Source organism: Nuphar pumila, chromosome 5 (genome assembly GCF_984573655.1).
Source record: "Nuphar pumila chromosome 5, dmNupPumi1.hap1.1, whole genome shotgun sequence".
In the NCBI taxonomy this organism is placed as follows: domain Eukaryota; kingdom Viridiplantae; phylum Streptophyta; class Magnoliopsida; order Nymphaeales; family Nymphaeaceae; genus Nuphar; species Nuphar pumila.
Genome location: NC_143253.1, coordinates 24051109 through 24195287, shown reverse-complemented (window position 1 = coordinate 24195287; position 144179 = coordinate 24051109). Strand labels below are relative to the sequence as shown.

General features: G+C 38.7%; 5 protein-coding genes and 2 pseudogenes across 6 annotated transcripts; 4 read left to right on the top strand and 3 right to left on the bottom strand.

Annotated features, from left to right (window-relative positions):
* The window catches only part of LOC149837141 (endo-1,3;1,4-beta-D-glucanase-like), a 4212-nt pseudogene extending 1788 nt beyond the window's left edge, over positions 1-2424 (top strand).
* Positions 2425-4023: 1599 nt separating this feature from the next.
* On the bottom strand, positions 4024-5103 carry LOC149837140 (uncharacterized). Its single transcript, XM_090007974.1, has one exon. It carries the CDS (start codon positions 5101-5103, stop codon positions 4024-4026), a length of 1080 nt encoding a protein of 359 aa, XP_089864100.1.
* A 29595-nt stretch (positions 5104-34698) lies between these two features.
* LOC149837138 (mitogen-activated protein kinase 15-like) lies at positions 34699-56592 on the top strand. 2 transcript variants are annotated; one of them, XM_090005846.1, is made up of 10 exons: positions 34699-34985; positions 36768-37173; positions 45091-45218; positions 45318-45377; positions 51837-51986; positions 52098-52253; positions 52568-52779; positions 53670-53771; positions 53872-53999; positions 55817-56592. In XM_090005846.1, the coding sequence occupies exons 1-10, from the start codon at positions 34959-34961 to the stop codon at positions 56086-56088; spliced, it is 1641 nt and encodes a 546-aa protein (XP_089861972.1). In that variant the 5' UTR covers positions 34699-34958; the 3' UTR covers positions 56089-56592. The 2 variants fall into 2 exon arrangements, with proteins under 2 accessions (XP_089861972.1, XP_089861971.1); XM_090005845.1 differs by having other exon boundaries at positions 55808-56592.
* Positions 41208-43138, bottom strand: LOC149837139 (ent-kaurenoic acid oxidase 2-like; annotated as a pseudogene).
* Positions 56593-57639: 1047 nt separating the features above from the next.
* On the bottom strand, positions 57640-65554 carry LOC149837137 (BTB/POZ and MATH domain-containing protein 2-like). The gene is made up of 4 exons (XM_090007260.1): positions 64995-65554; positions 59980-60328; positions 58364-58640; positions 57640-58042 (listed from the first exon to the last, which is right to left on the bottom strand). Exons 1-4 carry the CDS (start codon positions 65402-65404, stop codon positions 57867-57869), a joined length of 1212 nt encoding a protein of 403 aa, XP_089863386.1. The 5' UTR covers positions 65405-65554; the 3' UTR covers positions 57640-57866.
* A 10172-nt stretch (positions 65555-75726) lies between these two features.
* On the top strand, positions 75727-83976 carry LOC149837136 (uncharacterized). The gene is made up of 5 exons (XM_090005844.1): positions 75727-75987; positions 77460-77640; positions 79130-79586; positions 82756-82836; positions 83324-83976. Exons 1-5 carry the CDS (start codon positions 75904-75906, stop codon positions 83820-83822), a joined length of 1302 nt encoding a protein of 433 aa, XP_089861970.1. The 5' UTR covers positions 75727-75903; the 3' UTR covers positions 83823-83976.
* A 48002-nt stretch (positions 83977-131978) lies between these two features.
* Positions 131979-134827, top strand: LOC149837135 (uncharacterized). The gene is made up of 2 exons (XM_090007973.1): positions 131979-134036; positions 134351-134827. Exons 1-2 carry the CDS (start codon positions 131979-131981, stop codon positions 134825-134827), a joined length of 2535 nt encoding a protein of 844 aa, XP_089864099.1.
* Positions 134828-144179: the final 9352 nt, after the last annotated feature.

The following is a 144179-nucleotide window of genomic DNA, read 5'->3' as shown; positions in this document are numbered from 1 at the left end:
ACCTGAGAACCTTTACTGGCTAAAATCTCATGGACCAGTAAGTTACATTATCACCTTAATTCTTGTAAATGTTATACACCATTCAAAGATGGGCCCACCCTTGGATTTTCGCCCTTGCTGAAAAACAGTGGTCCGTATATCCTATTCCGCAGCCCCCCTCCCCCCCCCCCCCCCCCCACACACACACACACACAGCATCAGTGGTTAGCTGGCCTCCGGTTGGTAAAACCCTTGAGGTCCCCCCGGCCAGGGAGTACACGACCTGTCCGTAAAGGATGCCACCTGTGGGTTTCGAACTTGTGATGTCCTGTCAACTTGACGACATTCACAAGTCGCCCCTACCAGATGAGCTGAGCCCACGTTATGGTGAGTACACAAATATGTAAACACATACACAAGCAGACATACATGGATTCAGTGTGCGTGCATGCACACACACACATCTGCAGATCCTTTTCAATTATTTAGTGCTATATCAAACGTAAACTCTGTTGTCCACTTGGATCAATGTCTTCATGGCATAGGCTTGAACTATTACAACTGAATGCAAAAGATGAGAGCACATACTAGGATGATCTTGTATTCGACTTGCAGGGAAAAGGGTATGAAGACAACCAATTATCTAAACTCTGAAAGCAAGAGATTTAACATCCATTGGGGCTGCAGGCTTCTGTTGGAGTGATAAGTTTCACCTATCAAAAATATTTTGTGAGGGATTCTATGTGAAACCTCTGCAACTTAATTTAGCCCCAAATGAGAGAAAAAGCTTTGAATATCTAAAACATGAGTTAATTCTATGTACAGATTTTGTGCTGTAATCCACCCTAAAGTAAAATTTTGATTTTCAGCCAAGGTGGTTGTGGAATTAGCAAAGCACGATGACATCCAAGCTGCAGTGCTTCTGCATCCTTCATTTGTTACCGTAGATGACATCAAGGATAAGCATCTTCTTCTTCAACATTTCGTGATGTTTGATCTCATGTTTCAAGAGGGTAAAATGTAGCTACCAGCTGCTGATTGACTCTGCTTGGCATCTTTTCTTTGCTCAGAGGTTAAACGTCCAATTGCAATTCTGGGAGCAGAGATCGACCACTGGTCTCCACCTGAACTGGTTAAGCAATTTGAAGAAATTCTATCTGCAAAATCTGGGGTTAGTGAAGCTCACTAAGTTTTCTTTTCCATACAACATGCAATTCCATTTCTAACTGCAGCTCCTGGCTTTTATAGGATTACTCCACTAATTTGTAACCGAGCAACTAGGTATCATACGATCATCAATATCTTAAATACATAGAGATCCTATATTCAATTATTTTATGCATATGGGTTATTTAAGCACTTCCAAAAATTGCCCACAAAGGCTCTGCTCATCTGGTGGGGGCAAGTTGTGAATGTCACCAAGTTGACAGGACATCACGAGTTCAAAACTCATGGGTGGTGTCTGTTGCGGCAAGGTCCAAGATGGGTGTACTCCCCAGTGGGCAGGGGGACCTCAAGGGTTTTACCAACTGGAGGCCAGCCAATATGCCATCGGTGAGGGGTTTTTTTCCCTTGGACTATCCCCAAAAAAAAAAACACTTATTAAAATTATATGTTTTATGCCGTACCACTGGGCGCTTGTCCTTGTGTCTTAAACAGGTCGGTGGATCTAGTTATAGGTTTCATTCCTCTTTACAAAAAGTTCCGTTGAGGTCTTTCCAACCATGTAACATCGACGACAAGAAACTAAGTAGGTGGAGGAAAAACAAGGAAGGTTCTGTTGAGGTCTTGCCTAACATGTAACATCAACATGACAGGAAAGAAAGCAAATAGGGAGAAAAAAAATCAACCATTTTGCGCATAAAATGGGTCTTTATGTTTCTCTTGATCAATGTAATCAAATAAATGAAAATTGCAGAGGTTTAGTTGAACTAGAAGAGGGTCCCCAATACAGTCTTGAAACTTTTATCAGGCATGAGAATTTTAGCATGAAAAATTGGGTCAACCCTTTGGAGGCACATGGTCTGTACATCTTTGGCAACACAAATTGAACATGATCAACTAACCAATAGTTGTGCATAGACCACAGAAGGCGATCTTTGTTGAGGGAGGGTGTACTGAAGCCATCTGATGTGCAGGTTCACAGCTTTGCCAAGATCTTCCCTGGTGTTTCTCATGGATGGTCAGTTAGATACAGCCCCGAGGATGAAGCAGCTGTGAAGATTGCTGAAGAAACCCACCAGGACATTATTGAATGGTTCACCGAGCACCTCTGACCGGGAAGCATGGTGGTAGCCAATGCATGACATCGTAACTACCTTTATGGTACAATAAGAGCTTAGTGCCCTACTGCTTTGTATTAAAGAACTCATCGTTTCCCTTTGTTCGCCATTACATGTTCTCAAAATTCTGCAGCTGGTCTCAATCCTGTCAGTAATATTTTTTCCTAAGCTGTTTTGTGCATAGTTACTGGATATTAAATAGATATGCAAAGCGATGCGTGAAGTGGAAGCAGGGAAGCAAGTGTTAAAAAGTGGTATGAAGCATGAAACGGGATTCATTTTGGACACGATTGTGAAAGCCTGTGAAAAACGAAAAAAGAAAACATGCAGGAAATGAGGAAACGAAAGGGAAGCATATCCAGCGGGACGGCCTCTGGCCCAGCCCGTTTCCGCGGAGCAATGCAAGAATTTTTAGACCCCAGCTTGGCCCAATCCATCTATGAGCCACAGGCTGGTTAACTGACCTATGGACCCTCAAGGGGCCAGCCAACCTGGTCGGAGTAGACCAAGTCAGTCAAGCCTAAAGCAGACCAAGGGTTTGCCCTTATAAAAGGCAGGTGACATGCAGGCTGCCCGTCTGCCCTGCTTGGGTTGGACAAGGGCCCGGCCAGGGCTTTGAGCCTCAGCCCAGACAGATTGGTTGGTTTGGCAGAAACATGGCCCCTTTAACCAGGCCAGGAAGGCAGTGGATGCCTTTCAAGTCTGCCAAATGGCGGCACTGCTACATAGTTACCTGACTTGACTATGAACTCAAATAGCTCAGAACGCTTGGTGAGAGTCTATCTAAAATGCAATGTTTCTACAACAAAAGGCTTCGCAATTCCCATTATATATAGTTCTGCAGGATAACTTTGAATAATTGTTCACGAGTGGTACATATTGATCAACTCTCCACAAAAATGGGAAAAAGAAAAGGGAGCACAGTATAATCATTCCTGATTATAACTTCAGGAATATAAAGGTAACAGTCCATGGAAATCAGAGACACAGGAACAGAACGTTTAACCAGTTGAAAAGAAGGATCTCTTAACAGAACAGAATCGATCTTCACTCAAAAGAAGCCGTCCCAATTGTTGAGTTATTACTTCCCTCAGAAAAAAAATGTTGAGTTATTTAATATCCTCCTTGCAGCACGAATTGAAAGCTCACAACAAAATTAATGGGGATGATATGACAAAGATCTTCAAATGGTAAGTTCAATCTGTGCGAATGACTGTGTTAAGTTATGAGACTTCCCAGTATAATACCCAACTCGTGTTCTTCAACTAGACCACCACTTCAGCCACCATATATTTATCTGCACATGTTGATAATCAACACTTGAAATCCTCAGCTATGTCGCTTTGTCCAGTAAGATATATCTCTACCACTTTCATGCTCAGCAGAAAGATAGGTTTTAAGCCTTTAACCAGTGACTATTAAGATGATCCTCATACTGGAAAGATGGTGTTTCTGATGTACATGGAATCCCTGCTTTCTTCATATTGAATTGGCAACTTTGAGACTTCCTCTTCTCTTTTCAAGGATACTTTCTGCCAACATTATCCTCTCTCTCTCTCTCTCTCTCTCTCTCTCTCTCTCTCTCTCTCTCTCTCTCTCTCTCTCAAGCTGTGAGATGGACCTTGGGCAAAGATAATGTCACTTTAGCAATACAAGTCCAATCATTATTGTGATTCTATGTTTCTGTCCTCATCAAAGCAAAATCAGAGAACCAAAAACTCTCACAAGCTCAACGAGCTTCTTCACTCACTCATGCTCACCTTCACCCACCATTTTCTTCCCCAATATTTCCTGCAAATTTAGAAAACCTAACTTTCAAATCCTCAGTCAGGTCCCTACTTCCAGAGCGCTGCAGATCCTTTACCAGTTTTACGTAGACCGGGAAGTTCGGTCTGAGTCCTTTATCCATCATTTCAACCAGAATCGAGTGTCCTTCAATGAACTTGCCCGATTTTTGAAAAAGACTAGCAAGCAGACTATAGTTCATGCTCGCTGAATACTTATCCTTCAAACACATCTCAATCACGTATCTGTGAGCACTATGAACCTGACCAGAGCAGAAATACCCTTTTATGAATGCAGCATGAGTGGTGAACCGAGGCCTGAGTCCCTCCAGAAGCATTCTGTCGAGGAACTCAATCGCAAAATCCATCCTCCCGATCCTACAAGCATGATAAGCAACTATTTCATAAGTTATCTGATCCGGCCGATACCCCGAACGCTCCATCATTTCGATCAATTCGCAAGCTTCGGTGACCTTCCCCTTCTTGTAGAGACTACCCAACAGAAAATTGTACGAATTCACATTTGGATCGCAACCCATTCTTTTCATTTCATCAAGAATGCGCCTCGCATCTTCGAAATCGCTGTTCCGGCACTTTGCACCGATCAGCATATTGTAGTAAGAGGTTTTCCTCACGGTCTCTTCCATGACAAAAACCGCCAAATCAAACAAATCGGCCTCCGACAGCTTGCTGATCAAACTGTGGATGCCCGACTTCCGGCAACAACCACCGACCGAATTCACAATCTCCACAACCCGACCAACGGAATCCCTAGCCGACGGACTCTTCACCAAAAACCCGAAAGCCCGTCCATCCAAACAATACCCCGATGATGACATCTCCTCAACCAAAGCCCTCATGGACTTAAAATCCCCAATCCTACCAACCACATCAATAATCTGATTATAAACTACAGAATTAGGGCAAAACCTTTGTTGGGTCGTTGCCCAATTGAAGAATCTATAAGCAGAGCGCCCGTTCTCGATCGACGATCGAAGAATGCGGCCGACTAAATCAGGAGATAGGCTGAGGTTCATGCGATTGAGCTTGTTTTCCATGTCACCCTCGTTTCTCTGAACCAATTGGATGATTTCCTTGAGTTCGCTTGAGTCCGCGAAATTAGGGTTAGGGTTAGGGTTTCGATTGGGTCTGTACTCTCTGAAACCCTTAGGAATTCTATACGATGAAGAAGACGAAAAAACCAAAGAAAGAGAACGCACAGAGAGGAAAGGGAGGAGATATGAATACCTGGCTCTGTTGCAGACCTCCATTTCTCTCCATTTGGGAAGAAGGAAGAGAAAAATTGGCGGGACGTTTTATATCTAGGAGCGGCGGTTTTTTTGTATGACGAAAATATTTCGGTAAATGAACGTATTCCCTTTCTCTTTGTGCTGGTTAGGGTTTTGGTGTTTGGGGTAAAATTGTGATTAGTCATAAAAAAAATGAACGACCCGCTAGTGAGTCGGATCCAAACCTGGTCTGATCCAAGATGACCGGATCATGAGTCTAGCGGGAACGGACTGGATTGATCCATAAAATAGTTGTCTGGATCCAGAACTGACTTTTGGTGATGCAGGCTGAAAAGCGTGCCCCTGTCCACGTCGGATACAGGAGCATTGAAAACGGGTCCGGATACCTTATATGCTGTTTGTTGCTCCAACCTGGTTAAAGAGGGAAATTAACATTGGGAACATGGTTTTAATCTTAGTAATTTATATACATGCACGATGAATTTAGAATAGGCTGCTAATCCAAAAATAAATTAATAGATTAGGCACCTCAGGCTTCATATTTTTATGATAAATGCTTAGCTTTTACAAGTCACTTTTTGATGCACTAGTCCTACCAAGCCGACCTGGCCTGTGATGGACTGGGTTTGAGTCATGAATTTAGGCTCGAGCCCATTAGGTATCGGGTTGAAACCTTGCCTGTTGCATACGTGGGTCAGGCAGTGGGCTACCATGCCGACTCAATGGGCTTGAATTATTTATTAATTTTTTAATAATATAAAATTTTAAAAATTAACTGTTTTGGAAACTATTTATTTGTTAATTATTATTATTTATCTAATTAATTGCATTAATTAAAATTTATGTTTTTTTATCATGAAAATAAAGGAAAATAAATGGGTTTGGGCTGGGTTGGGCAGGACCCAGCCGGCTTTACATTTTCTCGTTGGGCCAATGTGTCGAGCCATGGGCTTCGAACGGGGCCAAAACCCGGCCTGGTCCCTAACTAACTGCAGTTAAGTCTTGTAAATGATAGTTTTGACCTTTCTTTTATTTATTTTTTTAAAATTTTACAAAATCATACCCAACTTTTTGACTTATTTACAAAAACATGTCTAACCTTTGAATATTTATAATACACTTAGGAGTAGAGCCTAGTAGGTGCTAGAGATACGTGATGGGTTTTTTGTTTTTTTTAATTCTAATACCTACTTGATTTTATAGGGATCAGCTCTTGCAGTGTTGGATTCTGACACATGGGTGGGTTTTATAAGGTTCAAAAAAATCAATGGTCCAAAATCTTTGTTAATTTTTGAGGCTCCAAATATCATTTTTTTTCATCAAAAACACATGATCCAGGTGTGGATTCCTCGTAAATCGACCATGCCCAACACATTTATAGGGTCAAAACTGTAAAAAAAAATATAAGAAAAGCAGAAAAATCCATCAAACATGTATCGCAAGCACCTAATGTTTGAGCACCTACGCTTTACTCCACACTTGAGTTAATTAAGAAAGTAATTCTCAAAAGCACGCCTCTTAGCTCAGTTGGCTTTACCATGGTTTGGCATGCTCTTGTTATCTTTCTTTTTCTTAACAAAGCTGAGGGAATCAGGACTCTCTTCTACCTTCAGCCTTTATAGCCAACTCGGACAGGCCAAGCCTATTCATTTGGAGGCAGTTATTCAACCACCCATATAATGGTGGGGTTCCAACTTGCAACATCCATCACATTGTGATTTAAACAAACTGCTCTTACCATATGGTCGGAGCTCCCATTGGTTTCTCTCTTTCAACCACCTTTACTAAAACTTGGTGTCTCTGACTCTCTCAATGCCTTCTCACCAAGGTTGTTAAATGCGATGAGGCTAAGCAAGGCGTTGAGCCTGCGCTTCGCCTCTGGCGTACGCCTCTCACAACTGGTATGGAAGTGAAGCGGTGGGAGGGGAGGCAGTAGGAGAAGGACCACGCGCCCAACTGGTACGGAAGCGAGGAGAGGCCACGTCCAGTAGTCGGAGAAGACTGAGTATGTGCCTCACCTCTGAGGCGTACGCTTCAGGTACTGAGGCGTACGCCTCTCACAACATTGCTTCTCACAGAAGCTGAACTGTGCCCCCAATCGATAGGTGAAGATGATAATGATGATGAAGGGTGGGATGGCGGATGTTGATGATGAACTTCATCATCACGCCTTTCTCTCACAAACCCAAGTCTGAGATGTGTTTGTCCTTGTAAGGACAAAGGTCAAAAGCTGGGTTTGTTTAAATGATTGAGAACTTCAACTAAAAGCCCAATAAAACTCAGTTTTTTGTGACGCATTCTGTTGTCGCAGTCCCGGTGGTAGCATTTTTAAGAGAGAGAGACAAGGGCAGTAAAGTAATTTAACTGTGCCAAACCAAAGTTTAACCACTGTAAAACCAACTGAGTTAGGGGAGGCGTATTAGTTTCTTAACTCATGTGGGTATTTATAAATTTTGAAAGGTTAGACCTGCTTTTGTAAATAAGTCAAACGTTAAGGGTATTTTTGTATTTTTTTAATTATTGAACGTCACATTTGTAATTCCTATTTTTGCAATTAACACAGGCATTATGGATTAGAGAAAAAAAAAATATTCATACAAGATTTTCTTCTCAGATAGTTCTCCCACGTTGGTAATCCGTTGGTATGTTGGCATTTTTTTTTTTAAATATGCAAACTGGGGTTAGGCAGATCCCTTATAGTTATACAAATATGCTCGTGGGTATCGAAGTCATGATGTCTCGACACATGGGACGTGACATATGAGCAGAGTTGGCATGTCATTTGCATGTGATATGTTGGCTTGTTGCTTATATAAGCTTGCATGAAGCATAACTTCTAGGATCTCCAATTTGAGAAGTATATTGCAACCCCCTTCAGAAAAGAAAAAAAGAACTATATTGTAACGTGTGTCATTCACCAATAGACATCTCTAAGATGAAAATTTTGAGTGCTTCAATTTTTTTCATATTTGAAGCCATATTTAAGAACCATATTTTTAACCTTTTACTTTTACTTGTCACATTCCTTTTTGAAAGGCAAGCTGGGTTAGGCAAACCCCACCAGTTAATATTCAATGTACTACTGGAGTTTGAACCTGCAACGTCTCACCGCAAGGAGACATGCACTGACAGCTCCTACCAACCACGTGGAGCTCAGTTGTTTTTTACTTTGTTACATTCACTTTTAAGTTTAAAAGTACTTTTCAAGGATTTTGAAAACCTCTCTCTCTCTCTCTCTAATGGGCTTAAGCAAACTCCTGCCAGTTATACAATCATACCATTGGGATTTGAACTTGCAACATGATGTGCACTAACTGCTTCTGCCAGACAAGTGCCCCCCCCCCTCCTGTTGGTCTTTCTCTCTCAAAGTATTTTTCAAGGATCTTGAATGAATTGGGATTAGTAAATTCACATTGCACAAATGCAATGTGTCACTATACCTTATCACCCTCCATCTGCTGTGAGGGCCAACAGCAGATGGACGAGGATCAGGTACAATGTGTTTGTGCAATGTGATTGCACCTGAACCAGCCTTATTTTGACCTCTCTCTCTCTCTCTCTCTCTCTCTCTCTCTCTCTCTCTCTCATAAATTGCATGCTCTCTCTCTCTCTCAATTCAGTGCAAACATAAATTGAATCAGAATACGCTTAACATCAATCCCAGAGATCTAGGGTTTGTTTTGTCACTCTGCCAGATGGAAGACTTGGCATTCACCAGAAATTTCTGAGGATCGACGGGGACAGGTCCGGATTTGAGCTTCCCGGGATAAGGACAATGGCGACGAGTCGCCTGCAACTGCTGAAGCCCTCTCTCTTCTTCGCGTCGTCGTCGGAGATGTTCCTTTCCCTTCTTTGGATCCGGAAACCCTAAATTTCTTCTTCTCCGACCGATCTCTTCGTCTCTGTCTGCTCGGTCTCTGCACTCGTCTCTACGTTGCTCTCAGAGTCCTGCTTCAGACGTTTGTCTTCATCCCCAACCCTTTCTGTTCACGATCGCAAGATGCTGGATGCCAGTATCCCTCCCCACCCCTAAATCGATTTGAGGTGCTCTCTCTCAGAAGTCGGGGGACCACCATCGGGGGTGTTCGGAGGAGGCAGGGGTAGCGGAGGAGAAGGAGGGCTCGAGGTCGAGGGTGCGCCAGTGGGAAGGGTCGCAGGAGGCAGCCAGCCACCACCTGCACACCAGCGGGGCACACCTCCACCGGTCCTCAAGGGGCTATCTCCCCATTATGGCCACCAGTTGGGCGTTTTGGGGGCTTCCACCTCAGTCTTCTGCCCTCTCTGTCCCTCCATTAGAGGGCTGATTCAGGACACTCCGGAGCCGCGAAGGAGGAGGAGACCGCGTGTATCCCCTCCAACTCTCTCCCATCTGTATAGACCTTCATGATCTACGGCACCAGGGTCATTTTCTTGTACGAGAGGCCACAGCAAGGCCCGGCAAGGCCGTCACCCACACCTGCAAAATCTGGGAGATGACCCTCCTTGCCTCCTCCCATTACTGCTCTCTTGGGTGCAAGGTGAGTCTCTCTCTCTCTCTCTGACTTCTCTTGGCAATATTGGAGGCTATCTCCTCAGAGGGAAGAGACTCGTTGTGGATAGGAGAGTCCGAGTGTTGGCCCATGCCTCCATCATCCCTTTTCTTCTGGGGCTTAGGAGCCTCCAACTCCCTGTAGATCAATCAACATGCTCTATCCTCTATCCTTGTGGCTTTGAACGATTGGGGGCTCGCCTTCGCCCTTCGTCGCCAAGGGGCTTCTGTTGCCCTCCATTTCCGCTTATCTTTTTGTGTGTTCTTCTCTCTATCGGAGGCCTTCGCGTCCTGCCTCGCCGCCGGATCACTGCTTGCTCGTGATGTCGGGCGATTCCTTAGAGCTGTTAGGGTGGAATCCCTTCAGGCATGCTCGGTTGGCGCCACTCTTCGGGCTCCGTTCTTTTTTCGTAGGCCGCCCAGCTCGATCGACGGTCGGGGCTGGCAGGAGGTGAAAGCTACCTGGCAGCGGTCTTTCTCCAATAAGCTTTCTCGTTCTCGTCTTTCAAAGGCGAAGCCGGGTGACTGGGGGTGCGCAGGTTGCCATTCGCTCAACTTTCGCAGGCGTCGTGCTTGCCTCCATTGCGCCTCGTTGTTCAGGTCTCGGCGGCACCCAGTGTTCAGGCAATCGTGGGTGGTAGTCCATCCTCCCTCCCTCGGACGAGCCTCTTCGCGAGATTTGCACCGCCCTCGCAAAGCTTCATTCGTGCCTTGGGTTCAGATCGGTATCTTGGAAGATCCTTTGTCGTCATTTTTGGGATTCAAGATCGGCTCCGTTTGGGTGCCGATGCGATCGTCTACGGCTGCACCAATGTCTTTCGTAGGGAAGCGTTTCAATCTCAACCATCTATGTCGTGACCGTACCTGTGGCTCGCCTGCCATCTTGGGTCGGGACTGTTACTGCTCTGCTGTGTCGGGCCCGCCTGTCTTTTGTGCTGCCACCGTCTCTGAGGGTTCCTCGTCCAGTGACTTCTGTAACCAGGGAGTGCTTGCGACATGCCCTGGGGTGCAAGCGGCATGCTCTGGGGTGCCTGCGATTTATCCGTCCTTTTCTCCTCGACGTAGATCGGGGATGCAGGTCGCATGCTCTGCGGTGCCTTCGATTTATTCTCCATTTTCTGTTCGACGAAGGTACTATTTCTCCTTTTTCGCTCCTTTTGATGTGCGAGGAGCTGTTAAGGCCAGAGGTGAGGCAAGCAGGCTCTCCCCGATGCATTTATCGAGATCTCGCCTCTCCTTGTCTTGGTGGTCGTGCTGGCCACTCGGCTTTCAAGCCGTACAGAGATCGATGGATAACGTGGGGCCCTTTATCGACGTTGCGAGGTCTTCTTGGGTGAGCAGGGATGTTCTTCGTCTGTTGTCGTCATCTTGCTCTCCTTTGGGGGCGTTGTGGTTCGGGCCACCGCGGCTCCGTGGTGGTGTTTGTGTATCTGTGTCGGCAAGGGGCTGTTTGCAGCCTCGGGGTGCGAGTCTGTTGGCATCATCATCTGTAGTATCTTCCTTTCTGGGCTCGTTGTTCGAAGTGGGGCAGGTTTTCAGGTGGTATGGCGGGGGTGACGAGGCATCTTGGCCTCGGTCAGGAAGATGCTGGCTGTCGTGGCTTCCCGGGTGGTCTGAGTCTTGGGCTAGGTTGTTGCGGAACCTTTTGGTGGATCCTTTCTTCGTGCTTGATGGGGATCAGGGTCTGTCTGGTGTCGCCTTGGCGCCTAAGGATTCTCGTTGCCCCTCGGCAGTTGCAACATCCTCTATTTCGTTTGCTTCGACCTATGGGGCATCTGAGTTTGGGCCTTTCTCGCGGAAGATGTCTCATCTCTTGGAGGACTCTCTCCTTGCTCGGGCCCACAGGTCGCCTTTTTCCGGAGTCCCGATCTGACCATGTTTCTTCTTCAAGCTGGTTGATGGCCTTTCAGTCTTGGTTTCATCTATCTCAACCAAGTGCATCGTCTGTCCGATTCGCCTGGTCTCCATCAGTTTGGTAAGTGCCCCTATGTTAGCCGTGTATTGCAGGGCTCCGGTTGCATTGAACACCTACTCTTTCATCCTGGAGGGCAACTTCGCAGGCTTGGAGGGCTCCCCAAACTTGGTCTATCTGTCAATTGCGGGTTCGTCATCTATGAGTGGTCAACTCTCATCCTTTTTGGGTCTGCTTATGGACGATGCAGCTCGGTGGCTCAAGCTCGCGCTTTCCCAAGCCCAGCTACTCAGCGTCGATTCTGTTATGCATGAGTCATTTGCCGCGATCACAGATCGTTTACCGTCCTTGATCGTGGATGATGGGCGTATCCCGTCCATCAACACCCCATCTCCTTCGGTCGAGGAGTTATCTCATCCTGAGTGGGGTGGTCTCCCAATTAGGAGACGTCCTCGACCTTCGCTATCTCCTTCCGGCGAGTCTGAGGTCTCTCCTAGGCGGTCTGTGAGGATCCGCACTCCTCGGGTATTTCCGGACTTTCAGTTATGAAGATCTTGTGTTGGAATATTCGGGGACTGAATTGCCCCACCAAACGTCTTTTTCTGGCGAGTTGGATTCGTCAAGAAAAGCCCGATCTAATCGCACTTTGTGAAACAAAGATGGCAGATATCTCGAGCTCCGTCGTCTCTGAAATCTGGCGTGGTGCAGATTTCTGCTTTAAGCCTGCGACTCAATATGTGGGAGGCATCCTCATCCTCGGGAAGCATTCTCTAGCCTTTCAACGGGTGGACGAAGGTACGTTTTCCATATCCATCACTCTTCCCTTACCTCCTAAGACTATTCCAGCAGTGGTCACTATGATGTATGGTCCCCACCGTCAAAGCCGTCGGGAGGAGTTTTGGTTGGACTTAAATAGGGTAATTGCTTCATTCGGGGACTAACATATTATCATGGGAGATTTCAACTGTCTTATGTCTCCTATCGACTCTAGTATTCCGGTTAATTACTCGACTTTAATGAGGGGCTTCCAAAACTTTATTCAGATGAACCGGTTGTACCACGTTCCCCATGTTGGTGAAGCTTTCTCGTGGTCCAATCGACGATCTACTCCGTGCTTCTGTCTGCTAGACAGGGTGCTCGTTTCGTCAGAGCTGCTGAGTTCTATTAATGACATCTCTTGTTGCCTTCTTCCACCATCTGTCTCAGACCATAGTCAGATTGTTATCCGATGGGGTCAAGGCTTCACCGGCGATAGATCCTTTAGATTTGAGCAATGGTGGCTTCAGAAGGCGGATTTCGAGTCGTTAGTCCATCAATCTTGGAATAGACCTTGCTTTGCAGTCCGGGCGGCCACAAGATGCATGGTTAAGCTTTTTCGTCTATCTCGCGATATCAAATCTTGGCTTATCTCCAATAGAATAAGCAAATTCCAAAATCTGGGGGATTGGGAGCGAGAGCTGGCTTCTATCAATCAGTCTCTCTTGGATACGTCCTATATGAATGCATCAGATATTGAATGTCTCAATGCTAGATCGGCCGAGCTGACTCTTCTAGTGCAATCGTGGCGTCTTAAGGATGAGATTCGTTGGAAGCAGCGATCAAGGGTGACTTGGCTTAAAGCGGGTGACGGGAATACAAGGTTCTTTCATTCTTTGGCGTCTCACAGGCATCGAAGACATGCGATTCATACTCTGTATATCAATGGTGTCTCTTTTTCGGGCGATCAGGTAATCAATGTTGTCTCCAACTATTTTTCTAACTTGTATTCCTGCAACCAAGGTGTAGGTGGCAAAATGGGTTCAACTTTATTTTTGTCCATGGATCGAGCGCTATCCAACTCGATTCAGGGGTTGTTCACCGAAGAAGAAATCGTCTCGGCGGTGCGGGAATCGTCTGGGTGGAAAGCTCCAGGTTTTGATGGGTATCCTGTGGATTTCTTTTGCATATTCTGGAAATGCGTTAAGAGTGACATTCTTAGTGTCTTCGCCGAGTTTCATCGTAATGGCCGATTGTCGGTTCATTCTCTCCTAGCAATTGTGTCGCTTATTCCTAAGGAGGAAGCCGCATCGGATATCTCGCGGTTTAAACCTATATCAGTGTTAGGGAGTTTATATCGCATTATCGCAAAGGTCTTAGCTAACAGGATGCGGTCAATTGCTCCTAGGATTTTTTCGGAGGAACAGTTCGCCTTCATTCCTAACAGAAAACTTCAACATTCCTTCATTTTGGCCACAGAAGTGTTGCACTCCCTAAAGATCAGCGGGGGGGCCTTTTTCACCCTGAAGCTTGACTTTCATAAAGCCTACGACTCGGTTCATTGGCCGTTCCTCTTCAACATGTTGACAAACTTGGGCTTTGGTAGGCGTTTCTCTAGTTGGGTGCATGAGCTAGTTACCAATGTCCAATCTCAGTTTCAGATCAATGAGGTCAAAGGAAAACAGTTCAAATTTGGTCGTGGTCTTCGACAAGGATGTCCTCTGTCTCCGTTACTCTTTAACGTCGTCTTTGAAGGGCTGGTGGTTTTGGTTAAGAGAGCAGTGAAGGGTGATCTAATTGAATCTCTCGGTATTCAAGAGTGTCGTAGTCAGATCCTGACCTACGCTGATGACATAATTATCTTCGGAAGGGCCTCCATCCAACAAATTTTAAGATTCAAGCTTGTCCTTCTTTTCTTCCAATCGATGTCAGGTCTATCCTTGAACTACGAGAAGTGTTGTCTATCCATGGTCAACGCCCCTCCATCAATGTTGGACATGGGCCAGCGGATATTCGGATGCTCGGTTTCGGATAACTCTTTTTCTTATCTGGGTCTGCCGCTTCAAATCAGTCGTGTATCAACGGCAGCCTGGAGTACCACTATCCAAAGGGTTAAAAAAAAATATCGGGCTGGCAACCGTCATACCTTTCTATCGCGGGTAGACTAACTCTCATCAAGCACGTTCTTTCTGCTATGCCAGAATTTGTTATGTCTATGTTCTTGATGCCTATGGGGGTTAGTAAGAAGATAGCTCAGGTAGTGACGCACTTCTTGGGGTCTGGGCGAGGTCCCAAAAACAAGCGCCACCTAATAGGGTGGGACACTCTTCGACTACCCCCAAATAGGGGGGGTTTGGGAATCAAGGATCCCCGGCTGAGGAGTATGATTCTTGTCGTGAAGCAGAGCTGGCTTGCACACCAACCTGGGTCTCCGTGTGCAAGCGTGCTCTTAGCTAAATACGGTGGTGTGGAATCTTTGGTGGGGGCCACAAGCGTGCGTCATCGAACTATGTCAAAGCTTCGGCGATCATGGATCCAAGCATGGTCTGCAGTTCTGTCTCATAATGGCAATGTTGACTCGTAGTCTCAGTTCTTTGGTCGTAACCTTGCTCTGAACGGATCTTTTCGCTCAAAAGAAGGCTACCTCGCTCTCCTTCCGTCGGGGGTGGACCGGTTCCCGACGAACCTGATCTGGGGCAAGGGTCCCACTCCGAGATCATGTTTCCTGGCTTGGCTAATCTTACACGATCGGGTGCAGACTGACAACTTTCTCAAATCCATCGGATTTCATCTGCCGAGTAAATGTGTGTTGTGTGAGGCGGCTGAAGAATCTGCCTTCCACCTTTTTGGGGAGTGCTCTGTTTTTTAAAACATCTTTAAGGTGACTTGGAATAAGTCGGGGGTCAGCGTGCGCCAGGAATCGTTCACCAACGATTTGTTGTGGGGTCCTCAACAAGTTCGTCATTGCAACAAATGGCGTATTATTTGGCGAACCTGGCTGCTCTCGTCATGGTGGGCCGTATGGATGACTCGCAACAACGCTATTTTTCGGCATATTCCGACAGTGTTCAACAAAATGGTGAACCTTATTTTGGCGGACATATACGCCATTCTCCGCATCAACATCCCTGATCTGCAACACCATCTGCCTCTAGAGACCATTCATGATCCAGGATGATGCTCGTCGCCTAACTGTATTTGTTTCTTGTTTATTTCTTCCTTTTCTCCTTGCTTCGCTACTTTTCTTTTTTCCTTTTTTGGGCTCCTTGGCATGTCTTGGGCCCGTGTTTGGTTACCCGGTAGGTTCAATGTTGGTTGAACCTGTTTTCGTTTCGTAATGTTGATGGTTATAGTTCGACTCTCTCTCTCTCTCTCGCTCTCTCTCTCTCTCTGCAGCATGAAAGGCATGTTTGCTTACACCCCCGTGAGAATCATTCTGTAAGTTTTGAGACATTGAAAATGTTGGTTTCATTTTATGTTTGGTTCTCAATGGAACCAGCCTCCTACTGGTAGAACGAAGCTTCGGTTAAACCCTGACAGGACAAGCATTTTGAGCGATCTATCCTAGACATTCTTAACCAGATTCATTCATACAGTCATAGTGAGGTAACAAGAAAACCAAACTAATGATTTGTAAATCAATGTTTTCCCCAAAATTGAATCCAAAGAGTGAACCATCTAAGGGGTATTAACAATTTGAAAACAAGAACACCAAAATTTCAGCAGGGATGGATCATATTCAATTGGAGGCATACAGTACTCAAACGAGTCATAGACAACCTTCAGAAAATGAGAAATTTTTCTATCAACCGCCACGAGCTTCTCTCCTTGTGGCATCATGCAGGATATCAATGTCCACTCCATCTTGGGGAAGTTGAACGTACCTCACTACAGAGTCCCAGATGAAGCAATTCCTCGCAGAAAGCTGCAAAAGATATGGAAAGACTTGAATTTATTAATCTATTGAAAACTAAAAGTTGATCGAATTTAATTTCTTGTTAAGCCGTTCAAATCAAATCTTAAATAAAACTTAATGCGGAAGCGTTACCTGAATTCATAGCGCTACGGTTAATCATTGACGGGTATGATCTTCCAGAACCTGTATATCTGATCATTTTCATTTCTTTAAACCTAATGAGAGGGACTAAATTCTCTACCTGACTTATAGAGAGCTTTAAAAGATGGCCTTTATATAAGGTTTGGGAATCATAACCTAATGTGTTTAGGAGTCTAATTCAGGTCATTATAAATTGTAGACAAGACAAGTTTCTCCACATAGTATACCATACCATATGAGATATCACAGGGCCCATCCGGATTAGATCACATAAATCGGGCTTGAACCTGGAACAATTTTACAATGTGTGATTTAACGTATGTAGGCCCACATAATTTTCTAGCATTCTCCCACTTGGGCCATATACGTAACCTTATAATCACACATTGTAACCTTATGAGCTCAAAAATATTGTCTTATTAAATGATATTTCTATCAATCCGATTCATTCACCATGTCAACATAGAATTAAAGCAGTCTTCATTACAAATAACGTAATTGGACCCATCAATGATCATGTATATCAATATAGCCAAATGACATGGATTAAGTATGGATGTGAAGCATGAAAGTTACATGTAATGTGATCAAACATGTCTATTTTCAACTGGTCCTTCTTGAAACTTTAGTGAGATCACAACATAATGAGTACATAATGAAACTAAAACTTTAACTTTATACCAAAGTGGTAAAAACAACTTTATTATATCATAGAACGTTCAAATACAAACTCCCACCAAACCAGCATATCATAAAATGCTAAAACACCCATGCAAGCAGTATGCTCGTAAAAGACTTTGGGTGGCAAACCTTTAGTAAGCAGATCCACAATTATGGAGTTTGTGTTAATATGTTCTATTGCTATCTGATCATTTTGTACTCTTTATTTAACAACAAGGAACTTAATGTCAATATGTTTTGACTTCGATGAGCTCCTGTTGCTATTGAAATACAGCACTGTTGAATTATTGTCATAAAATAACTTTAGCAGTCTCTCAATATTATCCAAAATCTGCATTCCTGTGATAAAATTACATAGTCATATCCTATGGTTGGATGCCTCATAATAAGCCACAAATTCTACTGTCATGGTGGAAGAAGCAATGAGTGTTTGCTTGGCACTCCTCTAGGAAACAACTTCTTCGGCCAACAGAAAAACATAGCCTGATGTAGATCTACGACTGTCTTAGAATCCCGCAAAGTAAGAATCAGAATACTCAATGATCTCCAACTGATCTGACTTCCTGTATGTGAGCATGTAACCTTTTGTTCTCTACAAATACTGTATAACCTGTTTGGGTGCTTTTCAATGATCCATACATGGGTTACTAAGATATCCACTTAATATCCCAATAATATACGTTAAATCAGGATGCATACATACCTGAGCATACATAAGACTCCACACAGCAGATGCATAGAGAATCTGTTCCCTAACCTTAATTTCAAATTGGTGTTTAGGGCACTGAGCGAGACTAAACTTGTCTCTTTTAGCAACATGAGTATCTCCTGGTTTTTAATCCTTCATGCCATACATTTTCAGAATCCTTTCGATATAGCTCTTTTGTGATAATCTAAAATACTTCGAGAACGGTCTTGATGTATCAGGATCCCTAATATAAAAGATGCATTCCTAAGATCTTTCATTTTAATTTTTTTTTTTCAGAAATCTCTTAGTTTCGTGCAATATGCCTATATCATTACTGGCAAGCAATATGTCATCCATATACAAAACTAGAAAAATGAATTTACTCTCACTGAACTTATGGTATATGCATTCATCAACTACATTTATCTCAAAACCAAATGAGAGTACAACTTGATGAAATTTATGATACCACTGACGAGAAGCTTCCTTAAGTCCATAGATGAATTTTTTTAGTTTGCAAACCATTTTCTTGGCATCGCCTGAGACAAAATATTCAGGTTGGACCATGTATATTGTCTCATTGATGTCCCCATTAAGGAATGCAGTGTTAACATCCATCTGATGTAGCTCTAAGTCATAATGAGACATAAGTGTCATCATAATCCTAAAAGAGTCTTTCGTGAAAACTGAAGAGAAAGTCTTTGTGTAGTCAATGCATTCCCTTTGAGTAAACCCTTTTGCAACAAGACAGGCCTTATAGCTTTTCACATTACCCTTTGAATCCCTTTTGGTTTTAAAAATTCATTTGCAACCAATGGGTTTCACATCTTCAAGTAATAGAAAATATCTCACACGTCATTGTCACTCATGAATTTAATTTTCTTATGCATTGCTTCAATCTACTTTTGAGAGTTAGAACTTTGTGTGGCTTGATGGAAGTTGATTGGATCATCTTCCATTAGGTCAGTATCACCCTCATGTTCTTGTAGAAAAACAATATAATCATCTAAAATTATCTTTCTTCTCTCTCTAGTGGATTTCCTTAATGACACTAGTTTTTGAGGTGTTTCTTGAGGTTGTTGAGTTTGGACTTCAGAAGTAAAAGCTTGATTTTGGATAAGGAGATCTAAAGCATTACCTTGATCCAAATTTGTGAGAACAATGTCAGGAATAAAAATCTGATCATCGTGACCCACAACTGTAGGAAGAGAAAGAGACTCTTCTCCAAAAGCAATGTCTTTTACTTTATCACTCCTCCCAAACTCAACACCCTCAAAGAAACAAGCATTTTTTATTTCAAAAAAGGACTTATTTATAGGGTCGTAAAACTTGTAGTCCTTGGACCTTTCAGAATACCCCAAAAAATAGTAGCTAACCATTTTGGAATCGAGTTTCTTTTCATATAGCCTATAGGGTCTAGCCTCGGCTGGTCATCCCCAAATATGAAAATATTTCATACTAGGCTTTTGACATGTCCAGAATTTATATGGGATCTTGGTTACTACTTTAGAGGGTATCATGTTCAAAACATAAGCTGCAATCTTTAATGCTTCTCTCTAGAGGGACTCAGAAAAGGTAAAATGAGAAATCATACTTTTTACCATATCCTTAAGGGTCTTATTTCATCTTTTATCAACATCATTCATGCCAGGGGTGCCTGACATGGTATATTGAGGCATGATCTCACATTCCTTTATGAATTTAGCAAAAGTCCCTGAACATTGTTCTCCTGATCCATCATATATGCCATAGTACTCACCACCACGATCATATCTGATGGCCTTAATTTTTTTGCCAAGTTGGTTTTCAACTTCGGCCTTATACGATTTGAACACATTCAAGGATTGAGACTTTTCATGAATCAAATATAGGTACTCATAACGAGAATAGTCATCTATGAATGTAATAAAATATTGTTGATCATTCCAAGAAGCCGTAAGGAATGATGCACAAATATCAGTATGGATTAGTTCTAAGACATTTGTTCTCCTTTCAACACCTAATTTCCTTATGTTTGTTCATAACATTTTTCATGTATCGATGTTAAGGAAATACATTCTTAATCCATCACACATCATCCGATATGAAGACAAAGAAGTACAATAAGTTTATAGTAAGCACCTGCAACAACTTTGGAATAACACCATAAATAAGCATGTCATAACAAGTAGGCATGTGAAACACACACATAAAACAAATAAACATATATATATATATATATATACATATATATATATATGATTCATAAACTGCAAAAAACTATATCCCAATATTTGACACGCTGGCTGGTTCGGTTTAACCTAGCCTGCTGTACCTAAACAGGTGCAGCAATTGCTGCCCATCCTGCTCAACAGAACAGGCTGCACCCCGTTGTCCTCTTTTATACACTCAATAGAAAGCTGAAAGTGAGTGAAATCAAGGGAATCAAGAATCTCATTTGACACAAACCTTTTAATTCTTTGTTTAGAAATATGACCTAAGCGCTTATGCTATAATAAAGTTGGATTCTCATTTGTTAATTTTTGTTTTCTACCACAAGAACTTAATTGCAAAGTTTCATTAAATGAGACAATATTATTAAGCAAATAAAGGTTATTAACTATAGATAAAGAACTGGTCTCAATAAGATTTGAATCAAGAAACAATTCAAATTTATTATTTTCAAATATACAAGAATAACCGTATTTATCCAAAATAGAAATGGAAACCTAATTCTGCCTAAAAGATGGCATAATAAATATTTCTTTCAAATCTAAATATTTTTAGTCTTTAATAACGACCTAAATATCTCTATTGCCTCCACTTTAACTGTTTACTATTACCCACATAAATGAATCTTTCAGCAATAATTAGCGATCGGCAACTTAGGCAACCCTCCATGAACACACTTATGTGAGTGGTAGCACCAGAATCCATCCACCAAGTGTGTTCGAGCATAGAAGTCAAATTAACTTTAGAACAAACTAAAGTAAGGAGTGTACCTTTCTTCTCACGCCAGGCTTGGTACAGTTCTTCTTTACGTGACCCTCCCTTTTGCCAAAGAAACAACTAGACTTTGGGTGATGATGTCTTTTATGTTTCTTTTGTGATTTAAGGTCAACTGTAGCTTCCTTAGTCATTTTCTTTTTCTTAAATCTGTCCTTAGAGGTTACTGTCAAATGAGCATTCTCAGACTTTTCTTGCTTCATCCTATCCTCTTCTTGCACACAGTGTGAAATGAGCTCATTAAGAGTCTATTTTTCCTTCTAACAATTATAACTAACCTTAAACTGACTGTACTGTGCAGAAAGAGATATCAAAACTCAGTGCACGAGTAAGTCCTTAGACAACTCTAACCTTAGTGCCTTGAGTTTTGAAGCACGATGAGACATCTCCATGATGTACTTCCGAATGTTTTTTTTGCCCTTATACCTCATTGAAACAAGACTCGAAAGAAGAGTACTTGTCTCAGCCTTTTCATTTTTTGTAAAATATTTTTTAATTTCTTCAAGAAAACGTTTGGCATTTGTCTTTTTGGACATGGTGCCCCTAAATGATTCATGAATTGTACGTTTCATGATCATGAGACTCATGCGATTAGATTGATCTCACCGCTCAGGGTTCTTTTTATCCTTAGTAGAACTTCTATCCGTAAGAGCAGGTGGTTGAGCTTTTCATAGTGCAAGATCCAGATTCATACATCCAAGCACAATCATAACATTTTCTTTTCAGTTCTTGAAATTAAAACCGCTCAAATAGAGATGGAACTAATGTTTGCAGATATCATAGAAGCAGAGGTATTAACTGAATAAAGAATAAACAAACTCATGATTAACATACATTTCTCACATGCAATAACATAAAATAATATATTTAAACAGTGGTAAACCCCATTATAAGATACCCAACATAACATTGATACTTAGTCTTTGGAAAGAAGTGTCAACTTGTAAGTGGTACTCTCAATACAGTAATCAAAATATGGACAGTCAGTCTTGTCAAACAAAAAGTCTTTCTTTTGACCAACTCGTTATTTACATGAAAAACTGAATGATTGTTCCATATTTATTACTGAAGGTACACATTTAGGCTTGGCCAAATAGTAATCTTCCTTTGGGCCGATCACTATTCACATGAACTGCAAATATATAAACATCACAATATTTCAAAATTAACTAACCTATACAACAGAGGCTACTTTGGCAACATATTGATTCAATTAATTCAATTTAAAGTATTAGACCTAGAATAAAAAATAATACTATGTCAATAGATGCACATGAACAATAAGGCAAGCATAATAACATACATGGGCCGAAAAATAACCAAATATCAACCCTCCAAAGTAGCCCATTATGCGCACCAAAAAAGCCCTAAAAATCCTAAAAAAAAAAAATTATAAGGCACAGTGCACTGGTCCGACCAAGCAGGCCTGGCCGGCACCCACCTGCGGGTCCTGTAGTTGGTCAGACCCAAATCGGGTCAGACCTAACCCACTTCAATCGGATGTTGGTCCAATCAGTCTGATCTGAATTAGATCTAGCTCAACAATCCATACCCGGATTCATGCATGTGTGGTGGATCGGGTGTGGACCAGGCCCGATCCACACAAATTGAGTACCGTATTCGGTTCACCCCGAATGCACTCACACTCAGTCCGGTCCCTACTCCAGCATCGAACCGGTTTGGGTTGTTGATGTAGCCAACGCCCAAAATACATCGAACTGAACCTATGCAATGCTTCATATCCAGACTACCAAATAGTCGAACTAGCATACCCAAGAAAAAAAGTTTGAACTGGTCTGCTAGAAGGGGTCGAACCAGCCTAAATAGAATAGAGGAACCGGTGCCGACAATCAGTTTATCGCCTGAAGGTTGAGTCTGGTCGATAAATCTCGCTGGCATATGGCTAAGAAAAAAAACTGAAAAGCTGGTATGGCTCCGCCCAAAATGCCGGATTTGGCCTAGCGCCATTGAGGTGGCCAAAAAACCGGTTTGGTGCTGCCCAAAAGGCTGGATTCAGCCTGGTGCCACTCATAAAGCCAGACTGAGTCTGACACCTCCTATGAAGCCTGAATACCTCTTGACGGTAGAATATGGCTCGGCACCACCTATCAAAGATGCACGCAGTCCCAACCCCAACTAGAGCCTGGACTGGGCATGGGTCGAAGGTGAATGTCGAGATGCTCCCTGATTGCCTGACGGTGTCTTGGCTAACAAGATGCCTAGACCGTCGATGTCGAGCATCGTTTGGCATCCGGGAAGGATAATCGGGTTTCAACTGATGGCCATCCGGTAAAAGAAACAACAGGAATGGCCAATACGACCCTTTCTCTTCATTATGGCAGCCATCGAGTGCAGACTGGGCAATGCCAACTTTGAACCACCTGGCGACAGTGGCTGGGGTGAACCAAATCCCCTCTGCACTGCTGCCAAACGCAGCCGACCCAGAAAAGTCACCAACGGTGGCTAGGGCAAACCAGATGCCCCAAACCACCATCTGTCTGATCGTTGTTAACAGAGAAGGGCCCGATGGCCCTTCCCACTGAGCGGACAGGAAAAGAGAAAGGGCCCAACGACACTTCCTGTCTAGCGGTCTGAATAGGGGCAAGCCCCTTCATCGCCCAACGGCGATTCAGCGAGCAGAAGGAGGGGCCAATCGGCCCTTCTCCGCCTGAATCCTAAAACCCAACATGATGGATCGTCGCCAAAACAAAAAAATATGAAATATCCAATAAGATCATATTTTTCAACGATTCAACAAGAACATGATCGCTTTGATACCAATTGTTGGATTTATTAATCCATCGAAAACTAAAAGATGATTGAATCCATGTTCTCATTAAGTCATTGAAAACAAATCTTAAATAAAACTTAATGCAAAAGCATTACCTGAATCCCTAGTGCTACAGTTGATCGTTAATGGGTATTATCTTTCAGAACCTATATATCTGGCCCTTTTTCTTTCTCTAAACCTAATGAGAGAGACTGAATTCTCTGTCTGACTTATGGGGAGCCTTAAGAGAGGGCCCTTATATAAGGTTTGGGGACCATAACCTAATGTGTTTAGGAGTCTGTCTGCAATTCAGCTCATTATAGAATTGTAGACAGGGCAGGTCTCTCCACATAGCCATACCATACGAGATACAACAGGGCCCATCCAGATTAGATCACATAAATCAGGCTTGAACCTAGGACAGTTTTACAATAGGTGGTTCAACATATGTAGGCCCACACGATTTTTTAACAAAGACATAAACAGATTAAACTGCAAACACTTGAGCCATCATAATTCAATATCATTGTTTGAGAAAAAAAAGCAGGTTGCATGAGAAGAAAATAGAAGATGAGGTTGGGGTTGTCAACTACATCCTTATTAAAATGACCTTTCTTCACTCTCAACACCATTCTCATCTCCCAAACCAGGGTTCTCAAACACCTGTGGGTAGGTGGTATTAATTAAACCCTCATTAAATGCCATCTCTCCCATCTCTGGCTCTCAAACATAGCCTTAATGTACAAGAAAGTTTTGATTGTTAGAGAAACAACATAAGATGTTGCAATCCCTCAAGTGAAAGTACCAGTCGATAGGCCTGCATAGTCTCGATGAAAAAATGAATAAATTTCATGACAGGAACATCAGGGGTTTCTTGACCTAACCCAAAAGTCCAAAGTAAAATTTTGCTTCACCTTTTTCATTTTGTAGTAGTCTTTTATCTCCATCAAAGGTCAACAATCTCACTGACCCATCTCATGATGTTAAACCAATCATATCAAGAAGGATGGATCTAAAATAATGGCAGCCACTGAGAGCTTATTACATCAGCATTGATTTTCCTTTTTTCTTTTTTCAACTGTCAAAAACTAAAGGCATGCTTGCTTTGGTCACAAGTGGGATGAACAGTCACAGCTCAAAAAGTAGAAGTTGTGATTGTTGGACACAAGGTCAATCTTGTGACCAACTATTACAAGAGTCAAGCCAAGAACAATCACAACTGGCAATCACAAGTTATACTTTTCTCATGTTTCACTCGACTTGAAAAGGTGTTGTGATTATGATCTACAACCCCATGCTTTTAAGAAAATCCAAGAATCACAGGGCATTGCAAAAGCATTTCTATCCGATCAATCTACATTTGATCTCATAGAAATCCTTAAAGGCTCAAAATCCAAAAGATACATACGGGAAAAAGGAGTGCACACTTTATGATATCTAAAACAATGCACCTCAATATAATTTTTTTTTCTTTTTTTAGAGGATATAGACTTCAATAAAAGTATTATTGCCACCAAAACTTCCATAACAATAAACCTCAGCCATAACCTACCAAAAGAATCAACAAAAAATGTGACTAAAAATTTAAAGGAAGAAAAGAAAAGTGGATAGATTAACTTGTCATCCATGGTATGTATAGAACTAGAAAACTCCACAATTATATAAAGTTGCATTATAAGGTTTTGATCAAGTGCATATTGGATTCAGTTGAGTGATTCAAACTTATGAAAAGAAAGGCCAAAACTAGACACCCTCTACTACTGTAGATGACTCTCACCTAATCAAGTCGAAGCATGCTTGCATAGAAAGCTCCAAGTCTCCTAAAACAAAAAAATTGCTCCACTGCATCTACCATACACCCAAGAAAAGTTTTCATAGCGTAAGTTGCAAGTCGCTATCATACCTCAGACATAAGACTTGGGTTAGCTTCTTATCTCAAAGCGCTGAGGGTTGCCTTTCCCTTGGTCTGCGAGGTAACCAGAGTTTGCCCCCCTAACAATGAAATACCTTGTCGTCATTAGAGTTTCCCCAATTCCACCGCATACGTTGGTAACTACTTCACCCTTGGAAAGGTTGTAAAGCGTCTTTGTACGCCTGGAAAGTGAGAGTTTTTTGGTACCTCATTCAGAAGGGTAAGATTTTATAGGCAGTGTTGTAGTGTCCTCGTCACCAGTGACCCTATCCTTGGAACTCGCCTCTACATGTAAACAACAAGTATTTATTTTCATTTCAATATCCATCCAAACCTTCAACCATGTTAAGAGTATTCAAAACATGTCAAAGAGCCCTATCTTTTTATTGTAAAACAGTTGTTAGTGCTTTGAATAATTTTTGCGAGAGATTAAGTGTGATTACCATAGCATGAGAGGTAGTTAACACCAATTCGTTGGGCTGGGATTTGGGATTCCTGAAATTTTCAATATGCATAAAAACTTGTTCACAAGGCAGTGACAAAGCAAAGCCTTTCAGTCATGTAAAAGATTCTTTTTTTAGGGGACGGAAATGTGTCACACACGCCATGGCCCAAGCAGAAAACATAGTAAGGGAATGGGAGGAGGTAAAAATGCTTGGAAGGCATTTTGATAAGGGATTTTGCAAGTCTGATTGTACCTGTCCCTCTTGCCAAAAGGGAAAGACAGATGTAATCCACACACACAAGAGCAAAGTGATTCAGAGAGTAGTATTGGTATGATGAAACTCTTAAAATATACATCAAAAGCTTTTTTTCGTGTTCGCTCAAACAATTATCATTTCCCCTTACTCAAATTTCCTTCAATTGTCACAAGAATAGCTCCAATTGAAGAAGTTGTGATTATTAACGTCTATAAAGGTGACGAAGTCCCCCGAGGAAAAGTCATGGCACTTGTTCAAACAATTACATTTGGATTAGTTAGGTCATGCCTATCGTATAAAAAGTAGTTAATCCTAGTGAAAGGTCGCAAAGATTATAGATCCGTTAATAAAAGGAAAAGAAAATACTGATATGAGAACATAACCATAGTTTTAAGCGCTTATAGAGACCGGAGTAGGTAATTAGTCGAAGCAAGGAAAGGAGGCTTTTGGCCTTGCTGGTCCCGTTCCCAATGGGAGCTAACCAGTTGACAAAAACTCATATCTATCTCTCTTGTCTGATCCTAGCACCTCAATTTTTGCAAGCTTACCTATTCCTTTCTTTGTTGTTCTCATCAATGGGTCAATCTCATGCCCCCTAACTGTGATTAGTGGCGGCTATCGAACCGAAGAAAGCGAGTCAAGAACTATCTCACCCCTTGCTTAGTTAGTAGTTGGTCCAAAGGAATCGAGTAGTTCGATTGACGCAATTGGTTATAGACATGGAACAAAGATAGGAACTTCCCCACCTGCCCCAACTGCACGTGCTTGGCTCATCCCTTTATATTTTTTATGCGAGGTAACTCACGTATTTGTAAGGCTTGTCGGTTCAAGTTAAAAAAAATCATCGATTTCTTATGCGACGTTATTATATTTTTTATGTGAGTTAACTAAATTATTTGTGATGTTTGTTGGTTAGATTTAAAAAAAATTCATAGATTTTTTATGTGGGGTAACTCAAGTATTTGCGATGTTTGTCGATTCGAGTTAAAAAAAAAATCATAGGTTTTTTATGCGAGATTATTAAATTTGTTATGCGAGGTAATTCAAGTATTTGTGATGTTTGTCGATTCAAGTTAAAAACAAAATTTATAATTTTTTTATGTGAAGTAACTCAAGTATTTACGATGTTTGTCAGTTTCAGTTTAAAAGAAAGTTTACTCACACTTATTTTATGCGAATTTGGTAAACTTTTAATGCACGATAACTCAAGTATTTGCAAGGTTGAAGCTTTTGGTGGAGATGAAGGAAATTCATATATGAAAAAAAATTGCATGAAAAACGATAGGCCTGAAGGCTAAAAATAACAGCATTTATGATTTTGGATAATAGACAAATCTGACAATTTTGAAGGCATTTTAGGAAATGTGTCATTTTTTTTGTAAAGTACGATAATTTTTCGTTGAAGAAAAAATCCAAGTTTTTGGTTTTTGGGTTGTCGTCCTTGATCGAAGGTGGTTTTAGGGTCTGTTTGCTTGTCATGGAAAGTGGGTTGTTTCCCAAAAAATGCATCGATGGACGTGCATTTTTGTGGGGCCCACAGTGACAGAACAAACAAGGCTTCTCTTTCCCTGCAGTAGATTGAATGCTGGACCCCTCTTTTCCACGAAAAGTATTCTCGTGGAGGGCGTGATTCTGTTTCTGCGAAAGAGGTATCACGACTTTCTCTTCCGCGACGTGCAAACAGTAACTAGGAAAGTGGGCCATTTCCGCATAAGGGCATCGAGTATGTTTTCATGTGGCCCACTGTGACAAAACAAACTGAAGCTTCTCTTTCCGCGTTGAAAGAGGCCATATGTCCAACGCTGAACCCCTTTTTCTGTGGAAATCGTTCTCATGGGGGTTCTGATTCTGTTTCCTTGAGAGAAAACCATATAAGAGGTGTCGCGGCTTCCTCTTCCGCGATATGAAAACCATAATTACCTTTTATCACAAAGGAAACCCATTTTTGGGGTCTTTGGAGGGTTGTTGTTAATGGGTGTATGTAAGTATAGTTTTTTTCTGAGCAGATCTGCTATTAACTAAAAAACTTTGAAAAAAAAGAGGCCAAGAGAAAGCACCCCATCACTGATCACACATTGGCAGTCTTTTAATCGGTAAAACCCTTGAGGTCTCCTCTGCCCACTGGAAAGTAAACTCACTTTGACCCTACAGCAAGGAATGCCCTCTATGAGTTTTGAACCATGATCGTCTCATGTCAGGCACAAACGACATGGGCCCTACCCTGGAAAGGTGGAGTAACAAGTTGGTTGAATGAACTAGAAAATATGATTTCAAAACAAGAGAAATAGGAGAAACTAAAAATGAAAAAGTATGGTGAAACTGGTAAGAGATGCACAAGTATGGGACCCAGTGGCGTAGCTAGGATTCATGTGGGGGGGGGGGGGGGCAAACAGGGGTGTAGCAAAAAAATAATTTTTGTGTGATAGTCGGGGGTTCGGGGGCAGCGCCCCCGGTTTTTTTTTTGAGATAAAATAAAAAATGGCTATAATTATTAATAAAAATCTATTTTATATGGACGAATCAAACTATTTGCTGCAGTCAGGGCTGGGCTACAAAAATGGATAAAAATCTATTTCATATGGAATCAGGGCTGGGCTAGGACTGGGCTTTTAAAAAAAAAAAAATTAACTGTTTCGGGAGGCAGGACTAGGCTGTCAAGTTCAGAAACAAGCTCATTATTCAACAGTTAGTTTTAAGTCTTACATCAATACACATCAGTTCAATCTTCACTAAATGAATGATGTTGATCACATTTATGGAGTCCAATTTTATCAATACAACTTGCATCAATGAAATCCTAGCGGGGCTCCGCTTGTCTGGTAGGAGTAGATATTGTACGTCACCTTGTGTTGGACATTGCAGGTTCAAAACCCAATGGTATAGTTGTATAACTGTTAGGGGTCTACCTAACACCTGCTTGCCTTAAAAAAAATTTGAAATCCTAGCTCCTTAGGATTTCAATGATGCAAGTTGTTTTTATAAAAATTGGACTCCTTAAATGTGATGAACAGCGTTCATTTAGTGAAGATTAACATTTAAATTGTCAAATTCTGACTTATGTGCACGATGTTTTGGCAATTCAAAAAACAATGACGACAAAACAAAAAATTTGTGATTTAAAAAATCATATTTTTCATTAGAAAAATAAGATTCAATGATCAATTCTTATTAAATCAACCATGTTGAATTCATCTAATGGGTCAGATTTGATCAAAACAACTTGCATCATAAGATTTAAGAAGAGTATAAAGATGCAGATGATATAGGGAATGAGAGGAAACAAACTGGACAGATTTGTCCATGTCTATTCAAGTCAGTTCCACTCATCCCCAAAGTCATTCTTATCTTCATACCCCTTAGGATTTCAATGATGCAAGTTGTTTTTATAAAAAACACACTCCATATATGTGATTTGCACAATTCATTTAGTAAAAATCAACATTTAAATCACTGAAATCCCACTTATATGAGTGCAAGATTTTTTTTTGTGATTCAAAATTCAGCTGTTGACAAAACACAAAATTTTGTGATTTAAAAAAATCATATTTTTATTGAAAAAATATGATCTAAGAGTCGCTTTTTATTAAATCAACCACGCTGAATCCATCTATTAGGTCATATTTGATCAAAACAACTCGCATCATAAGATTTAAGAGGCGTATGAAGAGGGGGATGACATAAGGGATGAATGAAACCAAACTGTACACATGGATTCAGGCAAAAGGTCCAAGAATGCCTGATGACTGTGCTCCACATATTAGGAATGCCAAGTTGCAAACGAATATTTTGGATTAACTTAACTTAAAAAGTTTACATATATGGCATCCTAGAATTTTTAATCTCTTTCATTTGCCAAAGAATCTCAAATTCCTTTATCTGTTTTAGGAAGAAAAAAAACTACCAATAGCATGTTTGACCTTCCTTCTAAAGTATAAAATTTGAAAAGTAGGTCAACTGTGGGTTCTTCACTAGCATCCAAACACACTTATAAAGAGAACCAATGAAAAACCAGATATATGGACAGCAGAATTTGAAATAATTTCCCTTATAAATGGGGAATTGGCATGCTCAATAACCATTTAATTTTATACCCTCAACAATCTTTTCTTTTTCATATTTTGAGTGGGAAAAATATTTTGCCCCACATACCCAACCAAGTTCAGTCATAAATAATTTCAAAGGGGGCTATGATTAGTATAAAAAGCTTTTAAATCCAATAGTAGCAAAAAAACAACCATATATCAACATCAATGCTAAGCAGGAGGACCAATGACAGCTTCTAAAAAAAATCAAGCTCACAGAGTTTTACAGTCAGGACAACGACCATAAATATAAAAAAAAAAAACTTGTTTTTTTTTTAAGTCAAAAACTGTCCTAATGGCTCACATCCAATTCTTAAATGGCTGCTTGACTTTGTTATTTAAATCATATATATCATTATTATAGTTATTTGCTTAAATATTTAGGGCCAAATAGGTCACCATTTAATTTTTAAGTGAAGAATGGCAAATGCCAACATTCTCACTTGACAAGAGGCTTCGTTTGCCACTCATCCACATGAGTAAATTACAAAGTATATAGCCACGTTTTGCATGGAAATTACAAAATAACAGTGTCTCTGTATGCTGTGGAGTGAGTACCCCCAAAATCAAACCTTTTAAAAGGTGCCGGCAATTTTAACATGGTGGTACACCTGCCGGAGGTGGCAGCAGGCTTGGGAAGAAGGTGCTGACCCTTTAGTCCCATGTTCGACTTATGGGTGCCTTCAACTGTGGGCTCCATAAGAGCTTGGGCGTGGGTGACATAGTGATAAAAGTTTAAAAAAATGGCAAAATCTTGGGAATTAAAAAATATAAAAATAATTGTTATAAGAAAATATAAATAAAACACATTTAAAAATAAAAATCTTGAGGGTTTGCACGATAAATATTTTTTAAAAATATAAATATCATGATTTAAAAATTTTGCGAGAAATTACGATTTTAAACTTTCAAGCAATTTCTTGTGATATATCGTAAGATTTTTAAAAATCTTGCAATATTTGTCACGTGTTCCCACCCACAGGGTTACCTCACATGGGTAGGCCCATTAAATGTCCTGGTTGTTAGCAATAATTCCTTGTCATAAAAAAAGCTGGCGGTGTATGATCATTAGGAAAGCAATCTCTCTCTCTCTCTCTCTATCTCTCTCTCTCTCTCTCTATATATATATATAGTAATGGGTAGGTACTAAACACATTTGGTGCTAAACCACATGCTAAATTCTAATGCTTTTTATGAGGTTCCGGCCCTATAAATGTGTTGGGGCATGGGCGATTTACCAAGAATCCATACTTGTATCATGTGTTTTAGATAAAAAAATGATGTTTGGAGCTTCAAAATTTTACAAAGATTTTGGACCGTTGATTTTTAGAACTTTATAAAAACCCACCCATGTTTTGGAATCAAACTCTTTAAGAGCTGGTCCCTATGAAATAAAGTACATAGATCACATCTGTATAGTCAAAATTTAAAAATAAAATAAAAAAGCCCATTTAACCACAAATGGGTTTAATGCAGACCCATTACTCTCTCTCTCTCTCTCTCTCTCTATATATATATATATATATATATATATATATAATGCACATGAAATTAATGGGATATCGACTTGGAAGATAGATTGGAAGCAATGAATTTTCTCTCTTGACGTTGCCTTACATACCATAAAAATACTTTCATGTTAAGGCTTTTGAGCTTTATCCGAAGATTCATCATTAAGACTGCATTTTCAAATATATATAATGAGTATGCTGGATGGAATAACCAGTATTTCTATCATAGTTAATAATAAATGAAATGAATACTAAAAGCCATGGGTGAAGCAAAAGCGATGAAGCCAATGTTAAAAGTAGTAACCAACGGGGCTCCACTTGTCTCGCAGGAGTAGCTAGTGCATGTCACCGTGTGTTGGTTGTTTTGGGACGGTGCAATTTCGAATCCCAATGGTTTCGTTGTATAAAATTGGTAGGAGTTTGCCTAACCCCAGCTTGCCTATAAAAAAAGTTAAATAGTATGAAGCCGGATACATTTGTGAAACAATTATGAAAGCACGTCAAGAGAAAAACGATACATAGATACCAATATGAAGAGAGCAGAAGCCAAATAGAGAACAAAGTAGAAAACTATATAGAATAAACATCCAAGCTTGTTATAAAAAAAGAATATTACTTTTAAATATAAAAAAATATGAAGTGAGGAAGAAACTAGTGGAAAGCCACATGAACTAATAAGGAAACGCTAAGGATGTGATTTGAAAGCAAAGAGGGAAGCGGGTTTCTCATAGCTTCTCTCCTTGTTTCAAAAATACTAAGAGTTTCCTACTTCTTAAGAGTGATTCTGTAGAAACAAGCTTCCCTATGTAACAAAAAGCTTTAAATAACTATATCTAGTACGGGTCTGCCTAATCCCAGCTTGCCTATAAAAAAAAACTATGGTTTCTTCTATTAGTATCAAGTCTACTGTCCTGCTAGCTTAGAAGTTTGAGGTGGTGAATTTCAAGCTAAATTTTGAAGTTCATGAGCACTGTCACATTTATATCAAGTGCTAAATTATTATTATTTTTTTCGTCTTTAGATGATCAGGAAAAAACACTTCACTCACTCACAAGCTCATTATCTTGAGAGCAGATCGAGTGTTTGGGGCAGAACAACTTATAAGGTGTTTGAGTCAACCAGGGGTAGGGAAGGCAGTGGACCGGGGGAAAACGAGGCTCTGCCCCGCCTCGCCCCGTTTGGATCGGGGATGGAGGACATGAAAAGGGGATGAAAGCAGAGATGAAGGTTAAAATCAAAACCCGTGCGAGGATGAACTTATGTTTCCTTCACCCTGCTCCATCCCCGATCCCAATTAGTAAACCTTCTTCTCCTTCTTTAGAGATGATAGTGAACCAAGGAAAAACGGAGTTCCGCCCCGCCTCACCCTGTTTAGACCGGAGATGGAGGACATGAAATAGGGATGGAGGCAAGGATAAAGGTTAAAATCAAAACCGTGCAAGGATGGAGTGCAGAATTTTGAGACGGGGTAGGGGTGGAGACCTTGTCGTCCGCCTTCGCCTCGGTCCACTGCCATCCCTAACCAAGGGGAGCCACATAGTAGCTGCCCCCATAAAAACAAGGAGCACCTCGTATTAAAAATGGGTCGCATTGGACTGCTCCCATATTAAAAGGGCATCCACTAACTTAGGTCTCCTTTGCCTTTCAAGAAGTAAACTCAGCTTCACCTCAAAACAATAGGCATGCATCCACGGGTTTCGAACTGATGATGCCCCTTTAGCTTGGTGACATTCACCAATCACCCTTACTAGGTGAACCAGGCTCTCACGAGCATTACATGAATTATATTACTTTTAACCCTGCAGTAAGCATAGTTTACGTTATTCAATTACCCGAGCATTATCAATGATGACTAATCGCCATATGGCTGTCAACGGGTCGGGTGAACCCCCTGAAACAGACCCGATTTGTGTATTTTGGAGTAGAAAAAATACCAACCTTAATATTGAATGATATTCTCATCGAATTAATTTCCACGTGTGGGTTTGCACTGTGATTTTAGACGGATATAACCAAACATACATGAGTATTTTGTATATAAATTTACTTAAACAGTATATTTTGAAATTAAAGTATATAAGTTAAGTTAAAGCCCCCATTTTGTCAATCCCCCGTAGCCCAATTTACATATCTTAATTTCAATAATCGAGATGATAGGCTCAAGCAAGATACATGATCAGACCCTAAATGGGTCGGGCCACCCAACGTTGCCTAAACCTGTCCAAATAACTAGTTTGATTCTAGCTATATCGAATATAAAAAACCAATCCAAATCTCATACCACATAATTTAGAGTGCTTATAAAAATGGGTTAATATTTGGTGCAATTAAAGGTACGGTACTATTGATTTGTAAACCATCACTTCAAACTTATCGACTCAATCTGATCCCCATAGAAAGTAGGAAAAAAGTGATTTGTATTCAATAGCTCCGTACCTTCGATAGCACCAAATATGTGTAATGTGCTCATCGAAGACATTAGGATTAGCGTTAGTAATCTGCTCTCGCCAACGTTATCATCCTCACCCCATGTATGTGGCATCTTTATCGAGCAATACAGACCATCCATCGCACAAACAAACGGTGCACAGCGCGCCGGCATATCCAATAATTCCTCCCAGGACATTTCATAAAAAGATGAGGTCATTATAGACATTTCATTCCCAGAACTGAAGATACCCCTTCATCCTCAGTGGTAATTTTGTAGTTTATCGCCCAAAGATGGGCGGATTCCTTGTTGAACTCGGCTGCTATCTGTGGATTCCACCTATTTTTTAGTTAACGAAAAAGCGAGTTTTATTATTTCTTATAAATGAGTTCGCTTTTTCTTTTGTAAATAACTCCGCCCACCCTCTCTCGTCGAGAGGAAAACCCTCACTCGACGACGAAATTCCCACCGAATTTCTTCCTTCGAACTAAAAGGGTTCACTCGGAAATCGATCTCACAACCTATTTCCCCACTCTGTTTCCAGCTGCGAATTCGCGTTTTTTCCCATTATATTTGGGCTCGTCTGTGTTCGTTTTCGAGTGATCGCGTTTTCTTGACGTGAATTCGTGGGAAAAGTAAGGGATTCAGCGGGATGATGCAGGCGGATCTGAGGAGGAAGGTGATTTCTATCTTTTTCTAGATCTCTGTTCCTTTTTTGTTTTTTCGTCTGGAGAGGTTGATGGATCTTGATCCTTTCTTTGTTTAGTTTTGTCGTTCCTCAAGAATTTCGTTGCTGTGAATTTGAACTTTTTGCACAATAGTTCTTTATTTATTAGACATGGATCGACTTTTTTCTTTAATTTGAAGAAAATATGTAGCCAAAACGATCCAGTTTCGTTTTTAATGAATCTGATGCTTGCTTTCTTGCTTATCGTTGGTAGAATTCGGTAAATGTGTGTTGATTTTGTGGTTATTGATTCTGTTTATGACTCCATTATCTTTTTCTTGTTTTTTTCCAGGCCTGTTCGGATTGCTTTTAATGCTTTTACGGTTTTTTTTCTTTCTGGATCTTATGTCTTCTTTTGATCTTCCGATACTTGTTATCATCGTTTACGTTGTTCATCTTTTTGTTTTTCTTCAATTAGATTATATTTTTGTGCGTGTGTTTATCTGCTTTGTGAAATGTTCTCAGCTTCTCTCTGACAGAGTTTGTTGAGTTTTTGTTTCTTCATGATGATATAATGATTTGTAGCCCTCATAAACGTTTTTTTTAAGTTTTTCTGATGTAATCTATCTCATGCGTTATTCTTTTAGCTTCGTTGTTGCTTCAGTCCCTGATGATCTTTTGTTTCTGTTTTATGTATTTGATGTCTCTTTAGTTTAAGTTTTATTTCTTTCTGATATTTTACGATTTCTTTTATCAAAATTACAGTTCCTCATTGCATCTTATCGGTAATCTTTCTTTTTTTTTCGTTCGAACAAAATGTTTTGTTTCCTAGAAATTATTTTTTCTTCTTAATGTGATGTAACTTTTTACTTTTTCTTGCTCCTTAGTTTTGTAAAGACCCTCTTCTTCTTTATTTGTTTCATCCCGATTAACTCCTGGTTCTCTCCTTGTAGTAAACATGATGTTACTGTTATAGTTTTCCTGTGCTTTGTCCTCTAACTAACTTTGCAGTTTCACTTATTTGATATGGATACATGTTTTTCATACCAATTGGAAATATACATTCTATGGAATTCCTCGTAGCAATCTTCTATTAAAAAGGTGTTTCTTATTTCAGGATCGAAGAGTTTGATTCTGAAATATTATTGGGACATTATCCCCAAATCAGGCAGTCTAATTTTTCATTTGGATTTTGCATCTTTTGTTTCTCTATATTAAATTGTAAATTGGTTTTCGTGGTACTGGAAACCTGTCCCACACCTTCAGAATTTCCCTTTTTCCTTTCTCTGGAGTAGTCATGCAGTTACTATCTGCTTGGATATCACTGACATTTTGGGAGATAACCAAAAGATATGGGAAAATTCACAGAAGGATAGTCAGCCTTGACGCGTGGCTCCAAAATTGCACCAAAGCATACACATGATCATTTTAGATTTTTCATCTTTTGTTTGTCTATACTAAAGTGTAAATTGGTTTTCATCGCACTGGAAACCTGTCCCAGACCTTCAGAATTTTCCTTTTTCCTTTCTCTGGAGTAGTCATGCAGTGACTATCTTCTTGGATATCAAAACCAAGCTAACAATAGAGTACTGCCACATTACAAAGGTGGCATTTTGGGAAATAACCAAAAGATATGGGAAAATTCAAAGAAGGGTAGTCAGCCTTGATTTGTGGCTCCATTCTGTTGGAGACATGGCTCCAAAATTGCACCAAAGCATACACATGATCATTTTTTCTTCTTTTTCAGTTACTAAGTTGATGCCAGGAACTGACAAATGCCTGTTGCTGATGCAGGCATCAGAAGTGGATTTCTTCACTGAATATGGAGAAGGCAACCGGTACAAGATTGAAGAGGTTATTGGCAAAGGGAGCTATGGTGTTGTGTGCTCTGCTTATGATACACATACAGGAGAAAAAGTTGCAATTAAGAAGATCAATGATATTTTTGAACATGTTTCTGATGCTACCAGAATTTTGCGTGAGATTAAGCTTCTGAGACTTTTGCGTCACCCTGACATTGTGGAAATCAAGCACATTCTTTTGCCTCCTTCTAGAAGGGAATTCAAAGATATCTATGTGGTGTTTGAACTTATGGAATCAGATTTGCACCAGGTTATCAAAGCTAATGATGACTTAACTCCAGAACATTATCGTTTTTTCCTCTATCAGCTTCTTCGAGGTTTAAAGTACATACATTCAGGTAGATGGAATCTACAGACTAGAACATAAATATCTTGCTGTATAGCTTCTTTCTTCAGTCTATGCTTTCAGTAATTGTGTGCCTGCAGTGTAATTTCTTATCAGGAGATTAGCTAACTGCTTTAGGGGAAAGTGTTATTTCTGAAATTCGGCTGTTGTACTTCAAAAAATTCTCATTTTGTTTACCCAAATAGTGGAAGTGGATGTAACAATGAAATCTAATCTTAATGATTCTTTATGAGTTCTGACTTTCTGCATGGTAGTCTAAGTTTGTACTCTAAATAGCTTGTCTAGTCGGTAAAAAAGGCATGTTAATAAGAAACTTGAATAATCTTTTCTTGATAACTTACAAATTTTCAGTAAAGTTTGTTTCAATCTACTCCCCAGGATGGGTGTGCAAAAGACTGGTAGAACAGTTTCTACTGACCGCTTGATCGATAGATTGCTTTTTCTTTTCCACAATGTGAAGTGTCCTACTAAAATGCTATAATTAAAAGCTTCAGAATTTCTTTCTACATTTTGCAACTTGAGGGATTGAATGTTATGCTCATAGTGTGAACCTAACAATGGTAAAAGGTGATACTTATTTGATTATCTTCTCTATGAAAAGAATCTATGTCCATCTGTAGAAAGGTGTTGATACCTGTGTGTATCAAACCTTTATTGAGGATGCGCACTGCTCTACTAAGCATGCAGCAGTTCAGTTATGGGCATGGGTATGCAAAAAGGGATGGAAGGGGCCTCACACTTCTTGTTTTCTACCTGGAACACAACTCAAGTATGATTGAACAATAGACAAATTGCAATCAAATAATCTCTCATATCTATCTTATTGTTTATGTGGATGACTTGAAAGAAAATTTTGAAAATCAAGGATTACATGAATTAATTGTTTAACAATAGATTGGGAACACTTACTAATAATAAGGTCTATGATATCGGTGGAGTCTGTGAGAACCTTTGGAGCAGGGGCGGAGCAAGGAATTTAAGCTAGGGTGGGTACAAATGCACAGTAAAAAAGAAAATTTTAAATGCCTAGGAACTATAGAGCATTTTTTTTGCACTTATTAAAAGTAACTACATGTTTTTTTTTTGCAATTCAACATTTAAACTATACTAGCAAGTGCAAAAAAAATCGAGGAACTACAATGCAATATTCATAATTAGGAACCTTGGTTGAAACTAAACAACATGTTTTCAGTAATACAAACAACTACGCCTTCATCCCAAAACAATTGGGGTCAGCGATATGAACCAAAAAAGAAATTCATTTTGGGTCTTCCACATGAATCATTTTCCTCCAATCATTTCTATCCAACGCCATGTCCTCGGTGAGGTTCAAAGCATTCATATCCTTTCCTATCATCTCCATCCAAGTCTTCCTAGGCCTACCCCGACCTCTTTTAACTAATATATTTTCCCATTTCTCCAACCTTCTAACTGGAGCATCATTAGGCCTTCGCCGAATATGTCCAAACCACCGTAAACGATTCTCTCGCATCTTATTTTCAATGGGTGCAACACCTACCTTCTTACGTATCTCTTCGTTCCGAATCTTATCTTTTATTGTATTTCCACACATCCATCTAAGCATCCGCATCTCAGCTACACTCATTTTTTGAATATGATGTCTCTTGGCAGCCCAACATTCCGTACCATATAGTAAAGCGGGTCTAATAGTCGTCCTATAAAACTTTCCCTTCAACCGCAATGGCATTCTACGATCGCACAGCACTCCAGTAGCACTTTTCCATTTCATCCACCCAACCTTTATCCTATGATTTACATCTCCATCAATTTCTCCATACTTTTGAATGATGGATCCCAAATATTTGAAATAATCATTCACCGGTATATCTTGCTCACCAAGCTTCACTACACTCCCATCCCTACTTCGTTGCTTACTAAACCGACATTCCATATATTCAGTCTTACTCTTACTCAACTTAAAACCTCTAGCTTCCAATGTCTGTCTCCATAATTCTAACTTAGCATTAACCCCAGCTCTAGACTCATCAATCAAAACAATATCATCAGCAAACAACATACACCACGGTACATTTTCTTGAATTGATCTCGTAAGCTCATCCATCACTATCGCAAATAGGAAAGGGCTTAAAGCAGATCCTTGATGTAACCCAACCGTTATCGGAAAATTGGTTGTCACCCCTCCACATGTTTTCAGTAATATAAAGGAAATTATTTAAGAATTGCAGAGTGTCATAATAACATGCATGTATACTAAAAAATTTAGCTTAAAAAATTTAGCTTTGTTTGATATAAAGACCAAAGAAAGTACCTTTCATAAATAATGCAGTGTGACTAAGTTCAAGTTTCGATCTTGAAATGCATTCAACAAGACGTGACAAAGGAACACAAACATCCTAGAAATAAATAGCCAATTAATTAGTTAATCTTTCAAAAAATCTACAAAGAACATCATAAATGTTTTATAAATAATTAGAAAAACTACAAGCCACTCAAAACAGAAAGGAACATCAAACATATTTAATAAATTTTATGTCTTTCACCAAATTATCTTTTTCATAATAAATGAAAACATCAATCCAATGAACAGAAGATACTAAAACTATCCTACAAATAGCCAATTAATTAGTTAATCTTCCAAAAAATTTACAAAGGACATCATAAATGTTTTATAAATAATTAGCAAAAGTATAAGCCACTCAAAACGAAGAGGAACATCAAACATATTTAATAAATTTTATGTCTTTCACCAATTTATCTTTATCATAAGGTCAATAAATGAAAGCACCAATCCAATGAACAGAAGATAATAAAACTAATAGGAAATTGAAATATACTAGCATGTTTAAAAAAAAATCAAATGGAATGAAAGCTAAAAAAAATCAAATGGAATGTTAAAAAAAATATCATTTCCATGGGCATAGTCTGCCTCCTGCTCCCAATGGAATGAAAGCTCCAGCCTTTGGTGTGAACCCCCGAAGAAGAGTTATCATTAGATGGATAAAAATAGTGGGGAGTTGTAGGGCTTAGATGTTTATGAGACTAGCAGATGCCATACAGATATGAAAATTTCTAATGCATAAACCAAACATATGGAGAGACATAGGGATAAAACTTTGTAGTTATTGAAGGCTCAGTGATTTGACTTAAGACAAGGGCTACTCTGCCCAAATACAAGTCCTCAAGACTCTGTGAATCCCTGACTTGTTATTCAAAATAGAAGATTGGATCAATTTGTACCAGTTTACTTGGTCCAAACTGGTCTACTTGGTGATCAAGAGCCAGCAGGCTCAGCCATGTCGTTTGAGTCCACAAGCCACTCAAGTAGTGTACTACTAAAATATTTTGTAAAATATGTATGTAAAAAAAAAAAACAGAAATGTAGATGTTTTATTGGAACACATTGCTTACATCCCATCTTGATGGATCAAACCAAGTTGGTTCTGCATAAACGTCCTGATCCTTGTGAACATTCCTGAGCCAAACTTGCACTTTCTAGCCCTTGGGTTTGGTATAACTGAGAGGGAAATAATGGATGTTATTATAACTTTTGTTAGTGGTGATTACTCTCTCTCTCTTTGCAATCATTTCTAAACTACTACTATTTAATTCGTTGGGAACTATGTCACACGGACTCGGCTAGGGAGGCGCCGCACCCGAGTCGACACTCCCCGACACGGGTGCAGCTTCGGACATGGCTCGGACTCGGTCAACGCCGAGTCCGACTCGGTCAATGAGCGTGCCGGGGGGAACCCTCGGACCCCCATTTTTGCAAGGGCAAAAGTACAATTTGCAAAGTTTGTAAAAACACTAATGCTGGTGCCAAACTTTAGAGGACAATATCCATATATATGCACACACTGGATATATATATATATATATATATATATATATATATATATATTAAAAAATATTTATATATATAGCCGAGTCCCCGTGTCCAAATTTTTTAAAATTGCGCCGCACTCGTGTCGCACCCGCACGCACACCCGCACCCGCACCCATGTGACATAGGTTGGGAACAACATTGAAAAACTTTTTTTGGATCTACTTGATGTACTTTAGTCTTTCCTGCAGAAGTGCCGACTTCCGACAGTAATCTAGCATGATTGGTGTACGGTACACCGGCCCTGTTCCAGATTAAACTAATATTGACAGTTAACAATTGACCAGTCTAAGTCAAGATTACTATTGACAATCCGGTTAACGAGTGCAGATAAGAATTGTCAGTTGGGGAAGCAGGAGTGGGAAGCGATGCGGAAAGAGAGGCACTTTCAAAATTTTGGGAAGCACAAAGCGCGGGACGACTTAGATGCGAACATGAAACGACCTAGAAAGAGAGGGGGAAGCAAAAAAAGAGAAAAAAGTAAGAAAATTAAAAAAAAATACAAAAAAATGAAAAAATACCTAAATGGGAAGTGCGCTTCCCAAATTTTTTTTGTGCTTCCCCACACGTTTCGGATGCACCACGTTTCGCGCTTCTGAAACGTGCTTCCCCATATGGTATGGCACTTCCGGTAACCTTGGTGCAATAAGCTAACTCAGCCGGTTGACATTAGCAATGAAAGAACAACAAGATCCAAAGGAAAGAAAAGGAAATACCATTAATCTTGACATCATCAATTGCCTCCCGGAAACTAAAGGTGAAAAACTAACCCATCAAAAAGCCTCACCGGTCACCTGCAGACCATCTCCATGAGCCCAATTTTAACAGCTCAAGTAACCAAGGTTGTAAGTAGCTTATCTTTACCCATATCGGTTGGGCCCAAAGTTAGATACGTATTGTAGCATATCATAAAAAAATGTAATTTTTTAACAAATTTTTCAAAAATTCTAAAAAATCAGGAAAAAATCTAAAAAAATCATAACACATGAAACAATGATGAATTGCACAAAATACAACCATAAAGATACGGATACGATACACACTCGTATTGCAATAAGAGTGTGTATCTTATCGATTTAGGTTATAGTTACAATATGTATCATACGATACGGTACAATACTTACAACATTTCAAGTAACCGTTACAAAAAAACAAAAGGGTGAATACAAAGTTACAAACCATATTTAGATAACCCATCTATTTGATCTCATGCATAGTCAATCCCTTCTGCCCAGTTGGCCTGTTTTTTATGACCTTCTCCTGCTCAGCTTGAAATTCAACCCCCAAGCTTAGCAACTGAACATTCAAATTCAACAACTTATGTTTACTGACTATTTGGAGGATTGAGATTCGACCTTAGTTTTTTAGTAAACATCAGGGTGCTCTTGTAGTAGCAGTGTATTCCACATGGTGACATGAGTAGAAGATTCATGACCAGCATTCAAATACATGACTAGAATTTCGATGATCTCTTCATCGGTTAAATTACCACCATTTTCTCCAACATATCTTTCCTTTCATGATTTGGACTCCCTGATTTCCGCTCTCTCCTTTCATCAACAATAGATTGAAGAACTAATAGCAACCTTTTCTGGGCCTGGAAACAATCACAATTTTATATTTCTCTACGATCAATCACAATTTTATATATCAATTGGTTGCAGAGAAACACAAAATTTTCCTACTTGCTAGTTGCTACTTGGCAATATGAAATTGAAAGCAAATGCTAAAAACAATGAAAATGAAAAATGTAAACCTTAAGTGCTTTGTGATAAGCAAAACTCGAGAAATTGATTGCCATAGCTCGTACACTATAGTTCAAAGTGGTGTATTCACATTCTAAAGTCACCCTCCAAACCAAGGAAAATGTGCATAATTATCTTGATTGTAAACCTTCTAATTTCAGTGAGGAATTCGATTGGTCCAAATTCTGCCCATTTCTCCAAAGAAGATTTCACAATCTTTTTAATAAATCCCAGATAAGTGAACAATGCTTCAGGTCCATTCACAGGTGAAGCTGTTAGGGGCCGTAAACGCTTATGTTCTTCATAGGAAATACCAACAAGACTTTCCCAATGAGTTCAACAGTAGAAATATGTCATCTATGCTCGAAGTGCTGATCGTCCATTAGAACTTGTTTGCAGGAGGGAATCAGGAGAGAAAGAGAGAGAGTGGGGGCCTAGCTCGGGGTAGGGGCGGAGGGCGAGACAACGAGAGAGAGCGGCCCACACGACACACACACACACACACAGAGAAAGAGACATGGGGTCGGCCGTCGGGGGAGGCCGGGAGGGAATCAAGAGAGAAAGAGGGAGTGGGGGCCCGACAGGGTGTTGTCGTTGTGGCCTGTGGGGTTGCGGGCAGGGGTGGAGCCTCCAACCGTTGGAGGCCATTGTGGTTTGTGGGGTTGCGGGCAGGGGTGGAGCCGCGGGAGGCAGGAAGCCGTTGTGGTGCCACCCCTCGTTGTGGCCTGTGGGGTCACGGAGACGGAGAGAGAGAGAGAGAGAGAGAGAGAGAGAGAGAGAGAGAGAGAGAGAGAGAGAGAGAGAGATTTGGGGGGGGGGGGAATCGGGATTTGATTTTGGGTATCTTAGCCTCCTTTCGGTCAGGCACCAGTCCCCATAACATGGCTTCGCCCCTGCTTTGGAGGAGTGCTACTTATTTGTTTAGGGGTGGATGTGAGTTCCCCACCTAATTATACTGCGATATGATGCTTTTATTCACGTAGCTGCTAGTTGTAAAATGGGGAATCACTTCATCCATGAAATATTTGTAGCTAAGTTATTCTTTGTTCCACATTGTGATGCCTTAAGACCTGAAGTAGCTGTTAGGCCATGATTATGATGACTACGATTGATATCATAATATTTATTCTGGCAAAACTTTTCCTGAGATCATACACAAACCAAGATCAAGCAAATGGTTGACATCCTTGCTCCAATTTGAAGGGTCATACCTTGGGATAATGGCAAATTTGTCTTTTTCGTATCAGCATTTCACATGTCCTGTTAGTAGCATCTTCACCTAGATATTCAAGTGTATCCTTTTGGTTATGTTTATGAGTAAATAGCACCTGGGTCTGGTTGTGTTCTCCATGTTCTCTCTTGTCATTCACCCTCCTCTTCATTCACTATTTCTTCATCTTGTTTCCTTTATTTTCTCATATGTTGTGCTTAACCAATACTTGGGAGTAATGCAACCTGTATAAACATTATTTCTGGGTTTGGGATGTCTTTGACTTGGTCATGACTGAAAAACATAAAGCAAACTGGAACTTTGAGACAGAACAAAATCTTCTGTTGCCACCCTGTATTTGTTTCCAACCCAAGAACTATGGATTGTTCAATGCTGATACTTAAAATGCTGTTTTGCTTGTTGGGTCCATCTATGCCCGAGAAACACAAGGACAATGTGCAAATCTTAATTATAGTATCAACATATTACACTGATCCTTAGCTATAGTGTCCTTGACTTGCCATCAACATATTCATTTATTTGGTGCGAGCCTTAATTATATTTTTCTTGAATTACAAAAAAGATTATTGAAGTTTCAATACTTGATGGTTCTCTTGGCTTGTTTGATGATTGAAGTTTCAATATCTGATTCTCCTGGTATCTTGGACTGTTAATTTCTGGCACAATGTGTTACATGTTAAGCTGTTAATGTTCATTTCAATTCATTATTCCAAAGGCAAGATGCTATTAGGTAATCTAATATGAATATGTTGGTGGCATATAGTTTCATGACTTGTTGTATACTTGTATATTACAATGGTGCTTGATTTACTTCATTGCCTTCAGTTATCTTTTCCTTCATAGCTCCAACTTTAGTTTCAATCTTTAGCTTTTGATTGTTTTATCTTTAGCAGATGTTGTATGTGGTCACTGTGGTCTATTTGCGAACTGCTTAGACATGTGCTCATGATCATTTTGTTTTACTATCAGGGGTTAAAGTCTTATGCAGCTTATCCAGGGATCTTTATATAAATGTTTGTTTTTTACTGTTTCTATGATATTCTGAAATTCGTTTTCTGAATTCTGCAGCTAATGTTTTCCACCGAGATCTTAAGCCAAAAAACATTTTAGCAAATGCAGACTGCAAGCTCAAAATCTGTGACTTTGGTCTTGCAAGGGTTGCATTTAATGATACTCCTACAGCAATTTTCTGGACGGTATGTATTATGCACCAATTGATTCACAATTTGACCTTCACAATTGTTTCTGCAATTAATCCTTAGTTCTTGCTTTACCTTTTCTTTTTCCATTTTCAGGATTATGTGGCAACAAGATGGTATAGGGCTCCTGAATTATGTGGATCCTTCTTTTCAAAGGTGAGAATTTGTGTTGATATTTTTCAGCATTGCTATGTAATTTCTTATGTATTGTACTATGCCAAGATGGATGGATACACTATTTAAGTAAATAAAATTTTGGATGACTTGTTTTGGTGCTTATTAAGTTTATGACTGCTTAAATTTTTGTACATTAATTCAACCTATATCAATTATCAATTTACGCAAAGGTATTAAATTATCATTGTTAACCAGAAAAACTATACAGATCATACTCGTGGTGTTAGACTTCCACTTAAGTATTCTAAACATAAATCATGCCAGTGAGGTTAGTTCACCTGTAAATAATATTAAATTAGGTAATCCAGTATCCCTCTTTTCTCATGTATCTTCTCTCCACCACCACCACAACCCCCCTCCAAAAAAAAATGAATAGGAAATAAAAGGGTAATTTGCGCATAGGTGCCTAAAGTATGGCAAGATTATGTTTAGCTGCCTCAATTTTCAATTATGTAAGATAAATGCCTGCCATGACCATCTGTGTTACTTTTTACATCACATAACCCTATAACTCTTTTAAATGACACTTTCAGCCTTGGTTTTTTTCTTAATTGTTCAATGTCACTGTTAAAATATATGTAATCAATATAATATATATATATATATATATATATATATATATATATATATATATATATATATATATATATATATATATGTTTATCACACACTACCCGATAAGGGGTAGTTCTGTAAACTCGCCCAATAGGGGCATTGTAGTCTTTTTTACTTTTCTTCTTTTCCTTTTTCTTTTTCCTTTTTTTCTTATTTATTTTTTGTTTCTTTTTTGTTCTTTTTGTGCATTAAATGCACAGCCATTGGGGGCCCAACAAAGAATCGTTGGGCCCCCAACGGTCACAATTGTGACCGTTGGGAGCCCAACTACTCCTTGTTGGGACTCCCAATGGTCCCTCTCTCTCTATTTTCTCTAACTCTCCCTCACTTCTCTCTTGCCTATAAATAAGTGGGGTCTCCCCCTTTGGAATGTGTGGCTTCTTCAAGCCTCTTTGTGCCTTTATAAGATTTTATCCTTTCTAGCCATTATTGGCTTTTGTGTATGTCCTCTTTTGGACTTGTTCTTTGATTTCTATGTGTGAATGTCCATTGTAGGACATACTTTCCTTTTTCGCATATTTCATTACATGGTATCAGAGCCTTGGTTGTGCTCTTGATTCATATAGCTAGTTTTCTAGTTATTCCTCTCTCTTGGTTTGTCCTCCATTCTTGATTATATGATGGAAGGAGAACAAAAGTTTGATCTCTCCTTCAAGCTTAATGGTACTAACTACATGATGTGGGCCGCCGTCATCGAGAACAACCTCAAAGGTAAAAAGCTTTGGGGATATGTTATGGGCACCATTAGGGAACCTCAACTTCAACTTACGAAAATGGATGGTAATCAAGAAAAAAATCTAGAAGGAAATGCTCGCATGAAGGCTATTGAAGATCACCAATCGAAGGTAGAAGATTGGGAAAGTAAGCATGCAAAAATTCTTGCATGGTTCATGAACAACGTGGAGCTAAAGATTTGCGCCAACATTGCTAAATTCCGCCTAGCAAATGAAGCATGGTTCTTTATGAAAGGTATGTATACCCAAAAAGACCTTGCTCGTCAATTCTTTATCCAAGAAAAAATCCGTACCATTAAGCAAGGTGAAATGAGTGTAAGAGATTACTATAGCACTCTTGGACCCTTATGGGATGAGCTATCCCTTCTTGAACCCAAATGGGTATCTAGTGAAGATGTGGAAATGAGAAGAGAACAAATGAAAAAAGAACACTTTTTTCAATTTTTACATGGGCTTAGGCCCGAATATGAACAAGTTAGATCCTCCCTTCTTCATAGATCTAAACATCTTCCATTGGAAGATGCCATAGCCGAAATATGCCAAGAAGAAACACGTCTTGGCATGATTAAAGGAGGAGATGAAGTTCTTTCCGTGTCTAAACCCGGCAATCATATGAAAGCTTATAAGCCTCCATACTTTGGGAGGCAAAATAACTATAATGGCAATTATAGGAAAGCCATTTGCCATCATTGTCAAGAACCGGGTCATATAAGACCTAATTGTCCGAAGATAAATGAACCTCTAAAAGGTAAAGTTGCTATTATTGAAGAAATTTCACAAAAGGAGGAGCCAATGAAAGGGAAAGAGTCCTTTTCTCTTGCTCAACTATCCGAAGTACTTCAAATTCTACTCAAATCGCCGTCAACTTCGGGAGCCGCCATTGCCTCTTACTCTCCTCCAGGTATGCCTTCTTGGATTCTTGATTCTGGAGCATCCTTTCATATGACCCCTATTGAAAATGGACTATCCAATGTATGTAGCAACTCCAAAAATTCGTTTGTTTCCACCGCCGATGGTACCTCTTTACAAGTTAAAAGTTTTGGAACTTTAAACTTTTCAAAAGATTTTTTTGTGCCAAACGTAAGGGTAGTACCTCAACTTAATTTAAATCTTTTATCTGTTTCTCAAATATGTGATCATGGATGTGAAATCTCCTTCTCAACCAAGGATTGCTCTATACAGGATCTCCAGTCCGAGAAGCGGATTGGGCAAGGCCATAGGAGGGGAGATCTCTACTACATGAACAATTTGAAACTTTCCACTAACTCATTTTGTAATCATGTCCAAGATAAAAATATTGAAACTTGGCATCAAAGACTTGGACATCCAAGCTTCTAAAAAATGTACTTCTTTCCTTTTGGAAAGAAATTTTGTAATGAGAAACATTTTGTTTGCAAGAGTTGTATTTTTGGAAAAATGAAATCCACCCTTTTTCCAAATAGGACATTTGTGTCCAAAAGACCATTTGAATTAGTCCATTCGGATGTTTGGGGTCCTTCTCCAGTCATATCAAAAGGAGGATACTCATATTATGTTACTTTCATTGATGACTACACTCGATATGTGTGGATCTATTTTCTCAATCTAAAATCCGAAGTTTTTAATTTCTTTAAAAAAATTCATATGATTGTCAAAAACCAATTTTCAAGTAATATCTTCATTCTTTGATCCGATTCCGGTGGAGAATATCTATCAAATGAATTTCAAGAATACTTAAAAATCAATGGCATTTGTCATCAAAGGTCATGTCCTAGGACTCCTCAACAAAACGGTCTAGCCGAAAGAAAGCATAGACACATCTTGGAAACCACTAGGACTCTTCTCATTTTCAAAGAAATTTCAAAATGCTATTGGGTCGAAGCCGCCTTAACTTTCACTTATTTGATAAATAGAATGATATCCTCATCTCTACAAAATATATCTCCATATGAAAAACTCTTTGAAAGAACACCCGATTTTAATAGATTAAGAATTTTTGGGTGTAAGTGTTTTGTCCTTACACATAAAAGAGATAAGTTATCTCCCAAAGCTATCGAATGTGTGTTCTTAGGATACGGAGAAAATAAAAAAGGTTTTAGGTGCTTCGACCCCAAAAGCAACAAACTATATGTATCCAAAGATGTTACCTTTTTAGAAAATGAGAACGGCTTTGAGAAAAATAAAGATATTGATGAAAGCGAATATGCTTTCTTATTTGATCTTCTCTCTCAAGAAGATGTAACTCCTCACGAAGAGGAAGTTCCTAATGATTTAGAGGATACTCCTCTTAGTAATGTTGAAAATGGAAGTAATAATTTTGAGAATAGGTCTATTCAAACCTATGTTAGGCGTGGTCAAGAAACTCCCATAAGTGCTTTAGAAAAATATTCTCAAAATTCCAACATAGAAGAAACCTCTTTAAGGAGATCTAGCCGAATCTCCAATCCTCCTCATAGGTTTGTTTCCTATGAGTCCCTAACACCTAAATATAAGGCATGCCTAATTGCATTACACTCTTATCATGAACCATCACACTATAATGAAGCAAAAAACATTCCTCGATGGGTTGAAACCATGAAAAGGCATGCCTAATTGCATTACACTCTTATCATGAACCATCACACTATAATGAAGCAAAAAACATTCCTCGATGGGTTGAAACCATGAAACTAGAACTTAGTGCCCTTGAAAAGGCTAAAACTTGGGAAATAACTTTGTTACCCACTGGAAAGAAGTCTATTGGATGTAGATGGTCTTCAAAATTAAAACTAAAAGTGATGGGTCATTAGAACGTTATAAAGCTAGGTTGGTAGCCAAAGGATATGCTCAAGAGTACGGAATAGACTATGAAGAAACCTTCGCTCCCGTAGCTAGAATGACTAGTGTTAGGACTCTTATTGTGGTTGCATCCGTTAAAAAATGACCTATCTATCAATTGGATGTTAAGAACGCATTTCTTAATGGCGAACTAAGTGAAGAGGTATATATGGATCCTCCACCAGGAGTATCTATTGGTGAAAATAAAAATTTTAAACTTAAAAAGGCACTATATGGGTTAAAACAAACTCCAAAGGCTTGGCATGACAGATTTAACAATGTAATGACTAGTTTAAAATTTCGTTCATGTTATACTGACACTGCGTTGTTTGTGAAAAGTGCAGGGTCCTCTGTAGTTATTCTACTACTATATGTTGATGATATGATCATCACTGGAAGTGATGAGCAAGGAATCCATGATATTAAGAAAATTTTAAAAGAAAATTTTGACATGTCTGACCTTGGTTTCTTAAAATATTTTCTAGGTATTGAAGTTGCCTATTCACTCCGAGGGTATATTCTCTCTCAGATGAAACTTGTCGCTGACATTTGTTCCAAGTCTGGAATTTCGGATGATAAGAAGACAGAAACCCCTGAGGTTATCAATGCAAAGCTAAGGCTGGAAGATGAGACACTTCTCGAGAATCCTACTCCGTACCGTCAACTCGTTGGGTCTCTGACATACTTATCCATCACTCGGCCAGATATAGCTCATGCAGTTCACTCCGTCAGTCAGTTTCAACATGCACCCACAACTGTGCACATGAGTGCAGTCTTAGGGATTGTCAGATATATTAAAGACACCATAACTAAGGGAGTTTTTCTTTCCTCTTCATCATCTCTTGATTTAATTGCTTATACAGATGCTGATTGGGGAGGAAATCCCAATGATAGAGTCTCAACCACTGGTTTTTGTGTTTTCCTAGGTGACTCTATGATTTCTTGGAGATGCAAGAAGCAGCACAAAGTGTCATTGTCCTCAACAGAAGCGGAGTATCGTGCAATGGCCACTACAACCATGGAGCTTGTGTGGCTTAGAAGCCTCCTCAATGATATGGGCATCATCATCTCAGTTTCTTCGAAGATGTGTTGCGATAACAAGAGTGCTATCTATATTGCAAGCAATCACACCTTCCATGAGCGTACTAAACACATAGAGATGAATTGCCACTATGTTCGAGATGAATACCTAAAAGGCACCATAACACTGCCCTACGTCACATCCGAGTACCAGTTAGCGGACTTCTTCACCAAAGCCCTTGCTGCTCCTCGTTTCATGTTTCTTCTCAACAAGCTTTCGGTTGTATCCCCGTAAAGCTTGAGGGAGGGTGTTAAAATATATGTAATCAATATATTTATATATATATATATATATATATGTTTATCACACACTACCCGATAAGGGGTAGTTCTGTAAACTCGCCCAATAGGGGCATTGTAGTCTTTTTTACTTTTCTTCTTTTTCCTTTTTTTCTTATTTATTTTTTGTTTATTTTTTGTTCTTTTTGTGCATTAAATGCACAGCCATTGGGGGCCCGAACAAAGAGTCGTTGGGCCCCCAACGGTCACAATTGTGACCGTTGGGAGCCCAACGACTCCTTGTTGGGACTCCTAATGGTCCCTCTCTCTCTATTTTCTCTAACTCTCCCTCACTTCTCTCTTGCCTATAAATAAGTGGGGTCTCCCCCTTTGTAATGTGTGGCTTCTTCAAGCCTCTTTGTGCCTTTATAAGATTTTATGCTTTCTAGCCATTATTGGCTTTTGTGTATGTCCTCTTTTGGACATGTTCTTTGATTTCTATGTGTGAATGTCCATTGTAGGACATACTTTCCTTTTCCGCATATTTCATTACAGTCACTTGTGTAGCTTCTCATTTTTGTTGCTCCAGAAGTAATTTCAAAGCATAAAAATAACATGGGCGATCATTTGAGCAATTTCTTGAAAAGGTGTCTTCATCTTAAATATTTGAAAACTTAGGCTGCTAAATGTAAATTCACCAACATTATGTGCTTATATGTAAATTACGCAAATTAAAAAAAGTGAAATAAAGAAAACCAAAGGAACGCTTATCCGATCTCTTCTTTTCTCCAATTGGTTCATTTGTTTCAATCATTCTTTGTGCCACTAAAATAACCTTGTTGACTCTAAAGTGCCTCTAGAAATTCTGAAGCATAAGACAGATGGTAGTGGTTCCTAGCTTCTCTATAATTTCATTGAATCTGCATTGTTTGTTGGCATATTCTTTCTATTTAATGGTTGCTGTCTCATTTTCATCTGAAATTTGGTTTTTCAGTACACTCCAGCGATAGATATCTGGAGCATTGGTTGCATCTTTTCTGAAGTTTTGACTGGCAAGCCACTCTTTCCTGGAAAAAATGTGGTCCACCAATTAGATCTGATGACAGATTTGTTAGGGACACCTTCCCCAGATGCCATTGCCAGGGTACATTTCCTGTTCTATACAAGTGGCCGTTACAAATTCTAGATCACTAATCTCAGTAATTTTTAGATTTGTTTTTTCAAACTAAAGGCTCATGTAATCCAACTAATGCAGGTACGTAATGAAAAAGCCAGGCGATACTTGGGTGGCATGCGCAAGAAGAAACCAATTCCATTTACACAGAAGTTTCCGAATGTGGATCCACTTGCTCTACGTTTATTGGAAAGAATGCTGGCATTTGAACCAAAGGACCGGCCTACTGCTGAAGAGGTACTGTTTAATGTGTCCATTCGTTTTGGGACCCTGTTTAAAGCCTGCAAGTGCACTTCAGTAATGGAGAGGTTTTATTCTTGCTGTAGTACTAGATTGCAGAGTAGTTTGGCTTGGGCTGACTGGGTAAGATCAGTGTTGAGTTGGTGGCACCAAGTCATGCTACATTTGGTCAACTCATTCATTTCCTGAAGTCTCAACAGCCAGGCTTTCAAACTGTGGATGGAATTAATATCCATCTTTCAAACTGCATTTTGTTAATACCACTTCTCATTCACATTCTAACAAAGAAAAATGTTGTCACAAGGTGTCAGGCTTTGGCGGATCCCTATTTTAAGGGTTTGGCAAAGGTTGAGAGGGAGCCTTCTGCTCAGCCTGTCACGAAAATGGAGTTTGAATTTGAAAGGAGAAGGATAACAAAGGAAGACGTAAGGGAGCTCATCTACAGAGAAATCCTTGAGTATCATCCAAAGATGCTCAGAGAGTTCTTAGAGGGCACTGAAAGTGCAGGTTTTATGTACCCAAGGTATCTAGTTCTTGGCCTCAAAATCACATTTTTTAGCCAATAAGACCTTGGCAAAATCAACGAAGCTTAAAACAAAATCATTCTGTCTAAAACTTTTAAGAATTAATGGAACTTGAACCTCTATTCTCTAGAATCTTAGATCTGTCTTCAGCTAAAAGAAATGCAATGTCAACTGCCTAAAGTTCAAATAAGGCAACACCATTTCTTCTTGACTGAGGTTGCTTTGTTTACCCCAATAGCTTTGCCTATGAAGACTGATAGAGAACAAATCACTAGTCTGACAGGTTCAATTAAGTTTCTGTGGACTTGGCTGTGAACATTGGGATCATAGCATTATCCAAGTCCTTGGCCAGTTCAGCGTCTGCTTGAAACTTTCATTTGGAAGCAATGAATTCCAATGATCTGGACTGTATTGGATGAGTCAAGTCTCGTGTATCAGAGCGTCCAATTGCAGACACAGTTCCATCTGTACCCTATATCTCAGACTCTGCAAAGTCCAATATTAAAAATGTGAGGTTGATCCTACCCCCAAACCATGGTACCATAATCACAATTGTCTGATGCTAAAATTTGAAGTTGCAGAATCTTAAATAAAGGTCAGATGTTAAGAGACATAGATCTTGACTTAAACCATAAATCATACTATGTTTAATATTTTAAATTCTTATACATTGGGACAACTATTAGTTTTCTTATAGAACTGTTAAAGCCTGATATATGGCCTTATTAAGTGGAATTCTTTCTTGCTTTCCAAAGCTAAACTTAAATATGAAGCGTATATATCATGGAAAATCTTGACTGATCTGCAGTGTAACAGCCTAGAGTTTGCGTTGAGAGGGTTTCATTATGTATACTTACATGTGAATGCTTTGCATATTCTTTTCCTACAGTGCTGTTGATCAATTTAAGAAACAGTTTGCCTATCTTGAAGAGCATTATGGGAATGGTACAACCGGTGCTCCGCCTGAAAGGCAACATGCATCATTACCAAGGTAACATCTCATAGTATATGCTTCACTATTCACTTAATCATATGATGCATCATCAGGTTGCCAAAGGAGCAAAGAAATATTGTGAACTTCTGTATTGCAGGCCATGCGTCTTATATTCAAGCAAAGCAGCACAGAGTCCTTCCGATGCTGGAAAAGTGCAACCTGAAAGGAGCTGTGGGCCCACACCAACTAAAGAACCACTTCAAGCCCCTCATAGAATCCTCCAAGGTAAGGCCATGTCCTTGCGTGTTTACAACAGGTTTCAGCTGCTGCTTAAAACTTTACACTTGACATTATCAACACTCAAAAATTTTCCTGAGTCCTATAATCTTTTGTCACCACATATTGCTCGTCCTTCTGGAGTCCTATATATATAATACATCTGTCCTAAATGAAACATGCTAAATGGGTTTCTCAGCTTTTCCACGGTTCTGACAATCTGACCCCATAAATGTGTTAGGCATGGTCGATTGACTAGAAATCCACACCTGGATCATGTATTTTCGATGAAAAAAATGATATTTGGAGCTTCAAAAATTTACAAAAATTTTGGACCGTTGATTTTTTGAACCTTATAAAAATCCACCCATGTGTCAGAATCGAACACTTCACAAGCTGATCCCTATAAAATAAAGTACATAGATTACATCTGTACTGTCAGAATTGAAAAAATAAAAACAAAAAGGCTGAAAAACCCCATTTAACATGTTTCATTTAGCACAGATGTATTACCCACACACACACACACACACACACACACACACACACACATATATATATATATATATATATATATATATATATATATATATATATATATATATATATATATAGGAAAGCTGGAATAATATTACCAGCAAAACATTTGTTGGTATGAACTAGGCATTTTGGACGCTTTGTTTTTTTCAAATCTAACCCTGCAGATGCATTCGGCGTGGTCCCCATTTGCTAGGAATAGACTGTTGGATCATCGTAATCGGATAAAAAAACATGATTTTTTATGCTTGAATATTTATGAAAATTTTGAGCCATTGATTTTAAAGCCTTCTTATACATCGCAATTGGATGATCCAAGAGTCTTTTTCTATAAAACCAAGCATCTAGATCACATCCATACGGTGAAATTTTAGAAAAAATAAAAAACCTATGAAAATCTCGGTTCATACCAGCAAACCTATTTTGCTGGTAAACATATTCCAGTTATCCTCTCTCTCTCTCTCTCTCTCTATATATATATATATATATATATATTGCTAGATGGATAATCCATAAAAAGTTTATATAGATTTTCTTTAATTCCAATTTTCATCTTTGCATATGAAGCTAGGATACAGGAAAAATTAATAATTTGATGAACCGATACATGCATGATGCGAAACATATAATTTTATAGTGAGAGGGGAAAAAATCTATTATTCCTAATTCTGTCAAAGATAAGCCACACGAAGTTTGCAAACATACGTTACCATGTAAAGGCATTTTCTTTTCAAGCCAGAGCTCAGGAGATTGCTTATTTTCTTTATCCAACCCTTTTCCCAATTGTGATTCAAACACACTTTACCCAGGATAATAAATAAAGATGGTGTGTAGTTTCTGAATCATAGTTACTGAAAGCTTCTTTCTACATGGGGAAGCTTGCTTTGGAAGCAGGAAACTCATCACTTCCTCGAAAGGAGGGGAAGCTTGCTTCCAAAATATGGGAAACTTGATTCTTTTTAGTGGGAAGCTTGCTTCCTCTTTGTTTACAAAATCGAATCTCGTTCGTTTTCTTAACGTTTCTCTCACTTGTCACTTTTCCCTAACTTTCTAACTCTTCATATTAAAAATTAATAATTTTTTTATAACAAGCTTACATTATGGTTTTATATTTGTGTTAATGTCATTTTTTATTTGCTTCCGCCCATGCTTTATACTGATTTTTATGTTTACATAATCACTTCACAACTGTATCCTGCTTCCCGCTTGACATTGCTCAACTGTTGAATTTTAATACACATCCAGCCTTGGGACCCTCAACTGAGTTTCATTTGTGATAGGTGGCGCAGCAAAACCTGGAAAAGTTGTTGGTTCAATGGCACGTTACAACTGTTCAACAACAGCTGCAGACATTTATGAACAGAGGAGAGTAGCTAGGAATCCAGCCGTTCCTCCTCAATATGGTATGTCTGGGTGTTCCTACCCTCGGAGAAACACAAGCAGCAAGACTGAAAGAGAGGATGACGAAGGAAATGGTGGCCTCAACATCATCCAACCAAAGCCTCAATATCTTGCCAGAAAGGTGGCTGCTGCAGCCCAGAGTGGTGGCAATTGGTACTGATTCTGTGACTCTGAATTCAGTGGGCTTCTGGTGAGTGTTGCCACCTTAGCAGCAAAATCCTGTGGCTCTGCGCCATCTCTACCAGGCTCTCATGAATCAGCGATGCCAGGAGATGCTAGCCTGATCTGGATTGCGAAACTGCTGGTGACCTCATGACTGTTGGAGAAGTTTGCAGAGATTCAAGGGATGCTTTGAAGTATGATGACCATGAACCATCGATTGGCTAATGCTGCTTCTCTGCAACGGGGTAGGTGGTCAAAATGGGCCAGGAGGACATCAGGTCTCGTGATTATTTTAGACTGAAATTTAATATTCGTTTTATTTAGCATTTTTATTTATTGATTTCGTTCTTGATCACTTCTGCTTTGTGAATCCTCTGTAACTGTGGTAACGTTAGGGAATCGGGTTTTCTTATCATATTGTATCAGTCATGGTGTTTCAGTCGGTTTTAGAATGTGATAACAACAAAGCTAATTTTATATACTTTTCCAACTTGTTTAATAGCCAGATTTGCTCTTCAAGAAACTCTGCTTACGTGTTGAAAATTAGACTAGGTTGGGGGCTCGTTTATGAAGAAGGTTAGTGTATAGTTCCAGACATTGCCAACCACCTTTAGCATGAATGTGCTTGGCAACTGGACTTTCAACCAACCCAAGGTGCATCACTGGACTCAGGTCGTGGAACCAACTTGGGTACTGGAAACTAACAGTCAGTCCCAGTGTTGCCTTTGAGAACGAGGTAGGAGTTTGCAGGCAATGTTCAGGTCATGCATCCCCAAATTGCAGCCAAAAAGAGATTGACTAAATAGGTGCCTTATGACTTCAAAGTGGATCTCAATGTTTGGTGGACTAAATAGGTGCTTTATGACTTCAAAGTGGAACTCAATGTTTGGGTATTGGAGAAAACAAACTGAGACATTTAGGGGACGTTTGAAAGCGAGAAAACGGTAGGAAAAATGCAAGAAAGAAAAAATGGTTACTTTTTCAACCATTCCAAACAAAGAATTTTTTTCTAAAAGGTTTGATTTTTAATAAAAAAATTCCTCCACTTGGTGGGAGGGGTGGAGTTTTTCTTATAAAAAAATCTTCTTGCATTAGGACAACCACCCACAGCACACCCCCATTTCATGGGGTTGCGACAAGAACTTCCTCAGTTTTCATCTTCTTCCTGCCCACCACCATTTTCAGCTCTCTCTCTCTCTCTCCCTAAGAGCTGCCCACCACCATTTTAAGAAGTCTCAGCATGGTCGGCCACCTCTCTCTATTTGGTCTCGTCTCGTATTTTGCACATTTTCTCACTCTGTTTTCCTCATGCTAAACAAAAAAAGACTTTTCATTTAAAATAGTTATCATAGGCAAAATTTTATTTTCCTGAGTTTTCTTGCTTCCAAACGTGCCCTTAAGGGTTATCTGCACTAGACAAAAAAGGCACCTGGGAAACTGAGTAGATCCACACAGAACCTCATTCCACACAAAGTGAGCTGAGTCAACATTCTAAGCCTGCCCTCTGCAGGACTATAGTCTATAGGCCAGATAAAACGACACACGGATAGTACCGATTCCAACAATACAATCTAAGACGTCCAACCATATACAATCACTAGTCCAGTCGTCAATGGTGATGAACAACATTCTGCTACCATTCCATAAAACGCATATACCAGACCAGATGATAGTGAGAGATTTCCCAATTTTCCACTTTTCATGAAACTTCTCCCCCTACGTTTCATATTAAAGCACATCTTACACACAAAGAAACAAAAATATGTCAAGTGAGGGCTACGTGCGCTGCTTCACCCTTCTTCCATTGTTATCACTCCCATCCAATGCTTCGCATGCGTGCCTGCAGCTGATGATCGAATGCTCACCAAATTTTGCAACATACTCCAAGAGCTCCGTTAAAACAGATGGGCAACTCTCCCTCAAATATTCGTAGCCCTCAGTTTGCATAACAGCTGCACCATTATGACAAACCCTGTTAATGTCATGGGTCCTCAAGCATACTCGAAACTAAAGACCAGAATTCTTGACAAATGTTAAAAGCATGGGTAATTGAAAACTCTCTTTCCATTTTTTCAAGCTACTTTATTGGAGACAGTTGAAAAGCTTGTGTGGCCTAAAATAGTAATCTCACCAACAGATTCAATTAAGCAAACCTAGATCCATAGCAAATCAAAACTTTTTCACAATGACAACCTTAGTTTGTGAAAACTTCGGCATGCATCCGTTTGAACATGTTCAAATGCAAGTGGAGGAAATAAGTTGGAAGTTATTACCTCTTAGATTTGCTGGCATCGCGATAAATTTCAGACAAACTGTTTTAAGCTGAACACAGTTGTGCTGCTCTGCAAGTGCTAAAGTTGTTGCGACTGTGTTTATACTGACTTCTTCACAAAGCTTGACTTCACAAAGCATCCTTAGTCTCTCTATGCCATAGCGGTCAGCTGCTGCTAGCAGATGTTGTGCCATTAGAGTTGAAGCACACTTTGACTCTATCCCGACAAGCTCTTGCATATCAGGAAGTGAATCCCAGTATATAAAGTGGAGTAAAGCCTGCAAAAGTCACAATAAAAAGAACCCATATTGATTTGTTAATTGAAATTTATAAGCTTAATAGATAAGGGGTGGTTACCAGAACTGTTTCGGTTCTCACTGGGCCCACCAAAGTGTTCTACCCATAGTTACCTGGAGTGGCAAGAAGAATTGGAAGTAGGCTTTGAAAGGTGTTTTCTTTAAACTTATAAAATAAATATTCATGCAAATGCAAAATAAAAGCATATATAACAGGAGAAAAGGCAAAGAGAGAAACAGCATCAAGTCATAAATCCTCATGCTTCCAATATGTTATGAATTTGATGGCAGGGATTAACATTGTCAATAACACATCCAAAGTGAGTTTTGCTTGAGCCTTAAAATGTAACAAGTATGTGTTCCAGACTGATACCCACGTTCTCTACGGATCATCATTCTTGAGCTGTATCACTTAACAACCACAGCCTGTACATAACTTTTGTGTTCATGAATAAACTATGAAGGCAACTACACATTAAGGGTATAAGTTATGTCAAGTTGCTAGTAGGTTCAGACAGTTGCTCTAAATCAATTAGTAGGTCAAACCAAATAGAGTTAACCAACTCACGACATGTTATTACAGTTGTATGCAATGAGCGACAAGTGATTTGCCCACCATATGTCTCACAATCTTGACCGACTTGTAAGGCATCTTCAACGTGCAACAATATTTTGAATCCCAATAAGCCCACTTTTACGGCAAGTTGCTGGGAGGTTCAGACAATTGTAACATGTCAATTAGAAGGTCAAACCAAACAGAGTTAACCAATTCATGCCATGTTACTACAGTTGTAAGCAACGAGTAACAAGTGATTTGCCCCCATGAGCCTCACCCCTTGCACAAGCCGCAGCATGGCAACTCCCTGGGGGCGAGGGGTAGGCCCTCAGAGTTTTACACTGTTAGGACAGTGACCGTAAGTACGGTAGGCAGAGCCAGCCGACTAGGTCTCTGATCCTAGGGCGGTTTCTCCAAGTAAAAAAAAAAGTGATTTGCCCAACAAACCGTAAGTACCACCGCTAAAGGGCCTTTGGGCATCCAGTGTTACTCCTGTCTATATATACATATAATTGGACTTGGCTAGGGTTTACGAAGACCAGTTTCAAATAGAAATGGACCCCGGTATGGTTGACTGCACCTGACACTGTGGAAGCTGTGTCCACCTGCACCTATGCAGGCGGGACACAGCTGTGTTGCCCTTTTAGAAGTGTCCATGTTACATAGCTTATAGGCATTTATTATACTCAAGTGTTCAGGGGACACATACACATTCAGGAAAGTGATAGCACAGAAAGCCTGATGATAAAGTGGACAGTTGACAACCTTGAAAACTGGTGCTTGCATGTCTTCAACCTCTATATTTTGCGTATTCTGATCTTTCATTGGTCCAAAAAGCTGAGCTCTGAATACAGGTGAACGAGAAGCAAGTACCAACTTGTGGGCAGCAAACATCTCCCCATCAACTACAAAGCTTACATCTGCACCCTTTCCACTTTCCAATAGCTGCCCAAAATGTTGGCCAATGTCAGAAGGTGGCACTGGAATGGTACAAAATTTTGGTCCCTCAGTGTGTGATCGTACAACACCAACACTACAGTGAACTGAAAGGCAATCATCTTTAAGATAATCCGACACCTCCAAAATAGATCTCTTGAAGAAACGCTTGTAACCCCTGTGAATCACCAACAATAATGAAAAACTGCAAAAGTTTATTTTTTTCATGCACTGCTGTAAGCTATCAACTAGCAGCCTTCATGCAACATGAATGCAGAAAGGGAAAAAGGAAACAAGAGAACAAAACTGTCATAGAGCACAAGAAACAACTTGACAACAAATGAAAGACATTTTTATTGTGCAGAAAAAAAAAGAAAATATGCCAAGAAAATCATTAAAAACTAGAGAGAAATAGAAACTATAATGATCAGGTACACAAAATGTTAATTTACAAACACAAGACCCTTCTTCAATCATACAGATGAAATATGTGCTCAAAGAGCTCAGCTTACGGTAAGGTAGTCACTGATTTGATCCAATTGGTCATCAGCAAATGGCACTTATATGCAACTCATAAAAAAATAATGGGGATAGCAAAAAGACCAATTCTTCTTGGTACGTTTGTTCCATCCTGCTTACAACGAGTTACAACATAGAAATGAGATATTGGCAGAAAGTACAATTGGTGCTCCGATTCCACAGCCTCTCTCAGCCGAAAGTTACATAGATAGTGGTCAGACATTTTTAAGTGCACACACACACACACACACACACATATATATATATAGTTGAACCAGAAATCATAAGTGCAAGTTGTATCATCTCAATCTAACCACATTTTTTTTGAAGGAGTCAATCTAACCACATAGATATGTTCTGCATGGTTTGTTTGCAAAGAGACCTTGGATCATGTTTTCCAATTAAGAACATGATTTTTTTAAAGTTATGATGTTTTGATATATTTGTGGGCCATCAATTTTTGAATCCCTTCAAATACCTGCTTACATATCTCGGTGATTGTGATTTAAAACTCATTTCCTACTAAACCAATCATGTAGATCACATCTGTAATTATAGTCTGATCTAGAAAAAAAATTGAAAAATGAAAAGGTGATTTTTACTCATAGTTTCCTACCTTCAATAGTAAACACACACACATGCACACCCACACACACAACACTAAACCCTTTATATTAACATTAGCAGCATACAAATGATTGAAATTACTGAAACATCCTTAAAGCAATGACATTTTCTAAAATACATGGTTATTTTTCAAGTGACTTTTAATTTGTAAGGAAACAAAAACTCACAGTTTTCAGAAGTGACAAGGTTTACTTTAGTAATTTGAATTTGGAAAATGAAAATGACTATTTAGCCTCAAAGATTTAACAATGTTTTTAAAAAATATCATTGCTTTTAAGGGGTAGGCCATTTCAATCAGTTGAACCTGATAACCTTAATAGAAGGTTTAACACCACACACACAGACACAGACAGAGTTTCATTTTTTGTTCTTCTCAGTATTATGCCATATGTGTGTTATCTTCTAATTTGGGTAACGTAATGTACTTGTCACAAAATTATCATCTGTTTCTAACAGGACAATGGAAAATTAATGGTACACTAGGGAAGGAACCTTGAACAAATATAGCTACTGAGAGTCAGGTAAACCAACATAAACAGACTAATATCTTAAGAACTTTCAAGAAGTCATGGGTCTGTCGATCTAACCAACCATTTTACATGTCCCATAAAATGTTTTCCATGCATGGATACAGAGTTCTAAAACTGAGGGAAGAGGTTTACATGCAAATAATATACTGATAAACAATCTTCAAACATGATTATTATGAACTTCTAAAAAGTACTAGAAAGAAACATTTTCATATGAAACAAACTATATACTTAATACAGAAAGGCGAGGTCACCATATAAAACATTGGATTTCTTCATAATATCTACGCAGAATTAGTCTTTGCATCATAATATAAAAAGAATGGTTTGATGTTTCATGTATTAATACAATGTCATGCACAATGCAGGATGTCAAAAGCATGGGCTTTCTTAGCTCCTTGTGACTCGCACTGGCCCACAATCGTGCTGAAGTACAGGTTGGTCTTGTACATATCCTTAATTGCCATAAACCCGACCACTTCTACAGACATAGTTCCTAAAAGGATCACCCTCCAATGGAGGGTGTTAGCCACCCGATTCTGTGTTCTGGACTTATGCTTAAGTAGGAAGGTGTATTCCTGCAAAAACGATACCCACTTTGCAAGCCAGCCACATTCAACAACTGCGAAAATCAAAGAAACTCCTTCTTGGCTGAGGTAATGCCTCTGATATGTGAAATTCTACATCATAGGGAGAGTTACCTAACTCTTGCTCGCCTCATGCCATTTCTCACTGTAAAAGCCATTATTAGGCTTAGGCTTCTCTCTTGGCTTAAAACTGCCCCAATGGCTGGCTCGTACTGGCTTTTCCCTTAACTAACCCAATGTTAATCAAACTTGGACCCACTTAAGAACATCAGATAAGTTGATGGAGTCAGGTCTGATTGCGGACACCAACATAGTGTGGGTGCTCATAACCCAGTTCCAAAACCCAGAAGTGTAGGTAGTTACCCAATTAAGCTGGATCTGGTTCACAGCTCATACTTCACCATACATGGATGGAGGTAAACATGCCAGGTACCCACAACCTGGTCCCAAAACCCCCAAATATACACGAAAGCTTTCAAAATGCAGGCACTAACTCAATCGAGATAGATTTGGTTCATAGTCAGAAATGGAAACAATCATGCCAAAGACAGGCCTGGTTGGACAAATTAAGGTGCCATAAGCCGTAAGTTAAGATCCTCATAACCCATGTTAGTCTGGCCAAAGCCAATCCACCAATATCCTAGTTTTATGGTGAGATATAAAAGTTTCAAGTTTTTTTTTTCAATAAAAAGTGCAAATATAAAAGGACGAGAGACTAAAGAACTAAGAAACAGGCCTTATATGAATTAGACAAATCAGCAAAGAGGAAGTGTAAAGATAGTTTCCCAATATATGATACTCTGGCAATAAATGAATCTGTGCCTTTCATTTTCAACACATAAATGGAGACAAAAGTTCCACTATTACATTTTCACCAATTATTCTTATATTCGGTCACAGAACTCCTTTAACAATTTATCTCTTACGGTCTTACCTTCTATGATTGGGATAACATGATGACCTTTCACTATCTAGTATCAAATATTTATTATTTGAGTCAATTATTATCATTCCCTTTCCTTCTCTTTTCTTTCCTTCTGCAGTGAACATGTGGTATAAGATGAAAAGTTATTTTTTCCACCAAAACGATGCTTTCATTCATGGATATCACTTTTGGCACAAAACAATGTTTTAGTTTATAAGAGAAGACCTAATTTTTGACAGTATCACCATTGCTTGCGGCTAGAGAATAGGTTAACTATGTATGCAAAATCATAAACTTAACTACACAGTAAAGCAAGACCCTTGCAGATGCATCGGACCATTCCCAAGTCCTAAGTCCTCAATCATGATGTGACAACATAACAAAGCCATGAACTAGGAAATCCAAATGTATTAACTATTAATCTAGCTATAGAACCAGATTTTGTGCCCAGGCTGAAGATTTCCAGGCGACAGAAACAGTAAACAGACAACAGATACATAAGTTGATAGTACATGGGTTCGACGTTTAGCAGAAAATCACTATAAATTTTTGCAATGCCCATATTTTAAATTGTAAATGAAAAAGGTTCATAGTGATGTTCACCATCTGCTATGTTTCTACAACATAATTTATATCACACCACATGACGAGTATCACACCATCACATTATTACTTGTTTTCCCCATTTTCATAATAAGATGTAATCTGGCATATGAGATTGCTTTAGGAAATTAATGATGGTCACGAGTCAACGTGGAAAACAGTGGGGTTGCTATGTCCACAACTTATGAAAATTTTGGCAGAAAGGGAAGCAAAATAATCAAAATGATCAAATGTTTTTTATAATAGGGGCCCCTCATTTCTGCCAGCAGGGTGAGACTCCATGGGGAAATGGTAATGTCCATAAAAAACCTCATCATCTATCATAGCATCATTGACAAATACTGTCAAACAAATAACACAAGATAATAGTCTCTTAAACCTTCTCAATAATCAAGTAACAATAAGAAATCAAGCAGTCATGATTAACAATCAGAATGGTAGATTAGTTTTGCTGAAGAAATTTTTTAATTGAAAATATCTCCCATTTAGATAATAAAAGTTTTAACAACACATCAGTTTCACAGATCAAGCAAGACGATGTCCATCACCAAGAATGTTAAACCGATAAAATAAGGACGATATGTCACAAAGCTCTTCAACAAGCAGCAGACAATTGCAATCTCATAACCGTGACGATGATAAACATATCCAAAAAAACAAGGAAATTTCTTATTCAACCAAACATTCCGAGTTGGATGGACGGATAAAACCACAAAAGAAACTCACATTCATATGCTTCTTCAATAAATCCAACCAACACGCATGCCGGAAATAAATAATTCAACCACAACAGAAACAAAAAAAAAAAAAGAACCATAAAAAAAAGAGATCAAAAACTCATTTTCTGTGACAGCAGAGCCCCAAAATACACAACCCCAAATAATGATCAATCAAACCGCAACGCGTCATAAAAACAACTTCTTCAAATACAACAGCGACAAAAAAAAAAGAGATCTAAAACTCCAAAATTACAAACACCAACATCACAAAAACTGATCATGGTCCGTCGATAACTCAAAAAAAGGAAAAAAAAAAACAGATTAAGAGCCATACCACATGCTTCCCCGATATTTAAGCGTGTAAGGCCCGCTCTCCAGCGGCCTCCCGAAGTGGCTATGAACCTTGTGCCTGTCCTTGCCGCTCTGATCCAAGAGGGTCAATTCGAAGAGCGCCCGGACGTCGGTGCCCTCGCTGGCGAGGGCGATGAAGAGGGAGACGTAAGCGGAATTGTCCTCGGGGCTCTTGCCGTCCGGGTAGAAGTAGATCGCCCACGAATACCCACCCACCATAAAGGTGTCGGAGGCTATGTATTTGCCGACGCCCATGCCTTTCGACAAGGAGTATCCGTTGATCTTGAAGTGGTGGGAGCCATTGATGGTGTGGGTGAGGGAGGTGGAGGTGGTGATGGGAGGGGCGGAAGACACCTTGGTGATCGATCCCTTGAAGTTTTTGCCAACACCCATATCAAAAAAAATCTCTCCTTTGTGGGAAAATTGGACCTTTGTGGTGGTGGGATTTCTTCCTCTCGTGGTGTTTCTGGTTTTCTAGGGTTTTCGTGGGGTGGGGATTGGGTGAAACGAAAGAACGGAGGGACGGAAAAGAGGGCAAGGGATTGGTGAGAGAATATATATATATATATATATATATAGAGAGAGAGAGAGAGAGAGAGAGAGGGGATGATGATGGTTTAAGCCAACCCACCGAAACAGTCAACCCAGAGGGGGGAGGGTTGGTGTGAATCCAAACTTAAAACAAGGTGGGCCCTAGGGGCTGCAATCCCTGACGGAGGATAAGGTAGAATGTAATTGCACACTTTAAGGGCATGTTTGATGCGCCGTTCTCAACGAGAATTGGACAAAAACCCCGCTGAGAACATCAAAAGCAGACAAACATTGGACGCGAAGGACAGCTTTCCGCACATCCGCTGCGTCTATAGTCACCTATAATTTTCGCTCCACCTCCCTCCGTTACAAAAAGAACAGGAACGAGGGGGACGCAAAAAAAAAATGCATTGACGGGCGTGGCAAGGGCTTCGCTGAAGCGGTGGGTGGCGACACCACCGCCTCTGGTGCCAAGAAGGGGCAGCCCTTCGGCAACACAATGGGTGGCTCCTCCTCCTTGTCTACCGCTGGCCACGGCGACTCCGCTGTCTCGTCGACGCTCCTCCCTCCACATCTAGAGCTCCTTTGCAGGTTCGTCAGTGCTTGTTTGTGTTTGATTATACTCATGCAACTGGTTTCTTTATCGTCCACTGCTTTTGAATTGGTTTTGGTGTTTTTTCTTCTAAATTAGTGATAATGGTCGCGTCAATGTTGGGCATCACTTTTGTTGGTTTGCCATTTCTTGTAGGGTTCTTCAATGTGGCCTTCTGTCATTTTGTTTCAATTGGCTAATTTTAAACTCCCCTCCCTTGATATTTCTTTCTAATTTTCGCTTTTGATCTTTATTTTCATAGCTTAGATGATTATGTTTGGGTGGACTTCGTTTTCACAATTTATTGTGGATTGTCATTTAGTTCTTTTTATTCTTTACTTTAACCTGATAATAATTTATTAGTGATTTCAGAACATTCACTTTGTTCACTAGTCTGAATCTTTTTCACGCTAGGCTTTTTCAATCTCAAATCTCCATTATGTTTGCATGCTCTCCTACTGAAAGATCTTGATGGTTTACTTTTTCATCTTGTTATTCTTCCACCCTTTGTGCTTCATTGCTGAATCTGGCCTTTTGACAAGTAGAGCATCACATAAAGTTTTCATCTTGTTATGTAATTGATACAGAGTTTTTGGTCTCTTTGCTTGCAGAGAATTCTATTATCTTTTTCAGGTAAATTATGTCATTTTTTCCAAAAATCATCAGTCTCTGTCACCAACTATCACGACCAACCTCTGAAAGTCATACTCCATGATTTTCCAGGGGGGTCAGAGGCATTTGAGCTAGGGGTGGAAATTTCTGACACGACCCGCCAACCCGACCCGCCAACCCACCTCTTAGGCGGGTTCGGGTTGGGCTTAAGCCAACCCGTTTAATAAACGGGTCGACCCGCGTAACCCGTTTATTAAACAGGTCGGGTTCGGGTTGGGGGTATGCCAACCCGCCAACCCGGCTGACCCGTTTAATAAACGGGTTAGGCGGGTGGGTCAACCTGCCAACCCGACCCGCCAACCCGCCAACCCGTCTGCCCGACCCGTCAACCCGCCAACCCGACCTGCCAACCTGACCTGCCAACCTGAAAACCCGTTTACCCGACCCAACCCATTTATTAAATGGGTTGACGGGTCGTGTCGGGTTACCCGTTTATTAAACATGTCGGGTTCGTGTTTGCCACAGCCGACCTGTTTAATAAATGGGTCGGGTTCGGGTTGAGGTATGCTGACATGCCAACCCGCCAACCCGACCTGCCAACCTGCCAACCCGACCCGATTGCCACCCCTAATTTGAGCTATTGATAAGGTTCTGTTACCACAATGGGCAAATTCATATAATTCCTTCCAACCTTTGCCTTCTTCATTGTGCTGCTATTTTCATGGAGATGAAAGAAGATATCTATTCAAACAACTTAATAGAACAAAAGAAACGATCACTTCAAGGGATTGTGAGAATTTGATGGACTTGAAGCAATGCCAAGAATTTATACCTACAACATCTTCATCAGGAATCCTGTAGAAAATCATGAACTCTATGCTGTTGAAAATCACCTCAAATAGTGGTTTGAAGATTTATCTGTTTTGAACTCCCAAGTTATTGAGAAGTTGATCATGACCATTTGTATATATTTTATCCTTCATCTAATTAATGAAAATTATTCATTTCATAATCATTCATTTTAAACATGCACGGTTCGTGATATCTCGAAGATTTGTTCTTCTTTTCTTTGAAACAATATGGTATTTTTAGAAGGCCAATGTGTTGTTGCCTTTCGCTCTATTTTCTTTTTTTCTTTTCTAGTGCTGAATTCTGCATCCCATGGTTATTGAGGATCAAAGTGTCTGGAAGTTTCTGGATTTGTCTTTATATGGTGCCTCATTCACATAATTTACAGAAATAAACATTTCTAGGATAATTTATCACCGGAGCAGTCAAATCACACAAATAATATGATATCAAACCAACAAAACTGGCTCATGAGAACATTATCACTGGCAAATGGCAGCTGGTACGTATTTGACCAATACATTTCCATATAAAAACATGAGCAGCTGCTTCTGCAAACTGCTTTTCCTTTACTTTTTTTGAACTGCATTTATATATGTATATAAAACTCACAAATATCATATTTTTTGACATTTTATTTTTAAAGGTTTTTGATAAAAAAAAAAGGCATTTGAAATATTGTGATATCATCATGTGGTGTTTTCCTGCAATTATTTTGTCAATATTTTCATGATGAATGCCACATATTCTAAGTTCTCTGGTGAAAAAACTTTGCCAATAATTTCATACTCAGAAGACAAAATAGTAGCTTTTGCACTATCATGATATCAAGGGATCTTTTGAAAATGCATTGATGCCACTGGCAGAGAGCCTGCAAATAGGGTCTCCTCATTATGTATACAAATCAAACTATATGTGCTTGAACAACCCATCTGCAAGGGTTGGGATAAGTGACACCATTAATATACTTTTTAGTGTTCATGTGCTCAGATGTATCACTTCTATTACAAATATGAGCTCATGCGAAGATAACCTTAGTGAAGAATAGGTAAGCTCAATGCTTGCCACACATATCTAAAATAAGTGTTCTCAAGTAGAGGTAGAAGTTGCATCTAATAAAAAAGTTATACAAATGCTATCCCAATTCCCTAGTAGTAAAAATTGTATTTCCCACACTTGAGTGAATCTTGCTACCGTATTGAGTATATCTAACAAAGAACAACAACAATATCTACTCTGGAGCATATGTTGTATCCATTAAAAGAGCCCTTATGGTGCCTGGTTATGTTTTTAGTCAAAGAATAAAGTCAGTTCAAAAATCCATTTTGAGATCCTTATTTGAAGCAAAAATCCATATTCGAAGCAAAAATCCTATTCGAGATCCAAATTTGGTGCAAAAATTCATGATTTTAGATATAATTTCATAATTGGATCCATATTCGGGCAAAAAACCATAATAAACTTGTTAAAATATATAAAATGGTGAACGAATCGGGTCATACGATCCAAAACAAAGTAATTCGACCCATTATCCATGACTGTTCAAGTTGTCCGCACATTATCATCAAACAACAGACATTTGTAACATAGCATTTGAGTACGGTCCAAACAAACGTTGGACTTGGAACAGTTGTTACAGAACGAACATAACCAATGTTCTGTTCCATTCTTTTTGTTTATTTCGTTCAACTATGGACAATCCATCAAACATACCCTAAGGGTGCGGTGAGATCCGAGGATCTGATGTGGCACAAATATGTCTATGTGGTGCTGGTGTATCAATAAAATCTCGAGTTCTGCAAACGCTAGATCTCAAATCCCAGGCTACATAGATTTGAGATCCTCGCTCTTGTGAGACATAGAAGAGATTGCCATGAATTTGAATTCGGATGGGGGAAGAGGAACACTTCAAATATTGGAATGTAAGTTCAATGCACCCTACACTAAAAGCATGCAATGACATTGCATTTTATCCTTCTTTGTAGTCCCCACCTTTCTTGCACAACACCTGGCACCTCCACCTATGAAGAGATTGAGATCCTCTCTCTTGTGAGACATAGAAGAGATTGCCATGAATTTGAATTCGGATGGGAGAGGAGGAACACTTCAAATATTGGAATGTAAGTTCAATGCACCCTACACTAAAAGCATGCAATGACATTGCATTTTATCCTTCCTTGCAGTCCCCACCTTTCTTCCACAACACCTGGCACCTCCACCAACGAATGTAAACAGTTTAGGTCTGGGACAAAATCCAATTTAGTCATATTCAGAACAAAAAAATTGCAAAACCCTCGTCATGGATTAGACCTAGTTCCACCTCCACCCCCCTTCTCTCTCTTTGGATGGATAGATTATTAGCCATAAACACGTTGAGCATTGCCTAAAAATATACTTTCACTTAGTGGGTCAAGCAGTTAAGCTTGAACCAAGTGCATTTATAGGCACGCATGCATATGTGCTATCTTTCAATCAATAATTTTTTCACTTAGGATAAAATCCTCAATGCAATAGATACTCATGCAACTATACTCTCAAGATACAACCAAACTTTTACCTTTTTCTCAAAAAACGGTGCATGTCTTGCATTGGGTGTGATCGATTAACCTCAACACGAACCACTTTGAACAACCTATTAACTAGGTTAGGTTGATTCAGGCTTGACGTAACTCGAATTGAGTATGAATCCTGAGTTCATATATGATTATGAATCTTGTATGCAACCATATATAAATTTGGATCGCAAGGAATTTTAGGTATGGATTAAGACTACATGCAAATATGGATCTTGTAATGAAATGGATTGAATACAATACACATCCAAATTTGATATTGCATAGAGACACTCTCAAAAGATATGAAAATACAAGGTCTAGAGAGACCTATTTATAATACACAGAGGATACATATGGGGCAGCCCCATATGGCTGTTGGGGCTGCACTCAACAGTCGTATTTATGACTGTTGGGGAAGCTGTCGCAATCACAAAAGATAAAAAATGAAAAAGTAAAAAAGATAAAATAAAAAAGTGAAAAAGTGAAAAAAAAATAAAAATACAAAAAGCAAAGTAGGGGGGCTGATGCCTATCTAGTGAAAGGACCGAAATACCCTTGATGGGTATTTTGGTTTACATAGGTTTATATATTCATATATAAATATATGAATATATATGAATGCACATATCTTAAGAGAGCTTAGGTATGAATCAGAGTTGGATTCTAAAAAGCACCCGTATCGAAATTTTAAAAGCACTCCAAAAGAATAAGGAGACAATAAGAGAGAGCTAATCAACTCTTAAAAAGAGAAAACAGGAGGGAAGAGAGTTTGAGAGAGAGAGAGAAAAAAAAAGTTAATGGAAGAGAGAAATGAGAAGGGGTTGGGATTTATATAAGCCCCAACCATCATAAAGGGCCTTTAGTATGCCCAAACAAATAACTATAATGGCAAAACCAAAGAGGGTATCCAAAATAGACTAAAAGGGCACAAGTTAGGTCTAAAACAACATTGGTAGAATCAAAGATTGTCCTAAGCAGTCAACAATAGGTAGGGGTGGTTGGTGGACAGTTAAAACCATTAAAGCTCCTTGCAAAAAAGTTGGGTTTGGTTCAGGTAAGATCCAAACTAAATAAATACTAAGTCAATACACATTTAAGGTTTGGTTAATAGACAAAACTATACTTAATGATTAAAAGCGTCCCAAGTATTAAAAAAAAAGTAAAAACAAGTCTGAAACCAAAGCCCGAAGACTAAGGTCCAATAACCGAAGTCAAGGATCTAGATTCACCATATAAAAAAATGTACAAGCACCTCTAAAGCAACACTCTTCTATACAAGCACAAAAGAGGATTCTTACAATTTTCAACATGAGACTAAACTTGCAAGAAAGATTAGAAACCTATAAACTTAAAAAAAAAGAAAAAGAAAAAATATAAGAAACTTAATAATAGTTTTGAGCCAAATCCCCAACAAAGAGCTCACGGTGTGGAAGATAAATAATGTCACAAGTTGATGCATGGGGCACGTGTCTCTTGCTGCAAAGTTGAAGCTAATTGGAACCTATCCTTGGTGATCAAGAGAGAGTACTTGTAGTCTGGGGTGGGCAACGGGCCGGTTCAAGCCGGCCTGTTGGGAAACCCCGGCCCACCAGTTAGGCATGTGGGCCTAATTGGTCGAGCCATATATAAAACGTGCTAGGCCAGGCCGGCCCATGTCAGCCCGCTTCCGGCCAAGCTTGGGCCTAATTTATAGGCCCAAACTCAGCTTTAGGTAGGTTGCCCGGCCTATTGGCCACCGTTGCATGTAGAGTTTTACATCCTAGACAAAAACTTGGCACTGCGCACCTCTCGGCCTGTAATAAGATGTCTGCATCAAGGTTGTTAAATGCGATGAAGTGAAGCGAGGCGTTGAGCCTGCGCTTCACCTCTGAGGCGTACGCCTCAGGTACTGAGGTGTGCGCCTCTCACAACTGGACTGGAAGTGAAGCGGTGGGAGGGGAGGCAGTAGGAGAAGGACCACGCGCCCAGCTGGTACGGAAGCGAGGGGGGGCCGCGTCCGGTGGTCGGAGAAGACTGAGCAGCCAACTGCGAAGTTCGCCACTGGGGAATTTGTAACCGGGGAACTGTGATGAGGGGCAATTAATTTGCGCATCACAGCAACGCCTCAGTACCTTGAGCGTGCGCCTCGCCTCTGAGGCGTACACTTGAGGTACTGAGGCTTACTCCTCTCACAACACTGGTCTGCATTATAAAGGTGGTTTCACTATGTTAAACAAAAATAAAGAGAAAAAATACTGAGTTTCAAATTAAGGTCTTATTGAGCAGTTGCACCAGGGCCTGGTAAAAGAAAGCCAAACAAATAGGATATGAGATGTTCAAACTCTAAGTGTTTTTGTGGCGAGTCGAGCTGAGCTCAAGCTCATGACGAGCCCAAGCTAAATGGGATGAGTTTGAGCTAACTCATTTGCAAAAACAATGCTTGGATTTGAAGTTTGAACCATTTGAACTGAACTAGACGTATGAGTCGAGCTCAAGGGGACTTGTTTACAGAAAAAAAAAGACATCATATTCAAGGGTTATTTACCAAAACGTTTTTCAATTTCTCTTGACATATCTATACCGGAAAAGATTTTGTAACTCAAAATCATACGTAATTTATCTTAAGTTATACAAGTGTGTACCCATCATAAATAGCACATCTTTACCTATTGTTGCTACTTAACAGCATACTATAACAATTTTACATTCATCTTGTTTTTTTACTCATTTGAAACTCTCTCTCTCTCCCCTTAGTTTCATGCATATATAATAATAAAACTCCACCCAATTAAAATAGCATAACACACACCAGCCGAGAGAGAGAGAGAGAGAGAGAGAGAGAGAGAGAGAGAGAGAGAGAGAGAGAGAGACCATGATGCAGGAGTGGAGCTCCATTGGATCATTTTGAATCAATATTTTTTAATGATTGAATATTTGTTATTTGGATTTTGGTAATGGATATTGGATAATTGCATCTGATCCATTTCTTTAAGACAAGTTTGATTTGTTTAGAAGGTTAGCATAATAGTAGTTTGTTTGATTTAAAATTAGGAAAACCTCATAATGTTATCGGTGTATCGGCCGATGCACATAGTATCGGCAGAAAATCGATATGCTGCAAGCTTGAATTGGCTATTTTTTAATAAATAAAAAACCCCAAAAAAGTTAATATTATTTTAATGGTTTTAACATAAATCATATTATGATTGACACATAATAATTTATTATTATTTTTGGGCCGATACAGAACACTTCACTTGAGTAGCTGTATCGGCAGATACAGCTGAATCAGTGGCCAAATGATTCAAGGCCGATACCGATACTGACATAGATTAGAGGTTTGTATGTAGTTAATCAGTTCATTGAAGATTTGAGATATCAGTTGTTTTCTTTTTATTTCAATCAATTTCCTGCATGTTTTGTTGTTTTTAGTTTTTTCTAGATAAAATTAGTGGTAATTGTAGTTGGTAACTTGGGTTGCTTTCCTCGCAAGTCCAAGTCCGGTGTCGGATTTACATCACAACAACTAGAGATATCAATACAGACGGGGGCTCTGCGTGGTTGGTAGGAGCTGTTAGTGCCTGTCTCCTTGTGGTGCGACGTTGCAGGTTCAAACCCCAGTGGCACGTTGAATAATAACTGGTGGGAGTCTGCCTCTACCCCAGCTCGCCTTTCAAAAAAAAAAATCTAGGGATATCAACGGGTAGGATGTAACTTGATCTCCAGCCCGAATCCGGTAGCCAAATCCGGATGCCATTAAAAAATGTATTCGAATTGGGTATTAATTTTTCATTAAAATCGAATTTGAATCTGATTAAAACTTGAATCCGACTAAGATTCGAATCCGATTAAGTGTAAATATCGGGTTTTGGACTAGTTGGATCCGAATTCAGTTCTATCTTTTTCCATCCGACTCCAAATCTGAATCCGATTAGGTCAGATCTGATTAAGTCAGATTCGGTAATGCCTAGATCCGACCTGTTGACATCCCTAAGATGCTGCAGCTTCTATCTCCTTTGACCCTTTACCTAAATAAACTCTCACAAGATAGTGTTGTGAATTTCTTCAAAAATTTCTTTATCACGTATCTTTCTCAACTTGAGAGTTCTATTCTAATTACATTAATGATTATAGTATGTTTTTTTTTTTTTTTGTTTCTCAATTGCCACCGAGACTATTATTGAGTTAACCAAGTTGCTTAATTTAATAGTTAACCATGAAGGAAGGAAGGTACCACTTGATTTGCATGAATCTATTTAAACTACATCTTGTGGACATGATTAATTATAACAAGTCAATCTTCAATCAATGATTTGTAAATAAAGTACCAAACAATTTCTCCATTCAAAGATGGTTTCCATGTATGGGGTCTACCACCGAATAGGCAAATAAAATAAAGGATGCCTGATGGCCTCACGCCAACCATGAGGTATTTCTTAATCCATAATTCTAGAATCCTCCCATTTGTCCTCATGCAAAATTAAGGATGGCAGTGGGCGGGGCGGGGGACAAGGTCTCCACCCCCACCCTGTCTCAAGATTTTATCCTCCACCCTCGCCTCCATCCCCGGCGGGGATGGATTTTATCCTCCACCCCTGCCTTCATCCCCGATTCATGTCCTCCATCCCCGGTTCAAACAGAGATGAGGCGGGGCGGAGCGGGGATATTGCGGGGAAAAGTGGTCGGGGAGGGGATCGTGGCGGGGCGGGGAAAAGTGCACGTCCATCCTCGGACGGGGATGGATTTTAACCTTCATCCCCGCTTCCATCCCCGTTTCATACCCTTCATCCCCGGTCCAAACGGGGCGAGGCGGGGCCCGCTTTCCCCCGGTCCACTGCCATCCCTATGCAAAATGTCTCCATCGACTTTGTATGTTAGCATAGATATTTTCTTTTCTTTGAGAAAAACAAAAAAAAATACTGTTGCACAACCTATTCTTCAATTCAAATTTGAGGGCGCGTTTGATGGCATAGCTCCATTTTCCATTTTTTTTTTTTGCAGCAAAACTTGGTGAGTTCTGTCGGAGCAGGAATCCAGGGAGCGGCTAGATATAGCCAATCACAAGGGCTCCGCTCATCTGGCAAGGCCACTTGTAAATGTCACCAAGTTGACGGGACGTCACAAGCTCAAAACCCACGGGTAGCATTGCAAGGTCAAAATTGAGTACTAAAAGAATTAAACCAGTTAGACCCAAGGGGTTTGGCGTAGTGGGATGGCGGCCTAGACTGTGTGACCGGACAGGTTCAAATCTCATGGGTGTCAGTCACCCCTTGGGTAAGCCGAAGTTTGGCCATTTCATGGGCCCATGAGATTTGAACCTGTGGGTCACACAGTCTAGGCCCCCATCCCACTACGCCAAACCCCTTGGGTCTAACTGGTTCAATTATTTTAGTACAAGCCTGGTTAGGAGTGCAGAGCCATGAGCATGCAAACGAGGATCGGATTAGGAACAGCTAAAATACATGGTTATTTGAATCGAAATAAGATCCGGAACAGCCGAAAATTACAAAACCTCCACCCTGGATCTGACCCATTTATATCCACTGCACGGCTGCACCTAACCCTAACCACAAGGTACATCCTCGAAACGACCGTATGGTGTGGAAGGCTCAGAAGGTTGACACCACAATTATTTGGTGATCTGTTCCATACATTTTCTTTGCCACTCATCTCACTCTTCACAAAAGATTCTCTCTCTATCCCCACCTTGGGGATGTAGAGAAACTCTCCTGTGTGTTTGAGAATTCCATTGTTCCTAGTGGGATATTGGGGCCATGTTCGACCTCTGCCTCACAGCACCCGCCTCTCTTCCTCTTGGGGTCTCTTACCCAGACCAATGCCTTTCTCGGATTTCAAAGGTATGAAGATGGTCATTTCCTTCCTTTTCTTGGTTTCCCACGTCTCTATCTTTGATAAATATTGGGATTTTGTTGGTAAGAGTTCGATGTTAATTTGGTTATGATGAGGTTTTTTGTATTTCTACACCTTGGTCTTGTGTTATCATCTTGATGGTCTTGTTGAATTTTAAGAGATTTGTTGATTATAAGGATGTTGGTGTCAAGAGCTATTGTGTTCTAGCTTCTGGTGGTTACAGCTTGAGGGTTATACGTATTCTTCTCTATTTTGATTGATTGTGCGTGCTGTGGTGTTTTCTGTTGGTTTTATTGATCCTTTCTGTTTGCCTTCATCATTAAAATTTCGTTGAGTTTTAGGATTTTGTTGGTCGCAAGGATGCCAGGACTAGGAATTTGTGCTTCAGTTGGTTATGGTGTTGCTAATTCAGGATTTGCCTTTTGGTTTATTTTCTCAGGTTTCCTTGAGTTTTGATTCAGTTCTCTATTTGTGAAGTTTGGAGTTATGATTTCTGTAATTGATTTAGCTGCATGTGTCTACTTGGTTCCCTTTATTTGTTTTGCATCTGTAATTTTGTTTATAAAGAAAGGTTATGTTTTGTGTAGATATCGACTATTTGGCTTATTAGTTTGAGCTTCTTTCTGAACGAATATGTATTTGAATCTGGTATAATGGATATTTCAAATTGATTCAGTTCTCTATGTGTGAAGATAGAGTGCATGTCTCAAACATGCATATTCTAAGCTGGATGTCTAGATTTACGAGAAAGGAAAAGAATAGAAATGAATATATCAAGATGTGCTTAGGAGTCCTATCAATAAAAGATGAGATAATGTCGTTTAAGATGGTTTGGACATGTTGCTAAGAGAACCGCTACAGCACCCTTGAGAAAAGTTGACATGATACAAGTGAAGGAAATTAGGAGAAGAGGACGACCACTGAAAGGTGGTCGAAGGTGATATTAAGAATTGTAATGTGAATGAAGTTGTAGCCCTAGATAGAAAGGAATGGAGAATAGGACTTCTAAAGTCGACCCCATGTAGTAGGGATAAGGCTTGATGATGATAGAGTAGAAACACTTCTAAATAAAAAAAACATAGAGTAGAAACACCTATTATGAGTTTCTCTTTTGGCAAGATGTTCCAACTAAATGAGTGAAATTTGAACATCACCCATGATCATTTAAAGTGTGGTAAACTCTATTTCAAGGTTGCAATAATGTTAAATCTCCAAGGATGACATGAGCACATAAATTTATTCGTCAATAGACTTTTTAGTTTGTTCAATGTTATTCCTCTCTGCTTCAAGGTTTGATGGTTGGATAATGCTGCAATGGTTTCACAGGTATATATGAGGGATACAAGATGCAGATAACTATGTTTTATCTTGGCTTATTGTCTCATGTTTTTTACATGATGCACTGTTTTATTTGTGGTTTTCTTGACTCATGTTGTGACTGGACCTTTTGGTGATATAGGAATTTCGCCCCATATTACAATGTAATAGCCCAAAACAGGAGACCCTGAGGCCAGGATCTGTGCTGCTCAAAGTACCTCAGATTTGGGATTCATGGAAGTTTGTGCATCTGCTTTCAGATCTTGAGAAGTCTTTTGGATTGTCGGAAGCTGTAGGGAAACCTGTCATCCTTGATTCTCAAGGTATGCAGTATCATATTTCTGCATTTGCTGATGCTTCTTAGGATCTTTTTGGGAGCCAGATTTGAGAAGGTGATGGGGATTCACTGAATCCCTGACCTATGCTGCTGTTTGGTTAGGGCTGCACAATTAACCGAGCTAGCTCCAGATCAACCCATTTAAGCTCAGCTCGAACTCGTTAAAAAAAATAAATGAGCAGAGCTTGAGCAAGGGCTCAGGCTCGGTACACATAAACAAGCCGAGCTTGAACAGGCAATCCAGCTCGGATAAGCTCGATAAGCCTGATTAAGCTCAGCTCACATGGCTATATAAAGATATTAGATTTCATATATGTATATATTTTGACCATTGCACATAGACAAAAAGAGGTCTTACCTTGATGGGTAAGATGTTGGTCACTTTTGGAAGTGGTGTTGGTTCGAATCCCACCATTGTTCAACTGTATGAATGATAAAAGCCTTTTACACATGGATTTCAAAAACTTTTTAAACTAAAGGTGTTTAGCTGGAGCTGAGCTGAGCTTAGCTTGAGCTCGACTTGGACAAAGGCTGTAAATTTTCGGCTTGAGCTTGAGCCAAAGCCAAGCTTGAACAACCAGTTTTTCTTAACGAGCCGAGCTGAGCTAGCCCAAGCTCGTCTTGAACCCGGCTTGTGTGCAGCCCTATGTTTGGTAGCCCAGATTTAGGAGATGGGACTGGTGATTGCCTCCCATTCTCCCCATTTCAACTTATCCTCATGAGGGTATAGTTGAGAACTCCACTCTCATCACCCATTATTTCATCTCCACTACTGTCACCCCTCTCATCTCTGCTCCAACACCGGCTCTCAAAGAGAGCCTTGCATAAGTTGAAAAACTATGGACCTATTTATCAAATTGTTCTAAAAATATATTTTTTAAGCAGAAAGACTTTATCCGGTGTTTTTCCCTGAAAATTGAATTTTTGTGTTGGAAATTTGGACAAATTGTTTATGTATCTCTTATTCATCATTCTAGAACTCAGTTTTAACTTTGAAATTTCATGTTGAAAAGTTGGACAAATTGTTTACATTTCTCTCATTCATCGTTCTCAAACTCAGTTTTAACTTTTAACTAACCAGCCACCATAAATGTGTTGGTATAAAAAACGAGAAAAAAAAGTATTTTATACATGGCTCTTGGGGAGAAGTAGGACAACATGCCAGAATTGTAGGGATGCTTCCCTTTCATTAAAGAAATTGCTGATGCTTTCTTCTGTGGACATTATACTATTCTGATTCTATTAAGGATTTCTATGCTAATTGCATTTTTAATATTGTATTTTTTTTCATTTTTTCATATTTATTCACAGTTTATTGAAATTCAAATTACCTTCCAAGTCTTCAAATTTTGATCCACTCATTGGATATTGAAGTAATCCTTCTCTGAAGGTCTCTCTTTATTCAGTTTTATCTTATATCGCTTGAGCTTCCCATTCACTTAGTCTCTTTTCTTTAATTGTTTTTGGATAATTAGATAGCCATCCGGGTTCGTTGCTTCTCAATATTGGCACCACTGAGCAGTTCATAGGCAATGAGAACTCCCTGCAGTTTATCATTCCTAGAGATGAAGCACATGAAGGCTGCCTCCATCGGTTATTGTCAAAACACACTGGTCTTCATGCATATTCTGTTGATATGTGCCAACGGCAAGTTGCTCTTTCAAAAAGCATTGGTCTTTGTGAGTTTGAGGACAATGATACACATTCCTCACTGATTTATCCAAGGGGAATGCCGTATAGCCAGAAACCATGCAGGATTTCATTATGTGAAACGGAGAGTGGAACCATGATCTCAGTCCATCAGGATGGGCAAGTTTTGTTTACAGGAACAAGGGATCAGATGAAAGACAGACTATCTCTTATATCTGAGTTTAATCTTTCAAAGAATATCAGTTTCCATAAAAAACAACTGCTTGTTCCATATTTTACAAGGTATGGTTGCTTATCCACCTCTTAAACTACCATTGTTATACATTAACATCTTGGTTATTAATAAACCTGTTGATTGTTCATTACTTGGGATAATCAAATTACTCATAGTCAATTGAAGGTGTCGGAGTTTCAGAGAGCACCATGGATATCTTCTATAGCATATATTAGAGAGAAGTTTCACATAGGAGATTCTGGTTTAATAACTTTCTGATTTTCTTTGTTTCTTCTGTCTAAGAACTTTGTTTAAGAGGAAAAGAAGAAAAAAGGTTTCTTGCAGATTTATTTGCATGAATGGAATAACTTATATGCTCCTTTTATGTGGACTAGATAATTGGCCTGCCCATATGGCTGGGCCCTATAAGATAAACTCCGATGGTAAAAAAAGGTTTATAACTTTATATCATATACATTTATCAAGATTGAAAATAAAAAATAAATCATATTGATAATTTTAAAATATTATAAAATAATTTTCATTTTATGGCTATTAAGAAGGGGAAGAAAGATGTTTTAGAGGGAGCGAGGGGTTATAAATAGTAACTCGTTAATTTTTGAAAAAAATTACATTGTGCCATGTAACACTTATTTTTTTATGAAAACTCTATGCAAATGCCCTTACAAATTTTTAGTTACATTCTTAACCCAAATGACAAGGATGTCAATTAAGAAAAAGTTATAAAGCATCCAATTTTTTGCACTTGATACCCTTGCTTCTGCTATTATAATATTTAGGATATATATGTTGTACAACAGGTTCTGTCCAAACCATAGTTGACAAACTCGTGACTCGGATTCGGATCGCCCAACCCTTGACTCGCGAGTCAGTGGGTCAGCTCAGTAACTCGGACGAGTTAGGCCTATGCATTTTCTAGTGTTAAGATATGGAAAAAATCAAAATCCATACTATATAATCACTAAATTTAGCACATGACATCAATGACTAAGCCATATAAGTATTCAACTATACATAATTGTTAATATTTATGATTTAAAAACGTATGATTCTTTATAACAAGTATTCTTTTATGGACATTATGCATTAAAACCACAAAATGCATGACAAAAACACATAAGAGTAGGGATGGCAGTGGACCGGGGGACAACGGGGCTCCGCCCCGCCTCGCCCCGTTTGGACTGGGGATGAAGGGCATGAAACGGGGATGGAGGCGGGGATGAAGGTTAAAATCTATCCTCGTGCGGGGATGGAGGCGGGGATGGACTTACACTTTTCCCCGCCCCGCCCCGTCCCCAATCCTTTAAGGAATGACTATAGACTAAGGGGAAACGGGGCCTTGCCCCCGTTTGGACCGGGGATGGAGGACATGAAACGGGGATGGAGGCGGGGGTAGAGGTTAAAATCCATCCCCATCCGGGGATGGAGGTGGGGGTGGAGGTTCGGATTTTGAAACGGGGCCGGGGTGGAGACCTTGTCCCCCGCCCCAGTCCACTGCCATCCCTACATAAGAGGCATATGGTCCTGAATTGGTGACCCAGTTGGGGTCCGATCCGGGTTTACTCGGGTGATTCCGAGTTGACTAGCCGGGTTTGCCAACTATGGTCGAAACACTTCAGTGCTGGTTGGCCAGTCTCATCGTCCTTGATCTTTTAGGCAAGAAAATTAGGGAACAAGTCCTCTTGGCTAAAGCTGGGTAGTAGTTCTTCAGAATCTCCTTTGGTTAGTCAGTATTTAGTGATGAAATCAGTCTTAACTAGAAATTGATATAGTGTTCTGGGTCGATGGTTACTGTTTCCAAAATCAATGACTGCTACATGAACAGTTGTATGTGCACACAGTATTCTATTTTCTGAATTTTGATGCATTGGGAAAAGGCCATGCCTATTTCATCCCTAGTGACATGAGCGGACATGCTCGGACACGTGGGCATGGATGCTGACATGTACTATCAATATATTATTATTATTTTAATATTATGTTTAAAGTTTTTTAAGTATTATTTCATAAAAATACATTTTAATGTTAAAATAAAATTTAGTTTTTTATTGATTAAAAAATAAAAAAATTAAAATCTTATGTCCTATTTCTAAAAAAATTCAAATTTACAAGTTGAACCTGCATCAAGCGTCGTCCTCGTGTCCACATATCTTTGTGATATAGGGTCATGCTAACATTGATGAAGACATTAAAATCTTGCCTGTAGTTTTGAGAATTACATCACATTTCATTTATAAAAATGAAATCGCTTGGGTCTGTATGATTTCTTGGACATCTTTCCTTCAAATGTTTCTTATTCTTGTAAATTTTAGATTTACTAATCTTCACACCTAACTCTGAAATTATCTAAATTGGCATTTTTTGCAAGACATTGTTCTTCCTTGTATGATTTTGCATTTTTCGATCTGTATCTCTCTTCTGAGATTATGTTATTTAGGTTTTCCAGGAAATGTATTTCTTTTTTTCCAGCCATGATGCCATCTTTGGCAGCATAAAAAGAACTGTTTCTTTTTTTTGCACCTGATTAATATCGAAAAATATTATCTTGTTTGTCCAATATTCTATACATTCCACAATGTCACATTTTTCTGTTGTTTAGCTTACAAGACATAAATGTGAGTAAGAACACAATCCAACTGCCATTCTGGAGGCAAGTCATGCACTCGGATTACAGAGAAAAATATTGTATTTGTTAGTCTAGAAAAACTATACTACCTTTCAGTATTCTGCTGATGAATATATCCAAGTGTTTTTGCCGTTGATACCTGAGTTCTGAAAAGAAAGTATTTTGAAGGACCTGGTGTCCACGGATGTAAGGCAGTGGTGGTCATGGTGCCAGTGGAAATGGGGTCAATGTGTCGGGGATTTGCTTTAGAGAAGAGGTGTGAAGGCTGTTTTGTTTGGCAAGAAAATGTGTCCAAAGAAAATGAAAGTGCTCGAATGTGTAGGTGAATTTTGGAACTGTTTTTTGCATTACAACTAATAGAGAAGGTGCATTTGTGGCACTACAATTTATTTTAATGATGACCATAACTTTCTTAATTTCCACGCTCTTATATGCTGCAGTTATGCATCTCTGCCCTTGTTTATGTATGTGTGGTTGCAAATATGTACACGCATTACACTTCTGTGGTCCAAGGATAGCTTAAGATGTCCAAGAAAAAAAAAATCCATATAACGTAACTTGAATTGATTTAGCTTACTCTTTTTGTTCAGAGTGGATGAGATTGAGGCTGCTCCCACAACCTTTATATATTCTGCAAATCAGACAGCTGTGGTTGTCTCTCCAATAGGAAGGTATGCCTTGATTCTCCAAACAGCTTATGGTGCACAAGAATTATGTTCAAAGACCCGACTGTATGATCAGGATCTGGCTACTAAGCAAGGTTTAGTTTGACTCATGAGTGTTGGGATCCATGGACTAGAGCAACTTGGTTGACTTTGGTGAGCCAACTTTGGCTCACATTGGGACAGTGTTGCTCTAAGTTGATCCGTGTGCAATTTGAACAAGAACTGTAGGATATTCTAGACTGAAGCTAGCTGTCCATGTCATATTGAACTATGGATTCTTGTCACTTATTTTAAAGGTTGTATTACTGATTCAACCATGTATTATTAATATTTTTCATGAGCATCGTGACAGTATTCCTGTCTTAGATCGAAGTAATTTCAGTTACTATTTTCATGAGCGTTGTAACTGTACACCTGTGTCTTGGATGGAATTCAATTACACCTCGCCTCCATCATGATTAAAATGTGAACACATGATTTTCTGTTAATGCAGCCCTGAGAAGGTCAAACCGAAATCATTGCCGAGGAAGAGAAACATAAGAAAACCGATCAATGAGAGGGATATTTTTAGTAAGAGCTATCTTCATGCATGTGAGAACCTGCTGACAGTGCTTGTTGATAAACATTCAGATAAGACATTGATCTTGGCCTTGAAGAAATCCAGTCCAGTGTTGACACAGATGCTTAGTAATTTCTCTGTTGGGATTGCTGGAACCGGTCTTGCTGTCATGCTCTTTATCTTCACCAAGGCTGTCAATGGCAGATTCATCTTCAGTGCAAATAAGCTTCTAAATATGGGGTTTGGATTTGGTCTTGTCTGGGTTTCGTGGGCTGTGAACACTTTGAGAGAGACCATTGTATCTGTTAGTAGGCCTTCAAGCAAGCTGAATGTGGGGAATGAGAAGATTGCTAGGAGGCTGAAGAAAAACCTGAATCAAATTGTGTTTAGGGCTGCAACTGTGATGGCAGTGGTTGTGCTGAGGTTTGCATGATTAGAGACTATAATATGTGAAGTGGTCTAGCAAATTTTCGTGTCCACCTTTGTGTAACTCATTGTGGCAACTTCTTTCTCTTGTTGGTTTGTAGAATGTCCATGTAAAATCCAACTTCATTATTATTTAATTGTATATTCTCTCTCTCCCTCTCTCTGCATGTTTGTGTGCATGCGCATGCTCATGCATGCATGTTTGTGTGCATGGAGATTTTGAGTATTTGACAGGAAACTTTCATCTGGCCAGCGAAAGAATTTGCCTGGTGCATGCATTCGTACAGTGGGTAAGCTGTCCCTTAGTATGTTGTATGACTTATGTCTTTTTTTATTTATAACCCGAAGAAGCCGCACCCAGCACAAGAATCTGGCCACGCTGGCTCAGCCTACAGTACCTATGATCATTGTGCCGGTGGCGTAAAATTCCGAGGGCCTATGCTGGGGGTAGGCTTGCGCAGAGAAGAGATGCCCCATGGGAATCAAATCTTGACCACCCATCAGCCAAAGCCTCACCCCACTACGCCAGCCCCTCTTGGGTTCGTATGACTTATTTGTTGTTATTATTGAAAATCACAATTTATTGGCCATGAATTTCTCAGCAGTTTTTTCATATTTAGAAAATTTCAAATTTACGAGAAATTTTAGGAAACTAAGTGAATTAAACATTGTAATAGATAATTAAAATGGTAAAATAGATGAAAACCAAGTAGGAAATTTTTTAGCTTTCTAAGATATTATTGATGAGTTGAACAAAAAAGTGTTATGTATTCATGTTCATGGTCATGGCATTTTCCAATATACTGTGATTTTATTGGAGTTTCTGTCGCTTATCAAAGTGTCACATTTTTTATATTAATATTATAGGGAAAAGAAAACCTATACTTGTCACTATCCTTGCATCTTAAACAAGATTTGTTTGCATCCTAACCAAAGATCTTTTCCAACTTCCAATGGTATGATGGCTGGATGACTCACCCAATCTTTATGAGGGCATATCAAGTCAGAGGCAATCTGTCAGAGCTGTTACCGATAGAGCTGCCTCTTGTACTGTTCATCCACAGGATGGACCATTGGAGATAAGCATTTGGGTCCAATGCATTGTCCGTCCACAACTCATGCATCGCCCTTCCATATTTTACGAGATCTCCCTTCCAAATGAGAGATCTTGCCTTGGTGGACATTCCTTCATCTAAGGGAACGATTTCATTGGGGATCTATTTATGTACAAGGGAACCTTTTGTATTCTCATTATATTTACATAGTGTTTCGGGTGGGGCTCTCGTGGATGTAGGTCGTTCGTGACCGAACCATGGTCTCTCTCTCTCTCTCTCTCTCTAACGTCCACTGCTTCTGAAACCATTTAACATGGTGTCAGAGCAGGACACTCTTCCTGGCTCTACGCTGCACACCACCAAGTTGCCATGAGTTGTCGTCCCACCCACTGATGAACCTCTGTTTTGAACGACTCTCTGGTTGTCGCGTATTCCTCTGTTTGCTGCCTCCCATCCCAAGGAGTTCGTTGATCGTTCCAGCTGATGCTCTCCTCGGTGGTGTCCATTTGGGTCTGGTTCATTGGTTGCACGACCTAGAGAAGTTAAAAGTCACCAGCCTGAACCCACCGCTGCTGGCGCTGCTCTACTCTGGTTCTTTGCTGTCAACGATATACAAGTAAGGGACGTCTCTCTCTCTCTCTCTCAGTTGTCTATCTTGTTTGGAGTCCCATTACAAGAGGGTATTGAAATATAACATGGAGTCCTATGTGAGTTCACTTTAGGAGGAGTCCTATTCTTGATCGGGCTTGTTGATAACTTCACACATGGAGAGATCTGATCTTCAGGAGTCTTATCATATGAGGAGTCCTGAACAACCCTTGGTTTGTATAGGAGAGCTAATTAAGCTGGACATCCTAATGGAGATGAACGAGCCAAGACTTTAACATCCCCTCAAACACAACGGGCCCATGCAAACGTTGAGTTTGGACCGAAGATCATGAAAATGATCAGTTGATAGCGATTTAGTTAAAATGTTTGCAACTTGATCTTGAGAAGATATATGTTGAACAATAAGCTGTTTCTTATGAATACAATCATGAACAAAGTGAACATCAATCTCAACATGTTTACTTCATTGATGAAACACACGATGAGCAGCCACATAGGTAGCACTATCATTATCACAAGAAATTAGAGTCAAATAAGTTTTATGGCTGTATTTGAACGGTACTTTGCCTCAGTGCTAGACCCGACAATTGTATGTTGCTTCTTTGAACTCCAAGATAAAAGATTTGGGCCAAGATATATAATATAGCCTCTTGTAGATTTGCAGTCATTCGAACACCCTGCCCAGTCTGCATCTGAATAGGTTGTCAAACCTAAACTCTGAGATGACTTAATTAATAGACCAATTTCAATAGTGTGTTTGACATATCTTATATCCTTTTGATAATTGCCCAATGATCAACAGCGGGCCTTACATTAAATTGACACACCTTATTTACAACAAAAGCCAAATCTGGTCTAGATAGAGTCAAAAACTGAAGAACCCCAACAATACTCATGTATAATGTAGGATCATGAAAAGCAGTACTAGGGCCAACAAACAGAGTAAAGAGGAAGACAAAGGAGTTTGAATAGGTTTTAGCTCCACACGTCAGCACGATTTAACAAGTCAATAATATATTTACGCTGGGAAAGGTGGAGCCCTTGTGGAGTCTAAAATACTTCAATGCCCAAGAAAAAATAAAGATTTCCCAAATCTTTCACTGCAAAAGATTGACTGAGTCTGTGCACAAGAGAGTCAACAAAGGATATGAAACTTTCAGTAACCAACACATATACTGTCACATCTTGCTTTTGTAGAACAAAGAGGGAGGTATCACTATAAGAAATCACAAAGCCAACATCAAGGAGATCACTGTTGAGCCGCTGGTACTAGGCTCTAGGCGTCTATTTAAGACCATATAAGGCTTTCTTAAGTCTGCAATCATAATTTGGATACCGTATATTTTTAAAACCAGGAGGTTATTTCACATACACAATTTCATTAAGATCTTCATGTAAGAATGCATTATGTATATCAAGTTGTTTAACTGACCATTTATGTCTGGTTTCAAGAGTAAGAATAATTCAAAAAGTCATGGGTTTAACATCAGGGCTAAAGGTTTCAAAATAATCAATTCTCTCTTCTTGATCATAATATTTGACCACTAAATGAGCCTTATACCTTTCTAATGACCCATCTAGATTTCTTTTTATTTTATAAATCCACTTACATTCTATGATATTTTGGGATGAATGTGGTGGAACAAGAGTCCAAGTTGCATTAATGCATCAAATTCCTTGGTCATTGCATCTCTTCAATGTGATATTGATTAGCTAGTTTGAACACTTTGGGTTCATAGTCTTGAATAAATTGAGTCATCAAGGCAATAGGTAAAGGATAGGGTGTTGCCAAATAAATCTTAGGAATACGAGATCCATCCTAAGACTTGGTTATCATGCCATGAGTACATAGAGGCTGATTAGGGACAAATGATTCAAGCTAAGCCTGATTTGAAATAGATGGTTCAGGGATCAGACTTGGTGGGTCGGTTGGGAGGGAGGAGTATTCTATCAATGGTGAAGACGGTTCTGAACTAGGGGGTTCAAGATGTGAATTGGGTAATTATGGAGGTAAGAGATTAGGTAGTGTCAGACTCTGTGAGGAAACTAGGCAAGGTAACAATTACTTGGTAATGACTCAATAGAACTCAAATTGTTAGAACCTTGAAACAAAAAGTCTGCTTCTTCAAAAACAACATGACGGGAAATAACAATTTTACAGACATTGGTACCCTTGATGACTGTTACTATAACAAAAAAAACATGCTTGTCAGATTTGAAATCAAGTTTATGAGAACTATAAGCCTTCAAATATGGATAACAAGCACACCAAAAAATCTTCAAAAATTTATAATAAGGTATTTATTTGAATAACACCTCAAAAGGAGATTTATTTCTAATGATAGGTGAGGGGAGATGATTTATCAAATAAATAATAGTGCTAAAGACATAAGTTCAGTATTTTATGGGAACAACAACTTGACTCATAAGACTTAATCCTATGTCAACAATGTGCCAATGATTCTCTTCACTGCCCCATTCTGCTCATGAGTGTGTGGACAAGAAATTCTGTGAGTGAATCCATAGGCTCGAAGAAAAAAATATAAACTTTTATATTCACCTCCACCATCAATTTGTAGGGATTTTATTTTTCTTTTAAATAAAGTTTCTACTTTAACTTTAAAATTCTGAAAAGCATTAGCAACATTAGATTTATGAGAAATCATGTAGATCCAGGTAAAGTTTGAAAAAGCATCAATAAAATAAACATAAAATCTATAACGATCCATATTAATAGCTGGAGTATGGCCCCACATGTTTGAATAAATAAGTTCAAGAGGTTTAGTAAACTTATGCATAGATGCAGTAAAAGGAAGTGCATGACTTTTTCCTTGTTGACAAGCACTAAACACATAATTGGTATAATCATGACAATAAGGGAAGCCAAACCAACACACTACACTTTGAACCACACGAACTACAAGGTGTCCCAAGACTCCCAACCTCTAGTGACATTAACTTACAGACACTTTCTCTTACCAATGTTGCTATCTGACCTTTATTAACTCCTTCATTATGAGAAAACTCTATCTGATAAAGACCTTCACTGCTCATCCCTCGTATGATCTCTTTCCCTGACACAATATCCCTAATATAACAATATTCAGGATGAAATTCAAACATAACATTATTATCAAGAGCAAATTTATTTACTGAAATAAGATGCCTAGTCATATGAAGGACATATAGAACATCTTTAAGATGAAATTTAGATTAATGCACAAAAAATTGAGATGATCCAATATGATAAAATTTTAAACCTGAGCCATCATCTATTTTGACCGAATCTTTTCGGTCATAAGGAGCATGTAGAGAGTGAGTGTTCAGATCGTGAGTGACGTGGTGAGTGGCACCCAAAATGTGGGTACCAACTTCCTTCACCTATATGATGCTTGATACACTTGAGGTTGAGTTTTCCAAAAATTATTTTGATTCCTTGGACCATTCCTAATGATTTGAAAACACCCTTTTCCCCATGTGACCAGGCTTATCAGCACATCACGGTACCCCAATTTTGGTCATCTACATGTCCCTGACCTCTACCTCTATTTCTTCCTCTACCTCTTTGATATCCAGATCCTCTGTTATTATTATGATTTTGTTTGGACTGTACACCAGAGGATTGATGATGAGTGAAATTAGCAGAGGAATTAGAGGTAACATTGTCATAATCTGGATATGTAGATTGAGCTTCCTCAACAAGGAGACTGTGGAGTTCATCAATAGTAACAAGTTCTTTACTTGTGAAAATTAAGGTTTTAAAGGCAACATATTCTTGAGGGTGACCTCTCAAGAGATGAAGAACTAGGTCTTCTTTACCAACTGAGTGGCAAGCAAGTTCAAGCTAATAAGAAAGTATTCTAATTTTCTGAAAATATTCATTGATGCTTTTTAGACATTTCAAATTATGCAGTTGTTTTTTAATTATAGTATCTTAGAATGAGTTTGTTATGCATAAGAATTCTTAAAAGTATTCCAAACTTTGCACGTCGACTTGAGTTCAACCACTTGGGCATGAACAGATTCAGACATGCTTGAAATAATCCAACTAAGCAAAAGTTGATAATGTCTCAGCCAAACAAGGTATTCAAGATTAACAACCTGAGATTTTCCATTTAATGACAAAATATATTTGACTGGGTAGGGCTTGGATCCATCACTGAATCCATAAAGATCACAAAACAATAATAAGGGAGTAAATTGAGACTCCCATAACAGAAAATTGTTTGCTGTCAATTTTGTGTTCAGAAAGTGTTGTAGGCAACCCAAAGAGAGAGGTGGAACTTATCTGAACAGAGGAAGCTGATAAAGACTCTGCCATGGATGCCTCACACAAAAAGATTCGTAGAGCTACTGCTCTTCATGATCAAACTTGGCTTTGATACCATAAAAGAGCAAGAACACATGCATGCAATGAAAGAGAGACCAGATAGTTTAACGTAGTTCAATGTATAATCACCTACATCCACGATAATACTCTCAAACACTCTATGCATGATCTGTGTATGAGGTTCCACTATTTATAATCAACAATATACAGGTAAGGGATCTCTCTCTGAGTTGTCTATCTTGTTTAGACTCCCATTACAAGAAGGTGTTGAAATATAATAGGGATTCCTATGTGGGTTCACTTTAGGAGTACTATTCTTGACCAGACTTGTTGATAACTTCACATAGGGAGAGATCTGATCTTCAGGAGTCCTATAGATAAGCTAAACAACCCTTGGTTTGTGTAGAAGAGCTAATTGAGTTGGATATCCTAGATGAGTTGGACATCCTAATGGAGTTGGATGAGCAAAGACTCTTATCTTCAACACTATTGCTCCTTTCTTGCTTCTGAGTTCTGCCCACTACATGTGTGTCCTCTGCCACTTCTACTTTGGTCTCCCCGTAAGGTGATGGTACAAGATCAGACAAACCCAAGTTTGAAAATTATGACAGTTCTATTATATAGGCACAACTACTTGTTGTGGTCTAAGGTCGCTAGACTTTACCTAATTTGGAAAGGAAAACTTGGGTTTATTACAGGGAAAAAGTCACCTCCTGATTCCTCTGACCCAACCTATGAAGAGTGAGAATAAAATAATCATCTGGTTATGTCATGGCTTCTTAACTCTATGGAGCCCAAAACTGTGGAAGGGTTCCTATTCCTTGAAAGTGTCGAGAACATAACAAAAAATATGTACAATAGAGCAGTACAACATTGCTCACATGTGCTTAAGAAAATGGATTGGCCTTTTAGTGAATATTTGGGAATGCTTTATGGTATATGGGATGAACTGGACTCATGCACCAATTCTTCATTGGACCTTAAGGACATCCAAAGAAAAAAATAATAAAAAAGAATATTTCATATGCTAGTGGGCCTTGGGTTCAACTATGAAAGCTTGAGGAGTCAAATTTTCATCTCTCCCTTGCACTCTCTCAACTCGATATGCTCCACTATCATGAGAGAGGAAGCTGATGCCGAGTTATGGATCCTACTAAGAGTGAACACACTGACCATATGAAAAGTTTGGATTCCTGGTAAACCATTTGCACTTTAACAAGTCACAAGCAGAAAAATCTACAAGTGAGAAGGCCAAACCTAACGATAAGAAAGTCAAGTGCATCACTACACCTACTGCAAGAAGGATGACCACACTTGTAAAAAGTGCAGTAAACTCCATGACAAACCGCCCTAGGACCCCCTTGACACTAGAAAGGCTAGCCGAGATCCTTTAGAACTTGAGCAAAACAAGAATGGCCACATCAGAATTTTCTAGTGCCTTAGCCAAATTAAGAGCTCTAGGTAATCTGGTCACCATATCCTCTTCTTTCAAATGCACCTAGATAGTTGATTCTTGACCCACTAATCACATGATCGGGGACAGAGGCAATGTGAGCAACATTAGGTCATTAGGTATCAAGGGACACATTAATATTGTTAATGAATCCATATTCTTCTTTGAAAGTGTTGTAGGATCGATGCAACGAGCACTAGAAGAGAGGGTGAATAGTGCTTTTAATCTTCGTCTTTAAAATTTAAAGGAATTTAAATACTGCAAAGCAATCACACACAAAGAACACAAAAATTTTATCCTTGTTCGATCTTCCAGACCTAATCTAGTTCCCAAGCAAAACCCGCTTGAGATTTTTACTATCACACTTATGTCACCACAAGATCAAACAGACCAAAATTGGTCTCACTTTCAACAACAACCCTATTGAAAGGAAACTTCTTTATGCCAAGGCGACTTTGTCCTTTTACAGAAAAATTGAAATAACCAACTTACAATAAACCTATGAGCCTTTTTTATGAATGCAAATGGAGTGAAATAGGCTTCTAAGGCTGTTGAAATACTCAACTCACGATTTCACTGACTCATAGAAAGAATTGGAGTGAAAAACTAGAGTGAAAATACTCAGTGAGTGAGAAAATGAATACTTGAATGAATAGGAGTGAAAAACAAGGAATTTGATATTTCTCTTGATGATTTTGAGTGTAGATCTCATTTTTATTTATAGCTAAAGAATTTAAGACGTTGGTGGTATGATGGGGTGTCAAACAAAGGTTTTTGAACAGTAAAAAATGTTTGAAAAATGAAAAGATGCACCTTTTAAAAGTTTCAGAAAATGACTATATTAGTCGACTAGAATAATTATTAGTCGATTGAAACCAAATATTAGCAGACTGACAGTTAAAGTCAGTCAACTACTGTGTCTAGCCGAACAGATTTAAATTTTGGTTTTTGAAACTTAGTCGACTAAAAAAAAGTTAGTCGATTGATGAAAATCATCAATAGACTGAAAAAACTTTCAATCAACTCCTGCTAAATTTTTCAAAAATTGAACATTCTGGCCGATCGACTAATTAGAAAGTTGATGTTTTGCTTTGAAAAATTGGCGCAAAAAATTCGATCGACTGATGAGTCTATTGGTCGACTAATAAACCTGAAAATGTGGGTAAAGAGCTTTCTAAAATGATTTTCGCCAAGGGTTCTTTTAGAAAAGTTTTTATTAAGTATTTGTAGGTGAAATGCAAGTAAAACATGCAATCAAAGTAAGGCTCTTACAAAAATCTAAGACTTTTAAAGAGATTTACATTTGCACACTTGTCTTCACATTCTTTTCATCTTTCTTCATTGCCTTAGCTGAAATTCAGTTGTTCCAGTTGTTCATCATCAAAATCTTGTACTTGAATTGTCGTGTACAACTTCCCTGTCTTAACATTCTTTGATGGAAACAAGGCTTGTGATGCTTTTTACATGCCTACCTTAGCGTCCAATTTTTTATTCGTGTACCAAATAACATTGAGTCATAATTGAAATGTTATTTTTCCCCCACTATTGTATCATTTCAGGATCTTGAGACAAGGACAATGATTGATAGAGGGAGAGCGATCAAAGGGCTCTATTTACTAGAAGAAGGCAACCTGAATAAGGTAAATAATCATAAAAAAAAATTTGATATCAAATTTAGACTTTGATTGTACTACTTGTGATGGGCTATGCTAGCCTTACTAGCATGCCCTTTCCTCGTTCTCATAGAGTTTCCAAAAAATGTTTTGAGCTCACTCACTTTGACATGTGATGACCTATAACGACCCCAACTCATACCCATGGAAAAAGTGGATTTTTTTTTAAACAGTTACGAAAACAAACCTAGAGACCCTGGAGTCTTACAGTCATAACACAACCATAACTACAACCACAAGAGAGCTTACACCACCATTATCCAAACCCAAAACAACTTTATTTACCAATCAATAAAGTTTAATGACAATAAGCAAAGGAAAGACAAGTAGAACAAAAATATGCAGTCACTTTGTTCTAGGTAGAATGTCCAGTAGTACTCTAGTCCTCATAGCTCGCAGTAGCAGGTTGTATCATTACTCATCAAAGGTTATGAAAAACATAAAATATAGGGTATCAAAATCATAGATCCTGTGTATGAATTCCTTTAATGAATCAAATAAGTAAAAATAACATAAATTAGATTCAAGCAACATTTTAGAGGAAATATAATACTAGCACATAATCTGAACAATCATTCATGCATTTATGAGCAATAATCATTCAACGCAATAAATCACATATAAGGAAGCAGTAAAGATGCATGATCTAATGCAAAACAGTAAATGTACATAGAATCAATGCACATGCATTGATAACTTATTAAGTTTTTATCAGAGTTTTCTTTTGTATGCATATCCCTATTAAATGCACACAATTTTAATTTCACTTTCATTAAAACCCTCAGATACTAAAAAATGGGCACAAAAAATTCTCGAGTTCAAGTTAGGTTCTCAGATGTAGCTTAACACATAATTTGTATTTTATTACTGGGTTCCACAGTTGGCCATCGATCGATGTCATAAATCAATACCATCCATCAGAACATTAAAAATCAACATCTAATGTCGGGATATTAGGGAAATCAACATCCATTAATGCCACTTTCTTGGTATACCAATAACAATAGTTGGGTTTATACAATACCCCAAAGTAAAATGGTGAAATCTCCCTAAAATCATGGCTGGGTGGTAAACCACCTAGTTGGGTTAAGGGGCACAAACATATATGGAGTTTTAATATCCTCACAGTTTTTCAAAACTACAGTCCAGGATTCCTACACTAAGGAAGGGATATCCAAAAAAAACATTAATTGCATTATTTTCTTTTTTTATCAAAAGAATGATTTATTTCACAATACTTGTTTTGCAAATTAACATAAAAAACACAACATTCATTTCACAAATCAGCATACAAAATTCATCACGGGACCTCAGCCCGTTACAACATGAAACAATGCAATTTAATTCTAATAATATCAAATTGATTCTTGCGATGCATAAAAACTAAACATGGAACAACACCTGCTCATGGTCCACACGACCTATAATGGTTCACTTTTGACCACTGATGCATCTAATGCAAAAAATCATAATGAGCACACCGCTTATGTCATCATTCAACATGCTCTTAAATGTACATTCATACACACTAAACTAGAATGTACATGAATAACAAATTTCACATGCATATGATCACATGATTGCAAAAATATAACTTTCTTTTCATGATTCATTTTGTGCTTGATATGCAAATATTCATGTGATCATGCAAGTGCAACAACAAAAACCCAAATTTTAGGATTTACATCTTCATTTCATGCATATGTATTTAAACACCATTTTTTTTATATGTCAAAATCATTGCATAACAGAAATTTCTTTTGCCATTTTAGCAAGCTCGGGGTACAACATACATACCCATTGAGTCCAAACCATTGTTGCCCACACACGGGACAACATTGGTAGGCACATGAACAGATTCAAATACTCTAATGAAATATGCATAACAGTCCAGTAATGATCATGCAAAAAACTTTACGTGTACAATCATGCAAAACTGCATATAATGCATGCATACGTCTATACATTTACATGCATAAAAGCTAAACTTTTAACATATGTAAATCTCAAAATAACATGGGCATTTTACATGTGAAAATCTAGACATAACTATGTATGTTTGAGATATGTAATTCCAAACATAATCATAAGCATTTACATATGTAATTTTGGATATCTAGCATGCATATACATGAGCATAAAATCTAACATACATTTAAACATGTAAATTGAGACATGCATATGAACATGAAATTCTGAATATTCATCTAAATCTTAACATATATGTGAATCTGCACTTGTATGAAATTTTGCACATATATGTACATCTGGAATTTGAACATAAGTATGTATACGAATCTGTTCAGTTTCCATTTTTTTTGTCATCTATGTATATATTTTTGAATACTTTGCCCAGCGACAACGACTGGGCTTTATTAGCCCTGTGGCTGCGCAGCCACCAGTTGGTTGGGCTGGCCTGATACGATTTTTTTATATAATTTCAGTTCTGCCCAATTTTTTTTTCATTAACATGGACTCAGTCTAGCCGACCCAGTCGGCTGGGATTGAACAACACTCAATTCTGACTTTACCATACTGAAAAAAGTCCATGTTTATTCATATTTGTATATCTCTTTTTTTTGTTATTCCCACACATACAGTGGATCATGAGATTGGAAGAAAGAAAAGGATATCAGTGTATATCTGTGAAATTGTCTACAAAGAGACAATACGCATACAAGCATAAATACTTTAAAAAAGAAGTGCACGAAAGCACTCTCATAACACTTGAACAAAATACGCAAAAAGCGTATAAATAATAAACATGCAATAATGCATGTATTTCATAAAATGGAAGCAAATGCTTGAGACTCTCAAGCTTAGGAAATACAAAGGGGGAACATCCCTATTTATACAAGAACTAAGAGGTGCAAAAAGGGGGGCTCCAAAGGAGTCGTTGGAGAGCCCCCAACGACTCTATTGGGGGACCCCCAATGCACCTTTAATAAAAAAAAGAAATTTAAAAATGAAAAAATAAAAGGAATTACAAAAGGAAAATAAAAAAGAAAAGTACAATATATTCCAAATGGAATATGCGCAAGATTACAATAATACCCTTTTTGGGTAAGAAATAAAAAAAGGTATATAAATATATATTTTTATATATATAGAGATACATATACATATATTATATGTATATGTATCTCTAAATATATAAAAATATATATTTATATTTACAACTAGGTTTTTCGGAGATACATTTTAACACCCCCCCTCAAACTTACGGTGTGATAACCGCAAGTTTGTCAAGAAGGAAATGAAATCTGGGCGAACATAGAGCTTTTGTGAAGAAGTCTGCAAGTTGATACTTAGACGTCACGTATGGTAGATCAATGACCTTCTTCAAATATTCTTCTCTGACATAATGGCAGTCCATCTCTATATGCTTTGTTCGCTCGTGAAAGGTGTGGTTCTTGGCAATATAGATTGCACTTTTATTGTCACAACATAACTTTGTTGGTTCTCTGATAAACACTCCCATATCTTCTAAAAGGCGTCGAATCCATACAATTTCCATAGTGGTAGATGCCATGGCTCTATATTCGGCTTCAGTGGATGATAGTGAGACCTTTTGTTGCTTCTTACATCGCCATGAGATCAAAGACTCACCTAAGAAAACACAAAGCCAGTGGTGGAGTGACAGTTACTAGGGTCACCTCCCCAATCTGAGTCAGTATAAGCAAACAATTTTAATTCAGAAGAAGAAGATAGAAATACTCCCTTATTCACAGTTCCCTTCAAATATCTGATGATGCGAAGCACAACACTCATATGAACGGTTGTAAGAGCGTGCTGAAACTGACTGGCGATGTGTATAGCATGTGACAAATCAGGTCGAGTAATGCTAAAGTACATTAAAGAACCTACCAACTGCCTGTAAGGAGTAGGATCAGTTAGAGGAACACCGTCGTCAATCTTCATTTTTGCTCCCACAACTTCAGGAGTTTCGCATACTTTGTCATCAGAAATTCCTGACCTGTCAATAATCTCGCAAGCAAGTTTAGACTGCGATAGAAAATAACCACGTTGCGAATAGGCAACCTCAATTCCAAGAAAATATGTCAGAAAACCCAAGTTTGACATCTCAAATTTTGAAGTCAAGACGGACTTAATACCCTTGACTCCTTGAACATCATCACCTGTAATTAACATGTCATCAACATAGAGTAATAATATCACAATCCCTGCATTAGATTTTGTGGTAAATAGAGCAGTGTCAGTATAACACGAGGAGAAACCATTTTTCAGCATTACACTGGTAAATCTGTCATACCAGGCTTTGGGGGTCTGTTTCAAACCATAGAGAGCCTTTCGAAGATGAAGAACTTTATTTTTAGGGTTCTCCATGCCGGGTGGAGCATCCATATACACTTCTTCGTTAAGATCACCATTTAAAAAATCATTTTTCACATCCATTTGAAAAATATTCCAATTTTTAATAGATGCAATAGTAATAAGACATCTGACTGTAACCATTCAGGCTACATGAGCAAAAGTTTCTTCATAATCAATTTCATACTCTTGCCCATACCCTTTTGCAACTAAGCGAGCTTTATACCTTTCCAAGGATCCGTCGCTCTTAGTTTTAACCTTAAAAACCCATCGACAACCTATAGTTTTCTTTTTTATGGGTAGAGTTTGGAAATCCCAAGTTTCAGCCCTTTTAAGAGCATTAAGTTCATTTTGCATGACTTCTTGCCATTCTATACATTTTTTAGCTTCTTCAAAATTCCTTGGCTCAAAGTAAGAGTGAATGGCACTAAGACAAGCCCTATACCGGGGTGAAAAGGAATCAAAAGAGACAAAACAAGTTGGAGGTCTCCTATTCCTCTTAGATCTTCGGTGATCGATAGCAGGAACAAGCTCACTATATTGGTCAATGACACTTCTAAAGGTGTCTTGGTTTCTACGTGAGTAGGTTATGGGATCACTTGAAATCCGGTTTTCTTGTTCATTGAGTGAGTTATGTTCTTCAACATCACCATCATTATCCTCATCATGGTTTGATGATACATCATCATCACTAGATATATCATCATTACTAATTAATAAGTCAAAAAAGAATGAATAGTCAAAATTTTCTTGATGAGAAACATTTTTTTCAAATCCGCTTTCATTTTCTAAAAACATTACATTTCTAGAAACATATAACTTATCATCTTGAAGATCATAGCAACGAAACCCTTTTTGAGTTTCGGAATACCCAAGAAAGGCGCATGGGATAGCCTTGGGAGAGAGCTTGTCATTTTTATCCGTAAGTATGAAGCACTTACACCCAAAAACTCGTAACCTATTATAATCAGGTTCAATTTTGTATAAGATCTCAAAGGGGGATATTTTCCCTAATATCCTAGATGGTAAACGATTTATCAGATAAACAGAAGCAAGAGCTGCTTCAGCCCAAAAAATTTTAGGAATGTTTTGGGAAATAAGAAGGGTCCTAGTGGTCTCAATGATGTGCCTGTGTTTTTTTTCGGCCAACCCATTCTGTTGGGGGTTTTTAGGACAAGACCTTTGGTGAATAATTCCGTGATCTTCAAGATATACTTTAAATTGGTTAGAGAGATATTCTCCTCTAGAATCACTTCTAAAAATCTTTATATTACTGTTGAATTGATTCTTGATCATTGAATGAAATATTTTAAAACACGTAAAAACTTTATGTTTGAACTTAAGAAAATAGATCCATGAATATCTGGAGAAATCATCCACAAAAATGACATAATAAGAAAAGCCTCATTTTGAAACAATAGGTGTGGGTCCCTAAACATCGGAATGAACAATTTCGAAGGTTTTAGATGAGAACATAGTTCTTTGCTTAAAAGGTAAACTTTGCATTTTTTCGAGAATACAATCATTACAAGAAAAAGAACTTTTACATAGATCATTCGCAAAATGTAAATAAGATAACTTGGTGACGTTAGGATGACCAAGTCTCTTGTGTCACACATTTATATCTTTGTTCCGGGCAACATTACAAAAAGATTTTGGAACTTGGAGAGATTCCATATAGTATAGGTCTCCTTTTCTAAAGCCTTCCCCAATCAATTTCCCGGATCGGCGATCCTGTATAAAACATTTATCATATGAAAATTTAATATCGCAACCATGGTCTGAGAGTTGAGAAACAGAGAGAAGGTTTAAGTTTAGTTTAGGTATAAATCTAATTTTTGGAATGGAAAAATTTCGAGTTTCAAAATTACCTATTCCTTTAATTTCAAGAGAGGTTCCATCCGCAGTGAAAACAAAGGATGGATAAACATTTTTTGAGTAATCAGAAAGTGAAAACATGTTTGAGGACATATGAAAAGATGCACCTGAGTCCAAAAGCCAAAAGACTTTACCTGGGATGGAAGAAGTAGATACGGCGACACCGGATGTAGCTCCCTTGAGAAGAGGTTGAAGGGCTTCCACTATTTGATTTAAAGAGAGTGACCCACTTGATGATGCCTCTTCCTTTTGCGGTACACCGGTGGTAGCCATGGCGAGAAGCTTCTTCCATTTGGGACATATGGGCTTGATATGCTCCGGTTCTTTACAAAAATGACAAATAATCTTGCTATAGTCCCTCTTTCCTCTTTGTCCACCATCTCCTCCTTGATTTTGTGATTTGAAATGAGGAGGACGATAGGTCTTTACATTATTTCCGGGTCTTGATGCGACATTGACCTCATTGTTTTCTTCATAATCACAAGGAACCGCAAGAGCATTTGGTCCTTGTTTACATAAACTCATACGAGTCTCCTCACCACTTAATTTGGTGAGAACATCTTCAAGAGAGGGAGGAGTAAAGGAGGATAGAAGTGACGACAACCTTATTTGCTCAAATTCCGGTCTTAACCCATTCAAAAAATTGAAGAACCGATCTTCTTCAAGTTGCTTGTGATGGAGTTCAATTGCCTCTCCACTCCATTTTGGTTCAAGCATGGAAAGCTCATCCCAAATGGAGGAAAGGTCGGCAAAATATTCCCTAATAGACATTTCACCTTGAGTAAGGGAGAGGGCCTTCTTTTGAAGGTAATACTTATGGGTTAGATCTCTTGATGTATACATTTTCTCGAGATAATGCCAAGCTTCTGATGCTTTCTTGAATTTGATAATGTTGGCATTAATCTTTGTTTCGACGGATGCGAAGAACCAAGAAAGAATCTTGAAGTTCTTCATTTCCCATTCGTCGTGCTTCTTGGAGTATTCTTCAAGAGCTTTGATCCTTTCCTCTCCCTCAAGAATCTTGATTTCACTTCCGTCCATCACGGTTATTTTGGGTTCCGGTTCCGAAATTGTGCCTTGCACATAACCCCATAATCCTTTACCTTTTATGTGAGCCTCCATGTTCCCGACCCAAATATGATAGTTGAACCTATTCAACTTGAAGCCAAGAGCGAAGTGAGACTCTTTTTCACCCATTAAGGAGTAAAGAAAAGGAGAAGATGGCGTACCAACATAATGCTTCAACTTCTAGCTTGCACAAGATCCTTCTAAAATATTTGAGAAGCAAGATCCACCACTTCAACTTCTAAGGATCCGAAGGCATGGTTTTCGAGGCACTCAACAAAAAAGAAAATCCCACGATCCTTAATCACCAACCGTGCTCTGATACCATGTGAAATTGTCTACGAAGAGACAATATGCATACAAGCATAAATACTTTAAAAAAGAAGTGCACGAAAGCACTCTTACAACACTTGAACAAAATACGCAAAAAGCGTATAAATAATAAACATGCAATAATCCATGTTTTTCATAAAATGAAAGCAAATGCTTGAGACTCTCAAGCTTAGGAAATACAAAGGGGGAACACCCCTATTTATACAAGAACTAAGAGGTGCAAAAAGGGGGGCTCCAAAGGAGTCGTTGGAGAGCCCCCAACGACTCTATTGGGGGACCCCCAATGCACCTTTAATAAAAAAAGAAAATTTAAAAATAAAAAAATAAAAGGAATTACAAAAGGAAAATAAAAAAGAAAAGTACAACATATTCCAAATGGAATATGCGCAAGATTACAATAATACCCTTTTTGGGTAAGAAATAAAAAAAGGTATATAAATATATATTTTTATATATATAGAGATACATATACATATATTATATGTATATGTATCTCTAAATATATAAATATATATATTTATATTTACAACTAGGTTTTTCGGAGATACATTTTAACAATATCCATTCATTTAAGTATTAAGCTACCTCTTGTGATCTGTCCACCATTGCAGTGGACAGATCTGTTCAGATCGAACATCATACATGATGGGACAGATATGTCCCTTGTTGCACTGGTCAGATGTGGTCAGATGTATCCATATATATATATATATATATATATATATATATATATGCACGCAGTTATGCATAAATTTGAACTAAAATATGCTTTTCATTACATAATCAGATCCTAAATCTGAAATATCATAACCCATAATGAATATATCGATTTTCCCTAATTTGAACATGGGAAATCGAACCAGATTCATGGTTTCCATAAAAAAATATCACATAAATCAGATTTATGGTCTTCTTCCCTATTCGAATCAAAAGAACCAACCCGTACCTTTTTCATTGTTGTGTGTTAATCTTTGAAGAATATAGAAGACTTTGATGGAGCTCCCCTCTCTCTCTTTTCTTCCTTTTTTTTGTTTATATAGGGCTCTATAGGGGGTGATGCCTCCACCCCCCACCCCCCCTTTATAGGCCTTTCTATTAGGGGCTAGAGATTGGACTTCCCATGTGGGAGTCCATCTCCAACACCCGATTCCTTAATTCAAAAGAATTCTAATTTGACCCTTTTTTAAACTTTTCTTTTTCTTTTGTTTATATGCCTTCTTCTTTTTTTTATTTTCTTACTTACTTCCTTTTTATCTCATAGTATCTATGGATTCCTCTAGAAACCCTAGCTACCCTTATCTAAAAAGTTTTGGAATTTATTATTTTTTATAATAAAATAATTAATTAATAATTACCCAAAAATTTCCAGAGGGTACCTTATCCCTCTGAGAGTCTTTTTAACATTAAATATCTTCAATTTAAACCTTTATTTTGATTTTAAAACTTTAATTTTATTGGATCTAGATTGTAGATCTGGATCTGAATCCAAGATCCAAATTCATATCCAAAATCTATTTGGATTTTAAGCTGGATCGAATTCTACTTAATATGGGTCTAAGTCCAGATCCATATTAATTTGGACCATATGGTTTGGATCCAGTCCAACCCAAATTCGAACCCGACCCGTTGAAGCGGGCCCTTTTTGTAAAATTATGATTTTTGGGCCAATCGTAGCCCAAATTCAAAAAAGTAAAATATTGTTGAGCTCAAAATTTTGAGGCACATCTAACGGTATATAATTTGAATTTTTCCTCCAAAATTAGCCCAAATTTAACCTGAATTTTGCTCAAATTTAAAGGTTGAAAATAAATTTTTTTATCACCCTTTGATGAGACCTGGGCCAAGCCTAGAATCAATTATCATATTCCTAATATCGAAGGTTTATCGATTTTTTTCTTCAACACTTAGACAAATTTTCAGAAGTTCTAAATTTGACTAAAGTATTAAAATGCACTATATTACCGGACCAAACCTTGTTGACTCCTACTTGGGTTTCAAATACTATGTAACTTTCATCGATGATTTCTCAAGAACTACCTGGGTCTACTTCATGAACTCCAAAAGTGAGGTTTTCTCTCACTTTAAAGTTTTTTTCAGAATAGTAGAGACCTAATATGAAACAAAAAATTAAGATCCTTGGAATAGATAATGGGTCTGAATATGTCAACAAACTCTTTGGAGATTTTCCACGTCAAGAGGGTGTGGATCACTAAACCACATGCGCTGAGACCCCCAATAGAATGGTGTTGCTAAAAGGAAAAAGCAGTATCTACTCGAAGTTACTAGAGTGCTCATGTTCCAAAAGAATGTGCCAAAGTGATTCTAGAACGTTGATGTGGCTATGACTTGCTACCTGATAAGAAGGTTTCCTAGTGCAGAACTCAATAATAAATCTCCTATAAAAATCTTAAAAGGTAGAAAGGTCTCTCTTGTTCACTTCCACACCTTTTGATGTATTGTTCACATCCTTAGTCCTACCCAAGGTAGAGACAAGTTCAGTCATTGGGCTGTTAACTGTGTTCCTCGGCTACTTGTCAACCAAAGAAGGGGTATAGGTGTTACAATGATGTTGAAAAAAAATTGTATATCTCCCCAAATGTCAATTTCAAAGAGCAAAATTCTTATTTTTCAAACGACCATATCAATAAAAACACTCAGGGGTAGAACACTAGCCTGCTCTTCCCAACATTGATCATTTGGATGACTTCTGTGTCCCCAGAGTCCTAGAGGACCATGTGGTCATTGTTCGTAATAAGAATACCAATGACTCTAATGAGGATGCAAACCCAATAATCTCCAGGGCTCAGGTGGCATCGAACTTGACACTATCTCTCTCAGGCGCTCAAAAAGAGTTTCACGGCCTCTCCAAAGACTACAAGACGTCATCATATACATTGCCTCTATCTACCCAATAGATGAATGCATTCAATACAAGCACCGACCTAAAGGTTTTCTTGCCTTCCTTGTCATCATCTCTTCTAATCAAGAACCCTCTAGCTTCCAAAAAACAAACTCACCCCCTAGTGAAAGCAAGCCATGCAAGAGGAGCTCAATGCCCTCTACAAAAATCACACTTGGGATATTGTGCCACTTTCAAAAGAGAAGAAAGTAGTTGGTATAGACATACAAAATAAAGCATAGAAGTGACAACACCATAGAAAGGTAAAATGCCCGCCTCATTGCAAAAGGGTTTACTCAAACCCAAGGCATTGATTACCAATAAACTTTTGCCCTTGTATCTAGGATGAACTGCTTAAGGGTCCTCTGTAACTTCAATTGAGAACTATATCAACTCGACATGAAAAACGCCTTCTTGCAAAGCAACTTAGAAGAAAAAGTATACATGTAGCCCCCCCATAGGCACTCTAATGAAGAAACCATGATATAGTGTGTAAGTTGAGAATGATCACATATGACCTGAAACAGTCCCGCAGAGCCTGATACACCAAATTAAACTCAACCCTTTTGGGAATGAGGTTCCTAAGAACCAACTATGCCAGCTCCTTGTCCATAAGGAGGACAAATTTAGATATCTTGATGGTGCTTGTTGGTGGAAACAATAATTTTGAAATCTCTAAATTAAAAGAATATTTCCATGAGATATTCATCTTCAAAGATCTAGGAAAACTAAGATACTTCTTGGGGATCAAGGTTGCTCACTCAAAAAAAGGTTTGTTTCTATCCCAGAGAAAATATGCTCAATCTTCTAAAAGAAACAAGCAAGTTGGGAGCAAAGCTAATTGACACACCCGTGGAAGCCAAATATAAGATGGTTCAAACTGAGGGGGCGCCCCTAGACAATGTTAAAAGGTACCAACGTCTTGTGGGCAAACTAATATACATGATCATGACATGGTCAGACATATCTTACGCTGTGAGTATAGGCAGCCAATTCATGTACTTACAACAAAAACATCACATGGAAGTTGTCAACAATTTTTTGATACAACAAGAAATTACCCTACCAAGGAATTTGGATGAAGAGGAACATACACACTTAAATTTAAGGCTACTCAAATGAAGACTAGGCAAGAAACTCATATGCTAGGAAAACTATGACAGAATTTTCTAGATTCATGGGAGGAAACCTTGAATCATGGAAAAATGAAAAACAAAAAAGAAAATGATCGCATTGCACAACAAAAATGATGCATTTCTAAAAAATTCTTTGTAATTTACCAAATCTGCCGAATGGACAGTATGTAGGTTCCCATTTTTTTTGGATGCTTTTACCCCTCACAAATGCGAATTTTTTGATTTTGTGTATCATGACGCTAAAATAATACACCCACAAAACTCATCAACAAAATTGCATCGGAGGTTCTGATATTAAAAACAATTTACGTAATTTCAAAAAATTTATGAAACTTGTGACGAGTTTCACATGAAGGATTACAAAAATTTGAATTATTTACGAAAGTCTGATATTGTGAAATTGCAGCCGCCTGCCTTGATCGCTCTTCCGCAGCGAGCTCGACGGCACCTCCATCCTCCATTCTCAGGCACCTCTCGGTGGAGACTGCTCGGGCACCAATGGCACCTCCATCCTCCGCGTCGTCGTCCAGCCCGACGCCTTCTGCAAGTTCTCCCCCGTGCACCCTGGCTATGCCGCCTGCCTTGACCACTCCTCCCGGCGGTGCCCCTCGGCAGTCTCCACCGCCTGTCCCGCCTCTCCCTCGCCGAATCCCGTCTCCACTACGACCCTCGCCGGATCCCGTCTCCAATCGTGACTGGCTCGCTGCGGAAGAGCGTCCCGACGCCGGTTCTGTAAAAAAAAATTGCTCCCTGCCGGAGAACGCGCCGGCAACGAGCAATTTTTATTTATTTTTTTTTTAAATTTAACGACGAATTAGCGACAGATATTATCCATCGCTAATTTAAAATAGCGAAGGACTCGCGATGGATCATATCCGTCGCTAATCCGTCGCAAATTAGCGATGAAATTAGCGGCGGATAAGTTGTGGCACTACTTAGCGTCGAAAAATTCGCGATGAAAGTTATCAGTCGCTAATCCGACGCTAATCCGTCGTTAAACAGTTTAGCGACAGATTAGCGTCGGATTAGCGACGGATTTAGGTTGTCGCTAATCCACAAGTTTCTTGTAGTGTTATTTGTGTTTTGTTTGAAACAAAGAAACAAAGGGCGTTATTAGACGCAAGATACAAGGTTCAATATAGTGAGTAGAGTACATTTTTTTTATATGATTTGCGAGATGGGGATTGCCATTTTCCCCATCGATTTTTACTATTACTAAGCTCTAAGCTAAGCTAATAACAATTATTGAACCTTCAAATATTGACTTGAATGACTTTCTTCGATTGATTCAATAATAATCTATTGCAATTGCATTGAACCTTTCAATCTTGACGATTGAACATGGATAGGTTAGTTTTACTTCGAACAAGCCGCCATGGTGAAATCATTAGACACGTTCTTAGGAAGCAGTGCTAGAGCATCTCGGTTCGAGTCCGAGTGGCGACATCCTCTAAAACTAAAAAGGACACAACGGATCCTTTAATTCGATCCCATATTTACATTCAGTAATTAAGAGCCCCATTTTTTTATAACAACAAAAAATGATTGGTTTTTTATGATATTTGCAGCTTTAGAACATATATTAACTCACATATTTTTTCGATCATTTCAATTGTGATTCCTACTCATCTGATGACCTTGGTCTATGAAATTGTAGGACTATGGGATTTGTCAGAAAAATGCATGATAGCTATTTTTTTCTGTATAACAGGATTATTAGTTACTCGTTGGATTTATTCAGGACATGTACCATTGAGTGATTTATATGAATCAATAATGTTCCTTTCATGGAGTTTCTCTTTTATTCATATAGTTCCATATTTTATAAACTATAAGAATTATTTCAGTACAATAACCGCCCCAAGCGGTATTTTAACCCAGGGCTTTGCCACTTCGGGTCTTTTAACTAAAATGCATCAATCTGCAATATTAGTGCCTGCTCTTCAATCCCGTTGGTTAATGATGCACGTAAGTATGATGTTGTTGAGCTATGTAGCTCCTTTATGTGGATCATTATTATCCATAACTCTCCTGGTCATTACATTTAGAAGAAACATAGATATTATCTGTAAAACCAATCATTTATTAATTAGTTCATTTCCTTTTGATGAGATCCAATACTTGAATGTTTCGTTTAGAAATTATCACAGATATCAATTGACTCAGCAATTGGATCATTGGAGTTATCATGTCATTGGCTTGGATTTTACCCTTTTAACTATAGGTATTCTTTCAGGAGCAGTATGGGCTAATGAGGCATGGGGATCTTATTGGAATTGGGACCCCAAGGAAACCTGGGCATTTGTTACTTGGACCATATTCGCGATTTATTCACATACTAGAACAAATAAAAGTTTGCAAGGTGCAAATTAAGCAATTGTGGCTTCTATGGGATTTCTTATAATTTGGATCTGCTATTTCGGGGTTAATCTATTAGGAAGAGGGCTACATAGTTATGGTTCATTCACATTAAACATCTAATTGAAGAAAAAAACTGCGGAATACATAGAAAGATTGTACACATACTCTTTTATTCCCATATACCCCTCTCACATAATATTATTATACATTATATGTATAAGGTGAAAGATATATGTAATAAATCCAGATATTTTTTATTACAATTTCCTTCATTTAATTGTGACTTGATAGAAGGAAAAATCCTCTTTTTCTTTTGATTACTCTAACCAACGATTTATTTGTTTGTAAACTGCATTGCAAGATTATTGGATTGGACTTTTTGTGCTGCTCATAATCATAAATAAAATCCATCCATGAAAGCTACCCATGAAAGTAATTAGATAGAATAGCTTCTACCTTGTCAACTGATAGTGAGAGAATGAAATCAGGATAAATACCAATACCTATTATAGGTAAAAGGATACATATAAAAAAGGATACATATAAAAATAAATATTTCTCGTGGTCCAGAATCCACAAAGTAAGAGTTTGGAACATTGAATAACCTTTATCCATAGAACATTTGGCGTGACATAGATAATGAATAAATAGGAGTTAATATCATTCCAATTGCCATTACAAAATTAATTAGTATTTTTGACACTATAAGGTATTTTGGGCTAGTAATTATTCCCAAAAATATCACCAATTCCGCAACAAAACCACTCATTCCTGGTAATGCGAGAGAAGCCATAGAGAAGCTACTGAACATCGTAAAGATTATTGGCATTAGTATAGCTATTCCTCCCATTTCGTTAAGATAACGAAGACGTATTCTATCATAACTTGTTCCTGCCAGGAAAAAAAGTGCAGCACCAATAAATCCATGAGAGATTATTTGTAAAATAGCTCCATTGAGTCCCGCATCGGTTATAGAACTAATTCCTATTATTATGAAACCCATATGAGATATGGAAGAATAGGCTATTCTCTTTCTTAAATTGCGTTGACCGAGAGAAGTTGAAGCTGCATAGATTATTTGAATAGTTCATACTATCATCAACCAAGGAGAAAATATGGAATGGGCGTGGGGTAATAATTTCATATTGATTTGAACCAACCCGCATGCTCCCATTTTTAATAAGATTCCAGCTAGAAGCATACATGTATTGTAATGCGCCTCTCCATGGGTATCTGACAACCATGTATTTATGATCGGTGATTTGACATCATAAGCAATAAGGAAGCCAAAATAAAATATTATTTCCAATGCCACGGGATATGATTGATTAGCTAATGTTTCAAAATTTAATTTTGGTTCATTGGAACCATATAAACCCATACCTAGAACTCCCATTAAGAGAAAAATGGAACCTCCTGCAGTGTACAAAATGAACTTTGTAGTTGAGTACAAACGTTTCTTTCCTCCCCACATGGATAGAAGTAGGTAAACATGAATTAACTCTAACTCCCACATGATGAAAAAAGTAAAAGATCTCGAGAAGAAAACAATCCTATTTGACCACTGTACATTGCTAACATCAGGAAAATGGAACAATCACGAATTTCGGGTAACTGGCCGAGCCGCTGAAGTAGCTAAAGTAGTGATAAATCCTATCAATAAAATAGGTCCTATGGAAAGTCTATCGATTCCGAGTCTCTCCAGTGAAAATAAAAAAGATTTATCCAGTTAAAATCTTCTTCCAATTGGATTAATGGATCGTCCAATTTAAAATGATAGCAGAATACGTAGGTCGTTAGAAGGAGTTCAAATAAGCAGATACATATAGTATACCATCGAACTACCTTATTTCCTCTATGAGGGAGAAGGGCAATTAAGGAACCCGCAGATATGGGCAAAACAACAATGATTGTTAACCAATAAAAATCACTCCTAGTAAAGGCAAAATACACTTAGATTTGACCAGAAAAATTCGCGCTCGAATTTTCTCGAGTACGAGTTTTTGTCGGTAAAGAGGAATCCAATGGATTCAAGGGGAGTTTTTTGTAACGTATTAATAAGCTAGACCCATGCTACGGGTTGTCTCATGCCATAAATAAACCCGTATACTTTAGAAATCCGTTGGACAAGCAGATTCACATCTCTTACAACCTACAGAGTCCTCCGTTCTTGGTGCGGAAGCAATTTGCTTAGCTTTACATCCGTTTCAGGGTATCATTTCCAAGACATCTGTAGGACACGCTCATACGCATTGGGTACACCCCTATACATGTATCATAAATATTTACTGAGTGTGACATTAGATCTATCAATTTTTTTGGAACGTCATAAATTTTCGGTCTGGTAGCTTTAGTAAATGATTCACATATTTGGACACCAGACGAATCGGTGATTAGACCATAAATTTTTGTTATCAATCTATTCTATTTCTGATCTGTTCATGAGATAGGCCCAAGATACTTTGATCTCTTATGTTTCATCAAAATCAGTCAATACATGTTTTGCTAATCTATAAATGAATTATAATTATATATAATAAAGAAAGAAAATAAATAAAGGTATAAAAAAATTGTATTGCACTCCTATTCCTAATACATGCTTATGATCCATTGATCCATAACATAAGCGGGTATCTATCTACTTCTACAGAGTGACATAACATATATGTCTTTATATATCTGGGTAAAGGTTACAACTATTTATTCAATAAATTTGATTGATTTATACGAGTTGATTTTCTGTTATGATAGATCGAAGAAACAATAGCTGGTCCAATAGCTGCTTCGGCGGTTGCAATAGCGATAATGAAGATCGAGAAAACGTCTCCCTTTAATTGGAGACTATCAAATAAATCAGAAAATGTTACGAGATTCATATTAACAGCATTCAGTATAAGTTCAAGACACATAAGTGCTCTAACCATGTTTCGACTTGTGATCAATCCATAGATACCAATAGAAAATAAATAGGCACTCAAAACAAGTACATGTTCGAGCATCATTGACCAACTCCTCGTCAATCTCGATTCATTTCAATATAAACAATAATTCAACCGATTTGATTAATTAGAAGATTCTACTGAATAGAATTCAATTATCAATCCATATATAATAAATCCATATATAATAATAATATAAGAAATACAGTACCAAAAAAGACACTGGAATGGGTCGTCGAACTAACAACTTTTCAATATGTCTCATGAACAATATTCCAATTTCAGATGGACCGATGCGATAACAATTACACAGAGGAAGACCTTATTTGCTTTCTTTCATTTGGTTTGTTATTTCCAATTCTAAGTATATATTCCCGACGAGCCATAGCAATTGCGCCCACTAAGGAAACTAAAAGGATTATAGAAATAAGTTCAAATGGAAGATAAAAATCTGTTGATAAATGAATCCCAATCTGTTGAACATTACTTGTCAGGTATTGTTCTATGATCTGGTTTGATCTTGTAGTCCAAATAATCCCGTACCATGACGTGTTTGAGATAGTAGCAATTAGTGAAAAAAAATACTTATACAAACTACTGAAGTGAACCCATCTCCGATAGTCCAAAAATGAAAAGAATTGTAATATTCTGAACCATTCATAAACATCACAGCAAATAGGATTAAGACATTTATGGCTCCCACGTAAATAAGGAGCTGCACAACAGCTACAAAATAAGAGTTCGATGGAATATAAAATAAAGATATACAAACAAGAACCAATCCCGACGAAAAGGCAGAATAAATTGGATTGGTAAGTAATACCACTCCTAGACCTCCTACTATAAGACCTGATCCCAGAGATACTAAAAGAATATCATGTATTGGTGCAGGTAAATCCATTGTGTTAAATAAGCGATAAATAAGTAAAAATATATTATGATCTTACTGGTCAGGAAAAAGTGGGTTACCCTTTTTTGTATCTAATAGTTACTACCCCAACGTGGTGTGGCTTGATGTAGATAGAGTTAATCAATTGAACGAGCCAATCTTGCTTTTGTCTTTAGTCGAAACAGAGTTCGTAATTTCATATTAAAAAAGAAAAGAAAATAACGGCTATGGCTATAATGACTATATATATATATTCCAAAAGGAGTCATAATCCTCACAAATCTAGTTATTATTTGTCTGACATGAAAGAAACTTACCTATTTTCGATCAAAACTTAATCTTATTTTTAATTGGTAATCGTTCTTGAATCAAGGGGTTTATCCATAGATATTTTTATTTGAGTTGAATTCATAATTGTTCGAACTCTGTAATCCCCAATTACAGACATTGGTAACCGACCCAAAGCAATTTGATTATAATTTAATTCGTGACAATCGTAGGTGGAAAGTGTTAGAAGGGGAGCCCTCGTTCTCCTGCCATCGAGCGAAAAAGAGAGAGGGGAGAGAGAGAGAGAGAGGAAAGAGGGGTTTCAGAGAAAGGTCGTGCATCCCTCGTGACTCATTATATTTAAAGTTAAGTGAATACAACTAGGGTACAGAAATACCCCTTAACAATATGCTAATTTACATTAAAACACTAATTGGATCTGGACCCGATCCATTATATAAGTGGATCGGGTCAGCCATATACACAACTACTTCTTTTCACCCTCCCTCAAGTTGTGCATGGTGCTGAACCATGAACAACTTGTTTTTCAGAAACCAAAATCTATCCTTTGTCAACCCTTTAGTGAGGATGTCAGCAACTTGTTCTTCAGTTGGCACATACATGGGCTCAATCTCTTTGTCTTCAACCTTTTTTCTAATAAAATGTTGATCTATTTCAATGTGCTTTGCTCGACTATGGTGGATGGGATTGAAGGACATGTTGATGGCACTTTGATTGTCACACAGCAACAGTGATCGAGCAATCGGTTCTCCCATTTCTGTCAGGAGATGTCTTATCCATGTAGCTTCGGTCGTGGCAGTGGCCATCGATCTGTATTCAGCCTCAGTGCTTGATCTAGCAACTGCCTTTTGTTTTCTACTGTTCCAGGATACCAAGTTTGGCCCAATGAAGTTGCAATAACCAGATACTGATCGTCGTTCGTCTGGATCACCCGCCCAATCAGCATCAGCATAAGTGACGATCTCATGGCCCTCACGGTCCCCGCCTGGATCTAAGTCACTTTTCTTATATACCAGTCCATCACCAACTGTGCCCTTCAGGTAACGAAGTATACGTTTGACTGCCTCCATATGTGACATACGAGGTTCATGCATAAACTGGGATACCTGATTAACCGAATATACTATGTCAGGTCTGGTAAAAGTCAGGTATTGCAACATGCCAACTAAGCTGCGATACTTAGTGGGATCTCCATATATATCCCCTTTCTGTGAACTCAGTTTCTGATGAATGACACTTGGAGTTGTTAACGGCTTGCAATCTGTCATGCCTGCTCTGCTGAGAATGTCCAACGTGTATTTGTGTTGAGTAAGGGTGAGTGTATCATTTCTTTTATCAACTTCTACCCCAAGAAAATATCGCAGCTCTCCCAAATCTTTCATCTTAAATCTCTGATTTAATAACTTCTTTACTTGCTCAATGTAACTTTTACAGTTTCCTGTGATGATGATGTCATCTACATATATTAATAGAAGAGTAGTGACTCCTTGCTCATTGTGAATAAATAATGAGTGATCCAGAAGGGACCGAGAGAAGCCATGCCGTTGTATTTCTAAAGAAAAGCTGCCGAACCAGGAACGAGAAGCTTGTTTCAAACCATAGAGGGCTCTCTTTAACTTGCATACATATTTTTTGGCGTCTCGTTCGGCATATCCAGTGGGTTGTTCTATGTAGACCTCTTCTTTTAAAACCCCGTGCAGAAACGCATTCTTTACATCCAGCTGGCTTAATGTCCATCCATGTTTAATGGCTAGACTCAACACAATGCGAATGGTCCCCATTTTAACTACATGGCTGAAAGTTTCATCAAAGTCTTGGCCTTCCTCTTGGGTGAATCCCTTGGCTACAAGTCTAGCCTTATACCTTTCGATGCTCCCGTCTAGTTTATACTTTATCTTGTACACCCATTTTGACCCAACAACATTTCTGTTTAGTGGTCTAGGTACAATCTCCCATGTCCCACATTCATGTAAGGCCTCCATTTCTTCATTCATTGCTTCTACCCATCTTCTAGAGCTCGCAGCTTGATAGAACATGAGGGGCTCATCCTCTTTACTTATGGATGTCAAGAACAACTGAAAATCCAGTGAAAAGTTTTTATAACTCACCCACCTGTCAAGCGGATGTCGAATCCGTGAGGATCTTCTGACATCCATCGTCTGCGAAGCGGATGATCCAGATGGATCTGTACTCATGCAAGAAATGAATGAGGGCTCTTTCTCTCGCCGGGTGTACACAATACCCTTATACCTTGTTGGCTCCAAGTCATGTGTAACAGTCTCCTCCGTTTGAGTTTCATTGGCTGATTCCTCATGGGTCTCCTTCTGATTGCAATTTTCTGGATAGTCTACTTTACCATTGGAAAAGAGTTCTGAATTTAACCATGGGTAGTAGACCTCAATGCTAGGGCTCGAGTTATCAGCATGAAAGGTTGAATTAGCATCCTGATCATCAAAGTTCATTTCATCGAAAATTACATTCCTTGATATTTTGACACGCCTACTCAAGGGATCATAGCACCTGTACCCTTTGTAGTCTTCTGCATATCCTATAAATTTGCATTTTAAGGCTTTATCTTGGAACTTGTGCCTGAGTGAGCTGTCAATGTGAACATAGCAAACAGACCCAAACACACGTAATTCATGATAATCAGGTTGTATGCCAAAAAGAGAGAAATATGGTGACTTGTTTTCTAAGATACTCATGGGCAATCGATTTATCACATGAACTGTGGAGTGAAAGGCCTCAGTCCATAATGATACATGGAGGTTACTCCCATGCATCATGCTCATAGCAATCTCAACAATGTGTCGATGTTTCCTCTCAGCAATCCCATTTTGTTGAGGTGTATGCGGGCAAGACACTCTTCTCTTTATCCCATTATGTTGAAGGAAACTAACAAAGTCACTCGAGGAGAATTCACCTCCTCCATCACACTGGAAATTGAGAATATTGGTAGAGAAATGATTTTGAACAAAAGAATAAAATCTCTGGAACAATCCAAAGACTTCTGATTTGTGCTTCATAAAAAATATCCAAGTATAACGTGAGTAACTATCAATGAAGATAAGATAGTATTTACTGCCAGAAAGAGAGGTAAGTGGGGCAGGACCCCAGACATCTGAACAAATGACCTCAAATGGCCTTAAAGCTCTTTTATTAATGGAAGTAAATGGTAAAACATGACTCTTACATAAATGACAGCTAGAACACTTTGTATCAACGACTTCTGAACTCAGACTGGACTTAGGGATGAGATTATTTGAGACAAGTTTTTCAATAAAATGGTGACCACAATGGCCAAGACGACTATGCCAAAGTCTTGGCTTATTACATTCAGAAATAGTAAATATAAAATCAGGATCAAAAGATTGACGTTGGTGAGGCTTCAAGGATGAATAGTTGGAATGAATGAAGGAAGGATCTTCTTAAAAGATGTACATATTGCCCCATCGTTTTCCTTCAGCGAATGTCTTCCTCGTGCGAAGATCCTTAACATAAACAAAAGAGGGAGTAAATTCAACTGAAGCATTAGCATCATCAACAGGTTTTGAGACAGAAACAATGTTCTTTTGAATATTAGGTGCATGGATGACACTTGGAAGTTTAAGAGAGGACTTTGACATGTGTATAATGGCATTTCCAGTATATGAGATTGTGTGATGAGATCCATCTCCTGTGACTATGCTATTCTTACCAACATAAGGAGTGAGAGTCAAGAGTTTACCTACATCACCCGTGACATGAGTAGCTGCTCCAGAGTCGACATACCAAATTCCTTTGTCATTTTGCTTCATATTCAATCCTGCCAAGGCTGCCAGCAACAACTCTTTTACTTCTCCATCCTTCCTAGCTTCTGCTTGTGGAGCTTTCTCTTTGTTTTGAGGGTTAAACCAACAATTCGCTTTAATGTGCCCTTTCTTGTTGCATAGGAAACATGTGGGAGTGGGTCTTTGTCCTTGTATATTGGGTGTTGGAAGTATGCCACGACCTCCATAGGTATTTCTCCCTTGGCCTCCTTTTCCTCGAAAAGAACTTCCTCGTCCTCGACCATAACTCATTCCCATAGTCAGCACATCCTGTGTTCCTGAATGCCCATGAGTATCTTCAGAAGATCCTTTCAGAGTCATTTCATATTGTAATAATTTCGCACGAAGATCTTCAAACTTTGGAAGTTCTGGTAAACATAGTAAGGTTGTCGTCATAACATGATAATCTGGCCCCAATCCACTCAAGGTTTGCTGAACTTTATCCTTTTCACTGACAAGACACCCAACAACAGCCAGTTGGTCTGTGATGCTTTTCATTTTATTCAGGTATTCCATGATAGACATGGAATCTTTCTTCAGCATTTGAAACTCTCGCTTAAGAAACATAATTCTTGCCTCAAAAATTTGAGAATATGTTTGAACTAGCGTATCCCACAGTTCTTTGGCCGAACAATCGTCAGGAAGAGCAATAGGGACCTCTTGTAAGAGAGTTGAAGTGATGTATGCCACTAGCGATTGATCCCTTTTCATCCAAGCAACATATTCTGGATTCTTGTGAAGAACAACAGATTGTTCTCCTTTATCATCCGCTTTTTCCTGCGAAAGGAATTCTGGAGGAGCTGGAACCGATCCATCCAGATGACCAGAGAGATCCTGACTCTTTATAAATGGGATGATCTGTCTTTTCCAGGTTAAGAAATTGAGGTTATTCAGTTTTTTCAGAAACTAGTTGACCGAGGAAACTTGAGGACAGACATGATTGCCCATGAGTAAAATCCATTGGAGGGAAAATCTGAACTCACACTTAGGTATATAAAAAGAAACAAAGCAAAACAGAAGGTTCGGCTAACAGGACACTCGGTTGACAGGTGAACTGGAAGACAAGTTCACGTGATTTCTAGGTGCTGCTGAGAGCTCGGCTAAGAGGCTGATGTACCAGATGATACTCGGCAGTCAGGAAACGACAAAATTTCAGAATTTCAGAATGAAAACAGCAGAATTTCAGAATTTCAGAGACAATGAAAACAACAGAGATTAACAGAGGAATCACAAATTAACAGAAATTTCAGAAGTGCAGATTCTTTATCCTTGTAGAAAATCAAAGGAATCACAGTGATTCTGAAATAAAAAGAGATTTACGTCACCACAGATGTTGAGTTTTCTCACAGCGAGAACGAACGAGGGCTAAGAAAGCTGCACTTTGCGTTTCCAGATGTACTCGGCTGAAGGATGGTGATCAGACTTAGTAGATCGTGGCCTGGTTGATAGGCGTGATGAAGAAAACAGACGTCGATCGTGGCTGAAGAAGCAGGCGTAACTCAGCAGTTCGTCGATCGTGGCTGGAGAAGACTCGATCGTGGCTGAAGAAACAGGCGTCAATCGTGGCTGAAGAAGCAGGCGTAATGGAGAAGACTCGATCAGCGATCGTGGCTGGAGAAGACTCGATCGTGGCTGAAGGAACAACAGATCGTGATTGGCAGATCGTGGGTGGAGAAGACTCGATCAGACTCAGCAGATCGTGGTCTTCTAAACAGGCTTTGATACCATGTTAGAAGGGGAGCCCTCGTTCTCCTGCCATCGAGCGAAAAAGAGAGAGGGGAGAGAGAGAGAGAGAGAGAGGAAAGAGGGGTTTCAGAGAAAGGTCGTGCATCCCTCGTGACTGCACCTTTCATTATATTTAAAGTTAAGTGAATACAACTAGGGTACAAAAATACCCCTTAACAATATGCTAATTTACATTAAAACACTAATTGGATCTGGACCCGATCCATTATATAAGTGGATCGGGTCAGCCATATACACAACGACTTCTTTTCAGAAAGTTCATATTCTCCAGTCATTGATAAACAGTTTGTGGGCTCCACGCAATTACCACAAAATATACAGATTCTGAAATCAATACTATAATTAAGCAATTGTTTCTTTCTAATATCTATTTCTAATCGCCAATCAACAACAGGTAGATCTACCAGACATACGCGAACACATACTTCACAAGCAATGCATTTATCAAATTCAAAGTGGATTCACCAACGGAAACGCTACTGTGGGGATCGATTTTTCATAAGGATATTGAATAGTTACGGGTAAACGATTCACGTGAGATAAGGTAATCATGAAACTTTGACCATAATTCATGAACCCAGTCACCATAGGAAACATATCACTAATATCCATGAATAATTTAATGTTTCTTTCTCTTGCTTGAGGGAGAATATGAATCTGGAATATCCTATTATGTTACAGCGAAACGAGTTGGGAAGAAGTTGTCAATAATAGATTACCGAGAGCAATAGGTAAAAGAGATTTCCACCCAAGATTTAATAGTTGGTCCATTCTCATCCTAGGTAAAGTCCATCTTGTTGAGATAGGAATGAACATGAACAAATAAGCTTTAGCTAATGTAATGAGGAGACTAATTGTTGTTCCAAAGACTTCACTAGTTTGATTTTTTTTGAAAAGTTCAATAATTGGTATATATGGAATAGAAAGATTCTACCCGCCCAAGTACAGAATTGTTATGAATAATGAAGAAACTAGTAGGTTTAGGTAAGAAGCAACATAAAATAAACCAGATTTTATACCTGAATATTCAGTTTGATAACTTGCTACTAATTCCTCCTCGGCTTTCGGTAAATCAAAGGGCAATCTCTCACATTCTGCTAGTGAAGAAATTATAAAAACTATAAACCCTATAGGTTGATGCCAAAGATTCCACCCCCAAAAACCATATTTTGACTGCGCCTCAACTATACCAACCATACTTGAACTATTTGATAATCATAGTCGATGATAACACATCTCCCAAAGAACCCAATGATAATTGCCCCAATATATAGGAATCAAGATTTATAATATAAATCAATTTTAAGGTAGTTATGCAGTTCAAATTTTATATTATGTAAGCATATACCTTGTCACATTCATAGAACAGATACGACACATGGTCGTGCTCCAAGCATGTGCTTACTCCATCTCGATGTAGGGGAGTTTCGAGCATTTACTGTAAATTTTAATGTTTACATATTAGTTTCTATTAGAAATAAAAAAGAAGAGAAACATTGCTTTATAGACTCACAAAGAAGTACAAGGTCATATAAGTGGTCTTCGGCAGATCACGTCCTTCTGCCATTTTTTGTTTTGTGAAAACTACTAAGTCACATTATAAATCTTTCTAGGTGATGTATAAAATAGGTAAATACACATGTTATTTTTAAAAGAATTCACATACGATCAGAACAAACAAACACACCTAAAAGAACTTGTAATATACTTACTTCACTAACCAACAAAGTTGTTTTTAGAAAATAGTAGCACTTTACTATATTTTGGCTTCGTTAGAACATCATCTTCAATCTTAGCTATCACAATTATCTCGGGTGAGTGGTCGTTGACTCCTTTACTTGCACCGCGTTTAGACATTGCAATCTACCTATGATTTAAATAATAGACATTATACTTTCTAGACAATAGAAAATAGAGCATTTAATTGAAAAAATATTATGTAAACTATAAAGAAGCATGTCATAAAATACTTTCAAAATGTATTGAATACTCAGACAAATATTGACAAGCAACAAACAAAAATAAGTAACTATATATAAAAATCTCTAAAGATCATAAACCCTAAACAATAAATATGGTGACGAATATTACATGTTTATATAGGATAACATCCATGACGACAAAACATAATATAATAAGTTCACAACAATAATCAAACAAAAAAGAAGAGGAAACTACAATGTAAAGAAAAAGAAAATACACTGTAAAGAAAAAGAAAAAACAACAAAATAATAGAGACATTATATGAAACTCACCTTAATAGCTAATCGGAGAAGTCGAGGAGAATGATACTGCAACCTTGCGCGAGGTGGAGCGAACAACTTTCATGAGAATCACTAGAAGGGTTGGGGTTCTAGAGGAAGGAGGATTGGGGTTACCGCTCTTTCCAGATACAAACGAGAAAAAAAAAATGTGAATTTATATGAGATGAAAATTCGCAATAAAAATGAATTTTGTAATACATGTGCGATGTCAATAAGAAATTTGGCAATATCAGGCTTTCACAAATTTTTTGTAACTCCCAACGACTCTATTTCTAGCTGTTAAGAGCATCCCAATGACTCTTTTGGAGCCTTCTCTTATATATAAAGGGGATCTCCCCCTTCTCTCTTTTATGTGTATCTCAAGCATTTTCAATATACATTATTTTTTATATTTTGTGTTCGCTTTCTCTCTCTTATACTCTTTGTGAGTTGGTCGTACTAGGCCTTATGCCATACCCATTAGAGGCACTCTTTGTAGTCGTTAGTGGCATTTTATTTGTGCACATTTGATTTCATTACAGGTGTTGTATTTCATTTCAATTGACCCTATCATTAGCCAACAAGTTTTGCTTATGCGATGCAACTATTGTTTCATCCTTCTAATATCATTTGTGTTCACTCCTGGTATTTCTAGATTGTTGGCCCACCATGTAACCCATGCAAAATACTGACTATCTTTAACATTCTAGTTCCGCCTGGAGATGAAGGATGGCTTTGCAAATTCGATCTAGATCTTAGATCTTTGGATCTGCTCTGGGTAGATAATTGTGTCCCTCGTGGAACACAAGGAGGCCAGAGGCAGAATCATGTGAGTCCCCTTTTGAGGATGAGATGACATTGGCGGATGCATTTGATATGCTGAAAACCAAAATATGGGGCACACCAAAATGAGCAATATTGTCTGATCTCAAGCGAATACACGTGCCAAACGACCACGAGGATGACTTTAGACCAGCACATTGATCATATAATGTTCCGTAGGTTTGATCTCCCTATCTCTCTTTAAAATGTGTATTCTTGCATGGAATGTTAAGGGGCTTGGCTGCCCAAATAAGCATATGTTTGTGGCGAATTTGATTAGATAACATAAACTGAACATTTTGTCTATTTCAGAAATAAAAATGGAGGTCATGGGAGCTCGTTTGCTAATTCATATTTGGAGGGGGTGTTCTTATGAATATATGTTATCCATGATGAGATCGGGCAGCATTTTGGTAGCGTAAAAGTTTGGTTTGCAGGGAAGCACTGTTGACAGAGGAAGATTCTGGCTAACCATCAACTTCATTATCCCAACTTCTGAAGAGAGTTTCACGCTTACTGCAGTGTATGGCCCTACCACCTCATCCTTGAGAAGGATGTTTTGGGAGGAGCTTGATGTGCGTGGCCATAGAAAAATTTGACAATTGGTGTATCACGGGGGATTGTAACTATTTTATACTTATGAATCAAATAGGGTGCAAAGATTTACAAGTAGTATGAGGCAGTTTGCTGACTTTATAGACGAATGAGACCTAGCAGATTTGCACATCTTGTGGAGACTCTTTACATGGTCAAATAAAAGAGTCAAACTATGTATAAGAAAGTTGGATCAATTCCTTGTTGCTAGAGAATTGTGGTAGAGAAGGCATGATAGAAGGGAGATAATGGGGCCAATTAGGATATCAAAAAATTGAAATTTTCTGGATTTTTTTGGAAATAATAAGGGATTATTTGGGTGGTGCTATATGAAAGATTAACATCATATTCCAACCTCCAACATGCCGACATTTGCTTAGCTAGTAGGGGCCGACTGTGTCAGCATGCATGCTATCTAGACTATAAGTCATCTCTTCGTGAAATGTGAGTGGGTCAAGGAACTACATACAGTGTTTTGGAACCATGGTTTGCCTGTGCATATCCACATCCCATGTGACCTATTCCTATGTTGTTAACAAAGTAGGGAAGGGTGGATAAATGACTATGAATGAAGGTGCTTAGCCATTACCATATGGAAACAGGTTTGGGCAAATAGGAATGGAGTTCTCTTCGATAGCGCAACCACAAACAAGAAGCTCGTCCAACTCAGAATTAGTAGGAAATGTAGAGAATAGAAGAGGCTAAAAACAAAATCCAGCCAGGGCAGCATTCTGCCACCAGCTTTACAACTATAGCATGACCAGTGTGTTGTCTTCATGAGCCTGGGTGATAACTCGTCACCTGATTTGGGCCTTGATTGTTTCTTATAGAATTTTTTAGTCTTGTACCATGAAAGGTCAGTAATGTCATTTCTCAAATATATAATATTTATAGATGAATAATAATAATAATAACAATGACAACAACAACAATAATAATAACAATAACAATAATGATATTATTAAGCAAAACATAACAAACTAGAATTATGTCAGTCCCCTCTCCGTCTCTTCTACTCTTCTCTAAATCGCTGGCGTGCCCTCTCAAGTTGACCTTCTAATGTGTGTCAGCTTTCCTTCCTCACTCTAAGCAACAAAATCTCAACTACTTCACCTATAACACCCCAAGATCCTAACCCAAAATAATTCCATAATTTTATAACCCAAAAAATTTTCAACATTTTTTTTAATAATAATATGCAACATAAATCTTTCTATGGGTTTGGGCTGGACAGTCTTGGGCGGGTTATAGGCAAGTACCCAATCACAACAATGAACTGAACCCCATCCTTGTTTGGTCTTGGGTCTAATCCACCCGAGTCACTGATTGACTTCCATGTTCACAAACCATTCAAATAAGTAAAGGAAAATAAATGAAAGGATTTCAAACAGCTATACATAAGTCATAAACATCATAAAGTATAAAGTCTCAAACATCTAATATAGGACATGAAACAAGATAGAAAATTGGTTCAAGTAATCATCATCACATCCATCCATTGCATCCAAAGTAATTCCTCACCAAAAATGTTGTATAAGGGGTCAGACTTCATTTCATCCAATATGGTAGGTACAATAACATCACATAGTTATAAGTAACTAAAACATGCAAGATGAGCAAGCAACATATCATACATTTCATCATATAATCTTGCATTCTATCATGCTATAAAACATGCATTCAATCATGTATTCAATCATATAGCCATGCCTTCATTTAACATTCAGGTAATACAAACACATGGAAAATGCTTATCAAACCACTATGTCACCTATGATTTATCAAAGATATAATGATGCTAATGCCACTAATTGTTTGCATTGTTACGACATGTTTTTTGTTGTATGTATATAAGGTCGTTGTTTCAATATTATCCTCCATGCAAGTACTCACAAAGCTAAGTCATCGAGTCAGATTGAGACTATACGAGAGCTTATTATTCTATTATATTTTAATACCCCATATGACTAGTTGAAACAGATCCAAAAGAGACAGTGTAAAAACCAGGAGAGGTTATAATTCTGAGGATGCATTCATAACTTATTGCAGAAGTTTGTGGAACCTATCACATAAGATAATCATTGGTAGCCTTGTCCTCTAGTTTCGATGGCTAAGAATGTCGAGACATTGCCACTCGAAAGCATTTTTTAACAATAGTGTCCATCGGAGTTTGTACCACCTACCACCTCTCTAGATAAGAACAAAAATATGAATGAATTATTGGGTTCTCTTTATTAAGGGTTTAACATATTTCACCTACCTTATATCATTAGGCATCATCCATTCATTCTAGGTAAGGTCCCATAGTGTATATGTCTCATATTAGGCATCTTTTACCCATTCTAAGTAGAATTCTAGTATATGCCTCATATTAGGCATCTTTCATCTATTCAAGGCAGGTTCCCATTTTATTTTGTATTAACATAACTTATTCACTTATGCTTTGGTGTCTTTAAACCGAGAGAACATTTTGCCTGTGAAGGCAATCACAATCCTGTAAATTAAGTATATATGTGTTTTTCATAACATGATGCATTGTCACACCTCACGGGTTATCATAAATCCTCAATCAATCAAGAGTAATCATGTATTACATGTTTTATATTATGAAAACAATATTACACGTGCCACTTATACATTAAATAATCAAGGCACCATATTGGTTTTATTGAACCATATGCTCTATTATGAGCAATCAAGTGCATGCATGTAAGACGTGTTTGATAGCACTAGACAATGTCATGTAATAGCATACCAACATATTCATACATCTTGATATCATATAAGATTCATGTTTCACATGGAGATTAAAATAATGATAATTCACATTTCATGTATTCGTTACATTTCAACATAACATGAAGATAATATGATAATAATTCACATATAATGTATTCATGGCATTTTAATATGGAATAAAAATATTTCATAACATGCATGAGCAAAATAACATAGCCATATGTAACATTATGTTTTCATATGCCTTAATCACAAGCATGCCAATAATCTAAATTTCATACATTCGTATTTGAAAATCAACATGAGCGAAGTATAAACAACGCTCGCTTCCCAACATGGTTGAATCGGGACAATCTCATTTTTTTTCAAGTGCTTATCGAAAGAACTTGATATGTGTACCCAAGGTTCACATATTCAAGGTTCTGCTATTGCAAAGTAGGAATATCCCAATTATATATTTTATAACTCTATGCATTTAATATGCATCTATGCATGGCTTATAAAACTTAGAACATGTGTTTTCGCATTACAAATCATGCAACTTCATGCATACATGCTTACATAAGGAAAAACTTAGAGCATGTATATTCAACATGACAAATCATGCAACTTTAGGCATACATAAATTCAAGCTCATAACATGCATAGTCATAACTTGAAACATGTATATTCAATATCATGAATCATGCAATGTCATGCATACGTACATTCAAACTCTTAACATACGTATTCACCAAGTTTATGCATATGAAACATGCAACTTCTTGCATATGTAAATTCAAACTCATAACATGCATATTCAATGTCATGAATCATGCAACATGCATATGTAAATTCAAACTCTTAACATACATATTCACCAAGTTTACTTGAAACTTAAAAGTACATGAATTATGCAACTTCATGCATATGTAAACTCAAACTCATAACATAAGTTTACCTAAAACTTAAAGCATGCAAATTATGAATTAAAATACATATATGTATTATACACATGCATTCTACATACATTTTAATAATATTCATGTGAACCAATTTCTATGCTAATAGGCATGCATTAGAACAGTACAACTACATGAGTTAATATAAATTTTCCTACCTCGTGAATCATGAAGGTATGAAAAAGAAGCAAAAAATCTCTAAAATATCAAGAGGGATTTTCCTAAAAAAAAAGGTGCGATTCTTCGATAAATTAAGTAGCATTCACTAATGAATCCCAACACGGTGGGGGCTTGATCGTGCCTAGTACTCCATGCCCAAAGTGAGGAAAATAAGAATGGTCGGTTGTGGCCTTTGCTACCAACCGACTGAACTCGCGATCTAGGGCGGTGGTGGTCTGCACCACCAACTGGTGAATGTAGATGGTTGTAGTAGGCAGAGGAGACCGCAACAATGTCCAGCGAGGTGCTGTAGTGGTCGGTGCCATCAACAAGTGACTAGGAGCAAGTGGTGATCGGTGTTTGCACCACCCTCAAGCATCAGGCGGAGAAGGAGGTGAGGGTTCAACAATGCCTCACCGGCACTGGTGACAGAGGGAGGTGCGGGTGGTGGTGGTCACCACCAACAATCGGCAGTGCTGAGCAGAGAGAGAGAGAGAGAGGAGAAAAGTGGCAGGGGTGGCAACGATGGTGGTCCTACTACCCGGCCCACTCAAATCCGAACACGGTGGGGGCTTGATCGTGCCTAGTACTCCATGCCCAAAGTGAGGAAAATAAGAATGGTCGGTTGTGGCCTTTGCTACCAACCGACTGAACTCGCGATCTAGGGTGGTGGTGGTCTGCACCACCAACTGGTGAATGTAGATGGTTGTAGTAGGCAGAGAAGGCCGCAACAATGTCCAGCGAGGTGCTGTAGTGGTCTGTGCCATCAACAAGTGACTAGGAGCAAGTGGTGATCGGTGTTTGCACCACCCTCAAGCATCAGGCGGAGAAGGAGGTGAGGGTTCAACAATGCCTCACCGGCACTGGTGACAGAGGGAGGTGCGGGTGGTGGTGGTCACCACCAACAATCGGCAGTGCTGAGCAGAGAGAGAGAGAGAGGAGAAAAGTGGTGGTCCTACTACCCCACTCAAATAGAGGAAGAGACAGGGACGACAGAGGTCGTCCAATAGAACCAGGTGGCGAGAGTGATCGTCACCATTGCTCAACAACGCTGCAACAAGAGCTCAGCTCGACTCCTTCAGCTCGTGGTGGTTGTGGTTGTCCGACAACAAAATAGGGAGGAAGCAGGTGGTGGCACTCGGTTGGGCTAGCCGAGCTCTGTCGGAGGGTAGCTGAGGTAGACGGTTGCTCAACTGGGATGAATCAAGCTTCGATGCTGCTGAAGTAGCTCTACTCCAATTCAGCAAAACGTAAAGAGAGAGGGAGAAGGCAACTGGGGTGGCCCTCCTCCTCTCCGGCAGCTCAGCAAGAAAAAGAGGAAGCAGACGAGGGAGGCCATCCTCTGACCACCCGTTTGAACTAGAGCAGGATGTGGCAGCTACGATGATGGCCTTCTAAGTGTTCCAGCAGAACTAGGAAGAAGACAGTGTCACTAGTTGGGACAACAGGGAAGGGGGTGGCGGTTTGTAGGGTGTATGGCTGAGCCGAGCTTAGTTCCGATAGTGGTGCTGGCAGGGGTCGACGGTGGTGGCGGCCTCACCACCATCTGTGGCAATGTTCCTCCTCTTACGAGAGAGAGAGAGAGAGGGAGAGAGAGAAAATAAGAGGGCTAAGGAGGCTTAGGCTCATCCCTAAGGGTTTTGAGTAGAAGAGGGAAGCCGATTGCATTTTAGATGAATGCCACGTGGTTTTGTTGACTTTTGAGCCTTTTAAAATGCAATTAGGATGGCCAAGATGTCAGCATGAGCAAAAACGCTCATGTATCTACATGCATAAAAAGGAGTTGGCGGTTAGGGTTCTTGGGATGAGTGAAGAGATAGGGGGCCCTAATTTGTGGAGAGGGTGGTGTATGTTCGCCCCCGATGATTCACTGAATCAAACGTTTGTCTTCGGGGCTTTGAATGAGCACCACGTATACAAGCACATGGAGCTCGTATTCCCGTGTATGTTGACATAACTTTGCATCAGACTCTGGTGTTGTTGCAAAGACTTAAGTACCATTTCTTGCTATTCTTCTCATAAAGTGATGGTTTGAGAAAATGACAAAAATGCCCTTCATTCAAAAAAGAAAAAACAAACAGTTCAAAAAAAGGACAAACATGTCCTCCATCCAGAAAGTCGAGGATGATGTTGACTCTTCAAAGTCTTCTTCTTCTTTCTCTGTTCAAAAAAAAGACAAACATGTCCTCCATCCAGAAAATCGAGGATGATGTTGACTCTTCAAAGTCTTCTTCTTTCTCTGTTCAAAAAAAGGACAAACATATCATTTATTCAGAAAGTCGAGGATGATGTTGACTCTTCAAAGTCTTCTTCTTTTTTCTTCTTCGTAAAACACTGTAAAACCCTCTCTCTCTCTAGAGAAGAAATCAAGGGAGGTAAAGAGTTCCTCCTGGAGAAAGCCATGAACACCAACCCTCTCTCTCTCTCTCCCTTCTCTCTCTACTTCTGTGCACATCCAACAGACGATCCTACATTGCTCCATCGTCATCTTCTTCTTCTTCCTTCTTCGTAAAACACTGTAAAACCCTCTCTCTCTCTAGAGAAGAAATCAAGGGAGGTAAAGAGTTCTTCTTGGAAAAGGCCATGAGCACCAACCCTCTCTCTCTACTTCTGTGCACATCCAACAGACGATCCTACATTGCTCCATCGTCATCTTCTTCTTCTTCCTTCTTCGTAAAACACTGTAAAACCCTCTCTCTCTCTAGAGAAGAAATCAAGGGAGGTAAAGAGTTCCTCTTGGAAAAGGCCATGAGCACCAACCCTCTCTCTCTCTCTCCCTTCTCTCTCTACTTCTGTGCACATCCAACAGACGATCATACATTGCTCCATCGCCATCTTCTTCTTCTTCCTTCTTCGTAAAACACTGTAAAACCCTCTCTCTCTCTAGAGAAGAAATCAAGGGAGGTAAAGAGTTCCTCTTGGAGAAGGCCATGAGCACCAACCCTCTCTCTCTACTTCTGTGCACATCCAACAAACGATCCCACATTGCTCCATCGCTATCTTCTTCTTCTTCCTTCTTCGTAAAACACTGTAAAACCCTCTCTCTCTCTAAAGAAGAAATCAAGGGAGGTAAAGAGTTCCTCCTGGAGAAGGCCATGAACACCAACCCTCTCTCTCTCTCTCTCCCTTCTCTCTCTACTTCTGTGCACATCCAACAGACGATCCTACATTGCTCCATCGTCATCTTCTTCTTCTTCCTTCTTCGTAAAACATTGTAAAACCCTCTCTCTCTCTCTAGAGAAGAAATCAAGGGAGGTAAAGAGTTCCTCTTGGAGAAGGCCATGAGCACCAACCCTCTCTCTACTTCTGTGCACATCCAACAGATGATCCCACATTGCTCCATCGCTATCTTCTTCTTCTTCCTTCTTCGTAAAACATTGTAAAACCCTCTCTCTCTCTAAAGAAGAAATCAAGGGAGGTAAAGAGTTCCTCCTGGAGAAGGCTATAAACACCAACCCTCTCTCTCTCTCTCCCTTCTCTCTCTACTTCTGTGCACATCCAACAGACGATCCTACATTGCTCCATCGCCATCTTCTTCTTCTTCCTTCTTCGTAAAACATTGTAAAACCCTCTCTCTCTCTAGAGAAGAAATCAAGGAAGGTAAACAGTTCCTCCTAGAGAAGGCCATGAACACCAACCCTCTCACTCTCTCTCCCTTCTCTCTTTACTTATGTGCCTGATTTAGAGTTTTTGCCCTTACAAGAGGGCGGTCCGGGGGCTCCCCCCCGGCGCCGATCCCGTTGTGCGGTCAGCGGGCGGGGGGGTCAAGGGGGGCCGCTCCTGGCGGGGGCTCGGGGGGCAGCGCCCTCCGGACCAATTTTTTTTTTGGCCTTCCAACAATGATTTGTAGTATTATCGGACTTTCTTACAACAATTTGTAGTATTTTCGGGTCTCCAACGAAACGCTATAGTGATTTGCGGAAGACACTACAAATCGCAAATCGCTATAGCGATTTGTAATGCCTTTCGTAAATCGCTATAGCGATTTGTAGTGTTTTCCATAAATCGCTATAGCGATTTGTAGTGTATTCCGCAAATCGCTATAGCGATTTGTAGATTCTTTCGCAAATCGCTATAGCGATTTGTAGTGTCTTCCGCAAATCGCTATAGCGATTTGTAGTGTTATTCAGTAAGCAAATCGCTGTAAATCGCTACCCGAATTAGGACCAACTTGTCAGGGCCATATCTCCCTAACCGGACGTCATATTCCAAATCCGTAAAAAATGGTGTCTTCGTTATTGAGTCTAGTTTATTTCTGTAAATTTTCAGCTATTTCTATTGTCATTTCATTCCCCATTTTAACTTCAACGATACATTACAACCACAATCATCAAAAGAAAGATTTCACAAACTAAGAGTCTTGAGAGAGTAGAGGAGGGCCTCACCACCCACCGAACAACAAAAAATACAATGACTCAACTTCAAGTGCAGTAAGGACCCATAGTCGAATAAATTTAGAGGCAGCTCATCAGTAAGGACCCACAACAGTCAATGTGTAGGTCAGTCGGTGCTTGATGGAGCAATATAGGATATTCTGATGGATGTGCACAGAAGCAGAAATAGAAGGGAGAGAGAGAGTGAGAGGGTTGATGAGCCCCCGGACCCCCTCCTGTAAGGGCAAAAGTCCATGAACACGCTGGGAGGAGCCCTCAGACCCCCCTTCTATAAGGGTAAAAACTCTGAATCAGACTCCATAACTCTTCAAGTTGAATGATGCTACCCACACTGGGAGAAGCTCTCAGACCCCCCTTTCTGTAAGGGTAAAAACTCTAAATCAGACCCCACAACTCTTCAAGTTGAATGATGCTACCCACGCTGGGAGGAGCCCCTAGACCCCTCTCCTGTAAGAGTAAAAACTCTGAATCAGGATCTACAACTCATTTAGTTGAATGATGCTGCCCACGCTGGGATGAGCCCCCAAACCCTTCTTCTATAAGGGTAAAAACTCTGAATCGTATCCCCATGTTTGTCAGCATTAATTAGCGTTGGAGTTTGATGTGATTGCAAAGACTTAAGTACCCTCTTCTCCATTGGTGCAAAAAAAAATGACGATTCTTGAAAAGGAGTGGTTGTAAAGACTTAAGTACCCCGAAGATGATTATTTAAGACCCAGTCTCTGCACTGCAGGATTATCCGAGAAAGAAATCTCCCCTGGAGGAGGCCATGAACATCAACCCTCTCACTCTCTCTCTCCCTTCTATTTCTGCTTCTGTGCACATCCATTAGAAGATCATACATTGTTCCATCAAGCACCGAACATGAGATGTAGCTAACTGCCTTGTTCGGGGGGGGGGACATATAACCTGCTTTGTAATTTGTGGGCCCCACTCTCCACTCCCTCCCATGTGCGTGAAACCCATATAGAGAGCTTCTCTTGTGGGTCAAACCCAACCCATTTTCCAATGGGTTGGTCCATTAAGTCCAAACCCCCAAAAAGAAAAAGATCCAACTGGGGTTCTCACCAAGGTGGATCTACTTGAACCCGGTTCAATACCCCAAACCAAGTGGGGTCCTCACCAATGGTCCAAACCAAGGGGTTCCAAAATCCAATGGGTCCAAGTGTGCCCCTGTTGGGTCTTTCAAAGCCAACTCTTATGTGGGTTGACCCTCTTGGGTTCCCACCAAGATCCAAACCCAAATATCACTTTGAACCTCATAAATCCAATTTCAATTTTATTTTACTTGTAATTAGATAATAAATTTAAATTTATCCTCTCTTTAATTATTAATTAATTTACAAAAATGCTTTTAGTGCTAATCAATTCATAATTTGCCAATTACTTGCTTAATAAATGTAAATAATAATTCATTACTAAATAATTGAAATTCACAAATATAGACCAATTTAAAATAGGTAAATTCTATATTATTTAGGCCAAATTTTATTTTTCTTTCTTTAAGTATTCTCTAAATTTAGTGAATATTATAACATCAAAATGCATCCATTTCATGGAAGCTGATGACGCCCTCTCGAGATGAAAACAGTAACAAAGGAAGATATAGATGGCTAGCTCTCATCCATTCCATGATACACCAAACTCGTCATATCCACTAGAAGAATGACAGTTGAGATTATACATCTAGAATGAACAAGGTCAAAGGTCAGTAATGTCATTTCTCAAATATATAATATATATATATAGATGAACAATAATAATAACAATAACAATTAGAGGTGTCAATAGGTCGGGTTTGGATGGGACCCAGGTGGAACCAGACTTGGACTAGATATTTGGACATGGTATCTGGTCCGGGCTCCGGTCTAATCTGTCCACTATAAGAAAAACCATATTCAGACCCGATAAGAACTACATGAATTAAACCCGGACCATACCTGATAAAATTATATTTTTTATTATTTTTACATTGAAAAAATTGTGGGTCTTAATCGAAACTCGGGTCGGGTACGAGTTTGGTATAAAATTTTACAAATTATACTTGGGTCCATGTGTTAATTGGACCTTCGGGTCTTCTTATTTATCACCATACCCGGACCTTATAGGGTTTGGTTTGGATCAGGTCCGGTAAACCATGCCCGTTAACATCCCTATTCCTAATATAGCAACAATAATATTATTATTATTATTATTAAGCAAAACATAACAAACTAGAATTATGTCTTCTTCTAGTCTTCTCCAAACCATTGACGTGTCCTCTCAATTGGTTTACTTTTTAACTCGTGTCAGCTTTCCTTTGACACTGCAAACCACAAAATCTCAACTATTGCACCAAAATGCATCCATTTCATGGAAGCTGACGTCCGCTCGAGATGAAAACAGTAACAAGGGAAGATATAGACCAAACTCCTCGTATCATACACCAAACTCCTCGTATCCATTGACTAGAAGAATGGCAGTTGAGATTATACATATAGAATGAACAAGTTCAAAGGACATGTCAAATATATAATATAACAACAACAACTATAATAATAATAATAATAATAATAATAATAATAATAATAATAATAATAATAATAATAATAATAATAATAATAATAATAATAATTTATTATTATTATTATTATTATTAAGCAAAACATAAACTATAATTATGTCAGTCCTCTCTCCTACTCTTCTCCAAAACACTGACGTGCCCTCTCAAGTTGACCCTCTAATTAGTGCCAGCTTTCCTTCCGCACTGCGAGCAACAAAATCTCAACTTTGCACCAAATGCATCCATTTCATGGCAGCTGAGACCCACTCGAGATGAAAACAGTAACAGAGGAAGATATAGATGACCAGCTCTCATCCAATCCATGATACACCAAACTCCTCATATCCATTGACTAGAAGAATGACAGTTGAGATTATACATCTACTACAGACAGCCATAGTTTATTTGTCTCAAAGTAGAATTGGTCGGGCGCTGCATAATTTTCTTCCTTCACCTTTTCATCACCTCACTTTGCAACTTAGGTTTCATTTTTTTTTGAAAGAACACACTTAGGTTTTTTCACTTACAGTCGTTTCTCGGAATTGGTCAGTATGAAATACAAGATAGTGGAAAAGTTAGACATACAAATTGGCTGGAGAAACATCATATTTTTTTGCAGCTAATTAAGAGACAACTTCCTATTGAAGGTAAGCCCTTAGTGAGTATATATTTTTTGGTCTTTGAGAGTTCAATCAAATGCAAATTATGCAAGCACCTGAAAGTTTAAGCATTCTGAATCAAGGAAAGCTTGCTTGAATCAATAGTCTCAGCAGCAAGCTCTATACTAATCATTAAGACGACTGCACGAGGTTGGTCCCAGAAAAGAAGCAAAAATTACTTAGCGGAGAGAATGACCAACCTGACAATTCAGATTTTTGAAGTGAAGAAACCTTAAAACTTTTGCAAATTCAAGGAGTTCTGAATTCCAAGACAGATGGACTTCGGAAGTTCAGTATCACCAAAGGAGAACAGCATCTGGCGGATCCCTGATGAGATAACACCGGGGTCCGAAAAAAGCCAGAGTTCCATATTCGAGCCTCAGACCGAGATGACTGAACCGCTGGAGAAGACGGGATACTTATCCACCAGCAACAATCCAATGCTGCTGGCACGCCAAGACGCACCGGAGAAGAAGCTCACCCTCTTCGCCCTCCGCCTGGCTTTGCTTGAGAAGACGGCCAGCGGGCTCGGCGCGATCGGTTTCATCTGGGCCACAGTAGTCCTCCTCGGCGGCTTTGCAGTGTCACTTGAGGTGATCGACTTCTGGTTCGTGACCATCATCATTTTAATCGAAGGTGGTAGGATTTACAGCAGGAGTCACGAACTTGAATGGCAGCATGAAGATACGTGGTCTCTCTCTGAAGCAGGAAAGCGCAGTTTCCGGGCCATCAAAGCTAGTTCCAGAAGATTGGTAGAGGGTCTCAGAGGCGCAGTTTCTTCTGTTCCGTCGTACTTCAATAAACAGTCGAAGAATAGATTAAGGCTGCCTGATGATGATCACCCACAAAATAGTCCTAGAAGGACATGGACAACATCTGAGGTCCCTCTGCTACCGTATGCAGGATGGGTTTTTGTGTCTAGAAACATAAGCAAGTTTCTTTACTTCTTTCAGCTGTCTGCAGCTACTGCATGTGTGGTGCTTTCCACGTTGAGGCTTCTCAAGCAAAACTTTGGTGAAAGGGAAGGCAAAGAAACTCTAAACCGGCTGGCTGCGCTGAATATATTCTACGGTCTTGCACTAGCCGAAGCTTTGGTGTTTCTGATAGAGAAGGCCTATTGGGAATGGAAGGTCAGGAACAGGAAATTCCTGGAGCAAGTTAACAGGAAGTGCGGCTTTGATGCCACTGGCATTGCATGGATCCGCCGGTTCTTCTACGATGCGTACTCCATGAGCGTGAACGGAAGCATCTTTGATGGCCTGAAAATGGACCTGCTATCCTTTGCCACGGAGCTCCTGCAGTCCGATTCTGTTGATGAGCAGCTGACAGGCGCCCGCATGCTCGCGAAGTTCACAGCCAGCGACCGGTTTTCTGTGGACGTCCTCCGCCGGATAGGCACTTCGATGCCGGTGATGGAGCGGCTCGTCGAGATGTTGAGCTGGAGGAGCCACAGAGAGGAGGAGATCAGGAAGTTGGCAGCCGTGATAGTATCAAAAATCACTGGGAAAAAGCAGAACTCGCTGCGTGTTGCCGGAATCCCTGGTGCCATGGAGGCCATTTCATCGCTACTGCACGCGGGCAATGTCAGCCTTTCAGATGATGGGATCCAGCAGAAAGGGATGGTTGTGGATGAAAGGAACTATGAGTATTCTGCATTCAATCTCCTAGGCTTGCTGATACTGAAAAAGCTCGCCAATGATCATGACAATTGTTGGAAGATTGGCACAACTAGAGGCTTGCTAACAAAGATCGTCGATTTCACTCGTACTGGAGAGAGGCTGTTAAGGAACAGTCGTGCAGTGGACTCACAGATAATGACGGTGAAACGATCACTGAAACTAGTTAAGAAGTTGACAACCACAACAGGTGGCACAGGAGAAGTCCTACGGCAGGAAATTTCGAGCATAGTTTTCACTATCAGCAATCTGAGAGATATTCTGCAGTATGGGGAGAGTCACATTGAACTTCAGTCATTAGCAATAAATATCTTAACAAGTATGGCTATAGATAAGGATGCAAGAGAGAAAATTGGAAGCACCGGTGGGATACTGAACCTTCTGTTCGGTGTCTTTTTCACGGAAGAGCTGGTTGAAAGCGATGAGATTACCCGAAAACTAAGGATCAATGCCGGAGAAACATTGACAATGCTAGCATTGGAGAGCCAGCAAAATTGTGAGAGGATGCTAAAATTGGACGTCGTCGGGAAATTGGTTGAAGGTCTTCATGACAAGGCACTCTGCATAAATTCAGCCAGAATTTTGCGCAATTTGTGTGCATATGCAGGACCAGATTATCAATGTAAGTTGACAAAGGTCACTGAAGCTGCAACATTTGTAAGTTCCTCTCTTAAAATTTCAGCCATCATATTGTTACTGATAGTGGCCAAAAGGCTAGACTACTAGCCTATGAGATTAGAGGCATCCTAAGGGCCGGAGCAGATCCATTGATCGGACCCAAGTCCTTTGTGCATGTTGCCATTTTCTGTGTTTTGTGTTTTACACAGAAAATCACTGCACTGGTAGCGATTTTGTGTGTTTTGTGTGGCCTGAGTACTTTGTAAAGTAATGGGGCCTGATCATTTCAGTATATTTTAAATAATTCTATAACTTTTATTTTGGATACCGTTTTTTACTTTCTGCTGTCTCAGGTATTGAGTGCTACAATATCAGCAGAGACCAAATCACAGGAAGTCGCAATTGGACTTGCAGCCCAAGTCTTCAGATTCACAAATGCTTCACAAATTGACAGAGCGCTTGCACAAGCAGGCACAACAAAATTGGAATTGGCGGCAAAACTAGTGCAAATCTTGCAGCATTATACAAGGCCCTTAATCAAGGTGCCAAGGATGAGAAGGTTTGTCATAGAATTGGTGATAACAATGATGAGAACAGAAGTAAAAACCAGGCAGATATTCAAGGAGCTTCAGCTGGAGAAAGAGCTCAAATGTGTTGCAGAAACTACTTTAGAACTTGAATGCTTCAATGTTTTTTCCGGCAGTGTAGGTCTGAGTCGACATGAAACCTCTCTCCACTCACTCTTAGATGTGGCACTGGAATTGCTGCACAATGCTCCAGCCGTTGAAGGAAACATTCACACAAAAAGTGTGCAATCACATTGCACCTGAACTTCCCTCACATGTTCGTAGACAGACCATGAATACACTCAATTTGTTGTGTATTTGCCGAACTGATGGTGTGTTTTTTTTCTTTCCCTTTCCCTTTTGGGCATCAAAGAAGGGATTTGTAATTGGCTTTTACGTATTTGTGTGTTTAAGTGATAAAAATATGATGTTAACCCGGGATCGGATTTACGATAAAAGACAAAGTTACGCCTACAAAAAAGAAAACTTGAAAAACGATGAATAATGAAAAATATCAAGGCCTGTTTGGAATCTGGTAGCTGGGATGGAATCATGTGCGTTTATGCATTTGAAAAAGTGGCAGCTGCCAAATCCATTCTTTAATGTAAATACAAAGGAGAAAGGGCCTCACTTCTCATCCCAAATGCATAAACGACCATCCCAGCTACCAGATTCCAAACGGGACCAACAAGGTAGTCTGACCAAAATTTAAACTCAGGAGCACCAAATGCATAAACGCCCATCCCAGCTACCAGATTCCAAACAGGCCCCAATTGAAGAGTCCATCCATCAACTACTCCATAATAATTCCTATAATGAGTATTTATGGAGAACAAAGAAAACCTAATTATAAATTGGACTTGAGATAAATCCATTACATAAAAAACTCCAAATAAGAACCTATACTAAAAATTGGATTTAAATGGATCCTTGGACCCAAATTGGGTGCTTCGCACTTGCATCATTCTCTTTGAGTTGGAAAAAGCTCACCATCGAGCTTGAATCTGTTTGCACTTCTTTCAGTTTTTTTATTAGCATGAATGATTGACTTGATGTTGCTTCTTGCACATGGAGATTAGATATGGTTGGGTCAAGAGGTTTTGGCAATGATGGGAATCGATATGCAAAATTTTCAACTAGAATGACTATGTGGATCCTATAGTATCTTGATGAATACAATTGGGTTTCGAATAGATATACATATGGGGTCCATGGTTTCGTTAGAAGAGATTATAGAAACACTATTTAGGTGTTGGTCCAAACTATGTAGTTGAGAAGAGATAGGGTTGAAAGTTTGGGTTTGGGCCTGAAGCTAAAAATTTGGGTTTAGATTGGACCAAGTGGATTTAATAGTTTATTTGGGTTCAAATGAGTTTATTTTGGAGTGTTCCTGTAATGCCATAAGATTTTTAACCCGTAAAACATGCGAAAATTAAAGATTTTTTTTCTTATTAAAATTGTCAGCGAAAACTTTTTTAAACTTGGGTTCAAAACCTCAGGCAAGTATATTCCACATAATATAAGATTGAATTTAATATATCAAAATTCAACTTTTGACAAAGAAAAATGACTGGCTCTTGACATCATCGCAGTAGCCCGCATTCACTCTACAATTATATATCACCCGAAATCCTATAAGAAGGGTTAGATTCGTAAAAATCTGATAGGTCTGCACTACAGCATATAGTGAGTATACATAGCTAATATATATAGCACATTAATGATAACATAATCTATTTAATCATATATATATATATATATATATATCAATCATAGTATACATACATGATATTTCAATCAGAAAAACATAATGCATTCATTTGCAAAGTAACAAAGTACGTGTGATATGACTTCACTAATATTTTTAACTAATTCAATTATAATCTCATGTTAGGGTCCATAGTTGACAAAGACATGAAACCTCAAAGACACATGCAGTATAGCATACTAAACATTCTATTATAATCAGCATGAGTAATTACAAACATACATCCTTAATCTGGTATATCAAAATTTATTTTTAATGTTCATCCTTAAAGATTCACTGTAACTTGAAAACAAGTTCTCCTTCAGATTACGTGGTTTTGAACATGGACATCCTCACAGAGATCGTCCTAGTCGGATTGATCTGGTGTTGGACATATACACTCTCACGAGACTACCTGGTCTTGGACCCATACATCCTCACAGGGGTCATCCTAACTAGATTTTCCTGGTCTTGGACTTACATACCCTCACAAAGATTATCCTCTTGAGAATAGTTTCTCAACGAATTATTTATTCAGTGAATTGCCATACATGCATAAATATAGTTGACCACTCATAGGGTCGATGGTCACCAATCTGAGTACAAACATATATAAATTCAATTAACCAAACACAAGATTATAGGGCACCACTTTGGGGCACCAACATATTAATTCAGATGACCATACACAAGTTCATGAACTATCTGTCTGGGCTTGATCAATCAGTTAATCTCATGTCAAAAGTAACCATTACATATTTCATTTCTATTGTAATGTAATTCAATAATTTCATACATGCATAATTCAACATTTATCACATCATCTAGCAACATATCATAACATCGCATTTTATAATATTCATACGTTCGTAAATGGATCCTTGAAGCATGCACACGAAAATCCAAAACATGTGTATTAGATATGTCAAATTAATTGCATTAAATAACATGCATATATAATTTCCAACATGCATATTTAATTCTAAACACATGAATTTTATAATACAAGGCACATAAACCTTAACACATATAAATATATACCTACATTCATAAAACTTTGTATACAAATATATACACATATTTTATTCACAAAACAAAACATGTGAGCATCTATTTTACTTAATTTAAATCATGCATTAGAATCACATAAATACCAGAGTAAGTGCAAATTTATCCTACCTCAAAATCAGTGAAGTTTTATGAAATAAAAAAATATCCTTGAAGAATTTCTTTCCAAACTACGTGATGTGAGTCATGCTTGCCAAAGGTCTGAATGTGGGCGAGGACTTGTGCATGTGCCTCGAGTTCTATGTCACAAGCATAGAAATGTGTGCGAGTGAAATAATGCATCCATATGCATGTCTGATGACAGTGGTAACGGAGGAAGCAACAGTTTAGGTAGAAGAGGAGGAAGCAGTTCCTTTGTCAAGCAGTTAGTGCTATCTTCAATGAAAGGACGGGCAACAAGGATGGTGGCTCTGCGACAATGAGTCATTGGTGGTGGCTTTTGGAAGAGACAAGATGAGAGTGGTAGAGGGAGAGATGAGAGAGTGAGATATGAAAAAGAAAGATGGTGAGTCATTTTATAGGCAAGAGAGGGAGAGAAAACAAGAGGTGAAAAAACATGGAATGAAAAACAAGGGATGAAAACCATATGATCTTTCGATTGTGTTAGGTCCATCAATTGGATCCAGCCCTGACCCACATTAATTAGTATTCGATAAATTCAATATTATCAATGATTAATTGAAAATATAATCAATTAAAATTTACTAATTACTAAAAATCAATAATTAAATATCATTTAATCTTAAATAATTTTCAGAATAATTCTCTTTTATCTATTAAAAGTTTAAAAAAATTTGCAAGTACTGCATCCTACCCCCTCTTAAAAAAAATTTGTCCTCGAAATTTTGATCACAGAGACTACTAGAATAAGTCAAGGTATTTTTTCTTCATACTAGATTCAAGTTCCTACGTATATTTCTTCGTTCAAATATTTATGAGCCTTCAATGTAGAAATAACCTGGTCTTTCAAGGTAGGTCTAAAATGCCAGAATTTTACTTTAGTAGCATCTACAGATATTCAATCCCTTTGAGATCACATGTTCTATGACTTTCTATATAATTATTTGGTATAACACCATAATCACACACATACATTTGTCATGCTTCGATCATGATTATCCTCAACTAAACAAAAGAGGGGTCATCACACTAGTCGTGATGTTAGAATTCTAAGTGCAACATATGTGATCTAGGATGCATGATTCAAGAGTATAAAAGTCATCATACACACACTCATTGTGTCATAACATGGTACCACCTCATTGGGCCAACACCCAAACACACATGGGTCAACACCCGTAAACCAAACACGCATGAGTTGCCATTTATCGTTGGTTAGAATTTCTAACTTGAAAGATTTAGGAAATTTAAAATTTTGTTATAATTGATCATTTTGAAATCTAATGAAAATCATTTAATTAATCTAAGTTAGCAAACCTTGGGCGGGTTATAAGCAAAATATACCACAAGAAGGATTGAATCTCAATAGATCTGGGTCTGATCCCATATATATTGATTCAAATGGAGAATCTAGAATCCACAAATGATTCATTTCAACCAAACCTTCAACCCATATATAATTGAATTGAAATTGTTCAACATCAATGATTGACATATCAAAACAAGTTCAAGAATAAAATGAGATAGAGTGTGATTCCATGACTCTCCCGCGCCATCACACCATTGCATCCAATGCTACACAATACCTACAAAGGTTAGAATAATAATCTATTAGACTCACACAGTCTGGTAGGTATAATAACATCATACAATTATAAAGAACTAAGACATACATAATAAATAACTCCTATATTCAATTATATAATCATGGTACACATCAATCAAACATTCATGAACACATGTCATAATGCTTACCTTTCTGAACCATGATATCACAAGTGGTTTACCAAAGATATTATAATGTTAATATCATCATTCTAAATATGCAAATGAGTAACTAAGGGTTTATATTATCAGGGCATATTTTTAAAATCATTGTGTGAACATCAGGTCTTTCTTTCAATATTTATAATCCTTATAGAGCCATTAGTTGAATCAATCTGAGATCACTCAGAGTTTTACCTATTAAGATATATACAAGTACATAACATAATGGTAATCTACACGCATTACAGAAATTCAGAATCAAAGACACAACCATGCCTTTGCATAAATGCTCCATCGTAGTACTTCTACTTTATCAAGTATTCGTACATGATCTACATCCACCTATTAGACCCTTACATATATATTTCATAGATTTTCATAAGCATTCCAATATTCATGTTGAAAACCAATATGGGCAAATTGTAAATTCAATATGGTTAAATCTAGAATTTAATATAAACAACACTTAAATCTCAACTTGGTAAAATCAAACAACTCAAATTTCCTGAATGCATATCGAAAGAACTTGATATTTATGTAATCAAAGTTTACATATATGAGGTTTTAGAATAGCGAGGTTAACATCTTCCAATTGCATATTTCAAAAATTATATATTCGTCAAGAGTCCAAAAAACTTGAAATATCTCAAAATATCTATCACATTATTTGAACTTTAAAGCATGCATAAACAATAGTGAATATTCAAATATTCATAATTTAAACATGAAGCATGCATATTTAATATCTTGAAGCATTTAATCTTCCAATATGCTCAATTTAAACATGATGCATGCATAAAATATGTGTGTGTGTGCATCATTTACATCCGAATAATATTTGAAACCTACGCATAAATCTCTATTGTAACTTACATGAAATAGAATCGTACAAATACATGAGTTAATATATTTCTCCTACCTCAAAATCAGTGAAGCTTACGATGAGTGAAAATTCTCAAAATTACCCTTTGGGGATTTTCCTCTGAAATGCACAGGGTGAATTACGATTGTTGATGGTTTGAATCTGGGTGAGGATTAGAGTGTGCCTTGGGTTTTGTGTCACAAGTTTGAGTGTGTGTGTGTGAACGTGGTATTGCACCACTAAACAAGGCCTGCTAAACAAGGTGGCAACAATCATTGAATGAAGGGCAGTGCTGAGGGGTGGAGCCTCTGATAGTCTTCCAAAGAGAGAGATAGAGAGTGAGTGAGAGAGAATTGAGAGAGAAAGGCTTGAGAGGAGAGAGGGGTATTTATAGACTTTTTGGCATAAAAAATGAGAGGAAAAGGGGGAGATTTGCGAGGGACTTAGGAGAGGTGATGGGTTTGGTGAGTGATTTAGGAGAGGTGATGGGGTTGATGAATGATTTAGGAGATTTTGGTGGCTTTCGAGTTCCATGTCACAAGCGCAAAAATGCAATCAAGTGCAATAATAATGATGTTGGTGGTGAAGGAAGCAGTGGTTCAAGTGGAAGAGGAGGATGGAACTTTTTCGTTAAGCAGGTGGTGATGTTGTCGGTGGAAGGAGGACAAACGACAGGGATGGTGGCACTGGTGGGGTTGTGCTGGCGAAAGTCGCCAGTGGTGGATTTCAAAAGAGAGAAGACGAGAGTGATAGAGAGAGATGATGGAGTGAGATATGAAAAAGAGAGGGAGTGAGAGTTGTTTTATCGGCAAGAAAGTGAGAAAAAATAAGGGGTGAAAACCATAAAGTAAAAAACAAAGGGTGAAAATCACACAAGGCATTGGGTTGGGTTGGGTCCATCAATTGGATCTAGTCTTGACTTGCGTTAATTAATATTTGATAAATTAAATATTATCAATGATTAATTGATAACATAATCGATTAAAATTTTCTAATTATTGAAAATTAATAATTAAATATCATTTAATCTTAAATGATTATCAGAATAATTCTCTTTTATCTATTAAAAAATCCAAAAAATAATTGCGAGTATTGCAGTTTCATAGTAAATCTAAGCCCATAAATGGTTTTGGCATGAAAATAAACATCTAGAACTAGTTTTAATGTTTGACCCAGGTTGAGGAGGTGAATTGAATGATGTAGAACATAAGGTAGTTAGATTGAACCGGTTCAAGACAGAACTCGTTAGGCCTACCCACCCTTCTTCCACGGTGGAAAGGGGGAAAGGAAGAGAATGTTAGGGTTTATTTCACCCTCCACCTCCTTCAATGGGAACCAGCCGGCTGGCCCACTAGCCGAAGGCTGGGGAATTTGCTGGTTAAGGACAACGTACGACAACCCATTATCCGGATTCTGGTTGGTGGTTGATGTCGGAACCTCTTTAATGGTGGCTGCAAGGGGCGGGTTGGAAGAAGGGTCTGACAACCTTGATTCTTCACCGACAAGAGATTGGTGTGATGAGTAATGGTTTCATCGACCCAGAATTGGCTTGGAAATCAAGGAATAATGTAAAATATCAATTAAGATTACAGATAATTCAATAAAAATAACAACAATTCATCCATCAACTACTTTATAATAATCTCTATAATGAGTATTTATTGATGGGAAGCCACCGTGAAAGGAAGAGATATTTTAAGAGAGAGAGTTGGTTAAGGAATCATTTATGGAGATAATTTAGGGGGGGGGGGGGGGAGAAAGATGATCTTAACCATTTTTTAAAATATTTTTAGGACTATAAATGGCAACCCATTAATTTTTTTTTAAATTATAATGTGACATGTAACACTTTTTTTTTTAAACTATATACAATTTACCCATACAAAATTTTAATTACATTCCCCAACCACATGGCATGAATGTCGATTAAGGTATAAAGCATTTCATTTTTTACACTTGTTACCCGGCTGCTTTCTGCTTTTATAATATTTAGGATTTAGTATTAGGATGATTTTTTTAAAAAAATTTAGATTTTTTCGTAGAATAAAATAAAATTACGATACTCCATACTCTCTCCCCCTTTCTTTTCTCTCCCACTTCTACATGATACTCTCTCTCTTTCTCTCAATTTGAAATCCCTCCCAAGATGGAAATGCCCTTCTTTGTTTAAGAATTGCACCCTTTATTTTGCATTAATCCCCAAATCTGGGGCTTCCTTTTAGATAGAGAGTTTGTTAGTGTTTTGATAGATTTTTTTTTCTTTCGATTCTTAGCATACCTGCATCTTAGCATGTTTTTTAAATCCAATAATATGGATGAAGTGGATAAAATAGAGGAATTATACATTTGGTTAGTACATTTAGTTTGCTTATCTTTTACATCTGTCATTCTTAGAGTGTTTAGGATGCCCCATGGTTGAAGCCCTTATTGAAGACCCCATTCTTTGTGCAATGGGTGATGCACACCAACTCCCACAAGAGTGAGTACAACATGCACTGCCTCAATTGCATGAATGACTCCCTCTGCTCTCTCTGCCTTGCTACCACCATGTGATCGATGTAAGCCAACAACCTTGATCCCCACCACACCTTCCACTCAGTATTAGTCGTCCCCAGCTACCTTCTTCAATCGTCTTGTCTTATTTCTTTTTTGTCTTTTTGTGAGTGCAAGTTGTAGATAAGAAACTAGGCTCCAGACCCACATCAACATCAGCAGGTAGTCTTCTTCCTGAACGAGCAACCCCAGCCTAGGCTTGGTAAGGGCATCACCAACACTTGCCAAATTGTGAGGGGGGAGTCTCCTCGATAGCTTCATACTTGCCCTCTCTGCTGCAAAGTAACAAAAGAAAAACAATTGAATATTTTCTTGTTTTTTTGTGATTTTTTTTATGGGTGTGACCCTAAGTTAAATTTTTTACTGACATACCCGATTGAGATATGATGACCTTTTCTTCTCTACAAAGGACCCTGATATAATGTTCGAATAGTCAATCTATGTCTAGTATAATGCCATACTCTGACATATCTAGTAGGACCAGATTCGCAGGTAAACTTTGTTCTTCTAAATTTATGTCTATATCAAGCATATGGTTCACACAAATCTCATTTACATCTATAGGATTGTACACTACCGGTTCATGTTTCAATTATTCAGTAGGTACCCTCATATGTTTAGCAATCAAGTTTGACAAATGAATTCCTACTTATTCTGCCTAATTATTTTGTTAATTCAATTATGATGGAATTTTGTGCTTATTACTGAACATACATCAAGACTTGCATGAGAGAGAGAATGAATAAACATTAATTTCAAAATTAAAACTTTAGATAATATTCCTATTCAAACCCCCTTATGGTTCGTTCTATGCCAACCAGAGCACTTACATGTGCACATTTGGAAGGCTAAGTTTACCAGTTGATGCACCAAATTATCCCTTTAGCATGTCTCTCCCCTTCTTTTTTTTCATACTTCTTGATTTACGTCAAACAAAACTAGAAATCACAAAAAAAAAATCATATATATTTTTTGTTTGTACAAAAGAATTAGAGACAAGTATGGTTGCAAATAAGTTTGGTATGCATTTAATCATAGTTGATCCAAATGTGCACCTAATGTATAGAAGCATATTTGATCCCAAATGTTGCTCTTACCTAGATCTAACATGGTCAGTTACATCTTTTTTTTTAATTTATGACCCAAAGAAACTGCACCCGGCACAAAGACTTGATCGTGCTGGCTAAGCTTGCCATACCTACGGTCATACATTGTGCTGGCAGCATAAAACTCTGAGGCTAATTGAATTTTATATGGACTCAAGATTGTTGAAAATTTTGCTTAACTTAGTGGGTCAGGTAACTGAGCTTGAACCATGTATGCTCAGAGGCACTCATATATACACATTATCTTTAAAGCAATAGTTGCCCCACTTAAGATCAATTCCTCAGTGCAATGGGTACTCATGCAACTATGCTCCTAGGATACAACCAAGCTTTCGCTTACTCACTGCCCTGCACTGAGTGAAACCAACAACCTTGACACGAACCACCACGAAT

Excerpts from the sequence above, each read along its gene's own strand:
- LOC149837135 (XM_090007973.1), top strand. The coding sequence starts at position 131,979 with ATGGACTTCGGAAGTTCAGTATCACCAAAGGAGAACAGCATCTGGCGG. Across the intron at positions 134,037-134,350 it reads TCACTGAAGCTGCAACATTT|GTATTGAGTGCTACAATATC; the intron begins GTAAGTTCCTCT and ends CTGCTGTCTCAG.
- LOC149837136 (XM_090005844.1), top strand. The coding sequence starts at position 75,904 with ATGTTCGACCTCTGCCTCACAGCACCCGCCTCTCTTCCTCTTGGGGTC. Across the intron at positions 77,641-79,129 it reads TGTCATCCTTGATTCTCAAG|ATAGCCATCCGGGTTCGTTG; the intron begins GTATGCAGTATC and ends TTGGATAATTAG. Across the intron at positions 82,837-83,323 it reads GTTGTCTCTCCAATAGGAAG|CCCTGAGAAGGTCAAACCGA; the intron begins GTATGCCTTGAT and ends CTGTTAATGCAG.
- LOC149837140 (XM_090007974.1), bottom strand. The coding sequence starts at position 5,103 with ATGGAAAACAAGCTCAATCGCATGAACCTCAGCCTATCTCCTGATTTA.
- LOC149837138 (XM_090005845.1), top strand. The coding sequence starts at position 34,959 with ATGATGCAGGCGGATCTGAGGAGGAAG. Across the intron at positions 52,254-52,567 it reads ACCGGCCTACTGCTGAAGAG|GCTTTGGCGGATCCCTATTT; the intron begins GTACTGTTTAAT and ends ACAAGGTGTCAG. Across the intron at positions 53,772-53,871 it reads CAACATGCATCATTACCAAG|GCCATGCGTCTTATATTCAA; the intron begins GTAACATCTCAT and ends TCTGTATTGCAG.
- LOC149837137 (XM_090007260.1), bottom strand. The coding sequence starts at position 65,404 with ATGGGTGTTGGCAAAAACTTCAAGGGATCGATCACCAAGGTGTCTTCC. Across the intron at positions 60,329-64,994 it reads AAATATCGGGGAAGCATGTG|GGGTTACAAGCGTTTCTTCA; the intron begins GTATGGCTCTTA and ends GGTGATTCACAG. Across the intron at positions 58,641-59,979 it reads TGCAAGCACCAGTTTTCAAG|GCTTTACTCCACTTTATATA; the intron begins GTTGTCAACTGT and ends TGACTTTTGCAG.